Genomic DNA, 121,896 nt, shown 5'->3' with positions numbered 1-121,896 from the left:
TTTCTGGTGACACATTTTTCTGGAAATACAAATTCTGATCTGGAGCTTAAGAAAGATGTCAAAGCTAGAAGTATGAATATGAATAGGAATGTAGTTGAAACATTGGAATGGATAAATTCACCAAAAATAAAATATATAGAGGCAAAGAAATAGGGTAAGGTGAAGAAGTCTGGGAAATATTCAAATTAATCTTGTAAGAACTGAAAGAGGACAAATGAAGGAAGTAGAGGAGAAGGATAGAGGGAAATAAGATGAGGTTGGAATCTAAGGTAGGAGAGATTACCAAGGAGAGGGTGACAAACAGTGTGAAATGCTGAAGAGAAACCAAGGAGAATGAAGCCTCAAAAAAGGCTACTGGATTTGTTGAGAAGGTATCAGGAGAATTTTATATTATTACTGTTTGCTTGAGATAGCATCACATCCCTAGCTAGAGCTTGAGGTCAGGTAATTAACTGGTTAGTGCTAAAACAATTTCTGGCTCATCTTTATTACTCTTATTATATCAACTGAGACATCAACTATAGCCCTGGTTCTATCTAGTTAGTTCCTGCTCTGTATGTTTGCAAATTCCAACTGGAGACATCAGCTTTAGCTCTAGTGGCACTTTATTATGTTTCTGGAGGTACATCTTCTCCTTCTATTCTCGGTCCTTTAGTGTGTAGATCTTTACTTTGTCCTTTGTCTTTTGGAAAAGTCAAACTGTATTCATACTGCTGATGTAACTAAAACTATATAAGATTGTCGAAAATGTCATTCGGAACCCATTTGGTTTTTGTATACCATGGCCTATGCTACAACCATATAATTAACTGGTTATTAAAATCGCCCTGCATGATAAACATGATTGATAGCGCAATCTATTAATGAATCCTTGGACGATTTTTGTGTCAAAGGCTAATGGTAATCTTCAAGATAAAAATTTTTGTTGAGTGGTGATAAAAAAAACTAGATGTCAGTGTTTGCAGGAGGGAAAAGTACAGGCAGGGGATACTGATGACACTTTTCAGGAATCTGGCAGAAAAAGGGGAGAAAAAATTTAATGGATCAAGGAAAAGGTTTTTTTCAGATGTGAAGAACCTGAGTATGTTTGAAGGTGAAAGGAAGGGAGCCTATTTCAAATGAAGTGAAGAAGCATCTATTGAGCGCTTATTATTTCTTAGTTATTGAATTAGATACAAAGTAATAGAGATACAAAGTCAGCAGCTCAGTCCCTGCTCTCAAGAAGCTCATTAGTAAAGCCAAGTATGTTGATTGATAGAAGTTTAATAGGAAATCTAGCTTATTTTTCTTAGTTAGACCACATCATTCTGTGGGCAGAGCCACTCAACTCCTCCCTTCAGCCACCCTGGAGCATGACTTTACTTTAGTCAATGCCTCCATTCTGTTCCTCACTCAGGAATAGACCTCAGGGTCAGAATACAATATGGGCACTGAGGTGCCTAACTCTGATAATCTCCTGTTCTCCATTCACTGAGGCTTCTTTTCATCTCTTAAATCTGCTTATTCATGAATCAGACATTGGTCAAGGGAAAATCCTAGATTCTGGTTTTGCTCTTTATTGGGAAGTTTACAAAATATCATAATACATAAGATTTGCTCCCGTTAGTTCTGGAGCCTCCAGCCAAGATAGAATCCTAGTGACACAGAAGGTCCCAAACACTCTGTTTCTTAATCTCTCCCTCTCATACATTGACAGTATGTGCTCCCTTCTTCTTTTTTTTTTCTTCAACTGCCCTTCACAAAAAATGAAGCATACAGCTAGGAACAGTTACAATTATAGAATCATAGAATTAGAGCATAGGAAGGGACTTAACCAACCATCTAAACCAAACTACATGTGAAAGGAATTCTTACTATCAAGTACTTTATCTGTAAGGGGAATTCAAAACTAATTAAACATAAATGATAAATGTAACTTTAAAGGAAAGCTTTGGATATTTTTTTTTAAGGTATGGCTTGGCTGCAGATACATTCCATCACTTTTTGGCCTGCAAACATAATTTCAATTTCAGCCACTTATACGCTACATTTTTGCAACATCCTATCTCACCATCATTTCCATTCACTTTCTGAAGTCCTTCTCACCCATTCTAATCAAGCACTTATCACTTAATTTAACCTTCTACAACCTCTTACAATAGCCTCTCCTTGGGAAAGGTTTGAGAAGAAACAGAATTCTCTTTGAAACCCAGACCCTTGTCAGTTGGTCAGTCATAACAAGGCAAATAATTCCATCCTAGTCAGCAGAACCTTTATTTCCAACCTTATGCGTTCTGGGAAGAAAGGATAACAAGGTCTACATTAGGAAAAGAGGAGATAGGTATAAGAATGAGATCTAATAAAGCTTGAAAGAATGAGACACAGAAAGATAAGCTTTAGAAAGGTATTATATTTGTTGATTAAGACTAGTGATGTAATATACATGTGTAGACACTTCTGTTTAATACAAATACAACTGGCCTACATGAAGCATAAATGATATTTGATTTGAGATCTGGCCTACTCCATCTTCAAGGGAAACTCTGATTTTGACCTTTGTGGGGACAAAGGGAGAGATGTAATTGAATGCTTACCCTTTCATTTTCTGATATTCAAAGGTAAAATTTCATCTCTCTACCATACATCAGATATTGGTAGTCTAGGCATACAATTCTTTTAGGGTTCAGGATAAACATTATTTTCCTTGATCATTATCAAAGGGATGGTAAAAGTAAGATTACTTTTTGTAGTATAGGTCCATTACACCAAATATATGGTACCAAAAAACCAGATAGTGGACAAACTTGTTTATCCAAGCAAACAGTTAACAGAAAGCAGAGAAGTTATAGAAACTAAAGTAAATGAAAAAACACACACTAGTAAATGAATTCTTCATTTTGAGAATGAGATAGAATCTCAGATTAACTAAGGATAGAATGATCTTGGGCAGCTAGGTGGCAACTGAACGGAAAAAAAAAAAAGAAAAAAGGTAGTTGAAGGGGATTATGGGGTAGGGAATTCGTAGCCTCGAGGCCACATGTGGCCTTCTAGGTCCTTGGGTGCAGCCTTTTGACCTAGTCCAAGTTTTGCAGAACAAATCCTTTTATTAAGGTGATTTGCTCTGTGAAGTTTGGATTCAGTCAAAGGGCAGCACTTGAGGACCTAGAGGGCCACATGTGGCCTCAAGGCCACGGGTTCACCATCCTATAATATATACTCATAGAGTGAGGAAGTGTTCCCTCCCCCCACTCAGGATGTCCATCCTTCTGTCAGCTAAGATTACAGTTCCCAATAAGCAAGGAAGTGCTTCTGACTTCAGCATGTCTGGTTTCTATTAGCCATAAACAAGGGAATGTCATAAAACAAGAGAGAGTCATAACAAGATAGTGTCTTAACAAGAAAGGACCATAAAACAACAAGATAAGAAAAATGCCATTAATCGAGATAGTATCCAGCTCAAGGCACCTGGTCTTTGTCAGTTATGAACAGGAGAATACTCCTGGTCAGCTTAATCCAGTCTTGGGGTTGCTCACAAAGCAAGAAGATTTTCAGGTTCACTCAGAGAGCATCGCAAAGGATTATTAATAAAGGCTCAAATCACTTCTCCAATTGGCTAGTCCAGGTTTTCAGCCTTCTTCAGGTGAGGGGTGGAGCTGAGGTGGGGGTGGGGGTGGGGAGGGTGGGGGAGTATTAATCGAGTTTCACAGGAGTCATAGGGAGATACCCATTAAACAAGGTCTGGAAATGGTTCTGTTATGTCTTGATGACTTAAGAAAAGAAGGGAAAAGGAATATATTGGGGGAGAAGGGAAGGGAAAGTTAGGGAATATCATCTCACATAATCAGAGTACATAAGTAGAAATCTATGCAAACAAGGGGAATGGGTTGGGGAGAAAGGCTGACACTTGAATCTCACCTTGATCTGAACCAGTCAGAAGAAAGAAGCATACATACACATATACACATATACAGTTAGGCACAGAAATACATTTAATTCAACAAGGAAATAGAAAAAGGGAGACCAGATTGGGGGGAAATTGAAGGGCAAATTAAGAAAGAATCAATTCCAAATAAAACAAACTATACAAAAATATTTTATCACTCTTTGTGAGATGGTAAAGAATGGGAATCTGAGGGGGTGCCCATAAATTGGGGAATGTATGGACAAGTTGTGGTTTATAGATATAATAGAATTCTTTTTTGCTGAACTCTTATCAGTGTAATAAACAACTAGGATTCCAGCAGACTAATGTGGAAAATATGCCACCTACCTCCTGAGAGAAAAGTGAAGATTTAAAATACAGAATTTTTTTTTAAACTTTTTTTTTGACACGGTCAATGTGGAAATTTGTTTTGATTGACTTTACAATATGCAAGGGGGTGGGAGTGGAGGGATGGGGGGTGGGGGAATAGATTGGGATAGGAGAGTGATAAGGTGGATTTTGGCTGATTAAAACAAAATAAAACAAAAAATTTAAATTAAAAAATTAAATAAAATTAAAATAACTAAAACAAACAAACAAAAAGAATATCACAGCAGCAACAATAGCAATATACATGTCTATCAGACTTGGAGGGTTACAAAATATTTCCCCCCAAACAACCCTGGGTATTACTAATCTCAGTTTAAAGATAAGGAAACTAAAGCTCAGAACTTTTAAGTGACTTGCCTAGGATCACAGAGTTAGGTGTTAGAACTAGGATTTAAAACTAGGTCCCTTAACTTCAAATCTACTCTTTCTTTTAAACTACACTGCCTCACAAGATTAGGAAATGAACAAGTGGAGACATTTGGGAATGCACAACTATCTAGAGAAGGGTAGAAGTGAAAGGAAGTCTACATCTGTGATAGAAGGTTAAGTATAGGCTAGTAGGTCAAGTATGCAGAAAGGTAGTAGGATATTTAATTTATTCAGCAAACTTATTATGTTTGTAGAAAGTTCCAGGAGCCAAGACCACCCCTCTCTTTTTATTCCTTTCTCTTTACTATTAGGAGACACCCTGTTTTCCAGATCTAAGGCTCAGCTAGCTGTTCCCAAACTTAGCATAACAATAATTCTTTTCTTCGCTCACCCTCTGTGTGAACATTGCTGCAACTAAATCACAGAATTGATGGTCCTCGAGCCCGGGCAAGCACCAACAGGCCCAGGCGTGAAGTCCTCTTACAAAAGGACTTTTTGTCACTTGACAACCTTGCCTTGCTGTTGCTGTTGCGCCTCATTACCGTTGCAACATACACTGTTTGATTCTTGTATCTAGTAATAAATATATAAATCAAGGTTTAGCCTTGCTGCCTTGGGTCTCCTGCTAGAGGAGGCCCTGACACACGTGTCTAATTTTTCTCCCTCAACAGAATAAAGAAAGTTTTTGCTTTTAACCTGTGTGAGCTCTTTGGTATTTTTGGAGTTAACAGTTGCAAAACCTCGGTGACTCTTTGGTTATTTATTACCAGAGCTGACAAAAGTAATGTGAAAAAAGGCTGGAAATATAAGTTGGAATCCTATTGCAGAGGGCCTTAGATATCAGTCTAAGGGATATGTAATTTGTCTTAGCAGCAATTGTTGTTCACCCTTCATTCTCAAAGACTACTAATGACACCATGAGGATGATGTCTTGACTTGTGCATACATAGGATTTAAGTGAGGTAGAGCTGCATAATAAAGAACCACTGAATATTTTTGAGCATGGAGGTCATATAGTCAACCTTAGAAAACTATCTTCTCAATTGTGTGGAGGATGCATTGTAGAGGGGAAAAGCAGGGAGTTAGAGGGGCAAATTAGGAGATTATCACAATAGACTACAATTATTACAATACAATATTACCTATTACAATAGGTAGCAATGAGAGCTTCAGCTATTTTGTGTCGGTGGAGTAGAAAGAAGGAGACAGATGCAAATGTTATTGTGGAGGTAGAATCAAAGGGGTCCTTGTTTGTTTTATTTAGGATAAGGAAGACTAGAGCATATTTATAGGGAGAAATGAGCCAGCATAGAGTCAAGTCTGATATAACAGTTTATATGAAAGGGGGTTCAATTTCCCAGTATCTGTTTCTTAGAGAGGCTGCGTAATATCTGTCTGTACTGAGGAAGGGCTCTAAATTCTTCAGTAGACTAATGTGGAAAATATGCTACCCACCTCCTGACAGAGAGCAAAGACTTATAATATAGAATTTAAAAAACCCAAACATTTTTGGGGGGACATGGCCTATGTGGAAATTTGTTTTGATTGACTTTACAATGTACAAAGGGGTGGAAACAGAAGGATGGGGGGTTGGGGAGTAGATTGGGGTAGGAGAGTGAGAAGGTGGATTTTGGCTGATTAAAACAAATAAAATTTTAAAAAATATATCACAATAGCAACAACAGCGATGTACATTTCTGTCAGACTTGGAGGGTTACAAAATATGTTCTTCCAAAACAACCCTCTTCAATGTCGTCAATCAATAATCACTCAATTGATAAACATTTATTAAGTGCCTACTATACGCCAGGCATTGTGCTAAGTGCCAGGGATACAAAAAGAGGCAAAAACAGTCCCTGCCCTCAAGAAGCTTACAATCTTCATTAACAGTCAAGTGGTCCCACTGTATAGGACTGGGTAACAAGGAAAAAGAGCCTAAATCTCATTTCTTGCCCTGGTATTAAATAAATATTTCTATAAAATATCAGTATGTATGAACTTCTTTACTGAGATGAAAATTCTGAGTTTGATCTTGGGGATGGTGGTTCATGTATCCTGTAGACTGGCTAATTAACCAATATTGAGAGTTAAGAGTAAGGGTTATTTTATATGATCATATTAGCAGTTAAGTCAGTGTTCTGTAGAAGCTTATTATAAACCTCCTTTTTGGTTCAACTGAAAATATTAAGAAAATGTTATTTCTCTGGTCTAAAAGCCCTTTTTAGACTTGGGGGAAGATAACTTAAAAATATGGGCAGCTTAGGTGCAATGGATCCTGAGTTCAAATCTGGCCTTAGACTCTTACTAGCTTAAGTCACTTAATCCTATTTACCTCAGTCTTCTGTTCTGTAAAATGAGCTGGAGAAGGAAATGGCAAACCACTCTAGTATCACTGCCAAGAAAACCCCAAATGAGGTCATGAAGAACTGGATACGACTGAAAACTACTGCATAACAATAACAGAAACCTAAGCTTTAAGAAAGAGGACCTCTTCTCTTAAGATCTTTGCCTTCCTCATATGGGCTATGACTCTTCTTCCTTCAAAAAGAATTGTCAATACAGACCTCAATTCTTGTGAGGAATAGTCTTAGAAAGGCACCAAGTATTGACAATTGTGGTTTTGGAATGTTAACCCCAGACTATATTTAACATATGTATTTTAACATATGTTCTTTTCCTTGTTCAAGATTCCTATAAATGTTACCTCAAATTTTGGGCACTATGCCAGTTTGGACATCTCTCTAAGCAAGAAAGAGCTTGGACAAATTTAATAATGTTAAAATAAATAAAATTATTTCTGGAAGACTTGTGCTTAAAATGCAGAATACATATTAATTTTTTTTCTTGGATGGTGGTTTCCTTTTTAAGGTTTTCCAAGACTTGATACTCATTTTCCTTCTTCGCTTTCCCTTTTGTTTTAGAGTTTAGGAGACCTTGTTCTTTCCATTTCCTCTCTCCATTCCCTACTAGATTACTGCAATAACACTGCCTAGGTTGATGCATAGGGGTTGCCAAAATTTTGGTTGAAAACAGTCAATGGCCATTCTGGTATTTCCTCTATTTTTGAGTTTCCCAAAATGTCTTGAAATTTGAGGGAAATCCTTCAACAAGGAGGGTGGATTATGCACAGTAACCATGGTATTGCAAATATAGATTGGGTCTGTGAGAAAGGAAGGCCCATCATGCAGGTGGTACTGCCATGTGTCCCCTCTGCGTCTCTCTAAGCATTTTGCTTTGTTGCCATGGTAGCTCTCCATGGCAGTACTCTCACTTGCTGACTGAAGGGTGAGCATGCTCTGTGCGCTCTGGGTGCAGAGGCAGGCACTTGTTTTTCTGTTAAAAGAATCAGCTATTATGACAGCAAATTGAATACCAGTTCCTGAAGTTTTCAAAGGACAGGAGAAACTAGCTATGTGTTCCTCTTTCATCTCCCTGGGTTGCTGAAATCAGCTGCAGTCCAAGTTGAGCCATGGAAGATGCCAAGATATCCTAGCCAGACAAGGGAATGGAATTAGCTGTCCTATTAGGAACTCTAATTAAAGCATCCAAAGCCACTCTGCTGTCTTCACTGGTACAGTCCTGTGGCTAACAAGGACCTTGTAAGGTAATCTGATTGTCAATCACCTCCTCATCCTTGAAAGGTGGGGGATGGGGGTGAGAAGGGGGAAGGATACCGTTCCAAAGAGAAGAAATGGATCTATGCAAGGTGACATGAGAGACCTAGAAGGAGAATGTACATGCCAGGTTTTGCTTGTCAGCCCTAAACTATCGGTTTTGGGAATCAGTCCAGTATGATGAAATATCCTGAATTCTTTTAATAAGAAAATGTACCCCTCAGGTAATGGCAGACCTCATTTTTGAAGGATAGGCTAGGAAGAGCAGCTCCCTGAGAAGTCAATTTTCATTCTGGACTGAAGAATTCCATTAAGGACTGTTGCAGATGAAATGAGGTTAGGTAATTTTTCTACATGATGGGGAAGCAGCTAATGCTGCCAATAAGGAGACATGTGGATATTACTTACATTCTAGTCTCTGATCAATAGGAATAGAGCTAGGAAGCACAGAGGAGGTCAGAATGAAGACAATTAGGCAGAATTACTACTCAGTACTATATGTTGAAAGGGGAGAAAAATTTTAAAAATCTGTATCTTTCTCCATGGTATCTAACATGGCTCTAATTGTACTCATCTAGGAAATACATTCAGCACTCAATCAAGTGCACAGTAGAAAATATAACAAAGCTTTTTTATTTTCTGTTTTCAGATACAAAGTGAGCTATATCTTTTCTTTTCCCCTCCCCCTCCCTCTATAAAAACAATGAGCAGTAATGTAACCAGGAAATCCTAACTGAATTCAAAGGCTCAGTTTCCTTGTCTTCTAGTGTAATGAAAGTACCTATCAAGTTCAGTAGGATTTTTCCTCTTTATTATAAATTTAGAAGCTGAATCTGAAACATAATACTCCATATCAAGTCAATGGAGCTACCACTTTCTGTAAACTAATTGAAAATGTATTCCTGGCTACTTGATACAAAAACAATCTCACTTTTTGTCTCTTCTGAGAGTGAAAGAGAGAGAGGGAGAGAGAGAGAGAGGGAGAGAGGGAGACAGAGAGAGAAAGAGAGAGATGTGTTATTCAGGTAGAGAGTTAAATATATCAGTTTGGCACAGTGAATGGAGATCTGGCCTTGGTGTCAGGAAGACATGGCTTCAAATCCTGCCTCTGACAGGTGAGCATGGACAAGTCCTTAATAATACCTCAATATCCCGGGCAACTAAAACTATAAATGACAGGTGAGTTGTAGGGATCAATATGATCTTCTTCATAGAGTTTAAAAAAAAGAGTTTTCTACACCAGTGCCATCACAGGTCCATACTAAACACAAATACACTCAACTCTCTCTCTCTCTCTCTCTCTCTCTCTCTCTCTCTCTCTCTCTCTCTCTCTCTCTCCCTCTCTCTCTCTCTCTCTCACACACGTACACCTACACATTTACATATTCATACATAAATACACTCACACATTTGCATATACACATACATAATATAATTACACATATACTTAAGTATATACTCACATACAAAAACACACACACATAACATTTAATAAAAATTTGGTGGCTATTTCCAGGTTAGGGAATAGAACAAAGGGATAGACAGTATTTTATTTTTCTGGAAAAGCATGATAACTTAACACCTTAATTTTTATCTCCCTTTCAAAGAAGTCTTTTCTGAAATTTTAGTACCAAACATGGAGAAACAGAGCTTCACTACTAAACTTTGAGAATTATGGGAAGGAAAAATTAAAATAAGGAAAATCATCAGTGGCATAAGGGGAAAAACACAGGAAAGAATATTAAAGAAACCTTTTCCTTTCCTTTCCCAGCTTTTACTCAATTAAAGCTCAGGTTTCAGTATGGGATTCATTTTCACCATCTAGCAAAACAGTAAGGTCATTTGCCACTAAGTTTTTTGGTCTTTGATGCTTGAAAAGAACTGTGATGTCCTCAGTGTCAATAGACCTCTGATTGAAACTCCTCTAGTATTCACAAGCTACAATTTTTCTCCAAAACATGAAGAATCTACCCAACAAACAGTAGCATCACTAGAGGGTTGTACTCAGCACTATTTCTCCTCCCCCCCAATAAGTTATGGAAATTTATTACACAGGAAAATATTAGATATTTATCCTTCATTTTATAGCATTAACAATTCATGATAATCAGAAAATAAATTTCTGAGATAATAGACAAAAAAGAGAATAATTACATATAGTTCAAATTACAGAATTTTGATTTCTGTTTAAGCAAAGCAGCACTAAAAAGCTATTTTCCTGTATTCACAATTAGTGAACATGGCATTTTCTGTGGAAAGTAGCAGCAATTAAAATTTTCTAATCAAGTCATTTACAAAAAAAGGGGGAGTTCGAGGAGTCCCCGGTGGTGGCCTCCCAAAGGAACACCCTTCAATTCTTAGAGTAGTTGTACCCTATCTCTATCACTACCACCATTGGCACAATTACCCCTAGAATCTAAGTTAGCCTTAATCTAAGGGCAGATATAAGTTGGGCAGTTAGGGGATACAGTAGATAGAGCACTGAGCCTGGAGTCAGGAAGACCTAAGTTTAAATCCAGCCTCAGACCAGCTGTGTGACCCTGGCCAAGTCACTTCACCCTGTTTGCCTTAGCTTCCTCATCTGTAAAACGAGATGGAGGAGGAAATGGCAAACCATTCCAGTGTCTTTGGCAAGAAAACCCCAAAAGGGGTCATGAAGAGTCAATGACTTAATAACAACAAAGTACAAGTTAAGTTGGGGAGAGTAATCCTGCAGGGATGTTACATACATTCAACTGAATAAACATTTATTAAGTGCCTACTGTGTACCAGGTACTGTGCTAGATACAAATAAGAAAAAGATACGGTCCCTGCTCTCAAGGAGCTTACAATATAATCACGGAAGAGAACAATACAAAAGGAAGCTGAAAAAGGGGGTGGGGTGGCTACCATGGAGTATATGGAATAGAAGCCAGAACTGCTAATGGAAAATGGAGTTACCTGGAAGATTGTGAGCCCTCTAGATTGGAAGGCTTTGGAAGGAGTTTAGGAAGAAACTGGAAGGCCCCACCTTCCAGCCCTCCAATCAGAAGGGAGAGGCAGCTGAAGGTGAATTGAGGTGTTGAGTACCTGAACCAGGGTCTGATCTGCATGATGATAAGATTTCAGATGATCAGCTTATACTGGGTTGGGGCATGGTGTTCCATGGAGCCAAAGCAAGTAGAGATGTTGATGGAAAATATAATTTTATGAGAAAAGAAGAATTTTTAAAATTCTTAAACTAAAGGGAAAGAAAGATGATATTTATAGGAAATTTTTTTCCCTAGAATGTAATTCCTAAATGTGATATTCTGGAAAGCATTCAGAGGAAGGCAACTAGTATGGTGAAACATCTCAAGATAATGCCATATAAATAGTAAATGGTCAAAGGATATGAACAGACAGTTCTCAGACGAAGAAATTAAAGCCATTTATAGTCATATGAAAAAATGCTCTAAATCATTATTGATTAGATAAATGTAAATCAAAACAACTCTGAGGTACCACATCACACCTATCAGATTGGCCAACATGACAAAATAGGAAAATGATAAATGTTGGAGAAGAGGTGGGAAAATTGGAACACATGCATTGTTGGTGGAGTTGTGAAATGATCCAACCATTTTGGAGAACAATTTGGAACTATGCCCAAAGGGCATAGTTTGATCCAGCAATAGCACTCCTAGGGCTACATCCCAAAGAGATAATACAAATGGGAAAAGGACCCACATGTACAAAAATATTCATAGCAGCTCTTTTTGTGGTGGCAAAGAACTAGAAATTGAGAGGATGCCCATCAATTGGGGAATGACTGAGCAAGTTGTGGCATATGAATGTAATGGAATACTATTGTGCTATAGGAAATGATGAACAGGCTGACTTCAGAAAAATCTGGAAAGACTTGTATGGACTGATGCTAAGTGAAGTGAGCAGAACCAGGAGAATGATATACACAGTAACAGCCACATTGTGCGATGACTAATATTGATAAACTTAACCCTTCTCAGCATTACAAGGATCTAAGACATCTCCAGAGGCCTTGTGGTGGAAAATGCTGTCCACATCAAAGAAAGAACTATGGAAGTTGAATCACTATCATTTTTTTATTCTCTTCTGTTGAGCTTTGTTTCCTCTTTCTGATGGTTCCTCCTATTGGTTTTAGTTTTTACTTACAACTTCACTAATGTGAAAATATGTTAAATAGGAATGTAAATGTACAGCCAAATCAGATTGTGACCCGTCTTGGGGAGGGTGGGGGGGAGGAAGGGAGAGAAAAATTTTCAACTCAAAAGCATATGGAAGTGATTGTTGATAAATCAAAATAAATTAATAAAATTTTAAGAAAAAGATAATGCCACATGAGGACCAGAAAAAACAATCAAACATTTATTAATCAATTAAAAAAAGAAAAAAGTAGGTGAGGGGAATACAAACCCCCCCCAAAAAATCCCACAATAAGTCCTAGCCCACATCCCATTTGGTTATCTTTTGGGTTTTGATGGCCAGGGACTTTGCACAGCCCTTCTTCACTTAAATCCAATTCATTTACAAGTTAAGATATCACCTTTCTGAAGTCATCAGGTCCTTTTCAAGAATGAAGGAGAAACAGAACAAATAAAAACAATAACAGTATATAAATTCAAAGCCATTTTGGGGGGTGGGATAGGGGAAACAACTGGAAAGGTCTCTAGAGCAGGACTGAGCCTTGAAGACAGCTAAGTGTTCCAAGATGTGGAAGTGAGGAGACAGAGTCTTCCTTGTGTAGGAATGTTCTGGGCAGCAAATGAGCCAGCTTGCCTAGAACATAGAGTACATGAAAGGGTTAATGTGTAATCACTCTGGAAATATAAATTACACACAGACTGTGAAGAGTTTTAAGTACTAAACAAGAACTTTTATTTTATCCTGGGGGTACTGAGACCAAAAAGTTCTTAAATGCTTTTTCAGTAATATCAGTTTGGTGCACAGAGTGGAATAGGAAAAGACTGGATGTGAGAAGACAAATTATCAAGGTATCGTAGTAGTCCAGACAAGGGACGGTAAGGATTTTAATGGTTGTGGTGGAAGATGAGAGATACGAGAGATTTTTATAGAATACAGACAGTTCTTGCTTTACATTCACAATACACAAATTCAACTTTAGGTAAAGAATCCTGAAAGAAATCTGTATTCCAAAAAAACCCCCTATGTTAACTTTATTGTACAGTACTGTGCTCTCTTTCTGCTCCTGCATTCCCACCTCCCCACCAAAAACAAAACAAACCCTTCAAAGCGACAGCAGAAGAACAGATGCTTGCTGCTGGATGGGAACTTGGTTTGCGACCTCTGGGGCAGGGAGGAGAGACCTTTGATACACTATTTACATGTAGACCCCTTGTGTCTGGCTTCTCTCCATCAGCAGGTGGTATTTCAGTCCCCATGTCCCATGTGTTCCTCTCCTGTTGGAGTCCCTGTTGAGCCCCCACATGTCTGACCCCTCTTGTTTTCCCTCTCCTTCAGCTAGCCCCCACGTGGCTGGCCCCAGTGCCATCCCCTTTCTTCCCTTCCTTCTGATGTTAGAGGGCAAATTTGAATTATATAAAAACCACTTTGCCTAGAAGACTTTGGAAAGGTCCATTTACATAAATGGAGAATTGTCCTTACTATGTCCATTTCTAGCGATAATCTAAATGATATAGAAAAGCCAAAAGGAACACAAAGTAGACCTATGGAGGTAACTACAATGAAATGTTAACAGATTTGAGATTATATGGGCTAGAGAAAATCAGCATGTGAGAGTCATGAAATTTTATACAGAATTTCTAATAAGAATACAGGAATTAGTGGGATTAATCTGAAGTGGGATGGATTTATTTTAAATATAAAACAGTTTCATGACAACACAAAATATTCTATCCAAAATGCCTAATTGTCCTTTAAAGGGTTCTTTCATTTAAGGAACTAGGGATATTTAGCCTGAAGAAAGAAAGATGTAGAGGGAATGAAAAACGGTTTTCAAGTATTTAAAGGGCTGTCACTTGGAAAAGGAATAATATTTGTTCTTAACCCCAGAAGAGAACTAGTAGCAAAGGGCAAACTGTTGCAAAGACCAATTTAGGCTTAATGGAAGAAAAAGCTTTCAAGCAATTAGATGCATCGGAAAGTAGAATGAATTGCCTTGGAAGGCAATGAGTTCCCCTTCATCATGGGAAGCATTTAAGCAAAAGCTGGATGACCATTTGTTGGACGTTTTATAGAGAGATTCTTTTTAATGGTTGGATTAGATGGCTCTTGTATTACTCTTGTATTACTAGGTAGACTCCTCTAATGTTTGCTAAATTAGACCTGTTTTCCTCCAGTACCGGTTTCTGGGAAAAACCAGTTTCTGCAACACATATTTCAGTCTTTTAAGTGCCCAAGTCATTCCTTGTTCCTAAATTATGTCTTTAGGGAGGCAATTCACTCTTTTCTGCCATCGCAGGGGAATGGGGTGCCTGCAATAATGCCTAGAAACCTGAAATAAGTACACTTGCCTTCCTAAGCAACTAATAGAGACTGTTATCAATAAAACAGCTCCATAGTATTTTGCAATTGCAGAGTTTCATGAGTATCTATCACTCTTGTGAAGCAATGAGCAGCATCCTTCCTATTTTAAACATGGAATTAATGTAGCATAGAAAGAGTCAGAGGTTGTATTAAACACTAGTAGCAGCATTTGGATTTTCCATAGCCTTTGATAACCAGATATGAACCCAAATAAGCCATGGTTAGAATCCATAATGACATCCGAATAAGGACGAAACCCTGCATACCTGCTCAAGCCATGTGGGCAGATGGCTGAAAGGCCAGATTCTTGCAGATTGGTTTCAGTCCCAGTAGGGTTAGCAAAGTTGAAATGGAGGTAGGTGTTGGCAGAGGGTTGATGAAAATGTAAAGCAGCATTTGGTAGGAACCAGAGGTCCCCAAGCCCAAGGTTTTCTCCCCAATCCCACATCTGCATCTTCCTTGGTGCTCTCATTTCTTCAAAAATCCGTTTCCCCTGGAGTCTCCAAAGCAGTAGAGGGGTGGTGCGGCGGCAGTCAGTGGGTGCCTTCATTCTGTGAATCTGCACGCCACCTTCCCTCTCAGCTCCCTCTTCACCCCACTCCCATCCAACCTGCGCCCCTCTGCACGGTCCCTTCGTTTCTCCCAGTCCCAGCCCGCCACTCTCTCAGCTCCCCCGCCCCCTCTCCTTGCGCTCCTCGGGGCGAAGAGGAGGAAGGGGCGGGCAGGAGCTGCTGCCGCTGCCTCTGCTGCTGCTGCTGCTGCCTCTGCTGCTGCATCCACCGCCGCGCCAGGCAGGCAGGCGGGCAGGCAGGCAAGCATTTCTCCTCCCACGGCCAGCGTTGAGAGCGCGGAGCTCCGGCCGTGGTCCCTTCGCGGGCTTCATTCTCTTGCATCGAGGGGAGCTGGGACAGAGGCGCCCCGAGAAGCACGGAGCCCAGGCGGAGAGCCCCGGCCCCCAGGGTCAGAACAGCCCCGGCCCGCAGCTGCAAGCATCCTCCCGGGGCGCCGGCCACGATGCTGCCTGCGCCTGCGGCGGGAGCAGCCCCAGCAGAGCAGGGCTAACCTGCTTTCCCTGGCCGGTCCACCCCACCTCCCCTCCCCTCCCGGGGCCGCCCCGCAGCCCCCCTGCCCCAGCCATGGCGAAGCAGTACGATGTGCTTTTCCGGCTGCTTCTGATCGGGGATTCCGGGGTCGGCAAGACCTGCCTCCTGTGCCGCTTCACGGACAACGAGTTCCACTCCTCCCACATCTCCACCATCGGTAAGGGGCGGCGGCTGTGGGACAGCGAGCAAGAGTGGGAGCGTATGGCAGGGGCAGCAATGCCCCAGCTGGGGGAGACGGCCCCCCAGGAGGGGCGACAAGGGGGCTGCTCCCTCTGCCGGGTAGCCCAGGAAGCGCTTCATCCGAATGAATGGATGGAGAGCTGGGTAGGCTCTTCCTCTCTTTCCCCCTCCCCATGGTCAGGTGCGATCAAACCCTTCTAAGCCTGGAAGGCTGGAGGTTGAGGAAATAAATGCTTCAGTAATGGAAATTAGGTGAATCTTGACTGTGTCTCCCTAGCTCCCTAGCTGTAGAGAAACAAGCAAGGATGTGGTGAACCCAAGAGAATAGAAGAGAGTCAGTATGTATCTTCCCGTTTCCCACAGTGGCCTGCAATTTATAGGGCCCTGAACTTTATCTTCCCCATAGTGGCATTCTCAGTGTAGAGAGAATCGTTTTTTCTGAAGACCGGACCAAGGGGGCAAAAGATACTACTGCTCAGTTTGAGACTTTGGGTCGCTGGGAGGGGGTGGGATATCCAGTGCTTGAATGGTTTACTGAGAATCAAACAACAAGCATTTCTTAAGTGCCTACTATATACCAATGCGCTTTAAAAGGAGGCCCTGGGTATACAAAGCAAAAAAAACCCAAAACTGCCCCTGCCCTCAAGGATTTCGTTTTCTACCACAGGGAAACAACCTGTACATATACCAAATATATGGAAAATAAATACGAAGTACGGGAGGGGGGCATGAACAGTTGGGTATATTAGGAAAGAAGGCATCGTGTAGGAGGTGATACATGAGTTGAGCTTTGAAGGAAGCTAAGGATTCTAAGAGATGAGAAGGAGTGCATTTCAGGCATTGAGGATAGCCTATGCAGAGGCAGGAAAACGGGAAATGGAGTATTATTTGTGGGGAATAGCAAGTAGGCCAGTTTTGTTGGAACAGACCTTAAATGAATGGGGGAGTGATGAGTAATGAGCCTGGTGCCAGATTGTAAAGGGTTCTAAATGCCAAACAGAGACATTTGCATTTTAACCTAGAGGCAATAGGGAACTACTGGAGCCTTTCTGGGCAGGAAAATGACATGGTCAGACCTGTGCTGTAGGAATATCACTTTGGCAGCTATGTGGAGGATGGATTGGAGAAGAAAGGAATGAAACAAGCATTTATTAAGCACCTATTGTGTGATAGGTGCTTTGTAAATATTATTTCATTTGATCCTCAAAACAGCCCCTGGAGGTAGGTGCTATTTTTATCACCATTTTACAAATGAGGAAACTGAGGCAGACAGAAGCTAAGTGATTTGCCCAAGGGTCCCTTAGTATCTGAGACTGGATTTGATCTCATGTCTTTCTGACTCTAGACCCACTGTGCCACCTAGAAGCTTGAATCAAGGAGACCAGTAGTATGGGCAAAAGGTGATAATGACTTGAAGTAGAGTGCAGGCCATGTGAGAAGGGGTTAAATTTAAGATTTATGGTGGAGGCAGAATTGATAATATTTGGCAACTATTTGAAGGTTGGGCAGAGTGAAGGAATGTGAAGAAGCATGGATGAGTCTGAGTTTCAAATCTGGGTGACTGGAAGGATTGTGGTGTCCTCAATAGAAACAGGAAAGTTAGAAAGAGGCGTGTGTTTGTGGAGAGATGAGTTGTTTTGGATATATCTGAGATATCTGCAGGACATCCATTTTAAAATGTCTAACTGGCAACACTAATATTGATGTAAGATTGGAGAACAAGAGGGAGATTGGTGCTGGATATACAAATCTGGGAGTCACCTGCATAGAGATGATATTTGAAGCCACAGGAACTGATGAGATCACTGAGAACGTATGTATAGAGAAGAGAAGAGGGCCCAGGACAGAGTTCAGTTATGAGGTGAAATACTGTTGGTACAATCAGCAAAGGAAACTGGATATGAACTGCCTATTAAGCAAGAGATGAGTCAAGAGAGAAAAATGTCATGACAACGCAGAAAATAGAGAGTATTCAGTAGGTAATGGTAGTCAGCATGGTCAGGTACAGTAGGATAAGGACTGAGAAAAGGTTGCATTTAAGACAGATATTATTGGTAACCTGGAACAGAACACTGGTTTGGGAACAAGGGGTTGAGGGATGATGATTGGGAGAAGTAAAGGCAATGAATGTAGAAAACTTTTCCCAGTCCTTTGGCTATGAAAGGGAGAAGAGATATACTATAGCACAATAGCTTGAGGGAATGGTAGAGTCACCTGAAGGATTGGATTAGAAGGCTTGGGAAGTAGTGATGGAAATGCTAGGATGAGACAAAGGAGAGAGTTTGAATTCCAGGGCATACATGGTATTAAAATTTAAAAAAATTTTTTTTCATTATTCTGAACTTGACAAACACCACCAACATGAACCTTTCCTTATACAGTAAAGAACGTAAAAAGAGGACTGTATAGGAAACCCCAAATCTCTAAAGAGCTTTAAAAACAAAAGGATATAAAAAACTCAAGATATTAGTGTTAAAGCTGTTCTGTTCTCTTCTCTGAAGTTTTTTTTTAAATGTTTCACTGATCTCTTCCTCTCTCCCCACCCTCCTCTCCTCTTCTTTCCTTCTTTCCCATTCATTAGAGAAGATACAGCATGATGTTTGAATGTTGGATAGAGAGTTGGCTTTGAAGTCAGGAAACCTTTCCTTCAAGTCTTGCCTCTGACTCATACCGACTCCCTAGGCAAGTCACTTAACCTCATAGTAATCTAAGCTCTCTGAGTAATCTAATAGTAATCTAGCTCTCTAAGACTAAGCTTCAGAGAAGCTACTAGCCTGCATTGGTACAAGGAGTTCGCTCAACTAGGAGCTCCCTAAACCAATGAAATCACAAGTCCCTATTCTTAGCCTCCCCTCATCTCACTTCTCTGAATCATTCCCTTTTATGTTTTCTTACAGCATCATAATATTCTATTACTTTCATATGCCACAGTTTGTTCATCTATTCCCCAACTGATGGACCTCTTCAGGTTTTGTTGTAACAAAAAGTGCTGCTGTAAATATTTTTGTACACATGGGTCCTTTTCCTCTGTCTTTGATCTGTTTGGAGGGTATATGACTGAGTCAAAGTTTAGGGACAGTTTAGTGACTTTTTGGATATAGTTCTGAATTACTTTCCAGAACGGCTGAATCAGTTCACAGCTCCACCACTAGTGCATCAATGTGCTTGTCCTCCCACAGCCTTTCCAACAATTGACATTTTCCTTTTTTTGTTATCTTTGCCAATCTGGTGGGTGGGAGGTAGAACCCTCAGAGCTGTTTTAAATTTGCATTTCATTTATTGGTGATTCAGAACATATTTTTCATATGACAGTCAATAGCTTGGATTTCTTTTTTTGATAAGTTAACAAGCATTTATGAAGCTCCTACTATTTGTCAGGAACTATACCAGCTACTGAGGAAAGTTTAAACTTTTAAAAGTTCAAACAAGGAAAGTTAAAAAAAAAGCCCCTGATTTCAAAGAATTCGCAGCCTAATGGAGGAGACAACTTACAAACAGCTATATACAAACAAGATATAGACAGAATATATTGGAAATAATCTCAGAGGGAAGGCACTGTATTAAGGACTGAGAAAAACTTCTTGCAGAAGGTAGGACTCTGACTGAGACTTGATGGACGCCGGGGAATCCTGGAGGTTAAGATAAGGAGAGAGAGTGTTCCAGTTACAGGAGACAGGCAGTGAAAACACTTAGAATAGGGAGCTGGGTATTGTATTCTAGGAACAGCAAAAAGGCTAGTGTTACTGGGTGTGCAGAGTACATAGATGGTGGAGTAAGGTATAAGAAGACTGGAAAGGGAGGAAGGGGCAAGGTTATGAGAGACTTTAAAGCCAAACAAAGAATTTTTCTTTGATTTTTGGAAGTGATAAGAGCCACTGGAACTTATTGAATAGGGGGGTGATATGTTCAGACCTGTGTTTTAGGAAGATTGATTTGACAGCTAAGTGGAGGATGGACTAGAGTGGGGAGGGACTTGAGGAAGAGAAACCAACTAGCAGGTTGTTTTCATATATATATTTTTTCACATACACATAGTTCGATAGATAGATGATAGATAGATAGATAGATAGATAGATAGATAGATAGATAGATAGATGGTATATGTAACCTATTTTCCAATTATACATAAAAACAATTTTTAATTATTTTTTTAATTTTAAGTTCTGAATTCTCTTTTTTTCCTTCCCTTCCTCTTCTCCCCTCTCCCAGAGATGGCAAGCAATTTGATATAGGTTATAGATGTGCAATCATGCAAAACACATTTCTATATTAGCCATCTTGCAAAAGAAAACACATATACACAATCATGAAAAAAATAAAGAAAGTAAAAGATAGTATGCTTCAATCAGCATTCAGACTCCATCAGTTCTTTCTCTGCAGGCGGATAGCATTTTTGATCATAAGTCCTTTGGAATTGTCTTGAATCTTTGTATTGCTGAGAAGAGCTAGGTCATTCACACTTGATCATCATACAATATTGCTATTACTGGGTACAGTGTACTTCTGGTTCTGCTCACTTCACTTTGCATCAGTTCATATAAGTCTTTCCAAGTTTTCTGAAAGCATCGTAAAGCATCGAAGACTATTTCAATAGTCTAGGTGTGAAATGATAAGGTCCTGTACCAGGATGTTGGCAGGGTCAGGGGAAAGAAAAGGGTGTGTAGGGCAGTTGTTACACATCCAATCCAACCAATTCGAAATGGTAGAGCCTAGAGTGAGAGAGTGAGAAGTTGAAGATGACACCTAGATTGTGAGTCTGTGTGATTGAGAGGATAGTGGTACCTTGACCAAAAATTAGGAAGAAAGAAGGGAGGATTTTTTTGGAAAAAGGTAATGAGATAACTGCCCGTTCTTATCCAGTGACCATTTATCTATTGAGAAATGAATCTTCTTTTTATATATTTTAATCCATTCCTTATATACTGTGGATATAAAACTTTTATTAGAGATAATTGCTAATGATTTTTTTCTCTAATTAATTGTGTCTCAATTGGTTTTCCTTGTATAAAACCTTGTATTAAAAATCGTGGACCTAACCTCCTATGATCCTCTCTGTTTAGTCAAGAATTCTTTCCCAATTCATACTTGTGAAAGGTATCTCTCCCTTCTTCTCTAATTATATTTCACCTAACTCTTTATATCTAGGTTATATATCCACTTGTAGCTTATTTTAGTATATAGTGTGAGATGTTGATCTAGTCTTAATTTCTGATAGAAAACTTCCCTGTTTTCCAAGCAGTTTTTTAAAACAGTAGATCCTAAACTTCAATATTTGGGGCCCTTTGATTTTTTTTAACACTATTCTATGATATTCATTGCTTTTGGATCTTGCTCTGATGTTTAAAAAAACAAAACTTTTAAAAAAAATTTCAATTCTTTCATTATTTACTGTTTCCTTCCTTCCTATTTTCTTTCTTTCTTTTCAACATTCACTTTCATAAGATTTTGAGTTCCAAATTTTTTTCTCCCTCCCTCCCCTCCCCCCTCCTGAAGACAGCATGCAATCTGATACAGGTTGTACATGTACAATCATATTAAACATATTTGCACATTAGTCATGTTGTGAAAAAAAGAATCAGAACAAAAAGGAAAAACCATGAGAAAGAAAAAACAACAAAAAAAGAGAACATATTATGCTTCAATTTGCATTCAGACTCCACATTTATTTCTTTGGATGTGGATAGCATTTTCATGAGTCTTTTGGAATTGTCTTAGATGATTGTATTGCTGAGAAGAGCTAAGTCTCTCAAAGTTGGGCATCGCACAATGTTGCTGTTACTGTATACAGTGTTTTGCTGGTTCTGCTCACTTCACTCAGCATCAGTCTATACAAGTCTTTCCAGGTTTTTCTGAAATCTGCTTGCTCATCATTTCTTATAGCACAATAGTATTCCATTACATTCATATACCACAACTTGTTCAGCCATTCCCCAATTGATGGGCATCCCCTCAATTTCCAATTCTTTGCCACCACAAAAATACCTGCTATTAATATTTTTGTACATGTGGGTCCTCTCCCCCTTTTTATGATCTTTTTGGGATATAGCCCTAGTAGTGCTATTGCTGGGTCAAAGGGTATGAACATTTTTATAGCCCTTTGGGCTATAGTTCCAAATTTATCTTCAAAATGGTTGGATCAGTTCACAACTCTACCAAACAATGCATTAGTGTTCTAGTTTTCCTACATCTTCCCCAACATTTATCATTTACCTTTTTTTTTGTCATATTAGCCAATCTGATAGGTATGAGGTGGTACCTCAGAGTTGCAAAACAAAACTTTTAACTAGTATCAAATAGTTGATGATTATTGCTTTGTAGTAGAGTTTGAGATCTGGTATTTCAAGATTCCCTTCTCTCCAACTTTTTTTCATAGGAGATTCTTCATTTATTTGCCCAGATGAATTTTATTATTTTTTCTAGCTCTACAAAGTAACCCTTTGATAAATTTAAATTTAATTAACATTTGTTGTTGTTGTTGTTCAGTCATGTCCAACTCTTCATGACCCCATGGACCCTACTGTCCATGGGGTTTTCTTGGCAAGGGTATTGGAGTGGTTTACCATTTCCTTCTCCAGTGAATTAAAACAAGCAGAGGTTAAATGACTTGCTTAGGTTCCCACAGCTAGTAAGTAAGCTGAGGCTGGATTTGAAGTTAGGTTTTCCTGACTCCACGCCCAGCACTCTATCCACTGAGCTACTTAGATGCCTCCTCTAATTGACATAGCACTTAATAAGTAAACTTAAGTAGTGTTGCTATTTTTTAATATTGTCATGCCCACACTGTAAGCAATTAATATCGCTTCAATTATTGAGGTTTGCTTTTTTTTTCTGTACAGAATGTTGTGGCATTCATAACTGTTTTAGTAGGTGCACTCCTAAATATTTCATATATCTGGTAGATATTTTCTTCTTTCTTTCTGTTTTTGTTTGAGGCAGTGGGAGTTAAGTGATATTTGGTAGATATTTTGAATTGAATTTTTCTTTAACATTTCTCCTGTTGGTTTTGGTTGGTAATATTTAGAAAGACTGATGATTTCTTCGGGTTTGTTTTGTATCTTGCTACTTTGATGAAATTATTTTTTCAAACAATTTTTAGTTGACTTTCTAGGATTCTAGATGTAGATCATTATGTCATCTGCAAAATGCAAAACCTCAACTTCTTTTATTTTATTGCTATAGCTAGCATTTCTATCACTATGTTCAATAATAATGGACATCTCTGATCATATTGAAAAGGCCTTTAGTTTATCTCCATTACATAGAACACTAGCTCTTGGTTTTAAGTAAACAGTATTTGTCATATTAAGTCAAAATCTATTTATTCCTATGCATTTTGGTATTTTGAATAAAAATGAGTATTATGTTTTCTCTTTTTTCATTATTAATATAATTATGTGGTTTTGATTATTTTGGTTATTAATATATTATTCTATTGATAGTTTTAAAAATATTTAACCAACTTTATATTCCTCATATAATTCTACCTGGTTATAATACACAACTTTTTTCATGTGTTGCTGTGACCTCTTTGCTAATATCTTATTTAAATATTTTTTATCTTATTTCTAATATCTTATTTCTGTTAGTATTCATTCGAGATATTGATTTATATTTTTCTTTTTTTGATTTGGTCCTACTTGGTTTAAATATCAAGACCATATTTGTTTATAGAGGGAATTTGTTAGGATCTTTTATTTTCCTGTTTTTGCAACAGTTTGTGTAATATTGGAATCAATTTTTCTTTGAATATTTTGTCAAATTTACTTGTAAATTCATCTGGTTCTGGTTTTTATTCCCTTTGGCAGTTCATTTATGTCTTATTCAATTTCTTTTTCTGAAATTAATATTTATTCTCTATTTGTTCTAATAATCTGGGTAGTTTGCTTTTTTAAAAAAATATTTATCCATTTCATTTAAATTGTCAGATTTGTTGGCACAATATTCAGCAAAATAGCTGGGCATGTATGCATGCCTATAATGCTGCTGGAAGAGGTTGAGGCTGATGGATTGCTTGAACTTTGGAGTTCTGAACTGCAGTAAGCTAAAGCCAGTCAGGTGTCTATACCATATGGTTAGCTGCTGGTGAACTGGCCCAGGTCAGAAATAGCAGGTTAATAACAGATCAGTGGTGGGGTCAGGCCCATGAGTGGCCTCTGCAGTTCCAGCTTGGGCAAGATACAGATACCTAGTCCTCCTCACCCCCTCACTTCCCAAAACTCAGAAAAAATAGTTCCTAATAACATTCTTTATTTCTTCTTCTTTTGTTATGAATTGTCTTTTTTAATTTTTTGAAACTGACATTTTGGTTCTGCTCTCTGTTAAAATCAGACAGGGTGAGAATCTAAAAGGGAGTGTGAGTGTGAAAGTGAAACACAGTAGTAGCTAGCTTGCCTAGGTATTTGGCAAAAAGACTGAAGCAGTCTATTTCGAAAGAGGATAAGGACAATGGAAGAGTCTCAAGAATATTAATCTGATCCAGAGGATGCAGGTGGTGCCATGACAGTAGTAAGGATAGAACATTTTCTTCTCTCCCCCTTCCCTCCCCAACTTCCCCCCAAGAAAGTCCTTTGCTCTCTCAACTCCTGTGGATATAGAAGGTAAAGAAAATTCCTACTGTTCTTGAGTCTGTAGTTTTGCCCACAGCCTCCTCTCTCTCAAATCTTAGCAATGCCTGGCACATGGTAAGTGCTTCATAAATGTTTACTGTTGTTAACTGTGATACCAGTTTACTGGATAAGCTTTGGAAAATAGAATAGTTTTCCCACACAGCCCTTATTCAAATTGCTTCTTTGCATCATCTGCCCTTGCTCGGGCTTGGTGTTGAAGGAGCAGAAATCTCTCAGCCTTTTCTTTGGCTAGAAGGAAATCTCCTTGGATATCACTAGCCAAGCAATGTTGGACTAGGTCACTGCTTAGGTGATAGTATAGTGCCTCAAATACTAGAAAATATATATATGAAATCTAGAGGCAGAGGCATTTTCAGGCCATGATTCTTCTTTTTTTTATTCTTTATTTTTATTTTATTCCTTTTTTAAAAAATTGTTTTGTTAATTTTTCCTAATTACATTAAAAATTTTTTAACATTCATCTTTTAAATTTTGAATTCCAAATTATCTCCTTTTCTCCTGTCCTTCCCCATCCCTTATGAAGGTAAACAATATATCAATTATATATGTGAAATCACGCAGAACATATTTCTATATTATACATGTTGCAAAAGAAAACACACCCCCACCCCCACCCCCCCAAGGAAAATAAAGTGAAAAAAGTATGCTTCAATCTGCCCTCAGAATTCATCAATTCTTTCTCTGGAAATACTAGCATTTTTCATCATGGGTCCTTTGGAAAGTGTCTTGAACCACAGTAGCTAAGTCTTTCACAGTTGATCATCACACTATTACTATTAATATGTACAATGTTCTCCTGGTTCTGCTCATTTAACTTTGCATCAGTTCATATGACTTCCTAGGTTTTTCTGAAACCATTCCCTTCACCAATTTTTAGACTGCTATTCCTCTTGGGGGGTATGCTCAAGTAATAAGATACGGTTCTGGAAAAGGATCTGTGGTCTCCAAAGCCTGCTTTCTCACTGGGGAATGAGAAAAGAAATGGCTAAATGCACAGGTAGAATATAAAGGACAGGTTGCAGACTTGCAACAAAGCACTGTCATCAGGCATTTAAGTAATCTTGAAGCTACTGTTCTCTAGATTAGGTCTGACCTTAATGCACTAGCCTGGTGCCAAAAGCATGGCGCTATTAACTTTCTAGGGACAAGTGAGTCCTCCTGCTAATGGCAGGATTTGAGCTGGGTCTTGAAGAAAGACAAGGAAGCCAGGAGAAGGAGGTGAAGAAGGAAAGCATCCCAAGCATGGCTGTCAGCCAGTACAGAGGCACAGACTTGGGAGATGGAGTGCTGTGTGAGTATAAGAACAGTCAGTACCCAAATGTAGATGGATCACAAAGCTTGTGGATGGGAGTAAAACATAAGAAGAAAAGAATGGTAGGGAAGGGCCAAGTGGCAAAGGTTTTAAATGCCAAACACAGGATTTTTACATTGGAACCTGGAGGTAGGAGAGAGACACTAGAATTTATTAAGTGGGGAAGGTGATGAGGTCAGATCTGTACTTTAGGAAAATCACTTTGGCAGCTGAGTAGAGGGTGGACGTAGAGGGAGGAAGAACTTGAGGCAAGGAGTCCAGCCAGAACATTATTAAGAATAGTTCCAGAATGAGATGATGAGAGTCTGCATCGCAGTGGTGGCTGTGAGTAGAGAGAAGGGGTCAAGAGATGTAAAGGTAGAAACAATGAGAGTTGGCAATAGATTGATTATGGGGATGAGTGCAAGAAAGGCGTTGAGGATAATGCTAAGTCTGCGAGCTTGAGAAAGTTGGGAAATGGAGAAGAGGTTGGTGGAGGGGATAATGAGCTCTATTTTGGGTACATTGAGTTTGACTTGTTAAAGGATATCCAGTTTGAGACTTCCAAAAAGCAGTTGATAATGTGGGACTGTAGCTTAGGAGTAAGATTAGGGGTCAGGAGATTTATCCATATCATCTATATTTTTGCTGTTGTTTAGTCATTTCACTCATGGCTTCATGACCTGTTTATGGTTTTCTTGTCAAAAATATTATAGTGGTTCGCCATTTCCTTCTCTAGCTCATTTTACAGATGGAAAACTGAGGCAAAGAGGATTAAGTGACTTGCCCAGGGTCACACAGCCAGTAAGTATCTGAAGCTGGATTTGAACTCAGGAAAAGGAGTCTTCCTGATTTCAGGCCTGACACTCTATCCACTGTGTCACCTGCTGCTCCATCATCTGTATATCCATATCTAATTTATACACATATAGACATATCTGGGAAGTCATCTGCATAGGGATGATATCATTCTTTTAAGCCTCGTGAGGTAGGAATTACAAATATTATCATCCTTATTTTACTAATCATGAAAGAGAGGGTAAAAGAGTTTACATGAATATAATGACTATGTGTTTCAGGTGGTATTTGATTCCAGAGCCCTCCCAATTCAAAGACCAGTACTCTTTTCCATGTGTCATGTTTCCTCTCACCATATAGAATATATGGGCATCCTGAGGAAGGGACTGAGCAGGACATTCTGGAGTTGATCATTTCTTTAATCAAAATCCTTCCTCCTTCACCTATAGTTCCTGAATCTTCCTCTTTCTTGTCCTTAAAACTATTGCTCCTTATCTCACTCTACAGATACCAATACCATCACAACTCTCTATCTAAATGTGTAGTTACCTTATACATGACTAGGAAAATTTTAATTGGCTCTGGATATCCCCTCCCCACTCCTTCTTTTTCCACATTTTCTCGCTGACCTCATCTCCGCCTCCTCCTCCTCCTTCTTCTTTTCCTCCTCTTCCTCCTTCTTCTCTTCCTCTTCCTTCTCATCTTCCTCTTCCTCCTCTTCTTCCTCTTCCTCCTTCTCCTCATGACTCCCAGCTCTACCTATCTAGCTCTAGTCTATTGGATATTTCAAACTGGATTTCAAATTCAACATCATCCTCCCTGTTTTTGAATTTAACTGTTTCAGTCTATGGTGTCACCATGCTTACTGATAATTCAGGTTTATAGGTTTACAACTTCACTATTAGCCTTGATTTCTCACTTTGCCTTCCCAAAGCACATTCAGTTACATGCCGAATCTTGTTCCTACCCTCCATAAAATGTCTTTTATATCACTCTGCTTCTTTCTACTCACACTACTACCACTTTAATTCAAATCTTCATCACTTCTCAACTTGGACTGTTGCAATAGCCTCCTAATTGGTGTCCTAGGTGCTTCTGTCCTCCACACAGATGCTGAATGGATATTCCTAAAGCATAAATTTAACCATGTCACTCACTTGCTCAAAAATCTCTAGATCCCCATTAATGTGAATAACGAATCACCTAAAATGGTCAACCAACTAATCGAATCCATAAACATTTATTAAATGCCTACTATGTACAAGGCACTATGCTAAGTGCTGAGGATATAGAAAAGAGGCTAAAGATAGTCCCTGCCCTCAAGGAGGTTACAAGCTAATGGGGGAGACAACATGCGAACAAATATATACAAGACAAGCTATTTCCAGGATAAATAGGAAGTAATTAACAGAAGGAAGGCACGAGAATTAAGAGGGATTGGGGAAAGCTTCCTGAAGAAGGTGGGATTTTAGTTGGAATTTAACAGAAGTCAGGAAAGTTAGTAGTCAGAGTGAAGGAAAGAGAGTGTTCCAGGCATGGGGAACAGCCAGAGAAAATGCCTGGAACTGGAGATAAGACATGGAGCGTCTTGTTTGTGGAACAGCAAGGAGACCAGTGTCACTGGATCGAAGTGTATATGTGGAGGAGTAAGGCATAAGAAGGCTTGAGAGGTATGAGGGGGCTAGGTTATGAAGGCCTTTGAATGCCAAACAGAGCATTTTGTATTTGATCTTGGAGGCAACAGGGTGCAATAAGGGTGCCCGTGGAGTTTATTGAGTGGGGGCAGTGACCGGGTGACGTGATCAGACATACACTTTAGGAATATCACTTTGATGACTAAAAGGAGGATGAATTAGAATGGGGAGAGATTTGAGGCAGGTGGATCCACCAGCAGGCAGTTGCAATAATTGAAGCCTGAGATGATGAGGGCCTTCACTAGAGTGGTGGCAGTGTCAGAGGTGAGAAAGGGGCTCACAACAGAGCGGATATGGGGGTGGGGAGAGTGAGAGATAGTGAGGAGTCCAAGATGTCTCCTAGGTTGCCAGCCTAGGGGAAGGGGAAGACAGTGTTATCCTCTACAATAATAAGGAAGAGGTATATATGTGTGTGTGTGTGAAGGTTTAGGGGGAAAGATAACAAGTTCTGTTTTGGACATATTTAGTTTAAGATGTCATTCAATTTGACATGTCTGAAAGGCAGTTGGAGATGTGAGACTAGAGGCAGCAAAGTTTGCAACACAATAGGTAGATCTGAGAATCATTAGCAATGAGATGGTAATTAAATCCTTGAGAACTGAGGAGGGCATCAACTGAAGTAATGTAGAGGGAGAAGAGAAGAGGGTTCAGGACAGAACCCTGAGGGACACCTATGGTTACATGATGAGATCTAGAAGAGGATCCAGAAAAAGATAGAGGAGTGGTTAGATAGGTAGGAAGAGAACCAGGATAGAGTGATCAAACAGTATTGAAGAGAGTGAGAGGAGAGAAAGTAGAGGCATCTATTGTAGATGGCCTTTTCAAGGAGTTTAGCTACAAAGGGCAGAAGAGATATAGGATCTGGTCACATATCTTTTTAAGAAAGATAAAATATAGTCAAATGTATTTGAATGTGCACTATTTGAAGTTACAATATGGTTATTGGTTCCAACCCAATGGAAACACATAATGCAAATTTGAATAATATAGCTATAATAATAATAATAAACCATATATAATAATGTAAGGGGGAATTCATGATTTATACTAACTGGACCTGGCTGTTCAGACTTGTATTGGCTTTTAAAACGTGTCACAATCTGGCTTCAGTATACCTTTCCAGATTATTGCATGTACCCCCCACACTCTAGATTCTAGCCTAAAATGGACTATTTGCTGGTCAACTTACATGACGCTGTTTGCCTGGACCTGACTCAGATCAGTCTCTGGGTAGTTTCATTCCGAAAATGGAAGGGAATGAGACACTCATAATCCATCTAGGAGTTAACAAAAGGTTTACTTAGCCATGGCAGGGGAAGGACATTTAGGGCAGCAAAAGGATGTCTATCTAGGATATAGCCTTGACTCAGCCAAATGTGCTCTCCCGTGTAGGGGTTAGTCATTCTGCTATTCTGTGATTACAGTCCTGAGGGACAGCTCTTATCTGATCATGATTTGGCCGTTTTGTGCCCAAGTGATCAGGAAACTCTATCAATAGTCCCCTGAGTCAATTATATACTGAGGATAGTGTCAATGCCTTTTTTTTTTTGGCTTTTTTAAAATACATGTACAATTATGTAAAGCATTTCCATAGTAGTCATTTTGTACAAGAAGACTTGAATAAAAGAAAAAGAAAGAAAGAAAGTGAAAAATAGCTTGCTTCAGTCAGTATTCAAACAATATCAATTCTTTCTCTGGAAGAGGATAGTATGCTTCATTAGTCTTTTGGGATTGTCTTGGATCATTATGTTACTGAGATAGGCTAAGTCATTCACAGTTCTTCAATGAACAATATTGCTGTTACTGTGTACAGTGTTCTCTTGGTTCTCTTCACTTCACTTTGCATCAGTTCATGTAAGTCTTTCCAGGTGTTTCTGAAATCATCTTGCTTGTCATTTCTTTCTTTCTTTTTTTTTTTAGGCAGTTGGGGTTAAATGACTTTCCCAGGGTCACACAGATGCTCCTGACTCCAGGGCTGTGTCTATCGACTGTGCCACCTAGCTGTCCCTTACTTGTCATTTCTTATAGCACAATAATGTTGTTCGTCCTTCCTTCTCAAAGAGGACCATGACACTTTGCACAGCCCTCCCTCACTAAAATCCAATTCACTTGCATGTCCAATTCACTAGCACAATAATATTCCATTACAATCATATACCATGGCTTCTTTAGCCATTCTGCAATTGATGGGCATCCCTTCAATTTCCAATTCTTAATTACCACTGTCAACATCTTTTTTTTTAAGGCAGTTGGGGTTAAGTGACTTGTCCAGGGTCCATACAGCTAGTAAGTGTCAAGTGTTTAGTCTGAGACCAGATTTGAACTCAGGTTCTCCTGACTTCAGGGCCAGTGCTCTATCCACTGTGCCACCTAGCTGCCCCTTGTCAATACCTTTTAAGGAAAAATTAGCCTAACTTCAGGGGAGAAGGGCTTAGGACATTGTTCCTGCCATGCCGTATCATGTGGTGGCAAAGGTCCTAAAAGTCTTCTAGAGGACTTTCTACCACTGAAATGACTTCAGGGCTGTTAGTGGACACTCCTGGCCTCAAGGAAACAAGAACCCTGATTTAGGCAGCACTGAAGGAGGAAATGAAAACCAAAAGACAGCAAAGCCAAAATCAAAAGAATGGAATAGCTTCCAGAACAATTGGATGTGGGAGAAAGAAGAACAGGAATCCTTTCACTTCCTTTTTTCAGAAAGACCAAATCCTTTATCTAAACCAGTATGTGTGTGTGTGTGTGACAGACAGTCTCTTCATATGAAGAGACACCCATAAGCTGGAACAAATGCCAAGAATATCAAGAATATCAGGGCTTCGGAGAGAATTTTGCTACTTCCTTCAGGATCACAGGTCCTCACCGTAAGTGGCGGGGGGGGGGGGCAGGCATCTGTAGAAGGGTCAATAAAAGATCCTTATTCTCTTGTATGTATTCTATTCCAGTGCCAGGGTCAATACTGAGAATTGCCCTCTTGGTCCTACTCGATGCTAGTATCATCTCTCTGTTGACTATTTTCACTATTTTCCCTGTAACTCATCTGTACATAGTTGTTGTCTCACCCCGTTCGAGCTCTTTAAGAGAGTCTTTCTGCTTCTCTTTCTGTCTCCAGCACGTTGCACCCTGCCTTGCATGTAGTGAGTGTCTAATAAATGCTTATTGGCTGGTTGAATGACTTAGTGTTTCCTACCCTGCCATGAGCGATCGAAGGGGGACACCAAACCTTTGTCCCATTGGAGGCTTCTGAGGGAATGCTGATTCTGTAAGGGCTGGTTCATCTGCCCTCTTTCTCCAGAAAGCAAACATACTCCCCACCCCCACCCTTTGGTTCTTTAAGCTTTTCCTGGGGAAAAGTAGTCCAATGACCACTGTTATGGAGGCAACAAGGTGGATGGACCAGTCAGTTCCAGATTACCATAAGGAAAGAGCCACCATAGGCCTGTCTTTATCATTGTCCATTTCCCTGCCAACTTTGCTGTGGCCTGTAACTGCCTGCTGCCACAGACACCGTCTTCGGCCAATGACTCTCATGCCCCCCACCCCGTACTGGGGCCTCAGTGTCAGTGTTTGAACATCACCCCAGCCCCCCTCACAGGTTCCCACTGCCACCCTGCTGTGGAGGCACAAGTGCTACCCTTTGTACCAGGGCTTTGCTCCTTATGCTGGTGCCATAAGCTTGGCATGCCCTGCCTGGGTCACCACATTGGTAAGGCCAGGAATGGCCCTAGAGCTTGATGTCTTTCTGTCATTCGTCATCCTCTTCTATGCAGGAACTGCTATGCAGTCTAAGGGACCCGGAAGCTGCTGGTATCTGTGGTTCACAAGGGAGGAAGGAAGAAGGGGAGAGGAGAAAGAGAAAAATTGAGACAGAGAGAAGAAGGAATGGAGGGAAAGGGAAAGTTCACAATTCCAGGGCAAGAGTGGAAACTGTCTTTTAAAACTTTTTATAATGGTATAGCTCCATACTTGTCTTAGGTACATCTTTTTATATTGCTAATTCTGGAAAGGTCTAAGGGCTGTGTGTGCCATATTAAAACAAAAGCAATAAAAAAATCTCCACGCAGTTCCTTGAGCAGTTTTTAGACAGTGTGAACATTCCAGGGCCACGGTTATGGGCTACCCCTCCATAGGCAGGATATTCCCATGTGGGCTATGGGACAACTAGGGCCATCCATATAAAGCTGGTGGGGGTGGGGATGGGGTGGGGGGGGGGAGAGCATCAATCATACTGTATGGGTTCAGAACAGGCAGTGAAGCAAAAAGCATTTATTAAGTAGCTGGTAGGTGCCAGGCATGGTGCTAGGTTTTGGAGAAACAAAAATACAGTTCCTATTCTCCAGGAGCTAACATTCTAATGCTGCTGTTCAAGTCATTCGGCTGTGTCTGACTGTTCATGACCCCAAGGACCATAGCATGCCAGGCCCTTCTGTCCTCCATTGTTTCTTGAAGTCTGGCCCAGTTCACATTCATTGTTTCCATACAGGAAGGCAATACATAAAAGGAAGCTAAAGTGTGTGTGGAGGGGGCAGGGTGTAGGGTGTATTGACGGGAGCATATGTGGTGGAGGTACAGATGGTGGTGAATTTTGGAGAGTCAGAAGTATAGCCAAGAGGGGAAAGTAGCATGGCCAATCTTGGCCCCTCCCCAGAATGGAGGCTCAGAAAAGAATTCACCAATGGGAGAAAGGGGCTGGAGTCCCTCAGTTTGTCCTAGGGTGAGAAAGCTCTGAGAACTGTGGGAAGTTCCCTATTGAGAAAAGCAGCTGAGTCATGATGGCTTATGATGATGGCTGATGGAGAAAAAACCATAGCCAGGAGGGGAAAAAGAACCAATAAAATTGTAAACAACATTTTTCAATTTACCTTTTTTTTTTTGGGGGGGGGGAGGGTGGCTGTGCCGTTATGTTAAATCTAGGACCAGTTCGGTATTCAAATGTGCCACTCACTCAAAGGCACCATCCAGGAGTACTCAGCAAAATAGCCTGTTGGTAGCTACAGGTTGGTGAGTCATTCAATTAGCAAACCTCTTCTAAAGTATTAAATCTAATGTTTGGGACTTTGATTAAAAGAGGATCAAAGGAAATCAGTCTTATACCAATATTCCCACTAGTGGATAGCAACAGATGACTCATCCCCAGCAAATAGATTTTCAAAACAGGGAGGAAAAAAAACATTAAAACAATAATAGTTGATGTTGGAATAACAGTTTCTGTAGCACTTTCCATAAATTTCAGAACACCCAAGGTTGAGAAATTTCCCTCTCCCTCCTCAACAGTACTCCCAGCTCTGTTCAGCAGAAAAGCCTTAAAAAACCGAACTTCTTTCCCCATTCACAAACAAATCACTCTTTGGAGTTAAAGTTCATTACTCATTTAAAAAACTTTGAAGGGCAAGCTAGGGTACTTAAGACTTCCAAAAGAAAAGCCTTTCCTCAGACTTACTTGAACTGATGCTAAGTGAAGTGAACAGAACCAGAGGAACATTGTACACAGTAATAGCAACATTATTCAATGACTAACTTTGATAGACTTAGCTCTTCTCAGCAATGCAATGATCCAAGACAATCCCAAAAGCCTCATGGTGGAAAATGCTAACTGCATCCAGAGAAAGAAAGAACTATGGAGTCTGAATACAGATTGAAGCATACTATTTTTTTGTTTTTGTTTTTGTTTCTTCTTTCTCATGGTTCCTCCCTTTGGTTCTAATTCTTCTTTACAACATGACTAATATGAAAATATGCTAAATATGAATGTATACGTACAGTCTGTATCAGATTGCATGCCATCTTGGGGTAGGGGGAAGGGAAGCAGGGCCAGAAAATTTGCAACTCAAAATCTTATAGAAATGAATGCTGAAAACTAAAAATAAATAAATTAATTAATATATTTTTTTAAAAAGCCTTTCATCTTAATCTACATCCCAAGGTGTCAAATTTACATTACAGATAATACTCTCAATACTTGTAGCTTCTTTGGAGTGACTACTGATACTAAGCATCTGTGTTCCTCTTGGGCCTGGCTAGGTCTCTTTCTTCATCCTTTCTCTTTTTTAGCTAGGAGGAAAAAAAACCCCAAATTTCCTTATCCCCCAAATTCAATCCCTCCCTGCTGTTTCAAAGATAAACTGAATTTACGGGCAGCTAGGTGGCAGAGTGGATAGAGCATGGGCCCTGAAGTCAGGAGGACCTGAGTTCAAATATGGCCTCAGACCAAACACTTGACACTTACTAGCTGTGTGACCCTGGGCAAGTCACTTGACCCCAATTGCCTAAAAAAAAGAAAAAAGAAAAAAACGACAAGCTGAATTTGACTACAAGGTCCAGTACTAATTTAGCTATTAGTAGTTCTGGAGATTATTAGTTTCAAAATTAAATTAAAAATTCATCAATAGCTTTACTACAGCTATCTTCAATATATAGTTTTCAAGCCTGTTCATACTGGTTTTTCGTTATTGAATTGCCACAATTTAGTCGGTAATTTCCTGGCAGGGGAGGGGCAGGGTTATGGTAATGGACTACCATTGCCAGAGCCTGTGGTTGTGACCTATGACTTTTGATTGAATTGGATTTAAGTGAGGCACAGCTTAGCAAAGTTGACAGCCTTTCTTTCCTCCAGTCATCCAAGTTCAGTGGCAAGCCTGAGTCAAGATGACTGGTGATGGCCAAAGATGCAGTGGGTGACTCGGGCATTTCTATATTAAGGTCTTTCTTAGGTTTCATACTGGAAGTACCAGTAGAACAATGAAGGCCACCTGGGGCTCATTTTCCTCAAATTTGTCCATCCTCCACCTACAAATATCATGGGCTGGGCAGGATTCTGGTTTAATCCTATGGTCGTTTAGGTCTAAAATTGAAATGAAAAGAGACATCTAATAATTAGCAGGAGATTTACTTAGCCATTGCAGGGAAAGGATGTTCATCCAGTCTCAACTGGCTTTAACTATCCTGTGTTGATGTTGGTTACCTTGCTAGTTTGTATCCTGGCTGTTTTATACCAAAGCAACCAAAAAGGTAGGTCAATGGTCTGAGCCAATTAAATCTTGAGGACAGTTCATTTTTTCAGGATTTTTTAAAATTAAAAAAAAATTGTTAGAGGACATTTTCAATTTTTTTTAAGGTCAAACTAGTCTAACTTCCATAGAGGAAGGGGGATAGCATAGTACTTTAGGATTTTGAGACTAACACATATGACATTTCATCTTTTGCTTTCCATGTTTTGATTTTCATCTTTTCCTCCTCACCTCTGCCTATTAGAATCTTTAGCTTTTTTAAAACTCAGCTCCAAAAGAAACTTATCTTGTTTCCCATAGTTGCTAACTCCTTTCGCCAAGAAGCTACTTGGTATATATTTTGTATTTAATTTGCTATATGCATATCATTTTGGGATTATAGTATCTTATTTTTCTCTGAATCATTAGCACCTAACCCAGTACCTGCTACATAGTAGGCATTTAACCCGGGCCATTAACACTTGACACCAGTTTAACCCACAAGGCATGCTTTCACTATGACCAATGTGGCACCTGTGCCCCTTTTCTCTCTACGGGGTAGTTGAACTCATGCTGGCAGGTTTTGGTGGGGAAGTGGAGAATTCCCAGAATTGGAGGAGGACAAGCCATGAACACAACTTTGTGGCTTCTATTCAACTCTCAGGATCCTAGACATGAGTGTGATTGGTATAGGTTCCTAAGCCTCCACCAGTGTGCTTCCCATTTACACACAGCATTCAAAATGACACTATTGATGCATAAACATAAAATATTTACTAAAGGAGAAGGCAAATGGAGGAATAAGTAAAACCTAATGGTCTACTCATAAACCTGGATCACCTCTTCCCACCGATGCACATGGTGTCCATGGTGGGGAGTGGTGCAAAGTTAGTTTGGGGGACTCCATTTTAATACCTTGTTTAAAACTTTGAGTATATGGCAGCTAGTCTGCACAAGACAGCTGTGCCCATGCTCCCTAATCCCATCTCCCCATGATACTGGAACGTGGAAAGAGCTGAAGTTGTCCTCATCCCATCTTCTCGTCATTATGTTGTTGTTGTTCAGTCATGTCAGATTCCGGTGGCCCCTTTTGGGGTTTTCTTGGCAAAAGTACTGGAGTGGTTTGTCATTTCCTTCTCCAGTTCACTTTACAGATGAGGAAACTGAGGTAAACAGGATTAAGTGACTTGCCCAAGGTCACACAGCTATTACGTATCTGAGGTCAGATTTGAACTCAGGAAGAAGAGTCTTCCTGACTCCAGGCCTGGCACTCTATCCACTGTGCCACCTAGCTGCTAAAAGATATAATCTTCAAAAATCCTTATATACCTGTCCAATAATCTCCAAAAAGTTCCTGGGCTTGTAGTTTCTCAGTTATGTCCTCCCAAACTCCCCAAACAGCCATATATAAAAGAACTGACGGATGACAGTGTATTGAAGCCATCCCCACCCTCAGTCAGTGCTTTTTGCTTTGGACTGTTTTCAAAGAGATCCCCTTGTTACATTTATTAGAGGGGCAGTTTTCTCTCTGGTGAATGAACGTCCTTTATTCTGTTCCTTGGGACTGATAAAATGTTCATGCATAAAATGGTCGGTACCTTACAATGCTCTTGTAAGGTAGATAAGATAGGTAGAAGATTAACTTATGGATTGGGTCACTGTGGAGTGGACATTTGAGGAGACATGGTCTCTGCAACTGTACTCCTTCCTTCAGTAAAGGAGTCTTTGGCCTGAAAACAGTTGTTCTCAAAATCCCCCTTTGGTTTCATGCTTTCTAGTCTTTACTCATAATGGAATGGGGAAGAACTTTCTTAGTTATACTGGCATTCTCCTCATAAATTGCTCAAACAATGATATCTCAGAGTAAATGATTGCTAATTTTATAACCAGTGTTTCTAAGCTCTCCGACTCTTGCTCTACTCGGCATAGTCTGGCCCAGAATTGTACCTGATACCTGCCTTGAGCCTTGAGTCAGTCCCATAACTCTTTTCAACCAGCACTCTGGCCTTTGCTTAGCACTAACATTCCTGCACTCAGACCCAGATCCTTCTCTAAGGCTCTCTTCCCAGGGCCTAGACCTTACCAGGCTTCAACCTTCCCTTTGAGTGTGTGTGTGTGTGTGTGTAAGAGTTAGGAGGGACCTCCTTGACCCAGGAATACATTTTGCGTTTATGAACTTGTTTCTATGGCACCCATTGCCCTCTATATTTTTCTTTCACCTAAAGTAGTGTACTTAGGAAATCATTGTTAGGTGATATATATGCCTCTGCTCTACCCATCCTTCCTTTGAACTTTAATGAGTTTTGGCCTTGATATATTTGGAGAGACAAGGAAAATGTCTTTTTCTTTATATTGGTTTTTGTCTTGACTTTTTGAATGCTCAAGAGCTTAAAGTATGAGAAAGGCTTATACGTCTCATTCCTTTGGTGTGGTTTCTAAGTTTAAATGAGACCTTGGAGAAAAGGAACTGGAGAGTTGAGCCCAAGCTTTACCCTCTAGTGCCAAGGGGTTAGAATCTATAGGCTTTGCAAAGTAGCTTCATAAGGAGTCAGGAGAGACCAGTGGTTGGTTTAAAGAAACCAAGGTACAGATTAAGGAGCCAGGGCAATGAGTAATAGCTATTTATGTTCTGTTAAGAAAGGGCATGTGGTATAGTGGATCAAGTCTTGGACTTGGAATCAGAAGACTTGGGTTATTTCTAATACTGGTTCTGCTTCTGTGTGCCCTCAGGTAAGTTATTGCTCTGGACCTTCATTTCCTCATCTCATCTGTAAAATGGGGATTATTTTTGCCTTGTTTGCCTCACAAGATTATTGTAGGGATCAAATCCAAGTCAATGTATATAAAAATGAAAACCCAAACTTTGGAAACCAAAATATAATGGAATGGAATGGGAGCTGTCATGTTACTGCCATGTATGGATACGATCACCTTTTTAGAAATATACTTTTTGGGGCAGCTAGGTGGCACAGTGGATAGAGCACCAGCCCTGGATTCAGGAGGACCTGAGTTCAAATCTAGCCTCAGACACATAACACTTACTTAGCTGTGTGACCCTAGGCAAGTCACTTAACCCCAATGCCTAACCAAAAAAAAAAAAAAGGAAGAAAGAAAGAAATATACTTTTCTCAGATTGGGAAACTGAGGTAAAGAGGATTGAGCAGTCTTATCCTGGAATTGAAACTCTGAACCTAGACATAAGTAAAGACCCTTTGACTCTTCCAAGTTTTGGTGCCCTATGACAAAAACTCCCTCATTACAAGAAGAATCCATTGGAAAACCAAGCCAGGGCTTGAAATTGTGCTGACAGCTTTCTCATGCTGACATCTGCATTCTTTTCTATCTACTATAACCACTTCAGAAACCCGAGACATTGTCCAGATCCACGCTAACTACGGCAGGGCCTAGCCAGCAATCACATGGTGAGCTAGTTCTAGAGTAGACATGGTACTCTTTTTTCTACACTCTTCTCCCCTTTCTGTTCTAGACAGCCAGCCAGTGTGGCTGTGCAACTGTGGAAGTGTCCAGGGCATTTCTTTCCTGAAGTGACTGCATTAGCCAGGTAGGTGAGGGAGTCCCTAGTTGGGGCAAAGAAGGTCAAATTGGTGCCTTTGTATCTTCTGTCCTCTTGCCTATGCCTTGTGACAAGGCTGTTCTAGACCATTCAGCTGCTATTTGTTGAATACCTACAATGTACAGAGCACTGTGCTGCTGTGATACATCGTTCTTGTCTTCAGTGAGTTTATAATCCAACTGGGGAGACATGACTCAGGAGAAGTTAAACAACACAAGAAATAGTAATAATAGTACAAAGACTATTGTAGGGTATTAGATGATAAAGTGCTGAACAAATGGTATAGATAGTGAAATAGGAGTTAGAGAAGGAAGGTGATTGGCCTCAGAGGGTCAATGAAGCCTTCCTGGAGAAGATGGGACTTGTACTAGGCTTTGAAGGACAGGTGGTGGAGGGGAAGGGGATGAGATTACACAGTGGGGAATACAGTGAACAAAGACCAAGATCTGGGAATTCATGTGGCATGTTCAGGAGTCTGGCTGGGTCACAGCAGAGTAGTGGGAGATCAAGTTGGAAAGGAAGCTTGAAATCAGTGTGTAGATGATGTTAAATGCCAGACTAAGGAATTGAGTTTTTATCCCATGGGGTTGGCCTAAGGTCCCTTCTACCTCTCAACTGATGATCTGATGAAGTGGAAATGGGGAGCATGAGTGAATTCTGATCAGGGGATTGAGAGGATAAAAGCAGTGTTTTAGGAATATTAGTCTGGTATTGGTGGGTAGTGTAGACTGGAGGAAGACAAGACTAGAAAATGTATATGTAGCGCCTATATCAGATTGCGCACTGTCTTGGGGAGGGAGGTGGGGAAAGAGGGGAGAAAAATTTAAAACTGAAAAGCTTATGGAAGTGATGGTTGATAAATCAAAATAAATTAATTAAAAAAGAAAAGACTAGGGTCAGAGAGACTGGCAAGGAGGCTGAGTCTACTGATCTAGACAAGGGTCATTGCAGATGCCTGAAACCACTCTTTCCACATCTCCACCTGTCAAAATCCTTTTCTTTAAAGACCAGTTCAGGCACTAGGCATCCCCTCTTCCGTGAAGCCTACCTTGACTCCCCTTGTCCTCAGCTAAAAGCAAACTCTTGCACTTCATATGTCTTATGACATTTTTTTCTAGATGCCCTATCTTCCTGAGTTCAAATGTGATCTCAGACACTTACTAGCTGTGTGACCCTGGGCAAGTCACTTAACCCTATTTGCCTCAGTTTTCTCATCTGTAAGATGAGCTGGAGCAGGAAATAGCAAACCACTCCAGTATCTTTGCCAAGAAAACCCTAAATGGGATCACGAAGAGTCAGACACGACTAAAACAATTGAACAACAAACTGACTGACTGATTGCAGAAGAAGGAATTTGGGATGGACTATATGAACTTATTTAGAATGGAAAATATAGACACCTTGGAGCAACCTAAGAAAAAGCAAGGTTTTACCACTGTTGCCCGGTAGGGAATGTGAATCCTAGATGAAAGAACAGAAAGTCTTAAATGACCTAGAGGCATTCTGACCTGGACTTACCTGAAAGGTCTAGAAAGATTTATACAGTTTGCAGGGATTATGGCTCTGGATATTTCATTTTGAAAGAGCTGCAACACTTTCCTGAGGAGCAGAGAGATTTGCAGAGAGCTGGAGGAGCAACGGAATGATGCGTGGGGCTGCCTATGGAAAGGCAGTCTGGGCAGAGATGCTTAAAAGGTACTACTTGGAGCAGGAAAGTGGAAGTATGGAGTGTTGAAGGGACAACAGAGGAGACTATAATCCTATTGGTCAGACGACTGGAATTCGTCAGAAGAATCTGGAACCAGCATAAGATTGAGTCTTCAGTTTCCCCTTTCAGAGAAATATGTGAGGGGTGCTGTCTTGGGGAGGGAAGCGCACCAGATAGAGGAAAGGAATTGCCCTGACTTTTGCTAGGTTCAGATACAAGTCCTTTCTGTGCTCTTCTCTAGCTACATAAAACCTGCTCTGTTTGATGCCATGTAAGTCTGAGTGCTTGCAAAGCACATTCTTTTTTTTTAATGCTAGTCAATGGAGTTAAGTGACTTGCCCAGGGTCACACAGCTAGTAAGTGTCAAGTGTTTAAGGTTAGATTTGAACTCAGGTCCTCCTGACTCCAGGGCTGAGCCGCCTAGCTGCTCTCTGATCCAAATTCTTTAAAGGAATGTGATGTGCTCATATTCCCAAGGGCTATCTTATTGGGGAGGGGGGTAGAAGAATAAGTTAATAAAAAAGCATTTATTAAGGACATACTATGTGCTAAGCATGAGGGATACAAATATAAAAGTGAAGACAGTTTCTGCTCAAAAGAAGCTTACATTCTAATGGGAGAGACATCACATCTAGTGGAGTGGTGATTAAAAAAGGGGTATTTTGGGTTGGATAGCTAGGGATGCTGAGTAGAACCACAGGGTAGCAGATCGCCACACACTTTCTAGTAGCAATGGAAATATGGGTTTGATTATGGTTCCAGAACTGAAAAGTGGTGAGTATGGAGAGATGATGAGAGGACCAGAGGCAGCTGGCAAGAGTATACCTGAGGAGTAAAGCGAAGCATGGCTGAGGCCATGTCGGCATCATGAGGCCATGAGAGGCACACATCCATCAGTCAGAACACAGGGGAGGTAGCTCCAGAACTGAGGTTAAGTCCACAGGGCATTGTTGCCAGTGCTGCAAAGCGGCTGCCAAGTCTGATGCAGCTGGCCAAGTAGTCCCTCCCTTTGGGGAGTTCCAAATCTCAACGTCTGCCGATTCCACCTGAGTGGAGATGGATGTGAAAGGATCCCCAATCTCTCCCTCTTCTCCCAGGTCAAGAGGGAGCCTTTAACACAGAGGTTACAAATGGTTTCTGTGTCCCTCAGAGGAGTAGACTCTGCCCAAACAGGAGCCCCAAATTGGTGAAAGCCAAAAGAAGTAAGGAGGACATAAGAAGACTTATTTATTTTGTCGCCCACAAAAGGAAAAAGGATACTTAGAAAGGGGCAGCTAGGTGGCACAGTGGATAGAACACTAGCCCTGGAGTCAGGAGGACCTGAGTTCAAATTCAGCCTCAGACACTTGACACTTACTAGTTGTGTGACCCTGGGCAAGTCACTTAACCCCAATTGCCTCACCAAAAAAAAAAAAAAAGGAAAAGGGATCTTTTGTGTCTTTTTTACTTGAGTCCCCAGAATGTAAACTTCTGCTACTGAGTCTAGTGAATGGACAGACACAAGCCCACTGCTAGAGTGACTGAAGTCGTAGATGCTGTTTTTAAATCTGCCAAGCAGTTTTCATCTTTCCTAGACCAGACTCCCGGTTCTTTATACCCTTTGCTTCTCTCGGATCTTCCAGAGGCTTCGTTGGGGGCCGCTCAAGCAGCACCTGTTTGTACTTGTGGTAATGGGAAGTCCCAGGAGAATGAATGAAAGCCCCTCCAAGCCTCCTGTCAGACAGGTTTGACCACTCGCTCTGGTGTTCTGTTCTCCTGCCAAGTGTACACAGCCGCCAGTATCCCCTTTCACCAACTTCCTTCCACTGGATGGGGGCAGGGGTGGGAGAGAAGGTTGTCGGGGCAGCTAGGTGGCACAGTGGATAGAACTGTGGCCTTGGAGGCAAGAGGACCTGAGTTCAAATTCGGCCTGAGACACTTTGACACTTAATAGCTGTGTGACCCTGGGCAAGTCACTTAACCCCGACTGCCCCCCCCCCACACACGAAAGATGTCTTTCCATTCCTCAGTCTCTCCTTTGACATAGACATAATAGATCACAGATCTCTATGCTTCTCTTTCCCAGCAGGAATGAGATAATACCTGTGAACATGCTTTGAGGTCCTTGGAGAGAAGATAAGCACCAAGTGTTATTAAGATTACATAGTTATTAATCAGTCCAAGCCTCTGAGTACTCTATATTGTTGGCTCCAGGGACAAGTATTTCCTGCATTCACTTCTCCAAGATAAGATTTCTACCTCCTTTCACCCCTCCACTTCCAATACATTACTCTCTGGTCTCTGCTTCTTCCTCCCTTTTCTATTCCCCTCCTGACTTCCCTTGATGGGACAGTGATGAGTTTTACAATGTGAAAGTCAATATTTGTCCATTATACCCACTCACAGCTCCAGTTGATTGGCTCTCATCTGGAAACTCTTTTGTGATCTAATATTTTATCTGTTTCTCTGTGAGACTCAGCAAACTTCAGAAACTCAGTTTCATTCAGCAAATGTTTATTAAACATCGACTCTGTGCCAGGCACCGAGGAGACGATGACAAAACTAGTTCTTTCCACAAGCAGATTACAGTCTACTGGGACTAGAGAAATAAGACTGTAGCTTCTGAACTCTCTGCTTCTATGTTCAACTTGTTAGTATGAACACATAAGGATCTCAGGAGTTTTCCAATTAGATAGGACAAAGACAAGGGGTCACCATTAATCCCATTCCCCAGCTGGGAAAACTGAGGCCCAGAGAGAGGTAGTGATTTGCACTAGGCAGCTGGGTGGTACACTTCGTAGAATGTTGGACCTGGAGTCAGAAAGAGCTGAATTCGAATCCAGCCTCAAACTCTTACTAGCTGTATGGCTCTGGGTGAGTCACTTAACCTGTTTGCCTCAGTTTCCTCCACTGTAGAAAAGAAATAATAATAACAGCACCTACCTCCCAGAGTAGTTGTGAGAATGAATGGATACTATTATAAAGCACTTAGTACAATGTCTGGCCCCTAGTAGGTGTTATGTGTTATATAAATACTTATTTCCTCCTTCTCTCATAGGACTCTCACTGTGCATGAATCTCACAGAAACTTGAGCCTTTTCCTTCCTACAAGCTCCAGGCTGGCTCTATGCTCATATCTGTATACCCTGTTAAATCTTATTCATGACCTACTAAGTCATGGGTAAGTAGGGAAGACCCAGAAAATGAACAAACAAACAAATAAACACACACACACACATATAGGCAAGTGAGTGAGTTGTATGACAATAGAAAAGGACTGCTGGTAGTTGCTTCCCTTCCTTTTCACATAGCTCTCTGGGGGTCCCCACAATATGGCAGACTGAATCTGGTATACATCACTAGCACTTCTTTCTTCTTCTGCGTCATCGCACATTGGGAGGCAGCGTGGTCTAATGGAAAGAACACTGAACTTGAAGTCAGAAGTGACCCTGGGTTAGATTAGATGAACTCTAAGGTCCTTTCCAGCCCTAGGTCTACGATCATAGGAATCCAGGCACTAACACTGGTTTCATGACCTCTCTGAGCCTCAGTTTCCCTATCTGCAAAATGGAGATAATCATACTTGTTGCTTTACCTACTAGGCTGGTGAGAATAGTCCTTTGTAAATCTTAAAGTGCTATATAAATGATAGGTGTCATCCCAAAATTATATTTCTCGAAGACCCGGTAGGGAGGGCATAGCTATGTCCTGCAGTAGGAAACATGAGAGGTTGCTGGTTTGGGCTTCATGATGATTCCCCTTTTCTGGTGTGTCTTTCATGTTTGAAGTGGGTCTCCCATCCTGAATGCACAAATTTCTTCATTTAGAATCCATTGTCACTCAATCTGATGAGAGCAGATTCATCATATATCAAAAATTGACAAGACTGTGTTCAACAATCATTATTTCTTGTATCTGGATTCTTAGTGATTTGAGTTTGAGGCAAACAGATCATCTGGGCCATCAGCAACCATCTACGTTGCTCCATATTAAAAGCTTACTTGTTGACTTGACTTGAGACGGAGCTTCAGCTTCGTTCATTTAGCTCAGTCACTGGTCTTTGCACCCTTTTACCCTTCTCTAAGGACAGCGTTCGCAGCAGAAGGAGTCGCTGGGTTTTTAGGTATGGCCAGCTGGAGCAATCCTCTTGCTAAGGGTGGCTGCAGCAATAATGTCCAGCCTAGCCCATTGCCAGCAGAAACTGCTGTACTGGGAAATTTGTTACCGCCGGAAACATAAGGTTGGAATGGACCTCAGACACCAAGTCCTACCTGGACCTGAACAAGAAATTTCTCATGAAAAGCGGTCATCCGGCCTTTGTTGAAGACCTTCATCACTGAGGGGGAAGCCACTATTTTCCAAGGAAACCATTACCACTTTTGGACAGCTATGATGTTTAAAAAGTTTGAGAGACATTTTCTGGGTCATATGTCATTTTATTAATGATGCCAGCATTTTTAATAAAAGGAGCTCTGTGTCACTCTCGAATGTCAAAGACAATCATGGGGCAGCCTCATGGCTTACATGCCCTTAGAAAAGGGGTGTTCCTGAGGGTGGCAATCAACTTTGATTGGTTAACAATTAATGAGAGAATGAATATTACAATGAGGGGCTGGGCCTATTCTAATGAATTTTGATTATGTCATTTGCTTCTAAGTTACCCCCAGCCTTGGACAATCTATTCAAAGAATTTATCTCCCCCCAAACCTGAGTAGAGTACTATGGCTTTCCCACCTGGGTGGGATCTGAACAAGACTGTTTAAAAAGTTAATACAATCTCATTATCAGTAATGTCCTTCACAAGACTGAACTTTGAAATGAAGACTTGAGAAAAGGGGAGGAACTCTGGATCTCCCCAAATCATTGGTTATTAATAATCATTTCTCTTGCAGCTCATTGTGGGAAAGTTTTTTACATTAAATTGCAATGTTCTTTGCAACTTTCACATATTACTCCTAGTTTTATCCTTTGTTGCTCTTCCTTTGTTGGTTTTTTTCCCTTTCTTTGTAGCCTTAGTGCTTAGCATAGTGCCTGGCACATGTTAAAAGCTTACTTGTTGACTTGACTTGTAGATGGACTTGGACAACTTCACAGGGACCTCACCATAGAGAGTTCTTCAGCCCCTGGAATTCCGTGAACCCCGTACCTGTTTTCTCAGTCTCCTTGCCCTGCTTCCAATGGGCTGGCTCACTGGACCGTGGGCCTCTGGCTTAGGGTTTGTGTTAGTAATTGGATGAGGACTGAGTTACTGCCTTGAGTTTAAGGAAAATTGGATTGTTCTTCTTAGAGGAATCCCATTGCTAGGTCTTTGGATCACTCCTTGCCTCTTTCTTTGTGCTGCTTTGATTATGTTTGGCTCCCAAAGGGAGCTCCATTTCCAATGAAATGTGTCAGTATCTTGGCTGCAGGAGCCCAATATTGGATGTTAATCCATGGGGTACTGGCTGAGGCTTGAGAAGAGAGTGGAGTTTGCTCAGTAACTGGTGAAGACAGGCACGGCAGGAGCCCGTGTGAATATGTTTCTGCTACTCTTCCTTCCAGACCTCAGGCATTTTCTGCCCTTTAGTCAAATGTACTTACTCAGTGCTGTCCCCTTGTCCCCACTACAGTTTGTCATTTCCCACCTACCTCAGTGATTTTTCTATCATGCTTCCAAGAGCTATTTCCATTCTCCTCTGGGGAGGAAGGGAAAGAATAAGCATTTACATAATGCCTGCTATACGCCAGGTACTGTATAAGTGCTTTTTTATAAATATTATCTCATTTGATCCTCACAATAACCCTAGGAGGTACATGCTGTTAATATCCCTATTTTACTGATGAGGAAACAGAGGCAAACAGAGGTTAAATATCTTGCACAGGGTCACACAGCTAGTAAGTGTCTGAGGTGGGATTTGAATGACCTGAGTTCAAATCTGGGGGTCCCTACAATATGGCAGACCTGGACTGGATTCCTGACTCCAGTCTATCCACTACCTATAGGCAGCAGCTGTATCTTCTGTGACCCCAGTATGAAGCCTCCCAGTATCACTGCTTGCCCATGATCTCTGCCCTCTGCTCTTGAGCTCTCTGGCCATGGCATTCATATGGCCGTCTTTTGAGGCAGACTGTACTGGGAAGGGGCAGCTAGATGGCTCAGTGGATAGAGTACTGGTTCTAGAGTCAGGAAGATCTGAATTTAAATTGGGCTTTTGATGCTTACTAGCTGTGTGACCTCTGTCTAGGAGGCTGCTAAGTGGCTCAGTGGATAGAATGCTGGGTCTGGAATCAGGAAGACCTGAGTTCAAATCCAGCCTCCGACCCTCATTAGCTGCGTGACCCTGGGCAAATCACTTCACTTCTGTTTGCCTTAATCCACTGGAGAAGGAAATGGCAAACCACTCTAGTATCCTTTCCAAGAAAATCTCATGGACAGTATACGATCCATGGGGTCACAAAGAGTCAGACACAACTGAACAACGAATACTGGGAAAAAGTGTCGCAGGAAATGCCCATCTCTCTTCTCAGTTAAGCCCTCCCAGTTTTTCCTTTGTGTTCTCTTTTGGCCTCTCGAGAGAAGGTCTGGAGCACTCTTCCCACTTTTCTTCCTTAGGTAAAATATCAGGTTCTTGAGAAGGAGCAGTGAGCAGCCTCATCCCCATCTGCATTTAGCCGTGCCTCTGCCCCGGCCCTAGAGCTCCTTGGGATTCTCTGCTCTGGTGGGCAGCAGCTGGCACCACTCTGACGTTCTCTGCTGTGACACTGATAGCAGCTGGCAGTTAATAATGGGAGGAACATGGCTCTGAGGAGGAGAAGAGGTCCTGGGCAAGGGAGTAGCAGCGATAATGGGAGGGAGGCATTCTGCCAGGGTCACAGAAGGTACAGCTGCTGCCCGTAGGTAGTGCCCTGCTGAGGCAGGCTAAATTTTCAAATTGGGGGCAGTGCCACTCACACAGATTTTATGTGTGTGTGTGTGTGTGTGTGTGTGTGTATAGATATAGATTATATATAGATATAGATGTATCTAAGCTTCTAGTGTTTGTCTGCTAACTAAAGAGGTTTTGTTTTTTTTTTTAAGTCTTCAGAGACCTCAGAGGATAATGGTAAATATAAGGGAAAGTAAAGAAAGGGTAAGAAGGGCAGAAGATAACTACCTTGCCCTTGACCATATTATATAAGCCTTCAGAACCTTCCTTTGTGTGTGTATGTGTGGGGAATTCATTGATTCATTCATGAATCAATGAATCTGCTGAATACCTACCATGTGTTGCAGCACTGGGCATAGAGGGGCTTTCAAAAGAAGTACTAAACATGGTTCCTGTCTTTGTGTCTAGACTAGGGGATAAGACATATACACATGAAACAGTTGAAATAACAAATGTCACTGCCTTAGGGTTCTAGCTCAAGTCCCACAAATGCCAACCAATTGTGTTTATGAATGTTATGACTATCATATCCCAAATATGCCAGGACAGCCCCAATTTCAGGAAAATACATTACACTTTGAATGAAGCTTTGCAAAAGCCACATCCTCTGTCAGACCAGGTGTCTTCTTCATTTTTGTTTAAGAAAATATGGTCACAAAACCAAACCAAAATGTAGGTCACAGTATTTAGCAAGTACCAATTTGAGTTAGAGCTTTGTCTCTCTCCTACTGAGTTCTTAGGCCTCCAATAAAGATTTCCTGGAGCCACAGAGAAAATATTTCTATCCCCAGTTAGGTTATTTTTCCTCCCTTGGGTTTCTCCTTGCCCCTGGGAATGGAACCATATGGAGATAGGTAGCATCATTCTGGTGCCATGACGTTATATTATCTCGGGACTATGGTCCCTCCTGTGCCACTAAATAGCTATGTGATCTAGGCTAAAACACTTAACCTTGCTCAACCTCAGTTTCCTCATTTGTAAAGTTAGGGATTATACTAGATGTTCTCTAAGTGTCTTTCTAGATCTAAAATGACGTGTTTACTAGTTTTAACTTTCTACCATGTAACTGGGGCGAGCTACTCTGTGCTTCCAGTTAATAATACGATCTCTGACCTCTCTCACAGGGCTGTTATAAGGACCAATGCAATGATGTCTGATAGTTTTCTGAATTAAAGGTGCTCCATCAATATAAGGTATCATTATCCTTCTTGCCTGGAGACAAGGAACAGGACAGGTGACTTTTAAGCTCAAGGACTCATGTTTTCATGTCTGCGTTTTCTTCAGCAAATGAATGAGCTTAGTCTCCAGGTGCAAACCATTCATCCCGACAGGATACAAATTTGAGATTTGAGAGGCTAATGATAGAAGGAAGAGAATGTCTGTTTCTCAGAAAAGGCTATGACTCTGGGCTAAGATAAGAATTTGAAAGATTATTTCTTTTGGAAAGATTAAGTAGAAATGTGGAAAAGGTGGAGATGACAAATAGAGTATCAGGCAAAATGATTCTTGTTTACTCTCAACCTCTTTGTCCTCCCATTTCTTTTTTTTAAATATCGCTTTTATTTTTACTTTTTTTTTTCATTCAACTAACAAGCATTTATGTTCTCGCCTTTCTCCCACCCCACCATGGAGTTAGGGGAGTTGCAGGGAGAGACAAAACCTTGTAGCAAATATGCATAGTCACTGGCTGTGTCCAAAAATGCATCTCTCTCTCTCTCTCTCTCTCTCTCTCTCTCTCTCTCTCACACACACACACACACACACACACACACATACATCATGCATATATATGTGCATATACATATACACATGTATGTGTATGTTTTTAAATGAACAAAAAGATAAATCTTTTCATTCCACCCCATCAAACTACTGGGGAAAAATGCAAAACAACCATGCATACTAAAGCAAAACAAATTCCCACATTGGCCACGTCCAGAAGTATGTCTTCCCATTTTTTCCCCCACCTCACAGAGGGGAGGGTTGGCTGCTAAGGATAAATAGCATTCCCCTTGGGCCGTAATGCTGTGTTTCTTGGAATCACAAGGCCATTATATCCTACTACACTCTTACCCTTCCCTAGCCTCAAGGTGCTCCATTCCCAATGAAAAAGGAAGCCTATTTATCTTTGGCCATTTAAGTCTGAATCTGGCAGTACTGGAAATGAAGGGTGGAAGGAATTCATTCATGAATGCATTCAACAAATGTCTGTTGAGCTCCACTTATGTATAAGACACCGTGCTAGGTCCTGCAGGGCATACAAAGACAAATAAGACATGGTCTTTACAATCAAGTTGGGAAGGTAAGATGTGCACACAAATACAAAAATAACAAGGCAATTTGCAATAATTGCTGTAATAAAGATACGGAGTGAGTACAATGGTACCTGGAAGAGGGAGGGATCACTTCAAGATGGAGTAGTGAGGGAGTAGTTCATTGAAAAGGTGGTACTTGAGCTGGCTCTTGGAAAATGGGGAGGATTTTGATAGATATTTGAAGGATAGTTCAGGAGGAGGGAATTATGTGAGCGAAAACAGAGGTGGGGAAGTGAAAGGTGTCTTGGGGAACAGTGAAGACTCCAGTTTTGTGGGAGTCAGGTAAAAGGAATCAAGTCAAGCAGACAGCCACGTATGATGTACTTACTACATGCCGGCCACTGTGCTAAGTGTTGGAAATTCAAATACAAGCAGAAAGAAAAACAGTTCCTGCCCTCCAGTAGCTTACATTCCAATAGGGAAAGATCACAGTGAAAAGGAACAGGATTGGGTTGAGGAAGGGATCTAGGGGCATGGTGGAGAAAGTTCAGAGCAACAGGAATGAAGCCTTAAGAGGTATGAAGACATGCCTGCCCCAGATACTTCTTTAAAAATGAGGTTCCGAGGCGGAGCCAAGATGGCAGATGAAAGCAGTGACTAGCTTGAGCTCTCCCCCAAACCCCTCCAAATACCTGTAAAAAATGGCTCTAAACAAATTCTGAAGCAGCAGAACCCACAAAAAGACAGAGTGAAGCAAATTTCCAGCTGAAGACAACCTGGATGGTTGATCAGAAAGGTATAGCATGCCAGGCTGGGAGAGGAACGCAGTTCGGTGTGGCGCACAGACCTCAGCGAACCTGGAGCAGGCCTCAGAGGACTGAATCACAGGCAGCTGTGACAGTTTCTAGACTTCTCAACCCACAAACGCCAAAGACAACTTAGAAGGTCAGTGGGAAAAATCTGTGTCTACAGTGAGAGAGAAGCATGGTGGTCTCAGCTCCAGTCTCCAAACTCGGCCCCAGGGCGGCGGCTGCCTCCTAAGCTTCTGGCCCACAGACTGAGGGGGAATCGAGTGGCTGATGAGAGGGAGATTGCAGAGATCTCTTTGCTGAGGCAGGATTCTCTTGCTCTGCCCGTGCTTGGATCTGGATCACAGTTCTGGGTAGCGGTCCTGGGGAGAGAAGGAGCGCTGGCATGGTGGAGCTCGTAGTGGCTGTGAAGAGCAAATCCTCCTCACAGTTCCAAGACAGAAAAGAGTGCTTGTGGTCACTCACAGACCAGAGCACAGGCCAGAAAAGGAGTAAACATCTCACCCTTGATCATAGCACCTTGAAAGAACTGAAAATTTACAGGTCCCCAGAGGTATCTCTGAAAACAGCTGCACAAAACCCCTGAAGCTTGGGACAGTACATTCTCCACAATGGAAACAGACTCCTACCTTAACAAAGGGTTTATAACTCAAGTAATTGGCTGGGATCATGAGCAAGCAGCGCAAAAAGACTCAGACTATATTATCTTACTTTGGTGACAAAGAAGATCAAAACATACAACCAGAAGAAGACAACAAAGTCAAAGCTCCTACATCCAAAGTCTCCAAGAAAAATATGAATTGGTCCCAGGCCATGGAAGAGCTCAAAAGGATTTTGAGAAGCAAGTAAGAGAAGAAGAGAAAATGAGAGTGATGCAAGAAAATCATGAAAAACAAGTCAACAGCTTGCTAAAGGAGACCCAAAAATATACTGAAGAAAATAACACCTCAAAAAATAGCCTAACCCAAATGGCAAAAGAGGTCCAAAAAGCCAATGAGGAGAAGAATGCCCTAAAAAGCAAAATTGGCCAAATGGAAAAGGAAGTCCAAAAGCTTACTGAAGAAAATACTTTCTTAAAAATTAGAATGAGCAATTGGAAGCTAGTGACTTTATGAGAAATCAAGCACTGTAAAACATCCAAAAGAATGAAAAAAAGAAACAATGTGAAATATCTCATTGGAAAAAACAGCTGACCTGGAAAATAGATCCAGGAGAGAGAATTTAAAAATTATTGGACTATCTGAAAGCCATGATCAAAAAAAGAGCCTAGACATCATCTTTCAAGAAATTATCAAGGAAAACTGCCCTGATATTTTAGAACCAGAGGGCAAAATAGAAATTGAAAGAATCCCAGATCTCCTCCTGAAAGAGATCCCCAAAGGAAAACTCCTAGGAATATTGTAGCCAAATTCCAGAGTTCCCAGGTCAAGGAGAAAATATTGCAAGCAGCCAGAAAGAAACAATTCAAGTATGGTGGAAACACAATCAGGATAACACAAGATTTAGCAGCTTCTACATTAAGGGCCTGGAGGGCATGGAATATAATATTCCGGAGGGCAAAAGAATCACCTACCCAGCAAAACTGAGTATAATTCTTCAGGGTAAAAAATGGCCATTCAGTGAAATAGGGGACTTTCAAGCATCTTGATGAAAAGACCAGAGCTGAATAGAAAATTTGACTTTCAAATACAAGACTCAAGTGAAACATGAAGAGGTAAACAGGAAGGAGAAATCATAAGAGACTTATTAAGGTTGAACTCTTTACATTCCTGCATGGTAAGATGATATTTCTAACTCATGAGTCCTTTGTCAGTATTAGGGTAGTGGGAGGGAAAAAAATTATATGTAAGTATAGATAGATAGATAGATAGATAGATAGATAGATAGATAGATAGATAGATGGAGGGCACAGGGTGAGTTGACGATCAAGGGGTGATATCTGGAAAATAAAATTAAGGGTGAAAGAGGATTATACTGGGAGAAGGAGAAAGGAAGAGGTAGAATGGGGTCAATTATCTCACATGAAACAGACAAGAAAAGGCTTTTACAGTGGAGGGGAAGTGGGGGAAGATGAGAGGGAATAAGTGAATCTTATTCTCATAGGATTTGGCTTAAGGAGGGAATAACATACACACTCAATTGGATATGGAAATCTACCTTACCCTACAGGAAAATAAGAGGGGAAGGGGACAAGAGAACAGGGGGGATGATAGAGGGGAAGGCAGCTTGGGGGAGGGGATAATCAGAAGCAAACACTTCTGAGGAGGGACAGGGTCAAAAGAGAGAATAGAATAAATGGGGTGTAGGATAGGATGAAAGGAAATAGAGTTAGTTTTTCACAACATGACTACTATGGAAGTGTTTTGCATGACTACACATCTATAACCTGTTGCTTGCCTTTTCAATGAGGGTGGGTGGGGAGGGAGGAAGGGAGAAGATTTGTAACCCAAAGTTTCAAAAACACATGTTAAAAATTGTTTATAAAATAAAAAAAAACTTAGAAAAAAACAAAAACAAAAAAATAAAAATTAGGTTCTAGGATGAGCCAACTGATCAGAGGAAAGAGCAAGAAATCAAGTAAGCAGGAAGGAAAGGAAAGGGATGCCATCTTAGAATCACTGGATTGTTTTGCTGTTGTTATCAATAATATAACTCATATATATATAACTTATGTAGTGCTTTAAGATAAATTCCTTAAAATAGCCTTGCAAAGTAAGGTTCATTATTCCTATTTTACAGAAGAAGAGACTGAGGCTCAGAAAAGTAGTGTTAGAGTCAGGATTTCAACCTAGGGCTCCTGACGCAAGCCCGGTGCACTTTCTATCACACTGATGAATGGAACATCAACTGGAACACAAAGAATTAACCCAACCTCCTCAATTGTCTTTTTGACACTTTCATTTGTTTTTAAATCATATATTGCATTAAGAACTGTTCACACAAATATAGGCAGGTGATGGAGTAAGTATTGTCCTGGTTGGGGAGTTCCAGGAGTAAAAGGGATGATGGAGAAGGGCTACAGCCATGGGCTTGAGCGTACCTGGGCATGATCCTGGCCCAAAGGCCCACAGTTAGTGAGTGGTAAAGTTAGGAAGCCTGAGCTTTGTCTAAGTTGCTGACCAGTGTACTTGTCTATTCATTCTCCTGAGAGCCACTCACTTTCTCCTCCTTCCTCCTATGATAGATTGGGGGAGACATAGCTGGTACAGGGTTTAATTTGAGCAGGGGAATGTCTTTATTCCGAACTGGAAGTATCTTTCTCATCTGAGATCTATACCTTCATCAAATGACTCCCCAGGGATCAAATATCTACATGGAAATGAGAAAGAGTTAATGCCACCTTGGCCTGTGAGGTACAGCTTCCCTATCTTGTCCATGAGAGACAACTTGACTTCACATGACCTTGCCGTGCGCAAGGCATTCAACCTTTTTGTGTCACAATCTCCCGATATGTATTGTTGATGGCAATTCCTGTCCACACAATTCTTGTTTCACATGGTCCTTATGAAGGTTAAATTTTTAAAAACCATGAATGCCTTTAATATATTATGGATATATTGTTATTAATCCACTGTTTTATAATTATTTTGTATATATACATCTATGTACATATATCTACATTGATATCTATATCTGCATCTGCATCTATATCAATATCGATATCTATATCTATATAACCTGGGCATCCAGATGGCACAGTGGATAGAGTGCTGGGCCTGGAGTCAGGAAGAGTCATCTTCATGAGTTCAAATTCTGGCCTCTGACACTAGCTGTGTGACCCTGGTGAGCAAGTCACTTGACCCTGTATGCCTCAGTTTCCTCATCTGTAAAATGATCTGGAGAAGGAAATGGCAAATCACTTGAGTATCTTTCCCAAGAAAACCCCAAATGGGGTCTTGAAGAGTCTGTGTTGATCATACAAGGCACAGTTCTCAGGTATGTGAATTTACCACAGTAACTGTCCTGGGGAGAGAGATCAAGCCCGAACATTTCAGCCTGGCTCACATCCGATATCCCTCTTGTATGTGTTTGCTCTTGTTCTAGGCTGCCAGGCATTGCCCACTTGGAAAAGTACAGCTCAGTAGATATGAGTCAGCCCCAACTGGTGAAAAATGAATCACGTATGACCAGCTTGATTTGGTTCAGGGTGTTCAGTTTTCTTTCTAATTAAATAATTATTGGTCTGGATGGAGAGAAAATGGATTCAATTTGTCTAGTTTTTTGGAAAGCTTGTAACATGCTCCAATGATAAATTAGTGGACAAACCCTATAGTTTGGAGTTCAAGTGAGGAATTAATTGAAAGAATTGGTTGGCATTGTAGAGGCAGAAGAAGGCTCTCTTGGTAGTTGGGAACCCCTGGTGTTGGCCAGGGTGCGGGGTTCCTATGTTGTGCCTAGGTACTTGTTTTCTGTTTAAACATTATAGTCTCAGTATTTGACCTTGGGAAAGTTGCTTCTTTTCTCTGTTCCTTATTTGTGCAATATATGTAAGTAAGGGGGAATGTTGGAAGGTAAGGAAAGATACGGACAGGGTAACAGAAAAAGAAAATAAAAGAAAACAAAAAACTCCAAGACTGAAAAGAGAGTTATTGAGGCAGCTTTTTTCAAAATGGAGAGAAAAGAAGGAAAAAAGACCAGAGGGCAGCAAGGTGGCATAGTGGATGAAGCACCGGACCTGGAGTCAGGAGGACATGAGTTCAAATCTGACCTCAGATACTTACTAGCTGTGTGACCCTATTACCTCAAAAAAAAAAGTATTAAAAAACAAAGAAAGAAGACCAAAGAAGCAGGACAGCTTTGATATGGATTGATCTTCTATACCTGAAAAAAAATGCAAGCGGCAGTAATAATAATCATAATGATAAATAGCATTTATATAGAGCTTTCCAAAGTATCTCATTTTATTTTTACAACAACCGTGGGAGTTAGGTGCTGTTATTATCTCCATTTTACAGATGAGGAAACCAAGGCAGGTGGGGGGTAAGTGATTTTGTCCAGGGTTACATCACTAAAAGATGTGATCAGGTTTGGATTCAAGTCTTTCTGACTCTAAGTCCAGTGCTCTATTCATTGTATCACCTATTACTCTTCTATATGTAATTTCATGTAATATTCTCCTTTTTCTGTTCTACATTGTGTAGGTAAATGCCCATGCTATTTGATGTTTGTTAAATTCAGAATAAGAAAATTTTTTTGAAAAGAGAGAGGTCAAGGGGCAGCTAGGTGGCACAGTGTATAGAGCACTGGCCTTGAAGTCAAGAGGACCTGAGTTCAAATCCGGCCTCAGACCAAACACTTGGCACTTACTAGCTGTGTGACCCTAGGCAAGTCACTTAACCCCAATTGCCGAAAAAAAGAAAAAAAGAGAGAGGTCAAGTGACTTAGACCATACCACACAGCTAGTATTCATCAGAGAAAGGACTTGAACCCTTGTTTTCTTGATTCTAAGGACAGTTCCCTGTTCATTATGCCATTGTTGCCTCTCTGGGGTACAATTTACCCATTAAAAATAAATTTCCCTCAAATGAAAGTGGAAAAGAATTAGCAATATCCGTCCTTCAGCCTTCCTCTAAGGGAGCACTAAAAGTTAGGCAATGAGAGACAATACCTGAAGAAGAGTTTACCTGGGAGGGGCTGGTAATGGTGGTGTACAGAGAGAAAGTGTAATTACCTAAACTCCACTGTCATGGATCAGACTATCACAGCATCACAAATGCTGGGGTCAGGATGAAGAATGGATGGAATAATCTTTTTATATCAGCAAATTCCCCAGGTAGACAGGCTCAGAGGAAGAGAATGATGTCAGGACCATATATTTAGAGTTGGAAGAGGCCTTAGAAGTTCTACAGTCCAACCCCCTCATTCTCCTGATGAGGAAACAGCCCCCAAAGGGTTGGTGGCTTCCCAAAGTCACAGTGATGATGAGTGGCAAAGCCTGGAGGTGATAGCTCCTCTGACTCCATACACAGAGTTGTTTCTTATGCACCACACTGCCTCTTCAACAGCTAGCTATGAAGTGAAGCCTAGAAGCTAAAGACCCTCCATTCAAAATGTGTGCATTCTCAGAGGGAGAGTCAAGTAGTGGAGACAGTAGAAAAGACTAGCCTCTCCTATTTGATTTTCAAAGTCTCATCCGTTGTTAAATCACCTTAGCCTGTGATTGTTGGCCCTTGGGAAGGTCTAGGGAAGAGGGAATAGACCACTAAGGTGGGTAAAAGGAGACTTTGACTTGGGAATGTTGAAGTTTGAACTTTGAATGGTCCTTCTGAGCTGTGGCAAGTAAAGGCAATAAAGGTAGACTGAGGCACATACTCAGAGCAAAATCAGATTATTAATAGTGATGCATATAACTGTTAACAAAGTGGGTCAGATTGGCTGCCTCAGTAAGGCCAGTGACCCAAGTGAGAAGGGGAGGGGACCCTCTTTATATATAGGAAAGGAAGGGAGGGGTCTGGGCAGTTTTGGAACCTTACATTAGGTTAACCTAGGAAAAGTGGGTTGGCATTCAGGTGTGGCTAATCATACCATTCTCTGACAATTAAGGAATGTTAATTGTTTTATGGGACTCGTCTACCTCTTATAATCTTAGGTAGGAAATCAGAACCACCAGATTTGTTGTCCCCTTGGGGGAAATCAAACCTCCCCTAATTGCACAAGGACAGGCAAGGACAGAAGACTTGTCTTTTAGGGGGGGAATGACACAAGGTCAAGCTGGTTGGGGCTTACAGACAAGCATATGTCCCAGGGGCTAACTGCATGAGTGATAACAACATTCCCTTTCAACCATACCTTTAAACTAACTCAGAGGGAAAAACTGCATTTCTGAGCAAGGTGAGTTCAGGCAAATAGTAACTCAGTTATAAAAATCAATATAGCATAAAGTCAGTTACATTGTAAAATCAATACAATAGAAATCAGAGGCAATATTCATTTTTTTCTGTTCAGTGTCCATGTTGGAGGCTGGCACTTTTGGGATAATGAGAGAGACAAGGATCTTTAACATAGGACAGGGTCCAATTTAGAGGTCAGGGTGGAGGAAAAATGTGTCTCACATGTGAAAGGTTGAAATCCTGAAGAAGATAGTCTAGGTGGATATATTGGTGATAGAGGTTTTGGGGAGGGGAGAGGAAGAAGAATAACTGGGTGTGAGAGTAAAGACAAAGGGGAGCAGTGGCCCAAATCCTAAATGGTGAAAGACAAAAGCAGGGTAGGAAGTCAAGGCATCTTTCCACGCACCAGGTACCCTACCAACTGCTGTCCCCAGAAACTGGATGCCATATCCACTTTCTTACCATGAACTTTTCCCATAAATAATTAGACCTAGGAAATCCAGAGGTGCTGTCTGGCTTACATACCTTAACATATTGACATGCCTGTTTAGTTATCCACTTTTCTAGGTATGGAGCTAACTGAGGACACAATCCATCTAATGTAATACTAAGCCTGTCCCTCTAGCTGATGAAAACTCATGCAATGCTACCCAAATGACACGCGAAATAGAGCCCAGATTATTTAAACTAACATGAGTATTGTGGTCAGTGTTCCTAGAGACTATCGTATAGTAGAGTCACTTACCTTTGAAGAAGCTGGAAGCATTTCTTTGCCTCTTGACAAATTTATCCCCCATCTCTGCGGGTGACACATTACATTCTCCACTGTCTCCCTTTGCCACAAATCTCCCCACATGTGGGCAAATGCTTCTGTTCTGGACTGGTTTTACCAGTAGATTGGGCTTGCCTGTGTCATGCACCTTAGGCTTACGTACATATACAATTCTAAAGGGCCTGATGTTCTGTTGCCTAGGGCCATGGTAGCCTTTCCAACCAACCCTAGTTTTCACTCATATGTACAATGGTCCAAGATAAGAGTTAAAATAAGGCTGTCCTTTCCCCACTCCAAGCTCTGTAAACATCCCCCCCGATCAGCTGATAGTGCTCAGGAGAACGTGATAATCCCTCCTCAAGATCAATGTGGTAGAAGGAAAAAAACAAGGTATACAATTGCTATTTCTAGGGATTAAAACTCCAGGCTGGGGTAAACACAAGAAGTTTTTCCCGAATGTATAAATAGACTTCACACAAGTACAGTAAGACAGATTTTTGGATGTTTTAAAGCTGTTAATTGAGGCAACTATGAAAAACTCCCTTATGTTACTTCTGCCTCTTCCTGCCTCCCCAGCAGCCTTCTGCTTCACATGACCCTGTCTTCTGGCCAGAGTGAGAGGAGGGAGTCCTCCAGTCATGTTCCTTAGCCCTTTATAAATTTCTAGTTTTTTCCTTGAGCTTTCTCAATTCTGATGGGGGCATCTCTTAACCTGTTCCTTCTCTCCTCTCTCCCCTCAGGAGTTGACTTTAAGATGAAGACTATAGAAGTAGATGGCATCAAAGTTCGGATACAGATTTGGTGAGTTAGATGGGAGGAGAACAAGGAAGCAGCAGGCATGTGGGATTGCTTCCTGGGGAAGAGAGGGACAGAATTGCAGCCCAACTTTAATGCTAGGCTACCCTTAAACTGTCACTGGGCCTGGAGTCAGGAAGCTCTGAGTTCAAATCCAGACTCTGACACTTTCTAGGTGTGTGACCCTGGGCAAATTACTTAATCCCTACTTGCCCCATTGCCTCATCTTTAAAATGGGGACACACTGGAGAAGGAAATGACAAGCCCCTCTGGTATCTTTGCCAAGAAAATCCCATAGACACTTGTCCATGGGGTACATAGAGGTGGATACAACCAAATGACTGAAGAGCAACAAACCTTACACCTTAAGCATCATCCATATAGAAGTCCTAGGTTTGCCCGAGAGTCCTCAAACATCTCTTGGGGAGGGAAACAGAAGGGTCATAGATTAGACAGAATCAAAACAAATTTTCTTGTGCACTGTGTCTCACAGTCCAGGTGTGTGGGGGGAGGAAGAGGGAAAGAAGAACTAAGGAAACCATTGTGTGAAGGCAAGTTCTACAACTTTGGGGACCTCCCAGAGAACCGTGGTACAGTTTCCCTATGTGACCACAAGAAGTCACTGTGGCTCTCTGATCCAAAACCCCAGGCGATATTGGAATATGTAGGAATTGTATCTCGACCGGGGAGCAATGTAAGAGGGGCTTTCAAGGGAGATCCCTGGAGAACTGAGGGAGGCAGTTTAGGGATTAAAGCAGTCCCCTCTTCCATCATCCAGCCATATGTTCGGACTTTCCCAGAGATGCCCAGATTCACTGCCTTTTCTGGCTCAGATGCATGGTTGCCTGGAGGGCAAGGAAGCTTGTGTCTTCTCTTATGCAAGCTCATAGCCAGATCTGGCTTCTCCTCTTCATAATCAGGTCCCTATTTCCTGCCAGGTCCTGAGGCATAAAACTCTATTGGTTTACACATTCAACTCTCTAGTTTTGTCCTCTTTCAGGATAAGATTGTCTTCCCTTTCCTTCTCACTCCTTCCCTCCCCATTCTTGTTGTACCATGTCCTTATTTTGGAGAACCTGGCTTTCTGTTTCAGGGATACTGCAGGGCAGGAAAGATATCAGACCATCACCAAGCAGTACTACAGACGGGCCCAGGTGAGTCCTTGCCCAGGAAGTTGGAGGGTAGAGAGACTTGATTCTGAGGCTCTCTGTGCAAAGGATACTGGAAGAAATACCCTTAGTTTGCATATGGAGAAGAGTATGTGGGTTTCCGTATTTTCAGCAAACTTAACAAACATTTATTAAATGCCTGTTCTAATACTTCTGTGACAGCCTCCTCCAGTGTGGATGGTGCGGTTTTACCTGTTCTGTCTGCTTCCTGAAGGCAACAAGGAAATGGACAGTGTGGGGATGAGTAGCCTCAGGGCATTAATGCAAACTGAGTGGCTTAAGTCAAGGTCATTCTAACATTCCATTAGGAAGCGGAAATTTAAGAACTCCATTGTGCTTTTATGGGAAAGATGCAAGAGGTGAGCTTGCAGCCTATGAGTGTTCGGGGCATAGTTTCTTTTTCCATTCCATCGGAGACCTCTTCCTTTTTGTGATGCTAGATGCTGAAGGAGATGCAAAATTTAACTAAGACAAAGCCTCTAACATTTATCTCCAACATTTAGCACAGATTCACCTAGAGCAAGTCTCATAAATGCTTTCTTTCAGCAATTTATTTGCTGCCTTCATGAAGCTTACAATTCAACAGAGGGGGATTATGATACATATATTCTCATAGTGATTTTATCACTGTAGTAGTGATACGGACTGCAGTCACTCCATGACTTAATGGTCTTAGAAAATGTCAATCAGTCAGTCAAAAAACATTGATTAAGCACCTACTATGTGCCAGGCACTGTACTAAGCCCTGGAATGGATCCATACACGTATGACTATAGTACAAAATAATGCATAAGTGCAAAATGGAGAAGTGTGAATGAGGTCTTGGGGTCATCAAGGGTATCAGGAGGTCAATCAATCAATAAGCAATGATTTAGGGGGCAGCTAGGTGGCACAGTGGATAGAGCACCAGCCCTGAAGTCAGGAGGACCTGAGTTCAAATCTGACCTCAGACCAAACACTTGACACTTACTAGCTGTGTGACCCTGGGCAAGTCACTTAACCCCAATTGCCAAAAAAAAAACCCCACAACAAAAAACAAGCAATGATTTAGGACCTATTATGTTCCAGGCAACAGAATACAAAGATAAAAATGAAATGGTCTCTGAAGAAGGTAGGGGATCCTTGGAACAATGTCCAATTCAACAAATTTTTTTTTTGTTTCCTACTGCGTGAAAAACTGTGTGAAAAATAAGACCTTTTCTCTAGTGGAATATAGAGTCAGGAGGATACGGCATATACACAAAGAGATATATACATAAGTGGATTAATTGAGCACAGAAAATCATCTCCTGAAGACCAGAGGAAATTTTATCACAAACCAAAGTGGCTTTGAGCGGGGTTGGTGGTAAGAGGGTGTGGGTAGTCAGCATAGCACACATACCCTGCATGAAGAAGGGAGATTGGGCCCTAGCAGTTATGATACTGAAGTGCCCTCTTTTGACTTAATTAATTCTCAGGATATTTTTCTGTGTATTTCTATGTGTATTCCTTATTCTCTCTCTCTCTCTTTATCTCAGGGAATATTTTTAGTCTATGACATCAGCAGCGAGCGATCTTACCAGCACATCATGAAGTGGGTCAGTGATGTGGACGAGGTAAGATAAACCACATCTCCCTTTAAGTGAAGGCAGGAGGTGAGAGGGGAAGGCGTAGAGCTCTGAGACTGAAGAATAAATTCTAGGTCCCGGTTCCCATGGATTGAGGACCAAAGCAGGACCCCAAGAAGAGTTCAAAGTTATCACACCCTATATTTCTTCCACTGACTTAGTTTGGGTCAAGATTTGCGTCAACCCTCACCCTGATCTATGAATTACTTTTTTTCCCTAGGCCTCCAGGGCTGGATGGGATAGAATCAAATGGGAGTCTAGATATCTGGGTTCTCATTGAGGCTTCCCTAATAACTAGCATGGTGACTTTGGGCAAGTCATCTTACTTCTCTGACCTCTATTTTTCTCATTTTGAAATCAGGGGGTTGGACTAGATGACCTGCAATGGGGTTCTTACCCTTGGGTCCATAGACTGATCTCACAGGGTCAGTGAACATGGATAGGGGGAAAAATTCCATTTTTGTTTTCAGTAACCTTGAGTTTCCTTTTTAATCCTATGTAATTTATCATATATACTAATGTTAACCTGAAAGTTTGGTTAAAGAAAGCAAACAAGTTAGGTGATACATGATTATATAGTTTATTCCCTTTTAGCTAGCGAATCATGTTAACATGGGAGCCAGATGTGATTCTGACTCAGAGATTAAGCAAAATGAGAGAACTTTTATACAGTTTAGAGCGATCAGACTCAGGATGTCTGTGTTACAAAAAAAATACAGCCTCCGTATGTTTGTTTAACATAAGAATGCCAAAGTGTCAATAGAAACTCAAGATAAGAAAAGTACCATTATTCAAGAAGAGCATCTGGTCCCACAGTCCTGGGCCCAGTGATAACAAACAGCAGTTCCATCTGGTCCTGGAATTTGCTGACACAGGAAGGAGTGTTTTTAGTTCACTCAGAGAGAAAAAGATTAATTCAGGTTTTTTGGCCTTTATTGGAGCTCAATTGATCTTAAATGATTATCACTAACAATATTATTCTGAGGAGAGGTCCGCGGTTTTCACTAAACTGCCAAAGAGGTCCATGATATAAGAATGGTGAAAAGCCTGATTGCTGGGGATCCTTCCAAATCTAAAAGTCCTAGAAGTCTTAGAGCATCTGTAAAATGAGGGAGCTTAGCCTAGATGTGGCCTCAAGAATAGCCCTCTAGGTCCTCTGACTGAATCCAAACTTCACAGAACAAATCCCCTCAATAAAAAGGTTTGTTCTGTAAAACTTGGACTCAGTCAGACGGCTGCACCCAAGGACCTAGAGGGCCACACGTGGCCTTGAGGCTGCAGGTTCCCCGCCCCCGGCCTAGATCATATCCAAGTCTCTCTTGGCTCCAACATTCTGAGGCTCTAAACGTCTAAAGCACCAACTTGAGGCAGACAATTGTGTACCCTAAGCTGCCACTGTGGCAACCCTGCTGAGATACCCTATAAGTTGAACCGGGCTGTTGCTAGGGGAACTGGACAGACAAGCCACTGCAATGCCCCAGTGGCTCCTGATCCTGGAGATGGTTTAGTGGCAGAGCTCTGGGGATAATGGTACTCTACAGCAATGGGGATGAGATGGAAGGGAGCCAGTAGGTCATAGTGGTCCTTTCTTCTTTGTTCCTAGTATGCACCAGAGGGAGTCCAGAAAATCCTTATTGGGAATAAGGCTGATGAAGAACAGAAGAGGCAAGTGGGAAGAGAACAAGGCCAGCAGGTAAGTTTGGGGAAAGCTGTGGCATAGTGGACAGAGTACCTGACAAGGGGTCAGGAAGACATAGGTTCTAATTGCAGCCTCAGTCACTTACTGGCTTTGTGTGACTCTGGGTAAATCATTTGATCTCTTCCTGCCTCAGTATCCTCATCTGTATGAAGGGGATAATAATAGTACCTACCTCCCTGGGTTGTTGTGAGGATCAAATGAGATAATATTTGTAAAGTGCTTTGCAAACTTTAAAGCAAAGTGCTATTCTAGTGCTAGCTATTATTACTATTATTGTTTTAATCCCTTCTCCCCACCAAATCTTTCATGGTGCCACTGGGGTAAATGGGCCAATCGAGGAGATCTGATGAAGAACAAAGCTCTATTTCTGAACAGCTGCTTCATAAAGAACTTTATTGTCATCATCACCATAAATTAGCATAAGCATCACAGACCCTGATGGAGAGAGTTACAACAACAACAAAAAAATAATAATAACTCACATTTACGTGATACTGTAAGATTGGAAAGTACTTTATATACTCTTCCTCTTCTCCAACTACTGACCTCTTTGGCTTCTTTTAACTCTTAACTAAAAATCCCACCTTCTACAAGCACAAATCCTCTTAATTCCAGTGCTTTCCCTCTGTTAATTATCTTCTCTTTATCCTGCATATAGCTTGCTTTGTATAGATGTGTCTGCATGTTGTCTTCTTCCTTAGACTGGGAGCTCCTTGAGGTCAGGGACTGTCTTTTGCCTCTCTTTGTGTCCCCAGCATTTGCTTAGCACAGTGCTTGGCACGTAGGAGGCACTTAACAAATGTTTATGTATTGATTGATAATTTCATTTGATCCTCACGGCTACCCTGTGAGATAGGTACCTGTGATGAGACTGAGATTAAATGACTTGTCCAGGGTCACACAGCTAGGGAGTGCCTGAGGCAAGACCCAAACTCAGTTCTGGGCCTTTAATCTAATTCTCTCAGGGAGTTCCCTCCTGAATTCTTCAGGAGTTTATACCCTTTCTCTCTCCCTAATTTTCAATGTCTCTTCATCCACTGGCCTTTCCTCTGCTACCTACAAATCTCCCCAGGTGTCCCCCATCCTTTAAAAAAAAGCCCTCACTTGATCCTATTTCTACTTTCTCAATTCTTGCTCATTTCTTAACCCTTGCCATGCAGTTTCCTAGTTTCATCCTCCTGCTCCCCTTTCAGTTGAAATTGTTCTGCAGAATTCACCAACGGTCCTTTTTTTCACTAAATTCAATGGCTTTCCTCCCTCCCCTTCTTGCTAGGGGTCACTTTGTTGCCCGCCAGAGCTACATTGCCCCTGCCAGCTGTAGGCCCCTCCCCAGGTCTGTACCCAGACACATCCTTTTAGCATACCCCAAGAGCTTCTAATCTAAGAAATCTAAGATTTGCCTTCTAAGTAATTTGGAATTCACTAAAATAGCCATCAGCCAGGCAGCTAGGTGGCACAGTGGATAGAGTGTTGGCTCTAGAGTCCAGAGGACCTGAGTTCAAATCTGGCTCAGACACTTACTAGCTTAGCTGGGTGACCCTGGGCCAGTCACTTAACCCTGTTTGCCTCAGTTTCCTCATCTGTAAACGGAGCTGGAGAAGGTCATGGCCAACCCCTCCAGCATCTTTGCCGAGAGAACCCCAGATGAGGTCAGGGAGAGAGCAGGACACAAACCCAAAGACCTCAGCATCAGCAATGCATCAACAAACTCCTGCGGCCTTGCCTCTCCCAAGATAAATAAAGGAATGAATGGATCAGCGGCCTTTCTTCAGTTCTCATCTTTCTTGACCTCTGTGTAGCCATTTGCACTGTGCACCACGCCCTCCTTCAGAGGTTCCCAAACCTATTTGGCCTACCTTCCCCATTAAAAAGAAAAAAAATTGCTTAGTGCCCCCCTGGAAATCTACTTTCTTTAACCTTTGAAGGGTTTTTTTTTAAAAAATTTGCATCATTTCAAAATAAATTTTTTTTAAAAAAATGCATCTTAAATTTAACAATTTATTGTAAATTTGTTTTTTTCTGCATTGAAATTTTGATGACACAATATTGTATCACATAACCACATAGTATTGTATTGTAACAAGTCATTACACACACATATTCCTGCCGATGCGTGCTGGACTTCCTGACAACGTGCTACAAGCTCACCTGCTAACACTTGTTTGTTAAGGTTGTCAGCGTACCTGACCACTGACTAGTTATAACTTGCATCTTGTATTTATTTGGAAAACAATGTAATCACTGGGACTTTAACTCTGTTACACAACAGGTGAAACATGTACAAACAGTTTTTCAAAATTTTCTTCTCTTCTCTTCTTTCCTTAATGTTTCCACTGTTCCTTTATTTTTATTCAACGTCCCAAGATTGCAACTGAGGCTACTTCCAACCCCCTGGATTGTTCTAGTGCCCCCAAGGGGCTTTAGGAATCTCTGAATCTAGATATTCCTTCTTCCCTGGGCTTTCTTGACACCTGTCTGCCATGGATCATTTCCTGTCTGTCAGATCTGCCCTCAAAAAGCTTACATTCTTTTTCAAAAATAAATTTTATTTTATTTTCATCCCTGAATTCTTTTCTTTCTATCTTTCCATCTCTCCACCAAGAAAGTAAGAGAAATGAAACCTATTACAAACAAGTAAGAGTTAAGCAAATAATCATGGAAATGGGTGAGGTTCTATTCTAATAGGGGAAATGACTTCCTAGTAAGGGAGACTTTTGGCCTAGGCAATCACAAGAATTTGAATGGAGTCATAAAATAAAAGGTGGGAATGAGGTACAAAGGTGTGTAGGGAGTGTAGGGGCAGGTCGGCTGAATGGGATGTGAAGCAGGGTACGGTACGGCAGGTGAGGTTGCTGTTTGACCTTTGTTCTTGAAGAGGACCATGACATCAAAGAGGCAATGCCATGACATGCAAGTGAATTGGACTGAAGTGAGGGAGGGCTGTGCAAAGTCACCAGCCTCGCTTTCTCCAGAGCCATCTGGGTCCAGTGGCCAGATATGGATCAGGACGACTGGAGATGGCCCCGGATGCAGTAAGGAACTTGGTCTTGTCATGCTAAGATCTTTAACAGGTCTCAGTTTGACTGAGGCACTGCCTATTCAGGGATTAAGGCTTAATTTTTAAAAAAAGAGACAAAGAATGGCCTCTTTAAAAAAAACAGATTCCTTTCTTTTCTTCCTTTTCTCTCTCCACATAGGGTATCACACCCTTTCCTACCCGGTGCTCTGCCCAAAGGGAATGTAAATTTTAATCTCGAAAACTTTTTTTTTGTTTTCTTTTCTCTTAAAGACCAGCCTTAACCCCAAATCACTCTGGTCCCAGACCACTTGGTCACTGTTTGGACCCTGATTGGCTCAGAATGAATGTAAATAGCAGTTGTTTCTGTTTTGACCAGAAACTCTGAGGTAGGTTAGATAAGTTTTCACTAATTCCACCAATCAAGATAGATCAGCCCCAGGACATTGTCCTAAAAATGAGAGGATTAATCTAGTAGAGGAGCATTTGAGATAGAGGTGGATGTGAAGGTGAGAATCTAGAAGGTTAGTTTTCCGAGTGAGACAAAGAGCAGACAGGGTGGCACAGTGCCCATGCCTGAGGTAGGCCCTAGTGACTGGTAGATGGCTACGTGGGATGTTAAGCAAGATCTGAAATCTTATCAATTGAGTCCTTCTCCTGATACCATAATCACTGTAGTCTAGGCAGGGCCTCATCACCAATCTTGCCTGGATCATTGTAATAAGGAAACTCCTAATCTGTCTTCCTGTTTCATCCTTCCCCTCTCCAATCCATCTTCCACACAGCTGCCACATTGGTGCTCTGAAAGAATCAATGGTCTGGCCATGTCACGGCATTGCTCAAGAATTTCCATTGGCTCCCCAGTGCCTCTAAAATAAAATATAAATCCCTTTACTTGATGTTGAAAGTCTTTCACAATCTAACTTCAGCCCATTTTTTCTAATCTAATTACACATGACTCCCCTCTCCTAAGGAAGTCGAAGAGATGGATATTTCCAATGTGAGGTTGGATGTGGATGTGGACAGCACCTGCTTTTTAATTCTCTCTTTGTATCCCCAACAAAGCGCCATAGTGCATAGAGGGGTGGGCCTGAAATCAGGAAGACTCATCTTCTTGAGTTCATAGCCAGCCTCAGACATTTACTAACTGTGTGACCCTGAGCAAGTCACTTAACCCTGTCTGCCTCAGTTCCTCATCTATAAAATGAGCTGGAAAAGGAAATTACAAACAACTCCAGTATCTTTGCCAAGAAAACTTGAAATAGGGTCATGAAGTCAGACATGACTGAAAGACAACACACACACACAAACCAAAATACCCAATAAATGCTTGATGAATTGAATTGAATTGAACCTCCCCTTCCTTACCCAAGGCAGGTGATGCTGCAGCCAAACTTACCTACTGTTCTTCATACATATCCCTTCCATGCTTTTGTAAATGGGCTATACTTCTAGCCTGGAAATGCTCTGCCTCCTCAACTCTTGGAACTGCTAGCTTCTTTCAGTGGGTTCAGGGCTTGAACTGAGGCAGGAGATTTCACAGTAAAAAAAAATTGCCTCTGTCTAGGGCAACCTGTCTGAGGGAGCTTGGAGGAGCTCTGTCTAATAACCAGGAAACCAAGTCCCACGGTCCTTCCTTCTCCAACTCTCTATTATTTGTTCATCATTATCCTCATCCTTGGGCCAGAGAATGGGATGAAGAGAGAATAAAGCATGAAAAACTCACCCCCTGGGAATGAAGTTAGAGTCATGGGAAAGTTGGGAGTTGGGAGGCCAGAGGATCGATTTAAGGAGCTATCTATGGGGACAAAGGGAAAATATCCTCTGGAAGTAGGAGATGGGTAATTCCAAGGAAAGGCTGATTTCTCTACCAGCTTCCAGGGATTTCAAGGGCAACTTTCTACCCTTCCTCTCTTGCCAACCCCCCCTCTCAGGGGTTTTCTTCTCCTTGCAGCTGGCTAGAGAGTATGGCATGGACTTCTTTGAAACTAGTGCCTGCACCAACCTCAACATAAAGGAGGTAAGTGGACTGGACCAAGGGTGGGGATGTGGCAGCTGCTTTACCTGGGTAAAGAGCCAGTCATGGTGGGAGTTGAGGGAAAGAGAAGGAAAAAGGAAAATATTCCCAGAGCCGAGAGTTCAGGTGGCCATGAGAAGGGGAAAGGTCCAGAAGAGTGTGGGAAGATCAGGGCTAACCTGTGTCTTTTCTCCCCCCAGTCCTTCACTCGTCTGACAGAGCTGGTTCTACAGGCACACAAGAAAGAGCTTGATGGTCTCCGAGCACATGCCAGGCAGGAGTTGGCACTGGCTGAGCTGGAAGAGAAAGACAGCAAAACTGAAGGCACAGGGAACTCCTCAAAAAATTGCTGGTGTTGAGGAACCCATGCAGGGCATCCCCCTGCTCTGTGCCATATCTTCCCCTCCACAGACCAGGGGACAGTAAAGGGCTCTGGGTCTCACTCCCCTCCTGCTCTTCCCTCACCCAGATAACTTCATTGAATGTCAGTAGGTACATTGTCCAGCCCCTGGAGCAGGGTCCCTGTCCTCTGTTAGTGACCTTCTCTTCCCCTGCAGGCACTGGCATCCTCAAACGTTTCCCCTGAGCCTCAGGCTTCCTGTGTTCCCAAGATGTGTAGTGATGAGCATCTACAACCTCCATCTCTTTACTCCCCCATCTTGCTTCTTTGGGTCCTACCTTCCTAGAGTGCCTGAGACCATAGCTACATCTACTCTTTTGCCTCTTTCTGTCTCACAACCACACACACACACACACACACACACACACACACACATCCATGATTCTCCTACCCTTTGGTACCTTCAGTGCTGTCAACTCCTCCATTCCTTTCTTCCCTCTGTTCCCTTCCGCCTGAAGTGGGGGTTAGTTGAAGGAGCTGGAGCCAAGTTCATAAGTCTTTTTTATTTCTATGCTCTCTGACACAGGGAGTACCACCACCTATGGAATTAATTCCCATGCCCCATCCTTTTTGCATCACATTTGCCACAGTATTGTGAGGAAACCAGGAGGGATCGGGACAGAGGGAGTGAGCATCCCAGCGGATGGTACCTTAGTACCCACTTTGTCCCTCCCCCACTCTGGTGTCTGACCCTGCCTGACTACTTCTAGCATTTTGGGAGCAGTCTTTTACTAGAAAATTAAACATGGAAGCAGAAAAAAAAATATCAACAGGAGGCTGGGTAAAGGAAAGAAGTGGCTCAGGAAAAGTAATCTGGGTGGATGAGAAGAGAACTCCCTTGTTTGGGAGGAAACTGACTTCTTTGTCAAGTTGGGTCTCATTTCCCTCACTTCCATCTTCTCCTTACTCATAAGCACATGCATTTTTCTGTTCCTGTTCCTGGGCTGCTATATTTGGAGCAAGTAGATCAGGGAGATGAGATCCTACTATGGGGAAGACTTTAGGACTAATGTTACCAATATAGACAAATTCTTAAGGGATTGGTTGGGGGGCCAGATATAAAATCCATGGAAAAGGAGGGTAGTCTGTGAGATGACGGCAACAATTCTCTCTTGGACTACATCCTCAAGGAAAGGTGGAATTAGTTTTCCGCCTTCACTTTCTGAGAAAACCATTTTCCCATGATCCCTTGGGACTGGGGAGGGAAGCTGTACCTCTTCAGTACCCTTTTCTTGAATCCAACTCCCTTCTAACCTGATCCATGGATTTGCTTGATAAAGAATTAGTGGGAGAAGGTCATAGACTTTTATATATCCTACCTTTGTTTCAGGAATGAGGCTGAAGAGTGGGAGAAGTACCAGATCCTAGGTGAGAAGCTATTAATGATATTCTGGGCACCCTTAAGGATGAAGTATGCACATCTTGCTCCTCCAGTGGGCTGATGGTGATGGAATATTTCCAGCTGAAAACTCATTGTACTGTGGCTGCTAGCAGGAAAGAAGGAGTCCGTGATGTTTATTCAGAGCCTCTAATTTAGGAAGATGCCTCCTTTCCCCTGTGCTCCTGAGGCTCCACATGTCACAGTCCTAGGATGGGCCAACTTGCCTTCAAGTCTAAAGAGACTGAAAGTATGCTTGCCCCTTGGGAGATCAGGGTAATCAGCTCTCCTTTGGGGTCACCCCCACCCTGGCATCCTAATATAGGAGCAGCCTAGAGGAGAGGTCATTTATCCAGCTGCCTCTTGATACCTCAGATAGGGGCCCTAACAAGACTACTGGGGATTCAGCAGCTTGGAAGTAAAATTCATTGAATACCATGGCAAGGAGTAAAGGGTGTCTGTGACCATGCACCCCTTACAACACGCTATCTGAATAGTTCAATTCAGTCTTTTCCCTATAACTCAGGTTATAGAAAGGCCAGGGAAGATAAGAATGGGAATAGGTTCAGGCTGGTAGGAAAAATATGAACATGTGGGACTTGTAATTAATAAGAGACTTAAGGTTAAGGGAGAGGAGATGAGATGGGACTCCATTTAAATCAGCTAAATTTATTAAGCCTCTATTAGATGCTTAATTGATAGTCAATAAGCATTAAGTGCCTCCTATGTGCCAGGCACTGTGCCAAGCACTGGGGATACAAAGAAAGGCAAAAGACAGGCCCTGCACCCAAGGATCTCACACTGTAATGGGGGAGACAACAAGCAAAAAGTGCAAACAAGCTATGTATGGGATAAATAGGAAATAACCAACAGAGGGAAGGCACTAGAATTAATTCGAGCTTGAAGGCTTCCTATAGAAGGTGGGATTTTAGTTGGGACTTGAAGGAAACCCCAGAAGCTAGGAGGCAGAGACAAGGAAGGAGAACATTCCAGGCATGGGGGATAGCCAGGGAAAATGCCCAGAGCTTATTCATAAAATAGTAAGCAAGGAAGCCAACGTTATTGGACCTAAGAGTATGTATGTGGGTGTGGATCATGTAAGGTATAAGAAGACTAGAAAGGTGGGGGAGGAGGACTAGGTGGGGCTAGGTTATAAAGGGTTTGAATGCCAAACAGGATTTTGTATTTGATCCTGGAGGTGATAGGGAGTCACTGGAGTTTACTGAATATGATGACGACGTGTTTGGACCTGCGTTTTGGAAAATCACTTTGGCAGCTGAACAGAGGATGGACTAAAGTGTTGGGTAGACCAACCAATAGCAGTATTGCAATAGTCTAACTGTGAAGTGATGGGGGCCTGCACTGTTAGTTGCTTGAGGCCATCCAGAGTTTATGTAAAATACTGGAATCCTGCCTTTATGGAGTGTATAGTCTGGTAAAAAGGTAAGACACAAGCAGAGATGACTAAACTATGTAGTGGTACATAAGCGTATTATAGAAGTACAAAACAAATTCCATATGAGGGGGGAAAGTCATCACCAGCAGGAGGAATCACAGCGTCTTGGTGCAGATAAAGCCAGTCTGCATCTTGCATTCAACCTGGGATGCCCCACTGGGTCAGAGCAAGGCGGTATTATTTTGGGCACGGGATGCTCATGCTAACGTATGCATCAAGGTAGCCTCCAATTCAATCAACACATTTACTGAGCGCTCCCTATGTCCACAAGAGTGTGATGGGCACTAGTTCCCTGTAAATCAGGCAGAGATATACATTTCCCTCCTCAGGAGAATGGGGCCAGATTCTACCCCTTGCTAGAGGTCCTGGAAAGGAGGCTTCATCACCAATTGGCGTGTTAGGGGAGGTAGATGCTGGTGGAAGATAGGATTTTGTTTTAAGGGAGAAGCTGGTTTGGGGCAGGGGGGAGTAACAGTATTGGTGTCTCATAACCCTTCCATAGGCCCAAGAAATGGCCCGTGGGAATGGCACGAAGCCTAGGCCATTGCAGGGCTCCCCTTGGCTATTAGCCCGTCTCTACCATCCCTGCTCCTGCTGTCTTGGCATGAAGCCTTGCTCCAGAAATGACACTGGCTTCTGAGCCCCTGCCCATCTCCGTGACTTGTGAACATTGCTGTCCTGTCTGTGTCTGGGGTTCATTGTGTGAACTGTGATCAGGGACTCATCTATTTTAAACACAGATGTTTACAGAATAAAGGAAATTTCAAATGAGAACTGGGCTGCAGCACAGCAGTCCTGTCACAGAAAGTCTCAATGAGAGGGGAATGGGGATTTTGGGTTGCTGGTATAAAGGAGGGATCTAGGTGCCCCAAGTCATAACACTGTGATTTCTGCTGTAGTTTTTCTGATTTCACTTACAAGGAAGTCCACTTTGGAGGCTGAACCATCTCTTCTTATCCTCCTGAGAAATGGGTTTAAAACTGTAGGATTTGAGTGAGACACAAGGAAGAACTTCCCAACATTGATTTGCTAAAAGAGGTTCCTAGGGAAGTTTAATTATTATCATCATCATCATCTCTGGAAGGTCTTTTAAAACTAACACTCATTTTTAATTGTTTGGGAGTAGAACAGTGTCTATCTGCATGAAACACAGAGAAGGAACTAACTGATCTTTTGAATCCGTTTCAACTTTGTGTTGGATACTTCAGGAAAAAGGAGGCACAAATCAAGCATTCTTTTTTTTTTCTCCTCCCTTCCACCCCCTCACTACACTCCCCCACCCCCCAACTAAAAATAAAGAAAGAACCTTTATATCACATAACCAAGCAAAATGTTTCCACATCGGTCACATCCAAAAACGCATTTCTTCTTTTACATGTTAGTCCCCCCTCTCCCAATCAGGTTGGCAGCATCCTTCCTTACTGCGTGCCTGGAAAATGACTGGTCAATTAGCTGATCGGTCCTCAAGTCTTTCAAAATTGTTTGTTTATGATAACGACATCATAGTATATATTGTTCTTTGGGCTCTGCTCTCTTCCCCCTCTGCATCAGTTCACACAAGTCTTTCTATGTTTCTTTGAAACCAGCTTTCTTCTCATTTCTTATAGCACATTAGTATTTCATTATTTGGCATCCTCTTTGTTTTCAGGTTTTTTGCCCCCATGAAAAGAGCTGCTATAAATATTTCAATAAGCTGAAGAGGCTAGGGATGTTTGAGGTTGAGATGGGGATGAGTGGGACCGAACTAGAAAGAGGTAGCACATCTGGATTTGAGATCATAAGACCTGAACTTGAATACTGGCTTCCTACCTGTGTCTCATCATCTATAAATGAAAGGTTGGGACTACATGATTTCTAAGCCCCTTTCACACGCCTGAGCACTGATAGCCCGATACTTTCGATATTCATTGTACTGGATAGTGCAAACACATCAATTATTTTATTTGCACAAAAGTCCTTTGAGATGGACAGTGTAAGTAGTCTTACCTTCACTCTACAGATGAGAAAACTAAAACTCATGGTCTGAAAAATAGTGAGTAGAAGAGCTGGAACTTTTGTATTCTGACATATTCCATCCAATGCTTTTTCGCTCAACCAAAAGGAAAGTCACATGAATTATCTTGTCTTGTAACTTCATTGGCACACATGCACAATTCTATGCTGCCACCAGAGAAACTGCTTTTCCTCAGGGTAAAGATGAGGGGACCTAAAGAGAGAGGTAGCGGGACTAAAAACTCATGCTGTCCTGGGGGCAGAGCCATTACAAGGGAGAAGCCAATGGAAGGTTCAACAAAACCTTAGGGAGGACTAGGGAAACGTGAAAACAAGTCCAGGACACCATTTTGGTTTAGCCCATTGTCCCTCGCTGGCAAATACTAATTATTTGGTTGCCCAGTAGAGAGATTTATTAGAAGATTCTGGAGACTCCTTCGCAGCCTCAGTAGGGGGCACAGCTCACCTTCAATTCTTGCTAGCCCTACTTATAAAAAAAAACACAAAAAACATTGAGAAATAGTCCTTTGGGCAATCCTTTCCTTAAGAAAAATTGGTTCCTTCTGGCTACCTGCACACGTGTCTGGCAGGTGTGTGCCACACCCAGGTTGCAAGAGAGGCCAGCCCTTTTCTGAAGAGTCAGCTCTCCAGGACTTCAAGAAGGGATGGAATACCTGCCAGGATATTTTCCTTCAGTCCCTCCCCAGAAATGCAAACACCATTTAATTAATTTCATTTCATTTTAACATTTATTTAAACACACATTATGCTTGGCAGGATTTTTTTTTAAAACTGGGCTTATGATTTCATTTGTATAGGAGGCTCTTGGTGAAGAACTTTCTCTGCCAGTACAAATCATTAAATGCCACTTACAGATTTAGAGAGTTCTGCTGTTGAGTCGTTTTCAGTCGTGTCCAACTCTTCATGATTCCATTTGGGGTTTTCTTAGCAAAGAGTGGTTTGCTATTTCTTTCTCCAGCTCATATTATAGATGAGGAAACTGAGGCAAACAGAGTTAAGTGACTTGCCCAGGGTCACACAGCTAGTAAGTACCTGAGACAGGATTTAAACTCAGGAAGATGAGTCTTCCTGAGTCCAGGCACAACACTCTATCTACTGTTCCACCTAGCTGCCCTTAGAGAGTTCACTGGGGCACTAACAGATTAAACAGTTTTTCCGGGGTCACAGATCATGAGATCATAGGATCATAGATATAGAGCTCACAGGGATCTCAGGGGTCATTGAGTCCAATCTCCTCATGCTACAGAAGTGTTAGAGCCCCAGAAAGACAGAGGTTAGGTGATTTGCCTAAGACGACTTAGCTAATAAGTGTCTGAGACAGGATTGGAACTCGAGTATTCCCGACTCTGAGTACAGTTCTTAATCTACTCCCCTGCCAACTGTTTCTAAAAAAGGCAAACATAGGAATTTCCCTGTGAGAGACCCAAACCTTGGTTTCCTCTGATATAAGGGGATACTCAGCTTTATACTTGTAGTATAGGAAAGCCAAAGTCTGGATTTGAACTCAGGTCTTCTGACCCTCAGGCCAGGCCTCTAACCATTAGGTCAGGATAGAAAGGCAAAAATGAAAAGCAGTTCCTACTCTCAAAAATCTTGGAAAACCTTGGAAATGACCTATAGATTCTTAGATTCAAGGATCCCAGAGCCTGTGATGTTCCATGAAAGTTTAGCTGCCTCCAATTTACAGATGGAGAAATTAAGGCATTAAAAAAAAAGAAGCAGTCTACTGAGTTATTGGGCACTTTAAAGGGGCACTCTAACAGTCAGACTGCCCCATGTTCTCATCTTTTAACCTTGAACTTTCTCCCTCTATTTTAATTTCTTTTAAAAAATTACATTTTCCAATATACTTCTCCATCTTCCCTGAAAAAAAAAAACACTTCCCTTGGCACAAATTAAAGCAGTTAAACATAACCAATCCAAAAAAAGCAATCCAGTGTTGCAATTTATGCTACATTTTACACCCATTATACCTCACCTCTATACCCAGGAGGCATATCAGTCACTTCTGTTCTTTGGAACCGAGGTTGTTCATTGCAATTAATGGAAGTTCAGTGCCATTTACTGATGTTTTCATTTACATTATTGTATATAGTTCTCTTGTGAGTCTTGAACTCTTCCAACAGAATCCAAGACACTAATACAATTATCTTTTTTATTGCTTTATTGGACTTTCAAGTATCAGGGCCCCTTGTAGTCATTTAGCTGTGCATTACACTGGAAATCTCACAAGTAATTCAGGCTGTATGTAGAACCACAGCAGCCTGAATCCTATCTACACTGCTTCTTCTGGGGCATATAAGCTCCCTTGTAAGCACCTTTGGAACTTACCCTCTGGCTGAGAAATAACGAACATTGTTTTTATACCAATTCTTGTGTTCATTTTATCCTACTACTGTTTATTACATGCCTAAGGTGTGAAAAAAGCACTGGGCTAGGCCCTGTGGGAAAAATGAAATGAAATCATACATAATCCCTGCCCCTAAAGAGCTTACGATGAGAGGGGTGCCAGTTAGAATCTCGGGGCTGAAGGGCCCTCAGAGGTAATTTAGTCCAATCTAACCTGAATGGGAATCTTCCCTACAGCATGTCCACAAGTGGTTGTCATCTAGCCTTTATCCAAAGACCTCCAATGATAAGGGACTCACCACTTCCCAAGGTCCGGCTAACGCTGACAGGAACTTTTTCCTTATATAAAACCAAAATCCATGACTCTCCAACTTCTTCCCTTTGCTCCTAGTTCAGCTTACTGGGGCCAAGAAGACTAACTCCAATCCTTCTTCCATTTGTCTGTCCTTCAAATACCATGATAGCTCCAGTCACTAAATGTTCTCTCCCAAGCATCCCCAATTCCTTTAACTAATGCTTTTGTAAGGAGAGGGTAACCCTAAGGACTCTACCCTATTTAGTTCTGAGGGCCATTGTTGAGTGAGAAACATCTCACTGAATCTATCAGATTTTTAACTAAGTGGGAACACATCAATCAATCAATCAAAAGGAATTTTAACTAGGTGCTATAGGAAGTCTGTTAGGACTGGTCACATTCTGCGGATCTTCCATCAGGCCAGTTCAAAACCTAAGAGATCTGAGCATCTGGCAGTGGAGAGAAGCCTCCAGTCACACCCTTGAGAAGGAGTCACTTGTGGGTGCATGGGTAGGAGAACACCCATGCTGCCTCAGTTTCCTGCCCTCCTCATTTTGACTGGAGGAGGACCTAACAAATTTCAGAGGACAGGAGGATTTTGACCATCCAGTGCATCCTAACAGCATTCCCAGGACAGCCATAGCTGATGCACATGTCTGCACTGGGAGCCAAAGATAAACTGGGTGTGATGAGGAAAGGCAGATTCGAGGCTCTATGAGGAGTCCACCAGAAAACTATACTGTACCTTAGAGGAACTTCATGTCCTATGGGTCACCTGTAATTTTGGTTGTCTGAAGACTATAATGATACTACATGGTGGCTTTTCATAGAACACTACAGTATAACTTTAGACTGCATCAAGCAGCATAGTATCTAGAACAAAAAAAGCAATAGTTTCATCTACTATCCCCTACTGATATCTGAAGTACTGTGTTCAGCTCTGTATCATTTTTAAAAAGACACTGAAAATCTAGAGCATGATCAGAATGGAAATTATGCCATATAGTGTAGTGAATGCTTTGCAGTTACTCTCCCAAACTCCCATTTGCACTAGCAGGTTAGGCTCCCAGATCACGCCAGTACGTATACTCAGGGTTATAAAGTTAGCCCTGAGGGGCTGAGGGTGATTTCCCTAATGCTCAAAAGCCCCCCTTTTCTACATGATTAACAATTTATAGAATTAGAGCAATTCCAGGAATAGGGTACTACGAACAGGGTAGGGTAAATCTTCCATGAGGGGCCCAGCCTGTTAATAGGTTCACACTCTTCTTAGAATAGGAGATACTGATGGAAGGCCCTTTGGTGAGTGATAGCCAAAGTATTAGTAACTATAACCTCCTAGGGTTAGAATTAATGATGTATAAATACCCTTTGAAGTAAGAGATTATGATTCTGTAAATAATTCTAGGAAGTTTACTGACACTGACATAGTCTAGGTCTGGGTGATTATTCCTTTCTCTTGGATCCTGTTCTTCATGCTTCTAGTCCATTTTCTTTCAGTCATAACTAGGATTTTTTTATCTGGGGCAAAAACTGTTGGGGGATCAGGGTGTGGTGTCTGCATAGATGACTGATCACAGGCAGAATCCAGCTCTCATTCCTTCAAGGAACGCCTTAAGAAAAGGGCACCATGATGAGACCCTGGGAGCGGCATCTTGGAGACGGTTGCAGCAGAGGACTGCATAGGAAAGTAAAAGGGTGGTAGTCACTATGGGAAGGAATTATGCCCATATTAATTATGGATCTTCCTGCTTTAAAACACCAAAGTTTGATTAGAAATTTGTACTTCCTTCATCTCCACTTATTTAACCACTGCTTCCCCATGGATAAAAAGGGGCTGCAATCAGTTCATTCTGAATTGAGATACAAGGTTCCTATAGATTAGCTCCAGTCCTTCACTCCAAGTGTACTGAACCAAAGAGAACAGAGGTCAAGAGCTAAGCTACTTACATACTTTTTGAAAGACTGTAAGTCATTATACCATAAATTGGTCATCCTGCTTTCTCATGGCACAGATACAGATTTTTAAAATTCTTGCTTCTTTCTTTCTTTCTATTTTTCTCATTTTTCTGACCTTGACTATATTTATTTCTCCCTCTGCTCCTGCCTGGCTTTACAAAACATTTCCATATCAAATATAAGGTGCTTAATTCTGTTTTCTTGATTATTAATCCATTTAAATATTTAATATATGTAGGGGTGTGTGTGTGTCTCTGTGTGTGAATGTATGTGTGTGTAGGTAAAAGGGTAGGAATCAACTGAGTCAATCAATTACCCCCTTCATTTCAGATGAGGAAAAACCAGAATTCACAAGAATGAATGAGGTATAGATATCAACTAATCAATCACAGACTTTAGGCTAAGTGCAGAAAAATCCTTGACCAATTTAGACTTCCTTGAAAGTCATTACATGAATTGGAATGATGTTGCCCAGGAATTGTGTTTAGATTCGTTGAGGTCATCTGGTCACATCTTGTGGGTTTTTGTATAAGAACAGCAGACCACTTTGTATAAAATAGCAGAACCTAGCAATTTTGTGGTGGAAGCCTCTAGCTAAGTCCCTGAGAAGGAATTGCTTGAGGTGAAGGGTGGGGGAGGAGAGGAGAAGAGAAGAGCCCTGGTCTTGGACTCTGACTCTTCCCTGCCCCCTTGCCTAGAGAATACTTAATGAATTTCAGAGGGCTGGACAATTTGGACTTTTTTCATTGGTTTCCTAGTCCTTGCAGCATCTCTGGAATAGCTGATACAGTGTCTATATTGAGAAATGAGAATATGCAAGACATATTGAGGAAAGGCAGTTTCAAGACTCTATGAGGAATCTAGCAGAAATCTACCACTATACCTATGGAAAATATCTTGAGGACTCCTACAAAAGGACTTCTAGGATCTGTGAGTTGTAATGTTTGCCACACATTCTCCATGCTCTACTCCACTTTCCCCTAGACTCTGTATATATCCTAATGGGAGAGTATGTTACAGACATTTGGGGGGGGGGGATATTTTGTACCAACTATACCACCATAATAAATATCCCATTTTAAAAGCTAATTAAGTCTATTGATTAATTGAAATCACTGATAATCAGGGAAAACATACCAGTCAGGACTCTGTGTGTGTGTGTCCAATGCTATATTCATTGTACTCTTTGAATGACAACAATGACAACGACGATGTTCCCTACCTGGAGAAGATCATGAGAGAATGTGACAATTTAGGTCCTGAAGATTGTCCTCCCCACTCACCAGAAGTTCCCAACAAAGAGAAGATGACTAGTGAGAAAAGAAGGAAGCAGTGGGATTTGGGCACACATATACAGTGTCCTAGAATGTCCCCATTTTCTTTTCTTTGACTTTGTATCTGCCACTGCATTTGGTATAGGGAAGGCAGAGAGATGCTGCCTACTTTTGCTGCTTTGCTTTTAGACTGAGAACCTACAGGAAGGTCATGTGAGTGGTGGCCACTGATTGCTGCCACTGTGAAGCAACGGGACGGCTGAGGTCAGCTTGGATCCAGAGCAACCAATCAGGGACCAGAATGTGGAGAGGTAAGTCTGCACCAGGTGGCAGGCTAAGCAGCTTCCACAAACCTCATTAGATGGGACAAAGATGATTTTGACAGCAGAGATGACCCTTGCCTTGCCCATCCTGTGATGCTGATGCATCATTGCTGGTCTTCCTGGAGGGTCAAAAACAAGGTCTATCATCCAATGAAACTCTGTATTTTACTTTGTCCCTTCTATGTCTCTGGGTATCAAGCACTGATGGGGGCAGGGCCCAAGACAAGATTTGCCTTTGCCCCAAAGGGAATCTGGCTCCCACTTGTCTACTGACCCCAGCTCTTATGTCCCCTTGAAAGCCCTAGCTTACCTTTAGATCTTATTCAGATGCACCTTCAACCCTTGCCCTGAATAAAATCTGGCTCCTGTTTGTCTACAGGACCTGGAAAACCCTTAAATCTTCAAATTTCCTAATCGACTCCCCTCATCTCTCTTTGAAAGCCTTAGGCTCCCTTTTGTCTATAGGCCCCAGAAAGGCCTTCCCTTATCTCCTTTTGAAAGTCCTAGCCCCACCTTGATTTTGTGCAGATGCCTTTCAAACTTCTGCCTTCCTGTTCCCTCCATTAGCTATTCCCATTGTCTATTCAATCTCTCTGACCTTCCCAATTAGAATTGTTACCTAGACCCCTTTCCCAACCCCCTTCTCTGGCCACCCAAAGTTACTTTAGTATTTAAGATCCACCCTGGCCCTCATTCAGATGCTGAGAATTTCATGCTCAAAAGGCTGAGAACCTCTCATGCCCCCTCGTCTTTACTGGGTCTTTACTGGCGTCACCCAGCTGTGAATCTCAGGCCCACAAGGCTGAGAACCTCTCATGCCTGCCCGTCCTTAGGGGCGTCACGACCTGGCCTCTGTGATTTATCACTAATAAATTTTTCCTCTGGCTGAAGATTTGAGTTGAATTCATTCAACAGGACCCAGTACCGTGATCTTGGGGTCCCAGCACCCCAAAAGTCCTAGCCCTCTCCAGCACTATAACACCAAGGCCCTGAAGTAAGGGGCTATTTCAGATTGTGAGGAAGATCTAAGGTCCACTTCATTCGAGGTGGCCTTAGACCCTTGGAGCTCAGCCTCTGGTTTTTCTTGCACATTGGACAATTTTGAACCTCACAGATGGTGAGGTCGGAAGACTGGTCTGACTCCCAAACTTGCTTTGGCTTTTCCCTCAATTTCACTGTTCCAGTCCAGAACCTAAAGTTGGGCCTTAGGAATAGCATCAGTCCCCTTATTTCCTTTCCACGACCTTGGGAAGAATCTGCTATAAGGTCAGGCAGAGGGTCCCTGTAGGAACACTTAGTCTATTTCTTTTCCATTTTCTCCTGTTAAATTAACTAGGTATCTAAAGAATTGCCTGTGTAACAGACAGAGTTTCAAACCTAGCTCAAACTGAGCTAGAACAATGGGAGCTCTTGAGCTGTAGAGATCTCAAATTATATTTTGTATCAGTCCCTAAGCTACAATTCAGAACCGTGTCAGTGAGGGTTTCTTTCTTTCTTGGCCATTTGAACCTGTGTGACATGTACAGTCAAATCAACTAACATTTAATTAAGCTCCTACTATATACACCAGGCACCCTGCTAAATATTTGAGATAACAAAGGCAAAAAAAACCAAAACGCCAACACAAAAACCATCCCTAGTGTCAGGGAACTCACAGTCTAGTGGGGGAGACAACATTCAAACAATGACTCACAAACAAGATATATATATATGTATGTATGTATATACATGGGATAAATGGGGGGGGGGGTTAGTTTCAGAGAGAAGGCACGAAGATAAAGGAGCAGTGGGAAGACTAGGGTTCTCCAGCTCGATGTGGTGACAGCAGCAGTATGTCCTACTAGAAGCTCTCCTCTCCCAGGCATGGATCTGTGGACTTCCTGCCTTGGAAATAAAGCCAAAGACATCAGGGAATGGTGAAGAGCTTCCCCAAAGATGACTCCACCAAGCCCATCTAGCTCACAGACTTCCTAGGCTACAAGAATCACACTGTTCAGGAAGTGAACAGGTCTGGCTCCAAGGTGAATAGGAAATAAGTGGACAAGATTGACAGTATTGTAGAAATGCTCCACCATAATCATTACAGTCATCATCGGCTATATACATACCTGTAGCCTCTGTATATTCAAAACCATACTTCCATCAGTTATTAATGGAAGAGGTGGTTGTACAACAATTGGCATAAATCCAAGAAATCCTTCACTAAGTACTATAAGAAATGGTAGGATGGTGATGGCAAGAAACAGCTAGATAAAGACTTAAGGTTACTGAGTCATTGCTTATACCCAGAGATGCCTCCTCTCCGCCAAAGAAAAAGTCTCACCTGTTAAAAAAAAATCTAGGTAAATGGTGGCAATGTGGCTGAGAACCTGGACTGAGCCTGGGAAAAGCTGAAGCACCAAGTGCCAGGGTCTACTGTTTGGGCAGAACGAGGTGACTGATGTCACTGGGGTGATAAAGGACAAGGGTTACAAGGTCATCACTAGCCTCTAGTACATCAAGGAGCTGCTCCTTTAAACCCACCAAGGTCTGCAGAAATGACTTGCATGGAGAGCTTGGTACCTGCCCATGTGGCATTCTCTGTGGCCTAGGCTAGTCAGAAGGGGTATCTTCACCACACTAACACAAACAACATTGACAAGATTGTCCAAGGCCAAGACCAGGGATGGCAAACTGATAAAAAATAATGCATCCACAAACTCTGTTCTCTCTGGGAAGATCTGTCCACTATAACAAAGAGACTTTATCATGCTGAAAGACTTGGGACCAAGAAGTTTGTTTTCACCTAATGAAAGTCCCTGCTGTATCCCAGAGATCATAAAAATGGGAAAATGACCCACATATACAAAAATATTTATGGCAGCTCTTTTTGTGGTGGCAAAGAATTGGAAATTGAGAGGATGCCCTTCAATTGGAGAATGGCTGAACAAACTGTGGTATATGAATATAGTGGAATACTATTGTGCTATAAGAAATGATGAGCTAGCAGACTTCAGAAAAACCTGGAAAGACTTGTATGGACTGATGCTGAGTGAAGTGAACAGAACCAGGAGAACGTTGTACACAGTAACAGCTATGTCGTGCAATGACTGACTTCGATAGACTTAGCTCTTCTCAGCAATGCAAGGATCTAACACATCTCCAAAAGTCTCATGATGGAAAATGCTATCCACATCCAAAGAAAGAATGGAGTTTGAATGCAGATTGAAGCATACTATTTGCTCTTTTTTTCCCTTCTTTTGTCTCCTCTTTCTTGTGGTTCCTCCTACTGGTTCTAATTCTTCCTTACAATATGACTAATGTGAAAATATGTTTAATAGGAATGTATATGTATAGCCTATATCAGATTGTGAGCCATCTTGGGGAGAAAGGTGAGAAGGGGGAGAAAAATTTAAAACTCAAAAGCTTATGGAAATGATTGTTGATAAATCAAAATAAATTAATTAATTTTTAAAAAAAGAAAGCCCCTGTTGGTATGGATGAAATGTCATGTCCTAGAGAAGATTTGATTTGAAGTTCATGAGCACCACTTACAAATTTGGCCACAGCTGCTCTCTTCCATGGTAGACAGGAAAGCATGGGACTACTCAAGGAATGTGTTGCTAAAGAGAAGGCTGCTTAATGTTTCCAAGCCAACTTGGGACTGGTGAACTCTCAATAAAATTTGAAATTTTTTTTAAAGAAAAAGAAAGTTGCTAGGCACACTAGAGGTTATATGATTTGCCTTTGATTACACAGCTAGTATGTATTAGAGGTTTAATTTTACAGCTGAGGAAACATCCCAAGAGAGTTCACCTCTCTTTGTGCCTTGCCCAAGGGCACACAACCAATTTAATGCTCTCCTAACTTCCATTTTCATGGAATCAATTAACTTTGTGAAGGGGAGTATCCCTGCATATTTTATTGTAATGCTTACTGATTCGATTCATTTAGATACTATTTGAGGACATTTTGGAACTTCTAGGATGTCATGATGATTTACAAGGACCATATGGTAGAATATTTGACATTGAGAGTTACCCAGCTTTCCCAGTTATATCTCCTAAAAGTGACAGAGAGTAGCTCAGTGGATAGTGCTGGGCCAGGAAGACCTGAGTTCAAATCCAGCCTCAAACATTTGCAAGCTGAATGACCACGGGCAAGTCACTTGACCTCTGTTTGTGTCAGTTTCCTGAACTGTAAAGATATAGTAATAATACCTACATTCCGGGGTTGCTATAAAGACCAAATGAGATAATATTTGTAAAGTGCTTAATAAATGCTTCCTTCCTAATAATCCAATATCTCATAATGACACAGAGGCCCTCGGGTCCTAAAAGCTATGCCAGCAGTGCCTAAGGTCTGATGAATCCCACCAAACAAAAAAACCTTTTGAGTATGGGCCTAGATATGTTTGGAGAAAGCCTAGATGTCCATAGATTTGTGAACTTTTTAGCCTCAGAAACTCTCATAGTCATAAAAAGGTCTCATTTTGCATTGCTAAAGGAGTCCTGACACAATAGTTAAAACTGATCTTTGCAGTAAAGTCACCCAGACAGTTGCTGGTGTACATTCTTTAGGATGTGATGGGCACTCGGTTAATGTCCTTGGGAATAGTTGCACCCCCTATTACAGGTATGCGTCAATGATTCAGCTCTTTCATCACTTTACCTCTCATCCCCCCCCCCTCCTCTAGGGGTTCTGGTTTCCTAAGGCAGGGCAGAGAAACTAAATTATTCACATATACCCAGAGATAACACATCAACACGGCCTAGGTTGCCAAGCAGGGCAGGGTGGGGCAGGTGCTTTGTTTGGAGGCTATAAATAACTGGCACTTACTCAGATTACTCCTACAAGTATAAGATGATTTGTGCTAAATCATTCTGGGAACAGTTAACCTCAAACCCAACAGACTCTCCCTTTTTTCCTGTTCCTCCTCTTTTCCCTCCCAACCCTCCCAACTCTCAACAGGCCCTTTAAGTAGGCTCCACACCCACTCAGGAGTCACTCTGCCTTCTTACCATGGCTCACATCGCCAAATCTTTCTACGACCTCAGTGCTACCAGCCTGGAAGGAGAAAAGATAGATTTCAACACCTTTCGGGGTCGGGCAGTACTCATCGAGAATGTGGCCTCGCTCTGAGGCACAACCACCCGGGACTACACCCAGCTCAACGAGTTGCAGTGCCGCTTCCCGAGGCGCCTCGTAATACTAGGCTTCCCCTGCAACCAGTTTGGACATCAGGTGAGGGGTACCGGGCATGATGCCCATGAGGCAGGACTGGCCTCCTGCTTACCTTCTCAGGCGAATTCATTTTTGTGGTTGTGGAGGCAGGTTGGGGTAGGAAGAATAGGATGAAGTAGTGTCTGTGTATAAACATGCATGTTCTACACCCTCAAACATACTGGTGTCTCTGTGCATTTAGGTTGGTGTGCCAAAAAACCATGGGGTACCAAAAGGGAGTCTATGCAGTCATTCTGAGTCTGCAGCTGACCACTCAATGATCACATCTTGACATGAACGATGGTATATGGTATATGGTAAAATGGAAAGAAAACTAAATTGGACAATCTGTTTCTGGAGACATCAGCTGGATTTATCCTTATCTATCAATGTGACATTGGGCTAGTCACAACCTTTTTGAGTCTCAATTTCTTTATCTATAAAATGGGAAACAATAATAACAGGATTTTTGTGATAATATGTGAACTCAGTTTGTAAAGTCTCAAGTACTATACAAAAACCAGGTGTTATTTATATAGAATGCTTGTCAGTAACCAAGTCAACACTGGGTGAAGGGGATGGGTGTAGTGTACAAACTCATCTGAATATCACTTGTATCTATCTCTGTTTGCAAGTGTGCCACTATTAGATACTCTAGTCTCAATGTTTTAGCTGTCTTTTAAGGGTTTATACCATTTTTATGCACAATTCTGTTAGGAAAAGCAGGCAAGGCCCTAGCAGTCATTCCAGATGTAGTGATGTGAAGAGAGGAAAGCCAGAAGGGCAGGTAAAAAGAGGAAGATCAAAGAGGTTGGACAAACAGACAACATCTGCATCACATTATCTCTAGACTGAGCACTGCAATAGGAATAGGCCAGAGCTAAATGCTGCTGCTTTCTTCAGCCCCACTCCATCATTTCTCTAAAGAGTGAGCAGCTGGAAGGAGCCCATGACCTAGCGGCAATTAACTAGACATTAACATAAGAGATAGGAGGTCTAGTAGTAATTAACTTGGGATAAATGATAAGGGATATGGTTCTGACATGACTGTACTAATTGGCTGTAGTGGGGCAGAGAGAAGGGCTTTTCCCAAGCTACAGAAGTAGCTTGGCCCCCAGACTGGTGGAAAGGAGAAACAAGGTGCCTTGACAGTTCAGTGCTAGGCCAGGGGTAGGAGCAAGAGACTAGAAATCCTGTTTCTTGAAAGTCCCCATCCTGTTGGCCAGTGGGGATTACTGGGGCAGGGAAAGAGGCTACATTCAATACTTGTGGTATCGAGCAACAATAGTCATAGAAGATGGGGAAGGAAGTATCAGGATTTTTTGAGGAGTGTTTCCTGGCCTACAGGATGATCTGAAGTCTCCCTTTTCCTCCTCTTTTCCTTCACCCATTTCCTCTCCTAAGCACGAGTCCCCAGCACCACTCAGGGTAGGTTACACCTAGGCAATAGCCGGGTAACCTAAAAGGTTGCTTTGTTCAGTGAAGGGACAATTAAGGAGCTATAAAAGTTCAAAGGATATGTGTCGTAAGGATAGTAAACAGTAAAGGATTCCAAGAAAGGTATATTCTTGGCAGGGAGCCAAGAGGAAGGATGCTGTGAGGCAAAAACTCCAAGTTAATGGTAAGAAGAAGAGTGGATAGGAAGGGTGGGGGGAAGAGGGTGAGAGAGAAAAGAGGAAGAAAGGGAGAAGAGAGAATATGGATGGCAAGTACGAGAGGATATGAAAGATTGACATGGTATATATCCTCCATTCCATTTCCACCTCTTTCTTTTTCTCCCCCTAGGAAAACTGTCAGAATGAAGAGATCCTGAACAGTCTCAAGTACGTCCGCCCTGGGGCTGGCTTCCAGCCCAATTTTGTCCTAGTCCAAAAGTGTGAGGTAAATGGGCAGAATGAGCATCCTGTCTTTGCCTACCTGAAGGATAAACTCCCCTACCCTGATGATGACCCATTCTCCCTCATGACAGACCCCAAGCTCATCATGTGGAGTCCTGTGCGTCGCTCAGATATTTCCTGGAACTTTGAGAAGTTCCTAGTGGGGCCTGAGGGTGAGCCCTTTCGCCGATACAGCCGATCCTTCCCCACCATCAATATTGAACCAGACATCAAGCGTCTCCTCAAAGTTGCCATATAGATGAGCTGCTCAGTATACATTCCCATCTCCCCCTACTCCAGCCTCAGAGTTCCCTTTTCAGGGGTCTAGGATCTCTCCCAAGGCCTGCTGGACTCAGGAGATGCCCAAGATCAGTACCATCAGTTCAACATTCCTTCCTTTCTTGTCCACCTGTTCCCTTTCAGCTCCCCAACACTCCAGTTGGTGATGAGTCAGGACTCCAAAGTCTGGGTTGGCTCTTCACAGGGTGATGGTATCTTCTTAAACCCTTGGGGAAGGGAGGGTGCTTGAGAGTCGTGAAGGGCCTGAATTCTAGTCTATGTGAATCCAATAAAGGTCAGGTGTGAAAAATGCTGCATTTCCTGAGTCTTTTTCCTTAACAGCAAGGAAAAGCTGCAGAGATTGCAGATAAGGTAGAAGACCTCAGTGGTTCTGAAAAGTGAGGGGGGCGGGGCCCAAGCCAAGATCTTTGTCCTTTGCCCCAGAGGGAATGTGACTCACAGGCCCCAGACCCTCATCTCCCTTTGAAAGCCTTAGCCTCACCTTTTAATCTAATTCAGATCTGGCTCCCTTTTGTCTATAGGCCCCAGAAAGGCCTTCCTTTATCAACTCCCCTTATCTCCTTTTGAAAGTCCTAGCCCCTCCTTGGTTTTGTGCAGATGCCTTTCAAACTTCTGCCTTCCTGTTCCCTCCATTGTCTATTCCCATTGTCCATTCAATCTCTCAGACCTCCCTAATTAGAATTCTTACCTAGACCCTTTTCCCAACCTCTTTCTCTGGCCACCCAAAGTTACTTTAATATTTAAGATCCACCTTGGCCCTCATTCAGATGCTGAGAATCTCAGGCCCACAAGGCTGAGAACCTCTCAGGCCCGCTCATCTTTACGGGCGTCATCTGGCCGATGTGATTTATAACTAATAAACTTTTCCTCTGGCTGAAGAAGATTTGAGTTGAATTCATTCAGCAGGGCCCGGTACCGCCATCTTGGGGTTCCAGCAAAAAGGACTTGTGTGGGACAGCTATCCTTATTTCTAATAAATTCAGAGGCTTCTCCAGGTAGAAGGCAGAAAAGAATTTTTATTATGATCTTGGGAGAAAGGGTGACCCGCACTGAAAAACCTTTCAGTGTCAGGGCATGCTTGAACATAGATACAGCAGGTTTTTATAAGTCCCTCCCCAACAGTTCATCTCCCTACCCCCAAGCCTTGAAGGTAAATCTTCCCGGAGACAGTGACAAACAAACAGATGTGGTTATGCCGGTCATGTCTTCCATTACTGTGAGCTAGAGCAAGCCAGATTCCTCATCAAGCCAAGTTCTGTTTGGGAAATTCACACAGCGTCAGTCACATTCTCCATCATGCTAGATGACTGCCGTGGATAGAGCACTGGCCTTGCAGTCAGGAAGCCCTGAGATACTTACTAGCTATGTGACCCTGGGTAAGTCATTTAACCCTGTTTGCCTCAGTTTTCTCATCCATAAAATGAGCTGAAGAAGGAAACAGCAAATCAATTCAGTATCTTTGCCAAGAAAAACCCAAAGGACTTCAAAGTCTTAGCTCTCTTCTTTATCTCTCCAGAGCTCCTCCTCCCAGTTTTTATGGAAAAGCCATAAAGTGGTAGAGCTTTTGGCATTTCTCCAATACCAAACACAACCCTTAACCAATGCCTGCCTCCCAACAGAGTTGAGCCTCAAGGTAGAGTGCTTATGAGGTCACAGAGAGTCAGACATGACGGAAACAATCTAACAACAACTGGGTAGCTGAGAAAAGCTAGAGTCCTGTGCCACACAGACACCATCTTGTTTTTCTCTCTGTTGATCACTATTAATGTATTAATTCCCCTTCTTTGGAGTCCCAGTCCAAGTTAATTTCTGGCAAACTATACTTTCATTCTTTCCTAAATGGGAAGTCAATATCTTTCCAGGTAGAGTTATTATCATTTGAATGGATATAACTACAATTCTTATGTTATGAAGCAGAGTTCCTGTCTTCTATACTTTCTAGTTTTATGACCATGGGGCAAGTCACTTAACTTGAGACTCAGTTTCTTCATCTGCAAAATGGAAATAGTAATAGTTCCATCTGTGGTGAGGATCAAATAAGACATTTATAAAGTGCTTTGTAAACCCTAAGACAATATGTAGGATATAAAAATAATAGGATTACCAGTGATAATTGATCTGGAGGAAGTAAGGCTGAGGAGGTAAATAACTACCTTTGCCTTATGGTTTGGGAAAAGGAGGCACAAAAGTGATGATTACAGCTGAGATCCCTCAGCTTCTAGAATGGTACCCTCCTTGAGACATGATCCCTCTAGGTGCTCGTACTTTTTCCAGACTCCTCAAACAGTCCTGTATCCTGTATCATACTTCTCTGTTTACAAGTCATAGCCACGCCCCCATCCACCTCCCCAGAAGCTCCTGAAGGGCAGGGGACTGTCTTTTGTCTTTGTATCCACAGAGACTAGCCTAGTGTTTCACACTAAGTGCCTGATAACCTAGGGGCAGCTAGATGGTGTGGCAAATAGAGCACCAAGCCAGGAATCAGGAAGATCCGAGTTCAAATATGGCCTTAGACACTTACTACCCGTGTGAAGCTGGACAAATAACCCCTATCTGCCTCACTTCCTCATCTGTAAAATGGGGTCACACTGGAGAAGAAAATGGCAAACCACTCCAGTGTCTTTGTCAAGAAAACCCCACGGACAGTTGGATATGACTTAATGTCTGAATAAGTGATCAATAAATTTTTGTTGGACTAGAACTGGACTCATCTGCACTGATGAAAAGATGTTCCAGCTTTTACTAAAACATCTGCTATCCAGGGGCATAATTTAGGAACACATTCAATTTCTGGGCTGTGTTGGGTCCAGAAGTGTAACGGGGAAGGAAAGATCACAATACCCATATATAAACCTCCAAACAGCAGAAGTGATCCTACGTGACTGTAAGTTAAATTGATTATCACTCTTTTGCCTTACACTCTCTTTCCCCAACCCCTATCTGATAACTAGCTTCACTCTAGTTTGGAGCTCTCAGCTAATAAATGAACACCATGTACACCTCCACCCAAACTCTCCAGCAATCAATCTTCTCTCATGCTAAGTGTCTAGAACAGCTACAGCTAGAGTGCTCTGGTCTAGTTGCTTGAATTGGAAAAGGTCACTTAAGAAGGCAACGTCTGCTAGCCCACTGCTTTAGGGGGCTCAGCAGAATGCAAAGTCTTATCCAGGATCCCAGTGGACCTGGCCTGTTTCCATCGTTCTTCTTGACTGTCTTTCATTTTGTGAATATCAGTAAAGCTAGTTCACTTTATGGTCTTGTCCAGAGCTCCATGTTTCCTTATACAAGACTTTGGCATTCTGATTCTAAGTCTGCACTAGGACAACCCCCTCTATACTGTGTCAACAATGACAGTACAGGCTTAGTGATTAGATTATGAGAATAGTAGATCCACCTGTCTTCTGTGGGATACCAAGGAGAATTTGGAATTCAGTGGAATTGCCAATGGGGTCCAAAACTTTCCCCAACATTCTAGTTGGGAATTCTCAGGATCTTTCTTCTTGGGGCTTGTAGAACATTTTTTTTTTTTAGTAGTGCCTTAGGCTCAAATCCAAAAAGCTAAGGTGGTCTTTGAACATCTGTGCATTGTCTGAACCCATGGGGACACTGAAATGCTGCCCTTTCTCAACCTCTAACAAGTACTCCCACTCATTCAGCAGGGCAGAGAATGCTGTGGTGTGAGCACATGTGCACAGGGTCAGAAGGTAACGACTATTTCCTACATTCTTTTCATTCCCTGGGCATTTTACCCACTAACCAACCAAGAAGTAAGAGTGAAGAACCCGCCTCTAGCCTTCCTTGGCCAAAGGCTGAATAGCCATACTTAAATCCTTAGCTTCTACTTCTGATGAAGTCTCTACCCACCTGAAAATCTTTTATGCTCAGGGCCCTAAACTATATCAAACTAATTGGGAAAGCATTAATCTCCTCTTGAGTGGAAAAGAGAAAACAGAAAAAAAAACAAACCCAGTAAGGATTTTTGGACATCTCAAACAGGCCAGCAGACTTGGAGCTGGGAAGACCTAGGCTTAAATGCTGTATCTGAGACTAACTGAATGCCCCTCAGTCTCTCAGCTCCTCAGCTTCTTCATCAGTTCAATGAGGTTAAGAGGACTTTTTCCTCATGGGCTTGCTGTTAGGTTCAAATGAGACAATAAAATACTTAATAAATACTTAAAGTGACTCGCGCAGTTATGAAGATGCTGATAGACGGGCACCTCCCCAAATCAATACTGACTAAACCCTGATTCTAGGGAATAGTGCCACTTTCTCAGTTACTTTGCTCCCCAAACCCTTTTTCTGAGCTTGATCCAGTTGAGATGGAAGTACAGATACATGAGGCTATGGTCCTTCTGCCCAGCTTCTAAGTCTGTCTGTGTAAATTACCATTTCATTTCATAAGGGAGCAAAAGCCCTCATTTCCTCTCTCTAATGCCTTCTGGTAAACCATGGCCACTTTTGCCTTAACAGCATTTTTTACTCTATTTTTAAACTCACCAGAGCAGCTTCACAGTACGGATTCTCCCCTCCGCCCTTCCCCCCAACTCCCTTTTCTTGAAGAACCCAGTCTTCTTAGGATAAGGGTTCTTAATGCCAACAGGAAGTTCATGTACCTTCAGCTGAAACAGTATCAGGCCAAGACCAAAGGTCTCATTCCTGAAGAAAGGAAATGTAGGATTTAGAAGGCTAGTTCTGATTTTGTTGGTTTTCTGTTTGCTTTTCTAATCTCAGCGGTGCTTAGTGTGGTGTCAGACCTACCTACACAGGCAATATCACTAACAGAGCCGGCATCACCTGACGCTGGCATCACGCCACAGGCAATTTGATTCCTGGAATGCCAGTGCAGTGTGCAGGTCCTTTTCCATCAGGCTCAGGCTGGATGAATAATTTAGAGTTTCTCACAGACACAGGAATTACAGCTACAGTGGTCTTTGTTGAAAGCCTTAGAAAAGTGCTTCCCTCGTTGAGAGGGAAACAGAAGACTACTGTCCTGGGCAGGCAATTGCTACTTGCCTCGAATAGTGACTAAGGTAAATATTTTATGAGACTCTTTAACTTTATTAGATTTTTAATGGGTCCACTGTTAAGAGGTAGAAAAGTTGTCTTCCTTTTACTTTTCGTGTGGTTCACTTCCTCTCTATCCTTAGAAGTAGCAACTAATGCATAACCAGGCTCGGTTACTTCGGTGAACAAAATCACTGAGCCAGATTTCCTTCAGTTATAAGGAAGTAAGGGGGATTCATTTACAATGTGACTTGTCATTAACAAATTCCTTCAGGTCAGGTGTGGTCCATCAATGCTATTCAACTTAGGGAGGCCACAGAGATACCAACTTCTTTATGGGCTCTTATTTTAAAAAATATGGTTGGGAAAATGGGAGATGAATGGCTGTGGAGTCCAAGGATCTGGCTTCAAATCCTATCTTTGGTGCTTACCACCTGTGTGACCCTGGGCAAGTCCCTTAACCTTCCTGAGTTTGTCCCCTTATTTGTGCAATGAAGGGGCTGGATTACGTGGCCTCTTAAATCCTTTCTATCTCTAGATCTATGATCCTATCAAGATACTGGGGACAAAGGTAAAATAATATGGAATCATGGATTTAGAGCTATGAGGGAAACACACTATATTGACATGATTTTAGGGAAGACAAGAGAACAAGCATTAAGGGGCTACTAGGGGTCAGGTACTTTATAATGTACATATTATATATTTATATTATATATAATTTATACATTTATATAAGTGCTTTCTAAATATTACCTCATTTGAACCTCACAACAACCCTTGGAGTTAGGGGCTTGGGTGGAGAGGGATGTAGGCTGAATTGAACAACTTCCTGTCTCCATGACCCTGGCTCAGTAGAAAGAATGCCAGTCTCAAGTTTACAAAGACACTGGTTCAAACCTGCCTCTGGCACCTACTATTTGTATGTTCTTGTGCAAATCACTTAACCTCTCTAAACCTGTTTCCTCATTTATTATTATCAACTAGGAAAATAATATCTATAGTACTTATATCACTGGGTTGCTGTAAGGCTCCAATGAAATAATACGGACAGAACATTTTGTAAACTTTAGAGTGTTATATAAAGGCTTATTTTTATTATTATTGTTAAGCCCCAATCAGTGTTTTTTAAATGTTTTATCGATGTCTTTTTTGGAGGAAAAAAATCTTCCTCCTCCTGTCCAAGAGTGACTCTTCCTTTGTAAATAAGAAAAAAAAAATAAGCAAAAATTGCCCTGGCCAACCTTGACAGAGTATTCTGCTCTAACCTTTCTTAGTTCTAGTGTTTTTCCTCTGTTAATTATTTCCTATTTGTCCTATGTGTAGATTGCTTTGTATATATTTGTTTGCATGTTGTCTCCCCCATCATCCCGTAAGCTCCCTGAGGGCAGGCACTGTTTTTCCTCTTTTAATCTCTGACATTTAGCACAGTGCTTGGCTCATAGCAAGCACTTACCAAATGTTTATTAATTAAGTCCCTCTCTTCTCTATTATAAAAAACATAGGACCACAGACGAGCTGGAATATATCTCAGAGGCCATTTAGTATAATCTTCTCATTTCACAAGTAAGGAAACTGAGGCCCACAGTGGTTAAATGACTTGCCAAGGCGTATGAAGTAATAAGCAGCAGAGGCGGGATTTGAACCCAGGTCCTTCGACTCTACAGCGATTGCTCTGGAGGGATGGATGTTCCATTTTCTGCTCTCCAGGACAATCACTAGTTTTTCAGTCACTTGGAGTTAAATTTCTCTTTAGTGATCTTTTAATTTACATTGTTATGGTCGTTGCGTATATATTGATCTTTTTGGTTCTATTTATTTCACTTTGTATCCATTCATACAAATCACCTGTTCTATTTTTTTTAAAAATTCTAGACCTTTCTTTCATCTCATATTTTCATTGACAAATAATAATCTCATCATTATAAGAAACAAGGAATAAGTGATTTATCACTGTTCATAAAGTATGATTGAGAACTGAGGAGTGAATCTGAAATAAGCCCCAATATGTACATTCTACTTCATGACTACACAAAACTAGCATATTGAAGTGTGCTTGAACCCCCAAGACTACAAGTTTGCCAGCTTCCTTACTTTCCTTTCATTCTTCAGTGCCACAAAGCTAGACAGAAACCAGAGATTTTAGCTCGATTATCCCTTTCACCTCGGTAGAAGACAATGCAGATCACAGAATATTTGGAGTTGTAAGGAACTTTAGAGATAATCTAGCATAATCCCCTCATTTTAGAGAGGTGAAAACTGATGCCCAGAAGATATGTGACTTGCCCAAGGCCACACAATTACTAAGGGATGGAGCCAAGATTTGAATCTAAGCCTCTGGATTTGACTTCAATGCTCTTTTCATTATAACAAGCTTCCATTAAAAAGCCTTGGTTCAAGAGGTTTCCTTTCTATCAGACCCATTGTACAGAATAATGTTAAATAATAATAATAATAATAATAATAATGATAAAATACTAAAATCTGTTCTGTCTTGGTAAAAGTACATTTTGTATTACTTTAGAAGCATATAAAGGGAGACTGAAACACTGTATCGTGATTGACCTAATGTTGGAGAAACATAAAAGGGCTTATGTTTCAGTTTTAAAAATACACGTAATCCAAAACAAAAACACATTATAAAGGTAAAGCTGAAGTGAAGAACATCTTCCTCCTAAGCCATGAATAGCTAATTTGGGCACAATGGAAAATTCTAAACAGTCAGTGCCTTTGATAGGTCTGGTTTTTGATCTACCAAGTTTAAAAAAAAAATGCCTTGCTGGGTTTTTAATGGAGAAATTTCTCTGCTACCAAGGATGAATGTTATCAACTGGCAGCAACACTAGGGTCAGATATGGGTATGCAGCAAAGTGCGAACATTTTCCAAGAATAAAACAACAGCTGGTTACTATCTAGTTACAGGATTCCCATGAGTGTTGTCACTGGGATTTGAAACCTCCTTCCAAACTCACCAGAGATTTACTTCATGCTTACAGAGGACTGCTGAAAGGGAGACAGACTATTCATTGCACAATGCAAAGCCTTCTCTCTGGTACCAACAGTTAACTGACTTCTTTCCTCACCTCTAAATCTTAAAAGATATGGTTTGGTATTAATTACCAAGCCTTTCACATACATAAGTTTTAAAATGTATACGAGGGATCATATGATCAAAGACTTAGAAAGGACCTCATTTTTCAAATGAGGAAATTGTGGCTTAGAGATCAATTGACTTGCCCATGGTCACACAGCAAGTAAAGTAGCAGAACTGGATAAAGACCCAGGACCCTTGATTCCAAACCCATGATCTGTAGAATGCTTTTACAGTTTTCAAACTGTTATCACATACATAATTTCACAATTTGCATAATCCTATAAGGTAGGCAGAACAAGAGGTATCATTTCTATTTTACAGATGAGAAAATTGGGCCCAGAGAAGTGACCTGAGTTCCCATAGTACATACTGGACAGGCCTACAACAAGTCATTTGAGTTGTAGGCTAGTGTTTATTCCATTACACAAGGAGAGACATTTCTTTCCTCCTCTAAAGATATACTTGTTGGGGCAATTTAGGTCATTTTATTTCTCCCAGAGAAATGCAGCTGCTAGTACCATTCTGACTCCAGTGATGTCAACAGGCTTAGCTCTAGAGAAGAGCACCTCCCTAGAATATTTTTTTTTCTTTTAGCATAGCCAGTTTTGAACTTTGAAAAGCAAGCAAACCATCTGAACTGAAAACAAAATGTGAAACTATCAGGTTTTCAAGCATTCTAAGCCAGCACAGTGACTTAGCTACAGTAAAACTGCGGCAGGATGTTCAGAACAATGGAGCCATCTGTCGGGGGTCATCAGGGAGGACACTGATAGAATCTTCTGCTTTGCCACATAAAAGACATAGCATGGTGTATTCCTAGAACAAGACAAAATGCATATTTACCCTTGGGAGACCCAGGAGCTCACTTGATAGCTTTGGTTCTGTTTTGTAAGAGCTTTTACCTGCAAACTGGCATAAACATGCTTTCTATATCAGTTTCTTCCAAAAACATCAGCACTGCCTTAGTTTTATGCCACACCTTGTATCTCCAGAGCCTTTTATACAAAGGAAATAGTCTGAAGTTCCACTCATTACCTCAAAGCAGAGAGCTTCATGTTGACCTCCACAAATTACATAGAAATGATCAAGTTGGGGTGGGAGGTTGAATGGAGAGTGAGAATCCAAATTTGACTTCAAGACCTTTTGGTTTTTCATTTCAACTTGTAAATATTTATCATTTACTATACACAGAGAACAAGGTGCTAGGGGAGCTTTAAAGATGAATAATAGAGTTCTTAACTTCATGACATCTGTAGTACCGTAAGAAAAATAAAACACACATGTAAAATGGTATACAAAATAGAATATGTAAAATATGCATAAAAAGAGATATAAAGCAAAGTTAAGCAAAGGAGAATTTATTAAGTACCTACTATGTGCTAAGCACTGTGCTAAGTGCTGCCTGCAAGGGGCTCACAATCTAATAAGGGAGAAAACATGTAAACAACTACGTACATAAATAAGCCATATTTAGGATAAACTGGGAGTGATCTTAGAAGAAGGCACTAGCATTAAAGTGGGGCAAGGAAAGGCTTTTGTAGAAGGTGGAATTTTAGCTGAGACTCGAAGGAAGCCAGGGAAGCCAGGAGGTAGATGCTTGTTGACTAAGGTGAGGTCAGAGGAAGGAAAATAATTTCTGAGTAAGGGCAGAGAACAAAGAACATTTTGTAGAGGATGTAATATTTGAGATGAACAAGGATGGGCTGGATTTCAAAAGGCAGAGATAGGAGGAGTGAAAGGCATTCTCTGTGTTCTATAGAGCAGAATAAACAAGGGCAGAAAGCACCAGACACTGAGTAATCTAGTTTGGCTGAAGCATGTCGGAGCACGGAGAAGAGAAGCTGGATAGGTAGTGTGGAGTCAGATTGTAAAGAGCCTGTAATTCAGAGCTAAGGAGTAAGAACTTTCTTTAGGAAGGGTCACTTGCAGGGTTTTGAGCACAGGATGGACACTATTAGTTGTGTGTATAAGAACCATGAATCTAGTAGGTGTATAAAGAATAGACCACAGAAGGATGAGTCTGAAAGTGGGCAACTGGTCAGAAAGTTATTACAATACTCCAGGTAAGAGGTCCTTAAATAGGGTGATGTCAGAGGGAACAGAAACAAAGGTGCTGATGTGAGATTATTAATAACCAAAGATTTGGGGAGATCCAGAGTTATCCCCTTTTTCTAAAGTCCTAACTTTAAAAAGTTCAGTCTCTTGAAGGACATTGCTGAGGATGAGATTGGACTAGATTTCTTGTTCAAAACCCCATGTAGGTGGAGTAGCCATTTTTTGCTCAGGCTTGAGTGGGGCACAAATTCTTTTAATAGACTGCCCAAGGCTGGGGGATAGTCTGGGTACAGAGATAAGTCTCTCTGTCCAAGGGTGATATGATATCACTCTCAGCTCCTCACTGTAATATTCTTTCTCTCATTAACTGCTAAACAATCAGAGTTGATTGCCACTCTTCTTCCAAAAGAACACAAAAGCCCTAAGCCCAGCTGCCAGCGAAATGACCATCCTTTTATCAATAAACGTGCTGGTCATTAACAAAATGATTAAATTGCACAGAAACTATGTCTCTCTCTTTTTTTAAGGCAATTGGGGTTAAGTGACTTGCCCAGGGTCACACAGCTAGTAAGTGTCTAGTGTTTGGTCTGAGGCCATATCTGAACTCAGGTCCTCCTGACTTCAGGGCTGGTGCTCTATCTGATGTGCCACCTAGCAGCTCTGAAACTATGTCTCTTGACAATTTTAAATCACCCAGATGGGAGACATATTGCAGAGGCAAAAACAATAGGCCCTTGCATTTGATCAGATGTGGGAAGTGTGAGAGCTTGGTTGGGTAACAGTGTCATTAAAAGAAATAAGGAAGTCAGAGAGGGAGCTGCTCCTTTGGAGCTTGACTGAGCTTGTGGAAACTGAGGTTATATTCAACCAGTTAATCAAAACACCAATAAATGTTTATTAGGCATCAATGGGGTAGGTAACACAAAATGAAAAAATGTGCTTCTTGCCTTAAGAAGCTTATAAGTATTTTTTTAAATAACTAAGAATAAATTATGTGATACTGATATTGCAAAAGAGGTTTAGAGAATGGAACTATTATGATAGACTAGAATAGTAATTCAGAGCAACATTTCTAGGACTTGGTTTGGGTCTAATAATCAGACAAATATGAGCCCTTCCATCAGTAAGCTGGCTTTATGTGTCGCTGAAAAACTGCCAAAATCAAATTTCTATAAGTCAGTACCTAAAATGGGGGATATATGATCTTAATTTTAAAACTGGAAGAGACCTTAAAGGTCATTTTTACAGATTTGTAGAGGTGCTCATTTTACAGATGAGAAAATTGAGGCCCAGAAAGTGATTTTCCTAAGGTGGTGGTGGTGGTAGTAGTAGTAGTACTAGTAGTAGTGGTAGGATTTGAATCTAAGTCCTCTGACTCCAAATTCAGCATTCTTTTTTTTTGCTTTTAGGCAATTGGGGTTGAGTGACTTGCCCAGGGTCACACAGCTAGTAAGTGTCAAGTGTTTGGTCTGAGGCCGGATTTGAACTCAGGTCCTCCTGACTTCAGGGCCAGTGCTCCATCCACTGCGCCACCTAGCTGCCCTACAAATTCAGCATGCTTTCCACTGATGATAAGATAATTGTCTTCAAATATTTGAAGGGCAGTCATAAGGAAGACAAATTACCTCTGTTCTGTTTGGCACTACAGGGTAGACATAGGAGAATAGGTGAAAGCTGCAAAAGGGCAAATTTAGACTTGGTGTCAGGAAAAACTTCTTAACAGTTATAAGCTGTTCAAAATCAGAATGGGCTACTCTGAAAGTAGCAGGTTCCCCAATCTTGGAGGTCTTCCAGCAAAGGAAGGACAATCACTTCTCAGGTATGTGGTAGTGGGAATTCTGTTTTGAGTATGGGTAGATCAGATGGGAACTAAAATCCCTCCTAACTCCAAAATTCTGTAGTTCTATAAAGGTGATACTAAGGTTCTAAGAGTGAGAACCATTTAGCAGACGCCTTTGGTGAATCTGTGAAGAACCTTCTTGTAAAGTGAACAATCCTCCCAAATATAGATTCTGTAGGTTTTCACATACGTGTTTTGCTAAAAGCAAGGCAAGTCTGCTTTTCCGGACCTAACTTAAGCCTAACACTTGTTCCAAAAATAAGACGCTGTTTTTCGCTTATTTAGCTGTAAGTGTCAGGTTATCAAAATTTCTATCGTGCTTTTACTAGAAATAAGACAATAGGGCTGCTCAACACTATATACCTTCTTTGGCAGCTTCTTTATCACAACTTTAGGTTTGACATGCAGACACAATAATGTCTCTGTGGCTATGTAGAGGCCAATACTACAACTACAATAGTTGTCTATGACAGGCAGACAAATTAAAAAAGGTACATTAATAGTCACATGAACAAGCATAATGTAATATCCTTCAAAGATAGCAATCCTGGCCCATGAACAGTAGGGCATATGCTTTGACTTGTTTTTCTAGCTTTGCGCAAATTCATTCACATCCAGGGCTCTCCTCTCAACTTAGACATAAAGATGCAGATACGAAGAAAATATATCTTCTTTTTAAAGTTTATCTCAGGGTTGGCAGTCTGGTAAAGACTACGGACTTCTCAGAATAATATTTTTAAATAATTGAAAGAAATCATACATCTCAGTTTAAGGTTAATGAAAATAAAGATGTAATTTTTTTCATCCAAATTCACAGACCCCACTTTAAGAACCCATGGTTTATCTGAATGCCTTAGATGAAGGCTTAGATGGCATACATATAAAATTTGTGGACATGATGCTGGTAAGAAGAGCTACCATGTTAGATGACAATACTGGGAAACCAAAAGATCTTGACAGGCTAGAACAATGAGCAAAATATAAGAAGATGAAATTTAATATGGATAAATGTTAAATCCAACACAAATAAAAAACAAATCAATGACACAGCTATCAATGGAGAGAGGAATGGTTAAATAATAGCTCACAAAAAAAGGACCTGGGGGGTTTAGAGGACTAAAAACTTTTGGTAGCAGCTAAATAAAGTAACTAAAAAAGTTATCTTGTCCTTACCTGCATTAACATAAATATCAAGTCTAGAACGAGGGAGATTACAGTCCTGCTCTAATCTGCTTAGGGTAATATGTTTAGTTCTGGACACCATATCGTAGGAAGGTCATTGTTAAACTGAAGAGCACCTAGAGAAGGATAACCAGGAGGTTGATAAGACTTAAAATGAAGTTTTAAGAGGATTAGACAGAAGAAAGTGTGGAGAAGAGTAGACTCAAGGTGGGACATCATAGCAGGACTAATGGGTGGAAACTGCAAAGAGCATTTTAAACAACTAAAAATTAGAGCCGTCCAAAAAGTACAATGGGCAGCCTCAGGAGGTAATGAATTCTTAGTATCCTAGGGCTTCAAGTGAAGGCTACACAATCACATTTGGGGATGATGAGAGAGAAGATTCCTGCTCAGGAATAGGTGGGATATGCGCTTTCTGAGGTCCCCTTGAGACTCTGTAAATCTGTGATTCTATCTGCTAGTATCTTGTAAGTACTGTGCCTAGGTTTTTATAGATATTAAAAAAAAAATTTCCAAATACATAAGATATTTACCTGATAGTCATCCATGACACTGAATGTATATTCATGCCTGGCTACTATGTGATGACAATTCTTACACACATCTGCAAGACAAATGGGAAACATAACACATTATTCATTTGCCTTAGAACAGTAACAGTCTTCTCTTTAGATGGCAATTGCTTTAAAAGAATCTTAGCTAAATTTGTCATATCTACCTTTATTTAAGAACAAAAAGAGATGTACCATTGTACCATTTTACAATTAAAGATCTAAAATTGTGGCCTGAAAGTATATATATAATTCCCACTCAAAGCCATAAGGCAATCACTGAATACACATTTAAACGTAAGTTTCAAACTCACAGTACTTGTACAAATATACAAAAGATATTTTATTTTCAAAAATGAGATGGTGTTAAACTATAAGTTAAGAGCACTGTTGAAATGTAAAATGGATAATTTTGATTGCTTTAAATTAAAATTTTCTTGTATAAATAAAATAAATGAAACCTATGCAGCTTAAGAATGGAATGCAGAAAATCGGGAAATAACTTTCACAGACAATCTCTCAGACAGAATGTGATTGGGTTGGAATATTGCTGTGATATAGGAAATGATGAGTTGGTTGATTTAGAAAAACATGGAAAGACTTAGACCTATGAAAGAAGATGCTGTCCACCTTCACAGAAATAAATGACAAGTGGAAATAAGCATAGTATGGTCTTACATATATGTGTATGTTTATAGATGTCTATGTATGTGTGTATATATATGTAAACACACACAAACACATATCTATATGCACACACACACATACATATTCAGGAGAGGAAAAAATAAAGTAAAAAGTACACAGCAGATATCAAAAGAAAACCTACAAGGAAGCAAAGAAAAGCTGGGCAGTTTTGAAAAACAATGTGTAGTGTTTATTATACATAGGCTTTCTTGAAATGGAAACTGTTTTGTACCGAATCCTCTCTTGTATTCTGCTATGTACGTGGCAATTTTTTTCTTTTCTCATTTTGTATTTAAGTTTAAAATAAATTAAAAAATGAGATGGTAACTATACTTCTGCAATGAACTAAAAATAAGTAATCAGAATTAGGGTTGGGTAAATTTGATTTACATCACAAATTTAATGGTTAAAAAAAGTTTAAAAGGATACACAAAGGAAAAGGAGAGCTTTAAAAAATTATACTACCTTACCACTTCCCTGGATCTATTTTAAAGGGTTGCTACCCATCCCTCCCCCATCCCCAAATCCTTTATTGAGAGTAATATGTCACTCCAATTATTTGGTTACCCTGAAAATATGGGACAATTAAGAACCTGGAAATAATCCTCCCAAAAAGACTCTCAATGGGTAAAAGATTGTCATAAAATTCATGCAATAAATTCATATACTTGACTCAGGGGAGAGACCCTATGACCCTCATTTTGGGACTATTTCTTTTCACTTTACACATAATTGTCATAAGTTAAGTTATTTGTTTTTCTTTAAAATTTGGTTTCCCCAAGTACAGAATACTAGAAGGAACAGACTAGAAGAGATGGATGAGATCCTAACAGAAGCAGGTCCACTGCCAGTGTGGGAAAAGTGAGGAAGGTAACAGAAAAATTAAAAAGGGCATATAATAACTCAAAACATACAGCAACCCAGGGCAATCAACCCTACAGTATAGTACCATAACCAGCTAATTTGTAACTGAGGCCAAAATATAAAATAATGCCCCACTATTCTAAGGGCAAGGTGTGCTCAGGACAGTAAATTAATATTTTATGTTTTCTGTCCCCTCAACTTTGACTCTGTAAGCAAATGCCTCACCTGCCTCATGTTTGTGAAGGCTTCAATTATCTGGGAAATCGCCTCATGTAGAATCAACCAATCAACAAGCATTTATTAAAGAACCTACTATATCCCAGTACTACATGCTGGACATACAAAACAAAACAAAAAAAATGAAACAATCTTTACTCTCAATGAGTTTACATTCTGTTGAATAATAATAGCAGTTCACATTTAGATAAACTCTACAGTTTTTTTTTCCTTAAATAAAAGGTTTATTTGCTCTAGGATCAGGGTGGGTGCTCAGTCAAAGAGACCAAAGCCCATGTCTTCATCAGACTCCTCTTTCTTCTCTTCCTTCTCCTCCTCCGCAGCAGGGGCTGTACCACCAACAGCTGGGGCAGCAGAGCCAGCACTGGCAGCAACAGCGACTGCACCACCAGTGGGCGATGGAGGCCAGCTTACTGCTCCCCTGGGCGATCACATCTTCTATGTTCTTGCCACTCAGCTCACTGCTGGCCTTCTTCAACCGCTCGTCCATCTCGATGCCCACACTGTCCAAGATCCTTTTCAGGTCCTTGGAGTTTGGAGAATCATTGCCGCCGAGGACAGGCCGGCTAGGAGGTAGCTGCTTCGTAGCGCACCTCGGCGGTCTGGGCTCTACTCGGTCCGGTCTGGTGGTCTTGGCCTACCACTGCAGAAATGGTGGGATTGGCGGTGGGTGCAAGTCCAACCTCGGTGGAGTCAAGCAAGGCTGGGACTTCTCTACAGTTTTCAAAGGGCTTTCCTTACAGCAATTTTGGAGGTGAACAGTCCTATTTTATAGGTGAGGACCATTTTCCTCTTAAAAGCTAAACAAAGCACTTCACATAACACAAAAACTTAAACCTAAATTTCTATTTACATAATAGATCAGCTTAATTAAACTAAAATCTACTAACCAATGGTCACTATTAAGAAAACAAAGCCTGCTTACGATCATAGGTAACTATTTCTTCTCCATCTTCCTCTTTCATGGATTTGTTTGCAATCAGCATAAAGTCCCGTTTATTGCACATTGCACAGCCTATGTAGTTCAGCAAAAAAGATCCATTCTCCAGGCAAGTGTTACCCTAAAATACCAAAAATTAAAACGAAAATAAATTATTTTTAACCTGAGGTATTACAGCATTTAGATATACTATTTAAAATAACAATAATACATTTTCACTTCAAAATTACTAGTGAAAAAATTGTCAATGAACTTGGAGACAAGGCTTTTAGACAAAATTATGACCTCAAATTTGCTCACTTGAAGACTGTATCAAACAACATTCCAAAAAGGGCCAGGACCCTCTATATCAAACTGGAGTTCAGAGAATTAGCTTTCCAAGTATCTAAAGGATGCAGCTTTACATGTAAGAGGATCCCAACTGTACCTTGCCACTGATGAAATATCATAATATATTGCTTGTGTGACCTTAAACAGTATCACTTAATCTTTCTGAGCCTCAGTTTCTTAATTTGAAAAAATGAAGGGATTGGATTATGTGATCTTTAGGGTCCTTTCCTGCCCTGAATCTTTGATCCTATAAGCAATATGCTAAAAAAGTCACTAAAAATGGAACATGTAGTTAATACTCTGTAATATTAACTGAGATAATCCAAGAGAATCAATTAAAAAATTAGAAATAATTAATGACTTTAGCAAAGTAGCAGGACACAAAATAAACCCACATAAATCATCAGCATTTCTATGTATATTGCCAACAAAGTCCAGCAGCAAGAGATAGAAAGAGAAATCCCATTTAAGACAACTCTAGAGGGGGAAAATAGATATTCAATGAGATAGAGGACTTTCAAGCATTCTTGAGGAAAAGACCAAAGCTGAATAGAAATTCTGACTTTCAAATATAAGACTCAAGAGAAACATAAAAAAGTAAACAGGAAAGGGAAATCATAAGGTACTTAATAAGGTAAACCGTTTACATTCCTACATGGGAAGATGATACTTGTAACTCAAAAACTTTCTCATTATCAGGACAGTTAGGATTATATATAGACAGGGCACAGGTGTGAATTGAATATGAAGGGATCACATCTAAAAAAAAAATTAAGGGGTGAGAAAGAGGAATGCACTGGGAGAAAGGGAAAGGGAGAGGTAGAATGGGGTAAATTATCTCACATAAAAGAGGCAAGAAAAAGCTTTTTTAAGTGGAGGAGAAGATGGGGGAAGTGAGAGGGGGGGAAGAAGTGACTGAAAGTTACTCTCATCAGAACTGGCTCAAAGGGGGAATAGCATATACACTCAACTGAGTTACAGAAATCTATCTTACCCTATAGGAAAGTAGGAGGGGAAGGGATGAAAAGAAGGGAGATAAGAGAAGGGGGGGGGATACTTCGAAGGGAGGGTAGACCCGGGGAGGGGGTGGTCAGAAGCAAAACACTTTTGATGAGGGACAGGGTGAAAGGAGAGAGGGAATAAATGGGGGTTAGGTGAAACATAATGGAAGGAAATACATTTAGCAATCCTAACTGTGAAAAAAATTTTGAAGCAAATTTCTCTGATATATTTCTCATTTCTCAAATATACAGAGAACTAAGTCAAATTTATAAAAAACAAGTCATTCCCCAGTTGATAAACGATCAAAAGATATGTTTTCACATGAAATAATCAAAGCCATCTATAGCCATATGAAAAAATGCTCTAAATCACTACTGATTAGAGAAATGCAAATCAAAACAATTCTTAGGTACTACCTCATAGAGTGGCTAATAGGACAGAAAAGGAAAATGACAAATGTTGGAGACCATGTGGGGAAAATGAGACATTAATATACTGTTGGTGGAGTTGTAAACTGATTCAACGATTTTTCTTTTCTTTTTTTTTTTGGTGAGGCAATTGAGGTTAAGTGACTTGCCCAGAGTCACGCAGCTAGTGAGTTTTATGTGCCTGAGGCTGGATTTGAACTCAGGCCCACCTGACTCCAGGGCTCGTGCTCTATCCACTGTGCCACCTAGCTGCCCCTCGACTATTTTTTTTTTTGCTAGGCAATGGGGTTAAGTGACTTGCCCAGGGTCACACAGCTAGTAAATGTTATGTGTCTGAGGCCGATTTGAACTCAGGTCCTCCTGAATCCAGGGCCGGTGCTCTATCCACTGTGCCACCTAGCTGCCCCCCCAACTATTTTTTAGAGCAATTTGGAACTATGCCCAAAGGGCAATACCACTACTAGGTATGTATCCCAAAAGAGATAAAAAACTCACTGAAGAGAAGAATTCCTTAAAAAGTAAAATGGACGGGGCAGCTAGGTGGCACAGTGGATACAGCACTGGCCCTGAAGTCAGGAGGACCTGAGTTCAAATCCAGCCTTCAGACACATAAAACTCACTAGCTGTGTGACTCCTGGGCAAGTCACTTAACCCCAATTGCCTAAAAAGAAAAAAAAACTACAAAAAAAAAAGTTAAATGGACCAAGTGGAAAAGGAGGTACAAAATCTAATAGAAGAAAACATCTCTTTAAAAATTGGAATGGGTCAAATGGAAGCTAATAACTCTATAAGAGCGAAAGAATCAGTCAAACAGAAACAAAAGAATGAAAAAATACAAGAAAATGTAAAATACCTCGTGGGTAAAACAACTGACCTGGAAAATAGATCCAGGAGAAACGATTTAAAAATTATTGGTCTAACTGAAAATCATGATGAAGAAAAGAGCCTGGACAACAGGAAATCATCAAAGAAAACTGCCCTGAGGTCCTAGGAGCAGAGGGTAAATCAGTCATCAAAACAATCTACTGATGACCCCCTGAAAGAGATCCCAAATTGAAAATGCCAAGGAATATAGCAGCTAAATTCCAAAATGACCAGACCAAAGAGAAAATACTGCAAGCAGCCAGAAGGAAACAATTTAAATACCATGGAACAACAGTCAGCATTATGCAAGACCTTACAGTTTCTACATTAAAAGTTCGGAGGAGAAAAATATTCCATAAGGCAAAGGAGCTTGGATTACAACCAAGGATCAACTACACAACAAAACTGAGCATAATCTTTCAGGGGAGGAGATGGACAAGTCAACAAAATTTAGGGGACTTCCAAACCTTCCTGATGAAAACACCAGAGTTCAACAGAAAATTTGACCTTCAAATATAAGACTCAAGAGAGGCATAAAAAGGTAAACAGGAAAGAAAAAAACCCCCAACATATTATTAACAAGGGAAAACTGTTTATATCCCTGCAAAGGGAAGACGACACTTATAACTCTTAAGAACTGTAATGTCATTATGACGTTTAAAAAAGGATATACTCAGACAGAGAGAGTGGGTTTAAGTTGACTTTGATGTGATGGTAAAAAAACCTAATTAAGTGGTGAAAAGGAATTGTACTGGGAGAAGAAGAAAGGAGGAGGCAGACAAGGATAAATACATCACTGAAAAGGCACAAAAACCAAATACAGTAGAGGGAAAGAAGGGAAGGAGATGAGCATTGTTTGAACCTTACTCCCAGCACATTTGGTTCAAAGAGGGAATAACATAATCAGTTAAGTATAGAAATCTAACTTACCCTATAGGAAGCGGAAAGGGTAAAGAGAAAAGAAAAGGCTAATAGAAAGGAGGGTAGACTGAGGGAGGTGGTGGTTGAAAGTAAAAAACAAAAAGGAAAAGGACCTATATATACAAACTATTTATAGCAGCTCTTTTCTGGTGGCAAAGAACTGGAAATTGTGGGGATGCCCACTAATTGGGGAATGGGTGAACAAACTGTGATGAAATACGATTGTGCTATAAGAAATTATGAGCAGAATGCTCTCAGAAAAACCTGGAAAGACTTACCTGAGCTGAGGCAAAGTGAAATGTACTGTGAATGAAGCAACAGCAATATTGTAACATCAGCTGTGATACGATGATCTAAGACAACTCTTCAGAGGACTTACAATGAAAAATGCTGTCCATCCCCAGAGAAAGAACTGACAGTGTCTGAATACAGACTGAAGTATAGTTTATTTTATTTTATTTTTCTTGAGGTTTTTTTTTTCCGGTCTGTTTTCTTTTACAACATGACTAATAGGGAAATGTTTTGCATGATTACACATGTATAACCTATATAGAATTGCTTGACTTCTAAATGGGGGAAAGGGGTGGGGAGGGAGGAAGGGAGACAATTTAAAACTCAAAGTTTCAAAAATGAATGTTAAAAATTGTTTTTATATGTAATTGGGGGAAAATAAAATACTAAATAAAAAAAAAACTCCAGAAAATATAAAACACTTGGGAGTCTACTTGCCAAGACAAACCCAAGAATTATATGAAGACAACTTAAAAACTGGAAAAATCTTAATTGCTCATGGGTAGACCAAGCCAATATAATAAAAATGACGATTCTACCTAAATTAATCTATTTATTTAGTGCCATGTCAATCAGACCCCCAAAAAATTATTTTGTAGAGTTAGAAAATATAATAACAAAATCCATCTAGAAGAACAAAAGGTCAAGGATATCAAGGGAATCAATGAAAAAAAATGTGAAGGAAGGTGGGCTGGCTGTACCAGATCTCCAACTGTATTATAAAGAGGTAATTAATGAAACAATCTGGTATTGGCTAAGAAATAGAACGGTAGGTCAGTGGAATGGATTAGATACACATTACATTATAGTAAATGACCATAGTAATCCAGTATATGATAAACCAAGCTTTCGGAACAAAAACTCATTGACAAAAACTGCTGTGAAAACTGCAAAAGAGTATGGGAGAAACTACGTATAGATCAACATTTCTCACACTATATACCAAGGCAGTATTCAAAGTCTAGTCTCCCTGACTCTCAAATCCAGGGTATTATCCACTCTGCCATGCCTTCTAATTGTACTTGTATGGTACTCAGTTGAACTTCAGAATAACTCTTCTCTTAGTTCTTAATATAATCACAACTCAGTCAAATATGATTTCTGGGCCAAAAAGGTTCCTAATTTTAGGTGATGATTTGTAGGGAAGAGAAAGCAAGAGGTCTATAAACCATGAGATAGGACACAAATACAAAACTGAAGGGAGTCTGTTTGCTATATATATAAAACACTATTTGTGGTAATGCTTCACAAAAATAATTTAGGCATTTGACTCAAGGGAAGTTTTCCCCAAAGACTTTTCAATAATTAAAAGCTTATATTCTCCAACACTTTCTAGTTAACAACCTCAAGAAACTGTAATCATGCCAACAGCCCTGTGAATTATGTTTTATAAAATTTGTATTTTATTAAAAAAAAAGGGATCACATTCAATCGTAGGCATATTGAATTACTGCTCTGGAGAAAAGGACACATTTTCAGTTGATAATAACTCACGTACTTTATACTTGATTCGAATTTTATACCATAATAAAAGAGAAGGAAAAAGAAGGTAGAAAAATGACTACTGATGGACATGTAAAAGAAGGAATGGGAATGGGATGGCGATCAGTTATCTCTCTAGGTCTAGGAAACAGCATGGTGCAGCAGGAAGAACACTGAGTTCTAGTTCCAGCTTTGCCACTAGCAGCTGCATGATGTCAGGCAAGTCAACAGCTTCTTCTGGGTTTGTTTGCACAACTGCAAAATTGGAATTGGTAAACGAGATCACATCTAAGGTCCCTTCCACTGCTGAGTCTGTACAAATAACCAACTACCAGCCAACCAAGCAACAATCAAACTACATACAGTTTGATACCTACAAGAACTTTTGTTGTTGTTCAGTCGTGTCCGACTCTTCCTGAGCCCATTTGGGGTTTTCTTGGCAAAAATACGGGGGGGGGGTTGCCATTTCCCTCTCCAGCTCATTTTACAGATGAGGAAACTGAGGCAGAGACTTGCCCAGGGTCACACAGCTAGTATATGGTCTGAGGCCAGATCTGAACTCAGGAGGATGAGTCTTGACTCCAGGCTGGCACTCTGTCCACTGTGCCCATCTAGCTGCCCCTCAAGAATACCATTTTACATTTGTAAGATAGTATGATCCTAAGATCCTACTGTCGTGACTCCTCAGATGAGGGAGGTGGCCCTGTGTTCTGTAAGAATATGCCAGTGGAACCCCAGTTCTGGCAAGTCCTATAGGCCAAGCGGTAGCTAACTTTGATGAGGCTTATCACCAGTGATCATCAGGTGATTTTTTTTTTTGGTGACAGGAACTCATGAAAAAAATCTTTTAAGGAATAGAAAGGTTGTGCTCCACATAAGTGGAATGAATAAAATCACAGATCTTTTGAAGTACATATTTTACAGTTTACATATGCACATGTACTTTTGAACTGCAGAACAACCCTGGAAAGGAGGCAAGAATTATTATCCTAATTTTGCAGATGAGAAAGTTAGATAACATGGTTAAATGGTTACTAAGTAAGCAAGCCACTCCTCCAACCAAGGTCTTCTTATTCCTGGTTTAATGCTATTTCCTTACAATGCCACCATACAGGTGTCTGTGATTTTATCACAATATGTGATCCCTTTACACAATGCAAACTTCAGGAATTGGCAGGATGGAAGAAGAGATATACAATATAACTTTAGTGTTATGAAAAAAACGAGTGCTTGGAATAGCTAAATTTACAAATGTACCATACAGATTCCGGACTTGGCTTTTGAGCCCCATATCACTGAAAGCAGTAAAGATAAGCTACAAGGGACCTTTGTCAATGAGTCTCCTATATGATGAATAGTCGCAATCATCAGACTTCTGAGAATGTGGATTTACATATGCAATATTACAGAGCTTCTTTATACCGGGAGAAAAAAAGAATACGCCAATTCCACAATAATATGTAGCCTACTACAACAACAGCTTCAAAATATTACCAGAAACAAGTGGATAATGTTGAAAAATAAATAAGTATCTTTGGGAAATATAGGTAAGTTGTGACTGGCATTTGAAAAAATATGTATACGCATGTGCCGTGAGTAATGACTCTCTCTCTCCTGACCCAGGAAAAATGTTGTGAGAACTGACACAATTCATGATATATGACAGCAAAATTAATTTCAGGAATTTGTGGTAATTCTGAAAGGCACTGTACTGAATTTACTTGGTTGAGCAAATGTTTCTATACAGACAGTGCAAATTGCAACACTATAAACGAGAATGGTGTGAACGTTTAAAGGATTTACGAAAACAGATTTTTAAAAAGTACCCAGTATAAGACCCTATGGTGCAAAAATTATTTGAATAAAATGTCACTTTATAAACTCTGTCTCCCATCTGTACATCATAATCTCTCAGGATTGCTTGGAAGATATAACAATAGGAATAGCTGTTTGATAATAAATTTTAAGCAAAACATTTGAGTATTTAAGTACTGAGAGTCATTTACAGATATTTTAAGGAATTTTATTAGACTACAGTTTGAATGCAGAAACAGCCTAATATAACTTAATGCATGTGGAGAATATAAAAGTAATAAAACTATTAAAATATTTTTTACATGTAAAGTAACTTTTCATTGACTAAGACCGACTTCTCCTCTATTTAGTTAAAATTAATGAGATTTTAGTGAATGTTCTTATACTGCTGAACAGTTTAGACCAAAGAATGGACACAAATGGCATAATTCTGTGTTACTTTGGAAAAGATTTTGTAGTTCCAAATTATGTGCTAATACAACAGTTTTAGAAAATAGCAAAATTAGATTCAGTTCTCTTTCAAACTAGTTCACTAGGTAACTTCTGGGGGAAGAAAAGTTTGTTTCTGAGTTCAGTACCAAAAAAAAAATGGGTTTGGCAAACTAATACTGTCCATTCTCATGTTTGGTTCATGATTCTGTTCAAGAACTCGTAAATACATCACCATCTGCAATGAATTCAAGCCAGTTTGTTGCTTGTCTGTGAAATGCACCCACCACAAACCTCCAGACATCTGTACATATCCAAAAGAGAAACATCTAAATATTGTACATATTGGCAGTCTGAACTAGCAACTACCTACATATACCAGATTTGGAACTTTCCATTAACCCCTCCCTAGCTAACATTTTCATTCTTTCCCTCCCTACCGATTTCTTCCCTTTCACCTTTACATGTACAACTAGGTCTCTTTTATCATAACACTTTCCCTTGATACAACTCCCTATTCCCATCAAGTCACTGTCTTTCCTTCTTCCCTTCCTTCTTTCCTCTAATACTAGCCATCTATTATATATGAGCAATTTATGTCTGCTCCTTCTATTTCCTCAACATGCACCTCCTTTAACCCCTTCATTACTCTTTTGAAACTATGCTACTCAGTCCTGTATAACCCACTTGTTAAATTCAATGGCTTTTTTCTCAGCTGTCAAGATTTAGTACTTTGAAATTCCCTTACCACAGCCTCCATTCTATCTCTCCAACCCCATGCCCTTCTCTTGATCTTAGGTGCCCTGACATCATAATTTCAAAGTCTGCTTTTGTGCCACCATACCCAGCCTTAATTCCATGGTTTGCCACTGTAATGTTTTACTAGCAACTACTCTAGAATACCTTACACGCCTCACTTTGTCATTCCCTACCTTTAAAACTTTATTTTTGGGTAATGTCAGATGGTGGCATCTAATTTATCTGCTCCTACTTCATGTCTGCTGAGTGGAATTGGGAAGTAAGGAAATCAGATCAATTTCACCTGCTATTGTTGTCTGTCCTTCATTTTTGAAGAGGGGCATTGACATCACTGGGTGATGTCTTGACTTGAGGGTCAATTGGATTTAAGTGAGGAAGCCCTGCCCAAAGTCATCAGCTTTGCTCTTTCTTCCTGAGTCATCAAAGTCCAGTGGCAGGACAAAAATCAGGATGATTGGTGATGACCCAGAATGCAGAAGATGATGTTTGTCTTTGATGTCTAAGTTCTAAGCACTCCACACCTGCTTCAGCTGCCTTATGGCCTTTGGAACAAATTGTTCTCATCTGCCCATTCTGCTGGGGGAAGTCTGCACATGCTTGGGGTAAACACCTGCTAACTCACTGATGGGTTTGTGGCCTGTCAGTTACCCTCAATCTAATTTAGCCTGTCTGCTGAGATGGTTTACTGGGATGTGGGTGCTACCGTTTCTTGGAGCCACAGGTGTGAGTTTTAAGTGCCACGTGGATACCCAAGATGCACAGTCCTGAAAAGGACTTGGAAAGCTCTTACACCAGAGGTGCTGGTCCTCCTTGAACACCTCATCCACCCCAGGTTGACTAATTAAAGTTGCAAAGAAGCACATTTTGGCTCAGCATGAGGAAAAATTTTGAAACAGTTAGAACTATACAAAAGTGAAATGGGTTGCCTAAGGAGGAAGTGTGTTCCCCTTCAGTGGAGTTCTTCAAAGCAAAGGCTGGATGACTACTTGTCAGATATGTTAGAGAGTGTATTCTTTTTCAGGTATGAGTTGGACTAGATGGTGGGTACTGAGGTCCCTTCCAACTCTGAAATTCTGTGTCCCATCTAAAACTTTGTATTTCCCTTAGGACCTAGCAGTGTTCTGCCCGTACCCAGTTGTTGTTTCCTCAACAAACATTTATTTGAGTTTGTGATTCAATTCAACAAGCATTTATAAAATGCCTACTACAATCAAAGCACTTAGGTAGACACTGGTGATGCAGAGTAGCTGGGAGGAGAAGGGAATCAGTAAAGACTTTGGAAGGCACACAAGCTGAATCTTGAAAGCAATTAGTGATCCCAAGGCTTAGAGGTGAGAAAGTAGGGCATTTCAAACATGGGGTAGGGCAGCCTGTGCAATGCTACAGAAGTGGAAAATAGAGTATCATGTATAAGGAACAGCACATGGACCAGTTTGGCCAGGACATGTGGTGCATAAGGAAGTGCAAAATGAAGTCTCTGGAAAGGTGGGTTCTTTGCCCATCTCCTGATTTCTGCTTATGTTCATAAGGTCATAAAATCATTTATTTAAAGCTAGAGGGACTTTTGAGGTAATATACTACAGATCAGGAAATTGAAGCCCATAGAGGTTAAATAACTTGACCAAGATCACATAGACAGTGACAGAGTTAAGATATGAACCCATTCCCAGCACTCTTTCCACTGTACCATTTTGCCCTAGAATGCTCTTTTCTCCTTCAACTATCGAAAAGACTCTCTAAAAGAGAAGTCCACATTGATCTCCCTTTCTGAACTCCTATAGCATATATTGACTATTACTCTTTTCTAGGACATAATCAGCCTTATGCTGATATTAAGTTGTTTCAAGGGCATAATATATCTGTTCCTCGGGAGGGTCATAGGATCATAGATTGAGTCCAAACCCTTATTTTACAGTTGAAAAAATTGAAGCCCAGAGAAGTTTCTACTTATGTTGTATAAATGAACCTTTTGTAGTTTACAAAGGACTTTCCTATACATTCTCATCTGATTCTCATAACAAAACAGCTGGTAGGCAGAGTATATATTATCCTATTTTGCATAGTAGGAGACTGAGATTTAGGCAGATTTGGCTAAATTCACATTTACTAATAGCAGAGATGAGATTATAACTCAGATCTTTTGAATCCTTATTTGATGTTCTTTGCCCTAAGGCAGCAAGGAGTCACAATTATCTCTGGATATCCTTCTAGATTTAATAAAGTGCTGTACTGGTCCAAACATAAGATTCCTCAAAATAGGGTACACTCCTAATGAAATCTCTTTAAACAGAAAAATATGGGCATAAAAAAAATCACACAAAATGGCTACATAAGACATTTGCGGCAAAGGGATTAAAACATTTTTCATGTCCAATGCTTTAATATTTTATGTTTTACCACTTCTCATCTTTAATAACTCGTATTTCTACAGTGCTTTAAGGTTTACAAAGCACTTTCCTCACAATAGCCCTGTGAGGCAGACAGCGCAAATATCACTGGTTATTTTCTATCATAAGGAGAAAGGAACAGGCATAGTGCCTACTATGTGTCTCAATCTGGAATCTAGAGGTCTTGGGATCAAACACACTGTCTCCCTCCCGACAGGTAACGGACTCGGGCTTTCTGAACACGGCCAACGAAGGGGTTTGCCTTGCTTGCCTACACGTGTCTGTAGGAAGGATTCTGTTTTTCTTTCTTTCTTTCTCAAAAGGGGCAGGAACCCCAACTGCCTCACCGAAAACCAAACCAAAACAATCAAAAGGAGTAGGGAAGAGAGGCGGATTTTCGTTGACTGAAAAAAGAAATTAAGGGAAAACTCTGTTGGGAAATCTGGTTCAGTTGTTGAAAAAAATATATTTAGGGGGAAAAAAACCCTGAATGAATGAGTTGTCAGAACGCCTGGTTACATACTTAATGAATGGAAAAGGGGCCTTTGAAGGCCGAGAGAAAACCCCAGGAGCTCGATCAGATGACTCGGCTCCACTGCGGGCCTGCGCCTGCCGGGCACCGCCAGGGCAAAGGGCGGGGGCCCGGAGACACCAACGTCAGCCCGCCCGGGGCCGCCCATCCCGCCTTCCAGGGGCCGGAGGGCTCTGCTTTTACGCTCGCACCTCGGGCAGCCCTTCCTTCCCCGTCTACAGAGTCGGAGCTGTCGGGGCTCCAGGCCAGGGGGTCCGGGGAAGCCCCCACGCCCTGCGGCTCACCCGATTCGGGTATTCCTTCTCCACACAGTCCCCACACATCGCGGTGCCGGCGGCGCCCCTCGGTCACGGCGGCCAGCCACTTCCGGGAGGACGTAACCTCGCGAGATCTGGGCGACGGCTGACGTAGGTGTCCCCGAGTGACTGTCGCCTGGGGAGCCGGAAACAGGGAGAGAGACGAAATCCCGCCCCCTAGCGAAGCTCTCCGGGGTAGAGCCTGAGAATAGGCCCGCGGGGCGCTGAGGGTTCTGGGAAATGATGAGGGAAGCGGTGACGTAGGCAGGGGCTTCCTGAAGACAGGCAGACAATTGGATGGATGGATGGATGGATGGATGGATGGATGGATGGATGGATGGATGGATGGATGGATGGATGGATGGATGGATGGATGGATGGATGGATGGATGGGTGGATGGATGGATGGATGGATGGGAGACAGACATACAAATGGATAAATGCATAGAAAAATGGATGGCCAAATGGATAGATGATAGATGGATAAATGATAGATATTTAGATAGGAGACAAATGGATGGATGATAGATGACAGATGGTTAGATAGACAGATTAGATAAATAGAGCAAGCATCTATTAAGCATTTACTGTGTCAGGCACTGTGCTAAACACCAAGGATAGGAATATAACTAATTAGTTCCTTCTCTCAGAAAGGTCCTAAGGAGCTTATATTCTTTTTTTTTTCTTTTAGGCAATTGGGGTTAAGTGACTTGCCCGGGGTCACACAGCTAGTAAGTGTCAAGTGTTTGGTCTGAGGCCAGATTTGAACTCAGGTCCTCCTGACTTCAGGGCCGGTGCTCTATCTACTGTGGCACATAGCTGCCCCCAAGGAGCTTATATTCTAATGGGGGATGATGACATATAAAGGGGGGAAGGCTGCTAGTGAAATGGTAAAGGGAGTGAGTAGAGCTGGGAATAAAAGAAGTATGACCTGGGCCCCTCATGAAATGGCGTTCCATGGTGGGACTCTCCAATCAGGAGAGCAGGATCTTAGGTTAAAGTATCTTTATGCAGCATAGAGAATGGCTGACTGTACTCCAGCTTGACAAATCACCTTACCATACAAGGGAAGGGCAAGTCATTCCTTCTCTGTATCTTAGTCCCTGCTATATAAAAGGGGAGTGATGATTAAAACCCCACAAGCATCATCATCATAATATCATAGATATGGAGCTGGAAAGGACCTCAGAGGCCATCTAGTATCATCCCCTTTTTTTACACGTGAGGAAACAGAAGTCTAGAAAGGTTAAGTGAGTTGCCCAGGTCACAGAAATAATAAATATCAGGCAGGATTTGAATCCCTTGCATCTAAGAAGCATCTCATAGGACAGTGATAAGGTCAATGAGAGGTCAGATTTTTGTTGGCAAATAAATAAAAAGTACTTTGTATGTTTTAATGAATACCTTATATCATAAGGTATATATTATATATGTGTGTATATACATACACACATATCTATATCTCTATCTTTATATCAATATCTAATACCTCTGGGAACTACGAGATTCCTTCAAGGCTCAGCTTGGGTGCCACATCTTCCCAGACAAGATCTTTCCTGATCATGGTAGGGTTGTTGGTGCTCTTTCCCCACCAAATTACTTTCTCTATATTCTGTATTTATTCATCTGTAAGCATAGTATATCACCAATGGTATAGAAGCTTCTGGAGGGCAGAAACTTTAATGGGTTTTTTCGTTGTTGTTGTTGTTTTGGTGAAGACAAAGTAGCTTGCATACAGATGTTTTTATTTTTGTTTATTTATTTTGGTGAGGTAGTTGGTGTTAAGTGACTTGCCCAGAGTCACACAGCTAGTGAGTGTTATGTGTCTGAGGTCGCATTTGAACTCAGATCCTCCAGCCCCTGCACTACCTAACTGCCCCCATATAGGTGTTTTTTTAAAAACTCCTTAAGTTGTGGCATTATTAGTGAAAAATAGGGAGTTGGTCCCTGCCTGTATGCTACAGTTACCCAGTTTTCTAGGTATAAAGTGAAAGATTTATTACGTTCTCATGAGAAGTGGGCGTCTGCTTCGTCTGGCAGTCGAAGTGAAGCCAGGTGAGGCACAAAGGTCAGAACAAAGGTTAGGTAGTCCTAACTCAGAGACACCCACCCACCACTGGCTGTAAATTTCCATTGGACAGGAATTTCAGCCTTACAATCTAAAACGTGAAAATCTACCCCAGAAACAAGGAATCTCATTATAATACTACCAATCCTAGCTATTTTATCCTTATTTAGCATTAGGCATTACCTAATACTAATGTAACAGTACAGATCATGTGTTTTCTAGGAACTTGAAACTTGGGCTTATTCAGGCTAGCGTTACCACCTTGTGTTTCTAACAGTCTACAAAACTGTTACACTCAGTCCGTCTGAGAGATCTCACACTGTTTACATTGTCTCACTCATGACCAACTGATTTGCCCCAGCCCAGGATGTAATCACAAATAACAAGGTGATAAACTTAGTGTAAAGACAGGTGTAATTTCAGAAAATAATGTGGTTGGTAGCCCATTGACTATAACGTTTTGTGTGGAGTGACTTACCCAGTGAGAAGGATTGCATCTGCCAGGAAGCAGAGGCATCACACTTTCTGGACAGACATGGCCACAGGGAAGGAGTGGAGTTTAGTAACTTGAGGCGGGAGACGACAGAAAAGAGAGCTGGACACGGACCCAATAAAGAGCTAGCTCTGGCAATCATTACAAGAGTCAAACTGTGGCCAGGAGTGGACCCTGGGAGCCCAGCTGAGTGACCCGCCCAGTAGAAACCTTGTGCTTCCAGGGAAGCAGCATCAGGATCCCATGAGGAGAGAAAGAACAGCAAGGCCCTACGGTACTGGGGGGCATGAATTGCTTTGCTCATGTATGTTCCCGGTATATGTGCCTCATTACTATCGTATTCTGTTTGTGTTAGCTCTTCCAATGTATGCTGTGTGTATTTGTGGGACAGTGCATTCCAGATTTATGAGGAAAATGTTTTGTAGCTACTGCTCTACTGTGCCATCTTAGAAAATGTCTTTGCTTTGACCTTATTGTGCCTACCAGCCAATCGGTTAGAGGGAAGCAAGTTTGGAGGGAGGAGTATAGGCCCTCGGGGTACTCAAGACATGACAATAGTACCTAGCCTCTGGGTACCCATCTCAGGGTACAAAGCCAAGAAAGAAGAGGAAATTAGAAGTGCTACTTTAGATGATAGATTAAAGTTTAACCCACTCCTTTTGGTAGATGAGGAAATAAATCCAGCTAGGGGAAGCAATTGGCCAAGGTTACACAAATAACTTGCTCTTCCTCTTCCTTATTCTGTGCCCTTTTTACTGTACCAGCTTAACAAATAAACTTCCTCTAACTGTAATTTAAACCAAAGGAGAATGTTCTACTAATTTCATCATGGATTCCATGCATCCAAAGAACCTTAGTACCACAGTAACAGTCGCTGTAAATAATTATGACGTAGAGATAGCTTACATGTAGCCCGACATCCTTTGGTGTCTCTTAAAGTATGGTGGGTTAGGAAGAATATTGGATTTGGAGCTAAGACCTGGGTTTGAGCCTTAGTTCTAACTGTTTAACATTTCTGAGCCTTAATTTCCTTATTTGTAAATGAGGGGAGTGTACTAGATGATTTCAAAGGATTTGTAGTTCTAACTTCTCTGATTTGCCTTTTCTCTTATCTTTATTTCTGACAACCTCTCTTCATTACAGCTAGGTGATTAAAACAGATATTAAAGGAGGACTCTGGTGCCTCCTCTAGGACTATTTTACAATAATAATGTGAATAAGGAGGGATTGAAGAGCGAATGAGACTCAGGTGGAAATTAAAAGCCATAATCACCAATCCTGAAACAAGGCTGTTTAATTGGGTTTGCTAAAAATAGAGTACTGTGTGCCAACAGGAGCATTAAAACTGTTAACATTTTGTATTCAGCCTCTCATGTAGAGCTGCAGCTGTTATAAAAATCACATGTACAATGCTGTACATGTCAGTGATGCCATAGCTCACGTTATTTTTTTGGTTAGAAGTATGGGTTTATCATAGCAAATGTGTATATGGCACATTTAACTTTTTAAAGTGCTTTCACTTCTGGTATCTTATTTAATCCTCCAAAAAACCCTAGAAGGTAGGTGAAGCAAGTATTATTATGTCTATTTTTGTGGGGGAAAACAAAACTGAAGCACATGTAAGCCTCAGCTAAGGTTAAGGGAACACAGTTCACTATTGGTAGGGCCAGGACTCGAACCCAGTCCTTTTCCTCTCAGCTCAATTCATGCTTTCCTGCTTAACGGATCATCTGCCTATGTTCCTTTGGAACATGCCTTTAAATACTGCTACTCTTTTTCATCCTCTTATTTCTGTTTCTTTAGTAATTGCCTCCATTAAAAGAAATGTGAAACACAGAGAGCTACAGCAACCACCAGGGGGAAGTGTATAGTTTCTAGGCTTTACCAGAGGCAGGAAGAGGAGGATGTCAAAGAAAATGGTGCAACTATTACATATCACACAAAAAGTATGCCCTTGGGAACTAAATGATTTTGGGTTCTAAGGGGTCAAAGTTGATCTAGTTAACAGAAGTCATCTTCCCAGAGAGAGTGGAAGGATCATTCAAATGAGCATGTGAATAACAATGATCCCAAGATGGTCATCTTATTCATGGTCATCATCAGCTTTCCACAAAGTTGCCCAAACCATTGCTGTTTAGTCACGTATGACTCTTCATGACCTGTAGATGATGCTGTGCTTGGGGTTTTCTTGGCAAAGATACTGGAATTGTTTGTCATTTCCTTCTCCAGTGGGTTAGATAGGTATATGGGGTGTTCAGGAAGACTAGCACCTCTGGTGTGAGAGCTTGCCGAGTCCTTTTCAGGGTTTCTTGTCCACATGATTCACCCAACTCTTACCTGTGGCTCCAAGACTAGAAGGCACCCTGGTAAAGCACCCACACCCTGGTAAACCATCTCTTCAGGTGGGCTGAACCAGGATGAGGGTAATTGAAGGGCCACAAACCCTTCAGTGAATGGGAGGGGGGTCTACTCCAAACATGTAAAGACTTCCTCCAGTGAAGTGGCGGATGAGGACATTTGTTCCAAGGCCCATGAAGGCAGCTGAAGCAGGTACTGTGCAGTGCTTAGAGCTTGGTCAGGCATCAAACATGCCAAGGTAATCCTCTGCATCCTGGGTCATTGCCAGTCATCCTGACTTTTGTCTTGCCACCGGACTTTGATGACTCAGGAAGAGAGCGTGAGGCAGGCAACTTTGTGCAACTCTGCCTCACTAAAATTCAATTCACAAGTTAAGATACACCCCATGATGTCACCGGTCTTCAAAATGAAGGACGAACAACAAGGCAAATAGAAGCTAATAGACTGGCCACACAGCTAGTAAGGGTCTAGGGCTGGCTTTGAACTCAGGTCTTCCTGACTCCAGGCCTAGTACGCTAGCCACTCAGACACCTAGCTGCCACCCAAACTATTAGCCAATTACAACTTTCTCCTGAGCTTTTCTTATTCAAGTATTTAAAAATCATAAGTGAAAGAAAGGGGAAGAAGAGGGAAGGAAATAGATGTTAAATTTTTCCCATTTCTCTTCTCTTATAGGTATTCATATTTTAAAACTAAGTTTCCAGTGGGCAGTAGCCATGTTTTATATTAGGATTGTCCTCAAATACTGTTTTATTCAAGATATCTCCATACCCACATGGATGATATCCGATAATGATGCTACAAATGATGTAGAGATGTGTGATAGGATTTATTTGTGAGTGTGAGTTGGGGGAGATGTTTCCTTTAATTAATTTGATCAGTTTCCCCTCCCTCCCATTAACCTGATAAGATTATCATAAGTTCATAGCTTATAGTTTTAGAGCTGGCCATCTAGATGTCATCTAGTCCACATCAATCAACAAGCATCTATTATGTGCCTGCTGTATGCCGAGTACTATATTAAACTCTTGGAATATAGAGACAAAAGTGAAACAATCCATGCCCTTAAATAATTTACTTGGCCTTGAGTTCCCCTTTAAGGTTCTGCTTTTAGGAGCTTATAGCATTGTAAAGAAATATAAAATAAGTGATTCATAAATGGAGGGTAGGAGGTGGGAAGAAAATATGAACAGAACCACTAGGTGTCACTGTTTCACCATATACATATATGACATCGACTCACTATGGAACTGGAGTTGAGGGGTGGGGGACAGGGTCTGTGTTCTTCCTTTCCTCTCTCAGCCAAAAAGGGGCAGAATCTAAATCCTCGAAGATCATACTACAGAGCCAGCTTGGAGTTGAGACTCTCTCTTCCAGTCTCTCTTAGTTCCCCCTCACCCTAGGCAAATTTTGCTTCCCAGACCATCTTTCATACCTTCAGGTGCATCACGGCTCATCATATTCCAGGGGAAATCTATTCGAGCCCCTACTTCAAGTTTGAGAGTTCTTCTTGGGAGAATTATAGTCTCATTAACAGAATTAAGCTGTAATTCTCCCTCTACAACTTTACTG

The 121,896-nt window shown here is 41.2% G+C and overlaps 4 protein-coding genes across 7 annotated transcripts; 2 read left to right on the top strand and 2 right to left on the bottom strand.

Moving 5' to 3' along the window:
- The first annotated feature begins 15,510 nt into the window (after positions 1 to 15,510).
- Positions 15,511 to 72,597, top strand: RAB15 (RAB15, member RAS oncogene family). The gene is made up of 7 exons (XM_021004660.2): positions 15,511 to 16,038; positions 59,027 to 59,087; positions 60,175 to 60,235; positions 61,768 to 61,845; positions 63,461 to 63,550; positions 68,527 to 68,592; positions 68,790 to 72,597. Exons 1-7 carry the CDS (start codon positions 15,915 to 15,917, stop codon positions 68,946 to 68,948), a joined length of 639 nt encoding a protein of 212 aa, XP_020860319.1. The 5' UTR covers positions 15,511 to 15,914; the 3' UTR covers positions 68,949 to 72,597.
- A 538-nt stretch (positions 72,598 to 73,135) lies between these two features.
- Positions 73,136 to 115,502, bottom strand: CHURC1 (churchill domain containing 1). Of its 4 annotated transcripts, none has more exons than XM_078151533.1 (5): positions 107,693 to 108,235; positions 103,855 to 103,990; positions 101,124 to 101,194; positions 79,662 to 79,749; positions 73,136 to 78,158 (listed from the first exon to the last, which is right to left on the bottom strand). In XM_078151533.1, exons 1-4 carry the CDS (start codon positions 107,747 to 107,749, stop codon positions 79,672 to 79,674), a joined length of 342 nt encoding a protein of 113 aa, XP_078007659.1. In that variant the 5' UTR covers positions 107,750 to 108,235; the 3' UTR covers positions 73,136 to 78,158; positions 79,662 to 79,671. The 4 variants fall into 4 exon arrangements, 3 of the variants coding, with proteins under 3 accessions (XP_078007659.1, XP_020860322.1, XP_078007658.1); XR_013485458.1 differs by lacking the exons at positions 73,136 to 78,158; positions 79,662 to 79,749 and adding exons at positions 96,152 to 96,329; positions 100,582 to 100,706 and having other exon boundaries at positions 107,693 to 108,232; XM_021004663.2 differs by lacking the exons at positions 73,136 to 78,158; positions 79,662 to 79,749; positions 107,693 to 108,235 and adding exons at positions 88,412 to 96,329; positions 115,394 to 115,502.
- On the top strand, positions 84,888 to 87,706 carry GPX2 (glutathione peroxidase 2). Its single transcript, XM_021004662.2, has 2 exons — positions 84,888 to 85,259; positions 87,024 to 87,706. Exons 1-2 carry the CDS (start codon positions 85,038 to 85,040, stop codon positions 87,372 to 87,374), a joined length of 573 nt encoding a protein of 190 aa, XP_020860321.1. The 5' UTR covers positions 84,888 to 85,037; the 3' UTR covers positions 87,375 to 87,706.
- LOC110220640 (uncharacterized) lies at positions 101,127 to 103,715 on the bottom strand. The gene is given in 3 exon segments (XM_078150649.1): positions 101,127 to 103,325; positions 103,327 to 103,566; positions 103,671 to 103,715. Coding segments are annotated over 3 exon segments (429 nt in total). The 3' UTR covers positions 101,127 to 103,181.
- Positions 115,503 to 121,896: the final 6,394 nt, after the last annotated feature.

Source organism: Phascolarctos cinereus, unplaced genomic scaffold (genome assembly GCF_003287225.1).
Source record: "Phascolarctos cinereus isolate Bilbo 61053 unplaced genomic scaffold, phaCin_HiC Scaffold_3;HRSCAF=262, whole genome shotgun sequence".
Classification (NCBI taxonomy): Eukaryota; Metazoa; Chordata; class Mammalia; order Diprotodontia; family Phascolarctidae; genus Phascolarctos; species Phascolarctos cinereus.
Note: the sequence above shows the minus strand (reverse complement) of the source record. Positions and strands in the feature narration are given on the sequence as shown.

Excerpts from the sequence above, each read along its gene's own strand:
- CHURC1 (XM_078151532.1), bottom strand. The coding sequence starts at position 107,749 with ATGTTACAATATTGCTGTTGCTTCATTCACAGTACATTTCACTTTGCC. Across the intron at positions 103,991-107,692 it reads TTCACTTTGCCTCAGCTCAG|GGTAACACTTGCCTGGAGAA; the intron begins GTAAGTCTTTCC and ends TTGGTATTTTAG. Across the intron at positions 101,195-103,854 it reads AGAAATAGTTACCTATGATC|ATGTGTGTAAGAATTGTCAT; the intron begins GTAAGCAGGCTT and ends TTTGTCTTGCAG.
- RAB15 (XM_021004660.2), top strand. The coding sequence starts at position 15,915 with ATGGCGAAGCAGTACGATGTGCTTTTCCGGCTGCTTCTGATCGGGGAT. Across the intron at positions 16,039-59,026 it reads CTCCCACATCTCCACCATCG|GAGTTGACTTTAAGATGAAG; the intron begins GTAAGGGGCGGC and ends CTCTCCCCTCAG. Across the intron at positions 68,593-68,789 it reads CCAACCTCAACATAAAGGAG|TCCTTCACTCGTCTGACAGA; the intron begins GTAAGTGGACTG and ends TTCTCCCCCCAG.